Raw genomic sequence first — 136,151 nt, 5'->3', positions numbered from 1 at the left:
TCCCAAAGGGTCAAGATATCATGTGTTTGCCTTAACATAAGACAATACGATGTCAAATCTAAAAATAGCACCGGTAAATTGTGCAATATTGCACCTCCAAACTGTACTACACGCGATGTTTTTGTGATGTAACCTATAGATCAATAATTAATGAGCGATGGATTACATATGATCACCCGAGACTGTTAATATCCCTCTTATCATTGTCAGCACTACTACTAGGCAGGGAGATAGTGGACACTCTTTTGCATAAACAAAACTAGTTAGACTCAAGTTTTGTGGGTTCTCTCTGTATTAATAAATATAAAAAAAAAGTAAAAATAAGACATTAAAGCATTTAGTTAGAAGGAATCTCATTGCCAGATGAGGTGAAAAGATACCTAATAAGGAAGTTATAGGTTGGATTTTGGCTGCTGTTTTGAATAGACAGAACAGGTGCGTAAGTCATTCAGCAAAAAGGAAATAGAGACACATGTTTGTATGTGGAAATGCTTGCTGAAGGGACTGAAAAAACAGCGTCCACCCAAAACTCTTGTCAGCTTGGACGGCCACTGACTGTGCGGCTCAAGTATCCGATCTGAGTAGAAGAAGTCAGCTGTCAGGACCTCCTCTGTGTCTCTTAAGCTGGATAATTCCTATTGATATTTTTACAAATTCCCATCAACTTCCCTTCTTGTGTGACCAGTGGTCTGCAAATGGGGCCCACGCATACATCTCAGAAGATGAAGAAGTCCTTTCTTAGGCATCGTCACACAGAGTTTTAAGGAAATACGTCCTGATGTCCCTGCCTTCTAAATAGAGTCATTGTTAAAATTAATATATGGTATTCTGTGATCTGGATCTTCTTGGTCTGTTTCTCTGTTTTCTGAAAGGAAATCACCTCTCTCAGCCATGTTGCATCTTACTGTGTTACTGTTCTAGTGAGTAGGATCTTCTGTGTGCTCTGAGTGAAGGGACAACCTGAAGCGTCAGTAAGAGAGATTGTCTAAATCAAGGCATCGTAGTGTTTTTCTTTTTCACTTCCTTGACTTTACTCATTTTCCGTTAAGAACAAAGCACGCCGCAGACGTGAGGTACTTCCGAGTGGACACACACGCATTTTCATTGAGCACCCTTGTCTCTGTCTTCTCTGTAACTGACATCGCTGAACCTAGCAGCATTGGAGGAAAGTGATGTGAGAAGGGCAGACTGCTAGAAAGAATCTGAAAGGGAGGGTTGTTCGACTGCATGCAGCGCCAAACTTATGACAAATTTCAGTACCTTCCCGCCACCCTTTCTCTTTCTCAGAATTAAAATTCGCGAGTGAGTGTTGTTACGGGGATGAGTGTTCAACACGCTTTTTAAAAATGCTAACTAATGTTAGGGAGAACAACTGATTTGAATGATTAGGCTGGCGATGAAGATGTGGTTTTCTTCCTTAGGTTATACAGCAGGCATTTTGCAGAAATAAATATTTAACCTGTAGTTTCAAGATTTGGTAGAAACTGTATCGAAATGTGAAGTTAAATACTTACATAGAATCAAGTGCTCATAGCATAATATAAAACTCAAAAGAACTGTATAGTGTTGTTGTAGTATGCCACCTAAATCCCACCTCCAGACCCAAGATTTCCGCAGTTGCCTGGACTTACGCTCTCTGAGAATTGCTGCTCGTTGCAGGAGCTTCACGTGCCAAGAGGGCAGTGCTTGCCCGGGTCTGCCCACAGTGTCTTGTTCCACGTGGAGGTAGAGCAGCTCCTCTCTTCGCTTCGTTGAAACGACTCTGAAACATCCCAGCTGCGAGTCACACCCTGTGATGTGGATCTCGACTAGCATGTTATAGCTGCGGCAAAGAATCATTTGTTAAGTGTTCGCGTAGTCTTTTTGTTTTACTTTCCGGAAATTGAGAAAAAGAGTATGTGTAACTGTTGAGTAATAGATTATTTAGCAAGTTAGGTGGTTTCCAAAATGATAGGAGGATCCACTTAAGTGTCAAATGAAAGATAACAAAATTACTTTCCATTGGTAGCTTGTTTTTAAAAATTATTTTGGCATTTCTAAAGACAGAGTTACACAGAGAGACAGAAAGAGAGATCTTCCACCCACTGATTCACTGCCCAAATGGCTGGGACCAGAAGTCTGGAGTTTCATCCCGGTCTCCCCCTTGTAGCAGGGATCCTACCCGTTACAAATTTTCTCCACAAGCCCATACGCCAGTCTGCATATATCCCCTTCTATCTGCAATGGGATGAATGTAAGGAAGAATTGTATTTTTATTTTAAAGTGTCAATAAGATCTTAACTTGTGTCAGGCATGCAAACCAGAACCTCTGCTCCATCGGCCGCTTTTGACTGATGGGCAGGGGATGCAGCCTGGCCTGACCGCTTTAAAAGCAGCCGGCTCCATCTTAGCTCAGGCAGCCAGTTTGCCAATCCGGCCTGGGAGTGGACCAAGTGGGGGAACGTGGGAAACTCCCTTATGGGGTCATAGCTCCCATTGGTGAGCATATGGCCCAGACCTGGGGGTTGGGCAAGCTAGGCAAGGTAGCTCCTTCCATTGGCAAGTGTATGGGTTGGTTTTGGAAGGGGCACACCAGGCAGGGCCGAGCAAACTTTAGCCTACTGATGAATGCAGAAACCAGGCTGGAATGTAGGTCTTGCTGGGGTAGGCTGTCATACCTGCAGGTTTGCATAAGCCAAGTTTGGGAATAGACTGAGTAGGGCCAGGTTCTAGCATCTGCTAGTGAGAGTTGGGATTGGGGACGGGCTGAATTAAGCCAGGCTACATCACCCAAAGACAAAGGTCATAACAAGTGAGGGAATATGCCAAACCGGGTCAGAGCAACCACTGGCATGTGCAATATCTGTGGCTGGGGACAGATCTGGTTGGGGTGCTAAGGGGATTCCCTGGCTGGGTTGTGGTGAGTGCTAAGGCCAGAGTAGGGGCTGCAGTCTGGTCTGGACATGGCTGCAGTGTCCCTTGGCACAAGCGTGCACTGGATCTGGGGTGCGCCAGATGGGGTCGAACTACAGCCCCAAGTGGTGCTTGTGAGAACCAGGATGGGTGTAGGACGGGCTGGACTAGGTCTCCGCCCCTGCTGAACCATGTGTGAGCTGTGTCTGGGTGTGGGCCAGGTTTGGCTGGGCTATAACACCCAAGAGTAAAACATCGGAATGGGTAAGGGCTGGTGAGGGAAGGCCACTGTTCCTCATAGGACAGGAGGTAGACTAAGTAGGGTTGAACCCACTGGTGTGTGCGAGATCTGGCATTGGGAGAGGTTGTGATGGAGGAGCATGGGGAACTCCTCTGTTGGGACACGGTTGCTGTGAGTACAGGAATCACAATAGGGAGCAGTCCAGACCTGGCCAGGTGATGGTACCCATGGGCTTACATTTGGTTCAGGTCGGAGGCGAACCAGGCTGGGCCAATTCATATCACCTGCTGTTGAATCCAAGCACCAGAATGGAATGTGGGTCTGGCTGGGTTGGGCCACAACAGAAGCCAGCTCACATGAGGGCCAGGACTTGGAGCTAGCTGGGCTGGGCTAGGCTGTAGCCTACACCAGTGTAAGCTGGAGTTGAGGGCGAGCTGGGCCCAGCTAGGCTACAGCACCCACTGGCAAGTGCCGATGTGAAGCAGGCCATGTCAGACTGGGCTACAGCACCCAAACAACACACGTGAAATCCAGCCGGTAGGAGGGTTGCATGGGGCTCCCCTGCTGGACCACCACTCCCACTGGAGAGCATGATCCAGGTTGGATGGGGCAGACCAGGCTGGGCAGGGCCACAATACCTGTTAGCCTCATGTGAGTCACATAAGGGAATAGGCAAGCTGGGTTAAGTGCTCCTACTGGTGCATGTATAAGCCAGAATGGGTGTGGGTTGGTTGGGCTCTACCAGAGCATCAGCTTGCAGATGCTGTGAAGTTAAACCGCAGAACCACCTGGAGAGTGCAAGGTCCAGGAGTGGGACTGGGCACTCCCCCTATGGTGCGTGACGGCTGAGTGTGCCTTAGGCAGGGCAGGGCTGGGCTGCAGCAGCCATTGGTTTGCTGAGGATGGAGGGCAGAACAAGCTCATCAACTACTCCAGTGAAGTCTGACAGCAAATATCTGGGCCAATGGAGACTCAGAAGGGACTGTGTCAGCTAGTCGACCTCGGGAGGATTTCCTCATCCTTGGAGCGGTGATAGCAGCAGCATCTCAGAACCCCCAGAACATGCTCTACAATGGGGTCTCTGGGTGACATCGGGGGCAGTTGGCCATCCCCTGGGTGACATTGGGGGCAGTTGGCCATCCCCCGGGTGACATTGGGGGGCAGTTGGCCATCCCCTGGGTGATGTGGCAGTGGGGCGACCAGGCGGGGTTTCTCCTCTTGTAGTCCCCACCCTCACATATGGGAACAAGAAAAAGAAAATGTGTAAACAATGGCCTCACCCACTTTCCCTGATCCTCGACCCTCCCCACCCCAATCAACTATGTGAACATCATTAAAAATAAAGTTAAAAAATAAAACAAAAAAAATTTAAAAGATGGCTGCTCTCAGCAAGTTCTTGGGTCTGGCACTCTGGCACTGCAGCGACAGCCACACCTCTGAGTGCTAGCTTGAGTCCTGGCTGCTTCATTACCGATGCAGCTTCCCACTGATGGGCCTGGAAGGGCTGCATGTAGCCCAGATCTCGGCACCTTGCTGCTCACACAGGAGATCTGAACAGAGTTCTTGCCTCCTGGATATTTGGGGAGTGACTCAGAGATGGGCTCTCTTTCTTCCCCTCTTTCAGTTGTTCTGCCTAACGAGTAGTTAAATATATCTTTAAAAAAGGAAGAGAACCCTGGAACTAGACTGTCTTGTACTTTGATCTTGGACTTCCACATTTTCAGAGCAATGAGAATAAATCTCTGTTGTTCGAGCCATTTCGTCTGTGGTGTTTCGTCTCAGAAGACCAAGCAGATCAGGACAATGGTGAGTAGTAATTTTGCTTAGAATCTTATAAATCTATTATTCATGTTAGTTGTCATTTTTCTCCTGTTCATAGTGCTGCTTGTCTACAGTTGGGGCACAAGGAGGCATTCTTTTTTAAAAACCATAGGCTTACGGATTTCCCTTCCTCCCTCCCCGTCTCCCTCCCTCCCACTGATTCCCCCATATTATTACAGTGGTATAGTCCTTCATAAACAGTCTTAAGTCAGTCATTTTGCTATTTAAGTGTGTCCTAACTTTGCGAACATGGACAATGGCAAAGAGTCAAGCATCCTATTGTCAAGGTTCCGTTAGCAGTTTCTCTGGGAGTCCATCTTTGATGTGGAAGTAAAGATGCATACTGCATTGTATCCTCATATTTTGATATGATAGTCCCTATTACACAGTCACTATACGTTCTGTTAAATGAAAAGCTATAAAACAAAATCAACAACAAGAAGAAAAATAGGAAATCTACAATAACATGAAGTTAAATAACATGCTACCGAATGACCAAGGTCTCACTGAAGAAACGAAAAAGAAAATAAAAAACGTTCTTGAAGCAAATGATGCTATTATATGACCTATGAATCAGTGAAGAAATTTTAAAAATGAAAACGTTTTGAAGAAATGAAAATAAAAACAGAAATATTGAAACCTTTTCCATTATTTGAACTTGTAAGTTCAACCTTGGTATTTTTGATGTAACTTCCTGTATCATTTTGGGGTTGGCATGCCAAAACCACCCTGTTGCTTCCACTTTGTTCTTTCTTGTATCGTTTAAATAATACTCAAACAAAAATGGTTTTATTATTATAGTGCTATTGTGTAAGGTGCTGCCTCCGTCCTGACCCGTAACCAACCTTCCCTAATTGCGAAGTTCTTTGGTGACTTAGAAGTGAGTGTAAATTTGGGTGGTGGAGTATTTAAAACTGACAAATGATGAAGAGAAAAAAAGATGAACCAAAGCAAATAAATGTTTATTCCTTGGCTCTAACTACAGTTCCTAAGCCTGATTTGGAGCTCCAAGAAGTTTCAACGTACCCTGTGAAGAATTCCTTTCTGTTGTGCTAACACATGCCCAATTAGTCATCAGGATAGCCTGACTTTGTCTCCCAAACAAAACCCAAATCTTTTTTTTTTTTTTTTAAAGATTTATTTTTATTATTTTTTTATTGGAAAGGCAGATATACAGAGAGGAGAGACAGAGAGGAAGATCTTCCGTCCGATGATTCACTCCCCAAGTGAGCGCAACGGGCCGATACTATGCCGATCCGAAGCCAGGAGCCTCTTCTGGGTCTCCCACGTGGGCGCAGGTTCCCAAAGCTTTGGGCCGTCCTTGACTGCTTTCCCAGGCCACAGGCAGGGAGCTGGAAGGGAAGCGGGGCTGCCGGGATTAGAACCGGCGCCCATATGGGATCCCGGGCGTGCAAGGCGAGGACCTTTAACCACTTGCGCCACCGCGCCGGGCCCACAAAACCCAAATCTTACTCTCCTCTCTGCTGTTTTTGAGGAGGGAGTAGCAAACAGGCCGCGGCCCTACTGTACATTTGTAAATTTGGTTCTGTGATGGTACCTAGCATCAGTAGCCGAATCTCCCCTTCCCAATTTACTACTAAATGATGCTTCTCCATGGAAACTGCAGAGAGAGGCGACTGGGGTTCCCACTGTAGGTCAGCAGGAACATTCCTGGGGGCTTCTGCTGTGTCATAGCCAACTAAGCTTCTGACTGCAGCTCCAGCATCCCACATGGGTGCGGGTTCTAGTACTGGCTGCTCCACTTCCTATCTAGCTCATTGCTGATAGCCTGGGAAGGCAGAGGAGGCTGACCCACATTCTTGGGCCCCTGTATCCTTGTGGGAGACATGGAAGAAGTTCTTGGCTTCACTCAGGCCCACCTCTGGCCATTTTATCTGTTTGGGGAGTGACCCAAAGGTCTGAAGATCTCTCTGTGTCTCTCCTTCTCTCTCTGTAACTCTGTCTTTCCAACCAAAATAAATAATTAAAAAAAAATTCCTATAACTTAGCTTTTTTTCGTTTTGGTTTTACTTTCTTACATAATTTCTTGAGCCAATTATGTAATAGTTTTTTCATTCATCGGACAGGGCTAAAGTAGTTAACAAATCAAAACAAGAGCATAGAGTCCCCCCAAAGGCACACATGGTGTAATTGTGCGCCCTTTCTTTCTGACCTTTATGGTAAGCATCCCGGTGTGAATGTGAGTAGCAAAATAGCTGATTGTGTTTGGGAACTCGGTTCAGACATGACTGCACAGTTTCTTGAAGGAGGATTAGCCATCCTCCCATCCCTCAGGTGCTCTTCAGACTAAACAAATCCATCTCTGGCGATGAGGACCAGGCACCCAGATCTTTAAAAACTTCTCAGATGCCTTCAGAGTGCAGTGAAGCTTGGGAAACCTGTGCTCTTCAGGTCTGTCTTCACACATTTCCGAACCATATGGTTTTCTTTTATATTTTATGAATCCATTTCTCATGCCATTTCACTTTCCAAATGACCACAACAGCTGGAGCTGAGCAGATCCAAAGCAAGGAGCCAGGACGTTTTTCTGGGCCTCCCACGAGTGCAGATGCACAGGGACTTGAGCCATGCTCCGCTGCCGGGAAAGCTTTTAAGGCAGGAGCTGCACTGACCCCTCAAAAGTTATTTCTTAGTTGTAGCTAATAAAGTGTATTTAGGTATGAATGCTCTTCCTGAACTGATAATTCCTATTCTGCCCAGCGGCTGGATCCTATTAGACAGTTGTGGGAGGCCACCATTTTAACCTGAGTTCTTTCACAAGTTTCCAAAAGGCCAGATCAATCAAGGGAGAATCACTCCTGATAAATGCCACGTAATCAAACACAAACTTAGAAGAACCAGCAAGCTGGCCAACAGCAGATCCCAGACTGTCTGAGTCAGTACAATGAAGCCCCTGTGCTTTAGCTCTTACAAACTAAGTAACCCAAGTTTAACCAAGAGTCAGTTTAGTTTCTATTTTGTTACTCTCTTTTCCTGCTTTACAAAACCCATTGTTCCTGGTTTGGTTAGTGGGCACTCCTGTTTTGTAGAAGGGAGGTTGAGGCAATTCATGAACCACAAATGGAAGCCAGGTGATTTTGCAAATAAGTCTTTACCGATTCCATCTCCTAACAAGGGTAAGAAAATCAACATTTTAAAAATTTATTTTTTTGAAGCAAATTTTACTAGAGAGAATGATAGAGAAAGTCTTCCATCTGCTGGTTCACTCCCTAAATGGCTGCAATGACCAGAACTGAGTTGCTTAAAAGCCAGGAGCCTCTCCCAGGTTTCTCATGCGGGTGTAGGGTCCCAAGGACTTGGGCCATCCTCTACTGCTTTCCCAAGCCATAAGCAGAGAGCTAGATGAGAGGTAAAACAGCTGGGACATGAGCTGGTGTGTATATGGGATGCCAGTGCTACAGGATGGAGGATTAGCCCACTGTGCCGCTGTACTGGCCCCGACAAGAGTAAAAACCTCAATTCAGGCACAGAACCTTACGTAGAATTTGAGTCTTAATGATTTTCACACACTCAACACACTTTTTCTAGGACTGCTTTTACCGTACATTAACTTATTAAAATTGCTCTGTTAGAACTTTGTCCTTTAATAGAACATCAGCGAGTTTAAGAGACTATTCAGAAAGTCATTTATCTATCACCCAAGCTCAGGCCCAGAGGCTCAAGCTCTGTAGGGGTCACTCTGGGATGTCTTTCAGCTGAGCAGAGAATGGGAGCCATTGATTATACAATTTGATTTCTTGTCTCCTACAGCAAATGTCTAGCCATAACTGAAGAGGCAGAGTGACTTGAATCTTGATGGGGAAAAGCTCAGCTCTCCTTAGTTTATTCTTGGTTCAGTTTCAGTAGGAAAATTCTGTAATGCTAAAAGAGCCGTTTTTCTAGGGTTACATTGCATTCCATGGCCACAAAATTCTCACATCGAAGTATGTCAGAAACTAGAACCTTTTCGCTTAACTTCTTTCCGCTAGATCTCTCTGCTAGGATAGAGAAACAAATGCAATGTCCTGATTTTTGGTCTAATTTTAAAAACAGCATCAAGATCATATGGCAGGACCTGTGTCTTCTTCCTCACTTATTTCCCCACTTTGCTTTTTTGAATATTCACATTCCTCACTTAGCATGTAAGGAGAATGTTTGACTAGCATGGCAGGGAGCAGTCACCTGCAGCCACCTGCTGGTCCAGTATCCTGATGGCCGTAATGACCAGAGCTGAGCTGAGCTGAAGCCAGCGAGCAGGAGCCTCGTCCAGGCCTTCCACGTGGGTGCAGGGTCCCAAGGCACTTAGGAAGCTGGATGGAACATGAGCCAGTGCCCATACGAGATCCTGGCACTTGCAAGGTGAGGACTTAACCATTGAGCCATCATGCTGGACCATCTTCAAGAGTGCTCCCTTATGTTTCAGGATCTTCCCTCCTAGATAACTGGGTAATCCCAGCACTGAGCTATTTTGATTGGGATGGATGTGACTGGTCTGATGTAAGTATAGGACTCGAAGGAGCACGAAGCTGGCTAGCTCAATACTCTGAGGGAGTGTCTGAAACGCCAAGTTCAGATTAACAGGGGAAGGGGAGAGACATTGGTTAAAACCAGATGGCCAACCAAAGGCCATATGGAATAGAACAAGATAATTAGCAATAGACAAAGTGGGCCTGGGCACCTCCCCAAATGTCATATACAGCGTGCAGGAGGGGAGTGCTTTGTGTAGTTATCAGGGGTGGAGACCATGAAAAGCAGACTGAAGGATTTCAAAGAAGTTCTAAACTTTTCTTTCTGGAAGCAGACATAGGCTCATTTCATCTTCAAAATCTTCTTTCCAAGATATCCATTTAATTTATTTAAAAGGGAGAGGGCAGAGAGCGAGCAAGAAAAGGAGAGAGAGATTTTCCTTTTGTTGGTTCACTCTGAAATTACTGCAATGATTCCAAACTAAATACGGCTCTCCCGGTGGGCAGTAGTGGCTAAGCAGTTGGTTCAGCTTCAAATACTTACCCAGGAACACTAGCAGGAAACCGGCTTGGAAGCAGAGCAGCTGGGGTTTGAACTGATGCTTGAAAAGGGTGCTGGTATTGCAAACCGGGGTTTAACACAAAACATGCCCTTCCTCCCCATTTAAATTATAGGTTGCAAATCCTGTCATAAATGAGTAGAATTTTTGTCAAAAGTCTCTGTGGAGGTTTGCTATGTCCAGAATATTCTGTGAAATATCTGCTGAGGTTCCTTGTAAACCTGGGGACACAACTTCGACAAATCGATAGGTATGGGGAGCCTCCTGTTTGTCGGGCAGCTTCACAAAAGACCAAGGCTCAGTCCGAGTCAGACCAGTTTACCGCCCAAGGAGGTCATCCGTTAATTCAATACGCCACCCACTTAGTTTTATGACAAAATTCTTCTTTGTCTTTTTTTTGGCAATTCGATAAAGAAATAGGAGCTTGGGTGTCTGTACAGATCCTGTAGTTCCAATGTGATGCAGCTTGGGCGAATATAAAATTTTAGGTGCAAAGTTATTTTTTTAAAAAAATTATTTATTTTTATTACAAATTCAGATATACAGAGAGGAGGAGAGACAGAGAGGAAGATCTTCCGTCCGGTGAGTCACTCCCCAAGTGGTGTCAGTGGCTGGAGCTGAGCCAACCTGAAGTCAGGAGCCTGGAGTGTCTTTCGGGTCTTCCACGTGAGGGCAGGGTCCCAAGGCTTTGGGCCGTCCTCGACTGTTTTCCCAGGCCATAAGCAGGGAGCTGGAGGGGAAGTGGGGCTGCTGGGATTAGAACCGGTGCCCATGTCGGATCCCAGAGGATGTAAAGCTAGGACTTTAGCCACTAGGCTGCTGCACTGGGCCTGCAAAGCTATTTTTATTTTGATCCATTTCATATACCTACCTATTGTCACTATTTATACATCCAAGACTTTCTAAAGTCTGTGTGCTCACTTTGTGCTTTCTTATGCGCGTCCTGGTCACTTGTGGGGCTTCCAGGGCCTACTCCCAGGGATGCAGTCAATGGGTCTGAGGCAGAGCATCCTGATTTCTTGTTTTTTATTTTTGATGATGTTTTCATAGTTGATTAGGGTGGGAAGGGTTGAGGGGAAAGTAGGTGAAACCATTGTTTCCAAATTTTTTTTCCTTCTTCCTTATCTAGGGAAGGAAGGAGAGAAGGAGAAAAGCCAAATCCAGCTTCCCAACTGCCTCAGTATCCACCTGATGTCATCCCAGGTCCCCAGTGTGGAGCGTGCTCTTTGGGTTCTGCTAGAGTGGTTTCAATAGTTGGCTAGTTCTGAAATGCCCAGAACTATGCCAGATATTTGCTGCCAACACTTGACTGGAATTGTTGACCAATTTGTTCTGCCCTCCCTCCTTTGTTATGGCACCAGATGTCCTTTGCAGGTTCCAGTGGCCTGCTGTGTTTTCCACTTCTGGGTATTCCATGTACTGCTCCAACCAAGCCACTCAGGAGGCCCAGCTCTGACACACGCACTCCACAGTCAGACCACAGAACCTGTGCTGCTCCCCATGGTTGGAGTTATGAGTCCAGCAGTTCAGTTGGGAAGACCCCCAAAGAAACCTTGTCTGAAGTGATCCTAGACCTGACTCTTGTGTGTACTTACAAGTACTGGGTCAGGTTCTGTCCTCTGCCCACATCAGCTTATGCACACACTAGTAGTTGCAATTGTTGGGTCATTTCTGTCTCCAGCCCCATCTCACGTAAACCAATGGATGCTGTGGCCCAGCCCAGCGCAGACCACACTTGGTCCTTACGTACACCAGTGGGAGCTATGGCCTAGTTTGAGTGACCCCTAATAACCCCTGGTTCCTGTGCCTGCCAGTTTGTGCAGCAGACTGCTCCAGACTGTCCCACGTATCATTCAGCTCCCATAAATGTCAAGGGGCACTGAAGACTAGCTCAACCCAACTGACCCCACTATTCAGCCCATACTCATGCAGGTGCCACCACCTTGTCTAGCCAGGCCTTCTCCAGCCCTGGTTCTCATGCTCACTAGTGAGGGTTGCAACCCATCAGAGAGATGCTTACAATTTTCCTACTGGGCTCACCCCCAGTCCTGGATCTTGCACTTTCCAGGTGGTTCTGCAGTTAGCTGGACAGGACTTGCCCTTAGTCCCGGCACTTGCCAGCTGATGTTGTGGCAAAGCCCTACCAGTCTGCACTTACTCTGGCTCATGCATGCAGTGATGGGTACAATTGGTTAGCCCAGCCTGGTCATCCCCCTAACCCAGGTTACCTTCAGGCCAACAGGTGTTGTAGCCCTGCCCAGCCTGGTCTGTCCCCATCCTAGCTCTTGCAGTGAGAGCAGTGGCCCAGCAGGGGACCCTCCTTCCCCGCCCCAGCCTCTCTATTGGACTTGTACTGCTTCCCTCTCACTCAGTCTCACGCATGCTGGTGGATGCTGTAGCCCAGTCTTGCATGTTCTACCTCACTTGGCACTTGCCGGCAGGTGTTGTAGCCTGGCATGGTCAAGTCTGCCCCTATTCCAGCTCATGCTGGGTGGATGCTGTAGCCTAGCCCAGCCCAGCCAGCCCCCAGTCCAGGCCCTGATGTGAACTGGACCATGTTGCAGCCCAGCCAAGCCTGTCCTGCACCATGTCTTGGTTTTTGGATTTGCCACTGGGTATTATGAACTGGTCCAGCCTGGCCTGCCACCAGAGCTGAAGCACGTGTATACCAGCAGGTACTGTAGCCTGGCCTAGTCTGGGCTGTCCCCAGAGTTGGTTCTTGTGCTCATCTGTGGGGATTGTGTCCTAACAGAGGAGTTTTCCAAACTCTTGTATCAGATCTCTTCCCAGTGGCAGATCTTGGGCATACTGGCGGATCCTTGTTCCAGCCTGACTTAGTCTACTTCCTATCCTGGCAGGAGCAGCGGCCTTGCCCAACCAGCCCACACTGGTCCATTCTTACTGTTGATTGCTATAGCTTAGCCACACCTGATCAATGCCCAGACACAGCTCTTGCATGGTTCAGTGGGGGGCATAAACCTAGTCTAGCCTGTCCTGTACCCATCTTGGCTCTTACGGGCACCATTAGGTATTGAAGTCTAGCCCATTTTGGTGCACCCCAGACCCAGTCCACATCCATGCCTGGGGACAATGCAGTCATGCCAAGTGTAGATCACCATACCTATTCCAGCTCTCATGCTCACCAGTGGAAACCACCACCCAGCCAGGGCATCCCCTTAGCTCTCCAACCAGGCCTGTTCCCAGTGGTGCTCTGACCCAGCTTGGCATAGGCAATCCTCCGTGTTGGCCTTTGTCATTGGATGCTGCAGCCTAACCTGTCCTGTCCTGCCACCAGTCCCAACTCTTGCTGTTAGGTGCTGCAGCTTAGCCCTGCCCAATCTGCTACCATCCCTGGCTTTCATACAAACTGGTAGTGTGATAGCCTAGCCTGGCATGACCCACATGCTAGCCTGTCTTCTGCAAATGCCAGTGAACTAAGGTTGGTCAGACCCTACTCAGTTCACACCCCTCCAAAATCAACCTACATACTTGCCGATGGTTGGAACTACCTTGCCCAGCCTGACCAACAATCGGGCCTGAGCCACATACTCACTGGTGGGATCTTAAACCCACCAGGGGAGTTTCCCAAGTTTCCCCACAAAGCCCATTCCCAGACCTAGGTTGCACATGTGCTGGTGAGCGCTAGACCCTCACCCTGCATAGCCTGCCCCCTTCTTTCCGGCCTTTGTATGAGCTGGCAGATGTTGTAGCCCAGCCCACTCCACACCCTATTTTTGGGTGTGCCTGTGGGTGCTGCAGCTTGGACCAGCCCAGCCTGTTTCCATCCTCAGCACCAATGAGTGTCAGAGTGTTCCATAGTTATGCCCAGCTCAGCCCGTTACTACTCCTAGTTCTTAAGCTAATCAGCATAAGTTGCATTTCCACTGGGGTGAGCCCACCCCCTCGCCCCCAGAATCTGCCCCTGGAGCTGATTCTCTCCCATGCTGGTAGTGTCATGGCCCAGCCTTACGTGAGCCATCCCTGTTTTGACACTCACTGGTGGGTACTGTGAGTTAGCCCTGCCAGGCAGGCCCTTAGCCCTAGCTTTAAGCATACTGGTGAGTGTTGGTAGGCGTGGTCCATGCTAACTAGTCCAACTCAGGTCTTCTACAAAATGGTACATCAGTCTGACCCATAAAGGTCCTCTGACCTCTACCGTTCAAACTGCCCAGTCTCAGCCCCCGTACTTACCTGCGATTACAGTGGCTTTGTCATTCGGAGTTCCTTAGAAGTCATTCCTCATCTGCAACACATTCCATAGTGGTGTCCCTCCCCTAGACCCCCTGCCCCATTCCCTGATCAATCCACAGTCCCTGCATCCAGGATCACATGGGTTCCCCAGCCCAGTCTTCCAGCTCATGGCACATGTCCTGGCCTGGGATCATATCCCTCCACGCACCCCAAATCCAGGCCCATTCAAAGTTTCCCAAGCCAAGTTCACCAGCCCACCTGGTCAGCATGTTAACCTGAGACTCTCCTTTGCCCTCGCCTCACCCCTCCCAGGAATAGGCACCTGGAGAACCCCCCATGGCTCGCTCTGTCTACCTAGGCATGAGCCCTCAGGTCCCTGCAGGGCCTTGCTGGCCCCATCGCCCTGGTGCCCTGCAAGGCCACACCCTCAGGCCACCATGAGATGGCCACCCCTGGCCTCCACTGGCACAGGAATAATCAGAGCTTCAGAATTTCAAACAAGTTTTCAGGTGAGTTGTATAATGTTACTAAATGGATTTGCACTTTGAGAAATCTTTGTCAGACTGCATACATAATTTTAAGCCTGCTAAATAAATGAAGCAAAATCTAATAAAGTTGCAAGGAGAAATAGGCAAGCCACCATTTTAGTAGAGGAGTTTGGTATAGCTCTCTTAATAACAGATAGCAAAAATATGTTATTTAATAGTTACTTTATGAAATATTCTATTTGGTTATGTGTAATCTATAGATGTATTTGAATAAGAATTAATATTTTTATAATAATATTAAATCTTCTGATCCACAAACATGGTATATTTATCTGTATGTATCTATACAATTATTTATGTAATTTTTAAAAAATTGTTACTGTAAACTCTAAGAGAGATAAAGACAGAGAGAGAAAAAGAGTCAGCTCCCATCTTCTGGTTTACTTCCCAGATGCCCAATGGCTGGAACTGGGTTGAACCTGAAACAGGGAATCAGGAACTCAATCTAGACCCTAAATACCCAGTCACTGAGCTACCACCGTCACCCAATCACTGAGCTACCACCGTCGCCCAGTCACTGAGCTACCACCATCACCCAGTCACTGAGTTACCACCGTCGCTCAGTCACTGAGCTACCACCGTCACCCATTCACTGAGCTACCACCGTCACCCATTCACTGACCATCATCACCCAGTCACTGAGCTACCACCGTCGCCCAGTCACTGAGCTACCACCATCACCCAGTCACTGAGTTACCACCGTCGCCCAGTCACTGAGCTACCACCATCACCCAGTCACTGAGTTACCACCGTCGCCCAGTCACTGAGCTACCACCGTCGCCCAGTCACTGAGTTACCACCGTCACCCAATCACTGAGTTACCACCGTCGCCCAGTCACTGAGCTACCACCGTCGCCCAGTCACTGAGTTACCACCATCACCCAATCACTGAGTTACCACCGTCGCCCAGTCACTGAGCTACCACCGTCGCCCAGTCACTGAGTTACCACCGTCACCCAATCACTGAGTTACCACCGTCGCCCAGTCACTGAGTTACCACCATCACCCAATCACTGAGTTACCACCGTCGCCCAGTCACTGAGCTACCACCGTCGCCCAGTCACTGAGTTACCACCATCACCCAATCACTGAGTTACCACCGTCGCCCAGTCACTGAGCTACCACCATCACCCAGTCACTGAGTTACCACCATCACCCAATCACTGAGTTACCACCGTCGCCCAGTCACTGAGTTACCACCGTCGCCCAGTCACTGAGTTACCACCATCACCCAGTCACTGAGCTACCACTGTTGCCTCCTGGGGTGTGTGTTAACGGGAAGCAGGAGTCGGGAGCCAGGGCAAGTGTGGGGTTTTGGCACTCTAAGACGGGCCACGGGCATCTTAACTTCCTGGCCAAATGATTCCTTGCAATCTTTTAAGTTTTGATTGACACATACTCATACATTGCATGGTATTGAGTGATATTTCAACACATTTTTATAGCCTTAAATTGATCAAGTCAGGTGATTAGTGTTTGCATTCATCTTCTCTATGCTTGGAGTATCTGCTGTCTTAGTCCTTCCTAAGTCTCCACAGTAAGTGGTCAACTAGTGCTGTGAACTTTGTGCTTCTATCTGCGTTTTATTTCTGTTATCCAACTTTCCTCTACCCATTGCCTGTACCTCCTCATGAATTTTGCTCTTTTAACAGAATTTCAACTTGAAAACCTCAGATCTCTCTCTAGTTCCCTCCTTCCAATCTGTCAAAAGTTAGTTGCTGAGACCTGTCAGCAAGCGGAAGATGATGAGGTTGCTAAGACCCTGTGCCTGAGAGCTTTTTGTGTGAAAGGCGGGAATCTCTGTATGTGAACCTCCATTTCAGATTTTATCAGTATAATATATTACATTTTAAGAGTGGACATATTCTTTGTCATGCTAAAAATTCATTTCAACATGAAAATATGAATTATAAATCAAGTCAAAATTTATGTGTTTTATTAGTGTTTGTAAATGGTCCAACATAGTTCAATTTTTAAGAAGACTTTGTAGACCAAATAGAAAATAACAATGAAACAGATTGAAATAAGTCTCAACTTATTTATTGATGTCATATATGTAAAACCGTTAGCTATTGAGTGTTTACTAGCTATGATGGAGAACAACATTATCATAGATGGGTAATCAATTTTTTTTAAAAAAATTATTTATTTCAAAGATCTACAGAGAGAAGAAGAGAAAGACAAAGAGAGATCTCCCATTGGCTGGTTCACTCCCCAAATGGCCACAACAGCCGGAGCTGAGCCAGTCCAAAGTCAGGGTCCAAGAGCTTCTTCCAAGTCTCCCAAGTGGGTGCAGGGTCCCAAGGACTTGCGCCATCCTCTGCTGATTTCCCAGGCCACCAGTAGAGAGGTAGATGAGAATCAGAGCAGCAGGGTGCCCCTTGTGAGGCTGGCATTGCAGACAAGCCTGTTGAACCACCACACCAGTCCTCGCTGATGAATTTTAAATGTTCAGTGCTAAATTTTCTTGGAAAATACGTATTTGATGAATTTATGATTTAGGAATTCCAGACATATTTTGGTTATGAACGATAAGAATGATCATCGTAGCTGCCTCCAATTCAGTATTTTGGAGGTCTGTGTGCCAAGTGCTGGGCTGAGTGCCAGCCACACGCTGTTCCTGCTCTCGTAGTGTTATGACAGCCACTTTAGGAAGACTTTGGAAATGTTTGCTGCTGAGAGTTGGCCCTGAGTGGGGTTACTGCTGAGGGCAGGAAGCTTGGTGGCCAGGTGACTGAACGTTGACTCTGGGAGGGTGTGGATTTTTATGATATGAGTGGGTGGACCCAAGCTGCTTCCCAGCAGTCATAAGTGCTCTGCCTAAATCCTCCCACTGACCTGAAGCCTAGCCTTCTGGAGTCCTCCCACCTGTGGTGAGCTAGAGGAGCTGTTACCACAAGTACGGGGTCACAAGGATAGGACCTGCAGCTCTTCCAAAGACACCAAGAGGATAATGCCCCTTTTCAAGATGAGTCGGAGAAATTGTATGAACAGCTGCATCTTTCAAGATTTCTCTCAACTCTGCATTGTTTTAATGTGCGAGATGTCCTTAGAGACTAACAGAAGTTTATTTCCTTGGGATCTGGATCAACTTTCCAGCAGTCACAAGTTGTGACTCTGCTGTGTCTTAGTTTTGTGAAGTCCCAAACTGAACTTAACCATCTTCCCATCCCTGCTAACAAACTTAATCTCTATCTAGAGAAACGGCTCCACCGTGCTTACAAGATGCTCTAAGCCATGAGCATCCCCGTGAGCCTGGTTTCCCCTGGTCTTCCACCGTCCTTGTTCATTCAGTCCTGTCAACGGTCTACTCTCCTCAACCTGCTGTGGACACCTTTCTGGCCTTCTTTCCCACTCATTTGCTCTTCTGTCATCTTCTGTTCATGTTGCTGTGTTTGTTTCAACACACATTTCTATGTCATTCTCGTGCCTAATCACCTCCAACTATTAGCGTCAACTCTGCATTGAAACCTGGCTTGTAAGGCACAGCATGATTAGTTTCACCTACCTCTCTTGTCTGGTCTCCCATCACTTGGAGTCTACAAAGTCGACTTTGATTTTGTTTTTTGAAATGAACACACACTTCCTTCCATCTGGGTCTTCCTACCTGTTCCATATTTGACACACCTTTTCTTCAATGCCTGCTCATCAGCTTAAACCCTTTCTCTCTGAAACATTCCATTCCTCTGAAATAAGATGTGATCTTGTGACTTGAACTTCGCTAACATAACACTTATTCACTTTACTATAAATTGTTATTTAGTATTAATCTTTTTCTTTTTGCCTGTAAGTTGAGATGGTGGAGGGTATATCCAGGTATTTACGCATGGATCTTCAAGCTTAACATAAAATAGAAGAATAGTAAATATAGATTTGTTTAATAAATTTAGTTAATGACTCTCATAAGGTAAAATTGTTTATAATATATGACTTCTCAGATCACTTAAAACAGATATGTAGAATGTTTGTGTCTTTTTTCCCTTACTTGTTTTGATGATTTTAAAAATCAAATATTAAGCATTTCAAACAGTTTCAGAAGTGTCTGAAATCTTGTTTTATCTTCAGGTAAAATTGTAAAGTGAAAAAAATCGATGAATTCAGCTCTTATTATTGTCAAATGTCTAAGATTTAAGGCTTATCTCTCTCATCCGTCAGACACTCTCCATTGAAATTTGCAGTGGGCCCAATTCCCCTAAGAATTTGCAATTTTCAGATTCTGAAAGAAACAAGAGTGCAGCAAAAGCCTGAGTAGGCAAAAGAAAGCAAGAAGTATGTTTCCATGCAGCAAGTGCTTAGCCAAAGAGAAGAGAGGTTTAAAGAAAAGGATAAAGTCACACCCGAGATGAAGGAAAAGGAAGGCCCACGTCCACGGAGGGAAAGAGAAGCCTTCCAACACCCCGTCTGTTTAGGGTTCTGACACAATGCGTGACTGGGTCAGGCTTATCACGTCCTGCCTGATACCAACTTCACCAACGGACTTAGTACAATCACTGATGGTGTGTCTGCATGCCAGTTATGTCACTTGTATAACTTTCCAACTCCAGGGACAGACATTTGCATGACAGGATGGGTAAGAAGCCCCAAGGACACCGTGCTGAAGAGGGGACATAGTGGGCTTCACTGTTAATGGAAGCTCTGAGAGATTTTGCTCATCTTTCTGAGATCAAGTTTGGTAGAGGATTAAACTGCATTTAATGTGCATGTGTTCCCTAAGAAATGAAGACTGGAAAGAAGCACAGCAGAAACAGGGGAAAGAGGGGCAGAAATAAAAATGTGACACCTAGAGGGAAAGTGGAGCTACTCCCACATGATCAAATTCTTGTCCTCGACTTGGGAGTGTGTGAGGAGAGAGAGAGAACTCTTGGAGACAGAAGACATAGCGTGACTGATATGGCTAGGTTGTGTGGTGGTTGTGGCATGCGTCACAGGGAACAACAGGAAACAGAGGCTACAGCGTGATGTATAATGTTTTCACAAACTTCATCAGCCAGTGGCGACTAAGATCTGAGGGGGAAAAAGCTTTATTGCATCCCATATTTCAATATGGACGACAGGTAGATTAGATTATTGATTAGAGTAGCAAAATCTCAACAAGATTTCCAAATATATTAAAGTTTATGTTAAATGTTTCTTACACAGTTGAGAAGTTCTCTGTAACAAATTTAAAGGTATAAACAACAAATAGAGCAAAATAACTCAGAATAATTTTCCCCAAAGTGAAGTTTGGCTCAAGAGTGAGTGTTCCAAAAGCGAGCCAAATGCGCTGCTATCCGCAAATATGTTTCAGATCCACGAGCCCATGGAGAGGAGCCTCTGCTGAATGCTTTTAGCCCAATGGCTTCAACTTGTTTCTAGAGGAAGGTGATATCTGGGATTTTTGTTCTAAAAAAATGAGTATCTTCTCAAAATAAAGTTGGAAATATGAAGAAAAGAAAGCTGCTTTGGCTGACGCTTTGGTGGGGGCTCCTCCACGTTCTGCCCCTCGTTCACTCTTGTGTGGGAAGTGAGGGTTGGAACTTAGTTTGAGTGTTACTGGTCAGATGTAACTCACACTGGTCATCTGTACGTATGCTTACGATCACGCTAGGGCTGTCTTAGTGTGTTAAGGAGCTTCTAAAATGGCAGAGATGAGAACCAATGACAAAGGGAAAGAGTGGAGAAGTACCACATTCTGTAAGTATGGGTTTCTTCTAGAAGTTTTATACACACATCCACAAACACACATGCATGGCACACATACACACACATACACAGACAAATACACATGCACAGATCCACGCTGGTATGCACAGCCTGAGACAAGATATTCAGCGCATGCTTTGTTACACAATACAAGCAACTTACTCTTCACCCATTTCATTAATATTTAATTGTCAGAGCAGCTGAGGTCACATTGATCCTTAGAAAAAAATTCCAGGATATTTATTAACTCTCCAAGATACTGATTAACTGCAGGGATTAGGTTTTTCACAATCTTTGGTCCCAAATTCCAATGTCAACAGAGCTAGTCGCAGTTATGAACTGCTGTAGCTTCTGACACTTTCCTTCCTTGAGAGCATGTCCTGCCAGACCTCAGACAAAAACGAATTATCCATTTCATTTAAAATATCTTTATTTGATTGTAACAGGGTAAATTTTGAGATGACAGCCCTAATTCTGTTCTGCCAAAAGCATTCGTTTCGTAATTTACCTGGGCTTTGCATTTCAAGGATTTAATCTATGCTCTTTAAAAATGTAAATACTTACTTCTAGGTAAGAGGAAGAAATGGCTCCTTGGGGCAGTAACACAATTGAAATAATGATAAACGTACTGCTTAAAATTTGCGTGGAGTAAAAGGGAACAAAACCCAAATCAGAGACAAGGAAGAGGGGATTGCAAAGCACCCTCTCCACAGACCAGCAGAACAGTGAAGCCAGGAGAGCAAGAAGAATGGGCAGGTCCTGATTGTCCTGTGCATTGGGAACCAAGAGCAGAGGGGCAGGAAGGTGAGCTGCTGATTGAGGTGGGATAAGACAGATGGGAGTTGAGTGTTGATAGAACATGGGAGGGCCTATGGCAACAGAAAGACTTTGTCAGGGAGAAATTGTGATTGCATTTTCCATGTTTTGCTTTGGGGACTACTAGTCTTAGCTTTTTTTCAGACATGCCGAAATGAGGAATGTGTCTTGGGTGTCTGTTGCTGCTCTGCTGGGTTACCACACACTCTGGGCCGTTTGGTGTGAGTCCCACTGGACTGGGATCTCAGTGTCAGCCGGACGGTGTTCCTTTTGCAGGCCAGGGGTCAACATGCCCTTGTTTTTCCAGGTTTCTGGATGCTGCTCACAGGGTTTGGCTCTTGACTCCTTCCTCCATCTGAAAGCCAGCGAGGTTGCATCATTCTGACCACTGGCCTCATGTGATAGCACTGTGTCCTCTGGGGTAATGCATCATAATTACTTAAGTTCTTTCATCACAGCTGAAGAATCTACTGCTGGATAGCGGACAGATGAGTCATCGTTCAGCTTCCCAAAAGATAATTTCTTTTCTGACCTTTACTCTGCTCCAGTTTTTTTTTTTTTAAACTATAACTAAAGGAAGACACTAAAACTAACCAAAAGAATCTATTTCCTGTGAAATCTGTTGTCAAGCTATAGCCTGTTGTTGTCTGTGTTTCTTTTGCCTTGCCTGTTGAAATTAGTGTCTAAAACACCCGAATGGTCCAAGGTCCTAGGACATGTTCTTGGTGTTGAGCAGGTAGGTGACAAAGTAGGAGGACTTTTGACTGCCAAAAAAGAAAAAAACAAAGAAATCTGTCAGCCCAACAGGAGAATTATCACCCCCAGTGGATCCCCAGAAAGCGCATCCTGTGGAGACTATGACAGAATATAATCACAGCCCTCTGATCTCACTCCCGAATTGGGAGCGGTGCCACGGTCTTCCTATACAGGGAGGTGCTGCATGTGAACATTTTTGTCAATAATGGGTTGCCTGCCTCCCCCCCAAAAAAATTAGATCAGATAGACAGAGACCAATAAGAAAAGCTTAAAACAGACAGGAAACAGCCAGCTTGGCTTACTAGGTAGGACACAAAGATTAGTTACTCCTCACTAGGGTATTGAAGATTTCTCTGCACACCCCTCCTAAAACTGTTCACCTAAACTGTTGACATATGTCTTGTTAGAGTTATAGAGTTAGACTACCCGAAAAACAGTCAGGTTCAGCAAAATTATGCTTCAATGCTATAAACTGCTAAATACTAAAATTAAAATAGACATGAGACAGTTGAATAGTAATCAGTAGCCATTTTAAAGTGTATAGAACCCGGTTGTATATAAACTAATAATTGAAATGTCAACGTAGAAGTCATAGGATGTGGTTCAGAACTTGCATTCTTTTTTTTTTTTTAAGATTTATTTATTTATTTTTATTGGAAAGTCAGATATACAGAGAGGAAGAGAGACAGAGAGGAAGATCTTCTGTCCGATGATTCACTCCCCAAGTGAGCGCAATGGCCAGTGCTATGCCAATCTGAAGCCAGGAGCCAGGAACTTCTTCCAGGTCTCCCACACAGGTGCAGGTCCCAAAGCTTTGGGCCATCCTTGACTGCTTTCCCAGGCCACAAGCAGGGAGCTGGATGGGAAGTGGAGCTGCCAGGATTAGAACCGGTGCCCATATGGGATCCTGGCATGTTCAAGGCTAGGATTTTAGCCTCTAGGCCATGCCGCCAGGCCCTTTTTTTCCCCTCTTTTAACACATTGGTTACTCAATACCATGCCAACTAATTCCATAATGTTACAAATTGTTACTGATGTAATGTCGGGCTTTTAATTGATCAGGATAATACTGCGCCGGCTCTACCTTCAGACCAGAGATGGTCTCCCTCAAGAAACGTTGAACTTATCTGGACAATAAGATGTTGGACTTTATGCTTGGAATATGCTTGCAATGAAAGAATCTCAACTGAATATGAACTGTGGTAATGCAACTAGGTGGAGGAATCCACCATGGGGGGGGTTGGGGGGGAATTCCAGTGCCTATAAAACTGTGTCACATAATGCAATATATTCAATAAAAAAAACCCAACAATATGGGGGAGGGTTTGGGGAGGGCTTGGGGGAATCCCAGAGCCTATGAAACTGTTTCAGAAAATTAAATTAAAAAAAATAATAATAATAGGTTGCATCCAGTGGTGGTCCCTTAGGCTTATACTGTCTAATGATGTCATAGTTTGTTTAATGACACTACACTGTTTATGTAATGGTGACATCACCTAATGAGCTCTTTCTTGAAAAGTGTTGTTTCTTGAATGAGTGGCACTAGCTCAGTCCAAAGCTGGAATCCAGGAACTCGAGCCAGTCTCCCGCTTGAGTTGAATCATCAGCAACTACTCCTAGAGTGTGTGTCAACAGGAAGTTGAGACAGAATGGGAGCTGGAGCTCACATGCAGGCTTTGATGGGAGATGCAAAAATATCACATGGCATTTTACCTACCTTCCCCCTTGTGAGATGATCAACCAGCAAATCGCATTGTCAGGCAGGATCCTCTTCTTAGTACTGCTGCTTCCTGTAACTCCCGCAGGTTCGCTCTGCTCCTGAGGGCTGTCCCTGTGTGGCCCTGCCTGGCATGTTGCAAATATGCTCTTCCAGGCTGGGAGCAGATGTTTTTAGGGAATCATAGCCAATTTCATCTTTCCAATGCAGTATCCCTTCTTCACTAGTGAGCTGAATATAAAGTCTTCAGAATATACAGACTTAAGCTAAAAGGGGGAAAAAAAAAAGGTCAACCAATGATTAGGTCAGAGGCTCTCAGGGTTTTCCTAGGGATTCCAGTAATACTGAAGAAATGAAGTAGAAATTAAAATACAGGCTCCCGCATCCGGCCACAGCACCTGTCTAGGGCTGACAGAATACAGGCCTCAAGCGACCTGAGCAGGTTGCATCCATGGCACCCCACCTTTGTAGACCAGGTGCCTAACAGCAAGGTGATGATGTGGGGTGGGCACTGATGGCCTTTGGCACCAGAATCTTGGGACGGCAGCAACTTCAGCACCCCATAGCACCTCTAGGAGCAGGCCGGGGTGAGGTGTTCTAGCAGGCAGCATGCTGGCCAGCTACTGGGCTAGGCCAGGGTCCTGATGGAGGGGGGCACGATGGGTTTTGGTGTCGGCAGGAAGCCTCAGCCTTCATGACCAACTGGTCTCAGACACGGCAGGATCTCCGGTGTCAGAAGCCAGAGGCCGGGGATGTGTGTCCTGGCGTTGGAGTATGCGGTGCGTCCTGTGCTGCCTCCTCTGCCGAGTCCCACGCAGAGGTGAGGAGCACACCCAGACGCATTTCAGTGATGAGTCAGCCTACTCCTCTGAGCCAGTGCAGGCCCTCAGATGCCACTTCAAAAGACAAAGACTGAAAAAAAAGGGCCAACAACTTTTCGGAGAGGCGAAGATAATGTGGAAGCAGCAGTAATTTCCTCACCTTTTAAAGAAACTACATCTAAAAAGAAAGAAGAACCAATTTCATAGAAGATGAATAACTTTTTGGGTATAATATAACCTGACACCAGTAGCTACTGGAATGTTCTGGGGAGGGAGACTTCTTGGCAAGGCAAAGTCAACACTTTCCCAACACGATCTGTGTCTCAGCTGTTTTTACTTTTATTTTTTTAAAAAAGAGTTTATTGCTATTAGCAAGGCAGATTTACAGAGAGAAGGAGAGACAGAGAGAAATATATTCCATCTGCTGGTTCACTCCCCAAGTAGCCTTGATGATTGTAGCTGAGCCAATCTGAAGCCAGGAGCCAAGAGCCTTCTTTGGGTCTCCTGCACAGGTGCAAGGTCTCAAGGCTTTGGGCTGTCCTCTACTGCTTTCCCAGGCAACAAGCAGGGAGCTGGATGGGAAGTGGAGCTGCCAGGACACAAACTGATGCCTGTTGGGATCCTGGCTTGTTCAATGTGATGATTTTGCCGCTAGGCTACTGTGCTGTACCCATACGTTTCAGCTCTTATAGGAATAGAAAGTATGTGTATAACGAGTTACTTCTAACCCTAGGGGAGATCAATGTCTAGAATATAAAAGGAACTGCTAAAATTCAACAAGAAAAATGAAGTTCAGCAAATAAAAAAAATTGTGGGTAGGCAATTAATTGAAAGGAAAATCCTGATAACAAATATTTGAAGAGATGCAGTTTCACCAGTAATCAAGCAAATGCAAATTAAAATAACAATACTACTTTATACTCATAATCCTCCAAACTTTAGAAAGTTGTGGGTGGGATGAAGATGGAAAAAAAAAGTTAGGTGCAAGAAATGGGAGGTCCTACTTTGAGTGTTAACGGAGCATCCCGCAAAACTCATCAGTCTGTGTACTGGATTTTGATGCAATGGTCAAGCAAGAAACAGAGCGTGTGAGCGCTGGGGGAGATGGGGAGTGCAGCCATTGAGCTAATCCTCCTGCAGTGACTTGAACTCCTCCAGGGAGGACGAAGAAGCACTGAAGGCATTCTTTCTGCCAGCAGCAACTTGGGGTGTAAGACCACAGACCTGTACTTTCTTTTCACCTCTATCACCAGCTGGTTGGTAATCTTTGATAAGTCACAGCACATCTCTCTTAAATGTGACAACACATCTTCTCTCAGAAAATAGCTGCTCAAACAAGCTCCCATGTCCTTGCAGGGATGGAATTGGGAGAGTGGACCGGAAAGGTTTACAGCTCTTTGTAAGTATCGGATGGTTTACGTGTTGTGACATTGCACATGGACAATGTGAAAGGAGGAGGGTAAGACTGCCTCCTACGTCGGTCAATTCTTTGGCTCCTGGTGGCTCTTGGGGACCGAAAGGACAAAACCAATTAATAGAGTTGTGTCTAACTTCTATTTCACTAGAGAAAATTTTGTTTCCTTCTGAAAGTTCCAGATTCATATTGTTAATTTTGAATGTCAACAGATCCTTGAGTGAGCAGGTTTCCACTCTGGAGTAATGAAGACAGGAGTGAATTGGATACGTTAGGTACTTGGAGCACATAACTGAAAGAAGACAAAGTTATGCTTCCAAAGCTCCAAGAACTGATGCTGGAGACATCATTTCATCCTGTAGTCATCCAGTGAGGTGGACATCGTTCCCAGATTAGAGATGAGGAATGATGAGTAAGCGATTTCAGTGAGTTCTTTCTAAGCTTGAATAACACCGCTCCCTGCTTGTAGAGTAAGGATTACAAATCAGCGAGGAGAATTAAGGCCCCATAAACACCCCTATTTAGGTTAAAAGGATGATAGCATCTGCTCCCCACCTTTGGATTCTGAAAGTCAAGTTTCTGGAAAAGATGGGTTTTGTCACTGCTTGCTGAGTCTCAAAGCTGCAGTTGAATCACATCTTTACTCACACCTTCTAAGAATCTATATTTCATCATTCTTTTCCAGAGAGGGTGATCCGCAAGCTGCTTCACATTACAGCTCATTCTGGAAATGTTTCCCTCACGTATAACCAGAAGCTGTGAAAGTCTCATTCCTAGACGACTGTTTTCAGGGATACTGAAGGACGCATTTGACTTCTGCTAGCGGCATTTTGGGACTTGATCTTCACAGCTTGTTTTAAAGGAATTGAACAAACACATCCTTGTTTTTGGACATGATACACAGGAGTTTCCGCATCACGCATCCCCGTTCCCTGTCCGTCCCCACCTCGGCATTCTTGTGTTAGCCTCCCTTTTTCTCTGGGCTTTTCCTGATCCATCCTTTCCTTTATTTTATGACAATCTCTTCTTCCTTCCCTGTTTCTCTTAGTTTTTATAAATACCGGACACTGTTTACTTTTCATTTGATTCCTCTTTGGTTATTTGTCCCTCCATTAAACTAATATCCAGGATAGAGAGACTACTCCATTGCATTTAATAAATGGAGAAGTGACTGAATTATCGACTTTAGGGAATTTCTCTTAGTTTCTTTTTTCTTTACTTCTTTCCAATGACTACAGCAAAGATGAAACAAAATACTATCTATAATGTATAAGACATTTAGCATAGAGTCTACACATCACATGTATCCAGAAGTTTTGTTTTTCTTTCCCTCCGTGAAGGGATTCTTTCGCAATGTCCATCTGATGGCTGCTGTGGGTTCTGCACCACTGGTACTACTGACTGATGAGTAATTAATGCATGATGACTATAAAGGATTTTTAACATCTCAATTTTTAATGTTTTTTGTGGAAACAGGAAGATAAAGCCAAATGAAATTAGCAAACAGCATTTTCTAGGACATGGCTGATGAGAGAAAACTTAGAGATATTTGATTTTTTGGTGTCATGTTAAGGACATGACAAAGATGTGTAATGAGGTTAGGTTGCTCAGTTCCCAGGTTGGAGTTGAAATCTGTGTGTGAGCCTTGGTTTGTGCTGTAACTGCTTCTGCTTGCCTCTGAACACACATTGGCGCACTCCAGCTTGAGCGGGTAGAGGCTCAACAGATGGAAAATTTCAATCATTCTGGTTTCACATTCTTGGCTGTTTCCCGGAGGTTAAGCAGCTTTCTAATTCTTTAGTTATAAACATCTCTCAACTTTTGTCATAATAGTACTTTAATAGAAATAAAGGCACTTGATTTCTGCTAAATTAGATGACCTTTTCAAAATCATCTGTTTCTAGCCTTTAAATAGTAGAAAAACAGTTAATAGAGACAACACATCAAGGAAATACTTAAAAGACGGCAAAAACAGCTACAGTTCTGGAAAGTCTTCAAGGTACTTATCAAAAGCAGTTTTAAATCAGAGTCTAGCAGTCTGTGTTAACACCAATGAGCAAGCCTGTGGAGCCGGGGGCTGGAGCTCTGAATAGGACCCGAAACTGGCACAAAATGAGTTCCATAATAAAAAGGAGTGATTTTAAAATCTCATTTTCAGTTGTCATGGACAATCTTCTAGGAAATCTGAAATGTTCTGTAATAATAAGTGTGAAAGATTAAAAATGATCAGACATATATATCTTAACTTGGTTTCAGAGGGAGATGAACAGTATGCATTGCACTGTAGTTTTATCCTACTTTTTTTTTTAAGATTTATTTTTATTGGAAAGTCAGATATACAGAGAGGAAGAGAGACAGAGAGGAAGATCTTCTGTCTGATGATTCACTCCCCAAGTGGCTGAGGCGGAGCTGATCTGAAGCCAGGAGCCTCTTCTGGGTTTCCCACACAGGTGCAGGGTCCCAAGGCTTAGGGCTGTCCTCGACTGCTTTCCCAGGGCACAAGCAGGGAGTTGGATGGGAAGTGGAGCTGCCAGGATTAGAACCGGTGCCCATATGGGATCCCGGTGCGTGGAAGGTGAGTATTTTTAGCCTCAAGGCTATGGAACTGGGCCTTCTCCTAGCTTATTCTGAGTGATACCAGACTAGATCTCCTTTTTCAAACATGCTTCCTAAGAATGAGTCATTTTTTTAATCTAAAGGATTTCAGATTACATTTAGTGGAGGCTCTTCAGGAGCAGCTTTAATCTGTCTTTTCTTTCTTCCCTCATTTTTCCCCTTCAACATCTCTTCCTCATCTGTTTCTTTTTCTTGTTCCTCCTTGCCTGCTTTCTTTTGTCTCTTTTTCTTCACATTCTTCACCCCCACTCCATGACAATTTTCCTTCTAAGTCCCAGAATTTTCTCTGCCATTTCATTTCCTTCTTTCTTTGTTCTTATTGGTTCTATGAATTTGAAAAACAAAAACAAAAACAAAACAAAAAAAAAACCCCAGGCCATTAAGCAAACACGTGTCTAGTGTCTTAGAAAATCTTACAGTCGCTTTAAATGTAAAACATGCTACAGTTTTTGTTAACAATAGAAGTAATACTTTGGATATGATTTGTAGGATATTTTCCCTGCAGCCACACTCTTGCTGTGTAGCATCCTACTCCTGGCAATGGATTCACCTGTTGTGACCCTACTGTGGCCAGGTGCTCTGCCTGGGTCAGTTGAATGAGGCTGAGGATTGCAATGCCCATTCTAAGCCTGCAGAGCCAAAGGTTGCTGAAGTCTCAATTCAGAGCCCAAAACATTACACTGAAACCTAATCATTAGAGCCTGGGCACAATGGTGAATCAGACAAGTACTCTGTCAGGGGACTGACATCCAACGTGAGATGAAATTCTATTGCTCTACTTCTGTCCCAGTTCTTCGCTTACGAATTGGGAAAACAGCAGGTAATGCCTCAAGTCCTTGGACCACTACACCTACACGGATGGCATGCAGGAGGCTGCTGGTTCCCAGCTTTGGACTGGCTCAACTCTGGATATTGTGGCCATTTGGGGAGTTAGCCAACAGACGCAAGATCTTTGTCTCTCCTCTCTATCATTTGACGTTCAAGTAAAAAACAAATCAATCTTTTAAAAATGAAATTTAACCACCAAGACAGTAGCAAAATGGGGACTGGAGAGAATCAAGATGGTGGAATAGGGTTAGGACACGTTTAAACAGACAGAGAAACATTAGCCAGTGAGAAGCACAGAGGGCACATTCCAGGAAACGGGAGAGGACAGAACAACAGCAGAGGGCCACCTGGAGACTGACAGACACAGGAAAGCAGCAGATACAACAGTGTGGTGTGGCAGTGACTTGATAACCTAGCAGCATTCAGTGAATGGTGATCTGAACTCCACCAGCAGCCAGAACTCCACCAGCAACAAGGTGGGAAGGGACATTCCCCAGGAGCTCAGGTGGTGAACCCAGACAAAGTACTGCCTGTACCACTGGTCTGTTTAATTTAACCAGGAGCAGAGACAGAGTGGCATGTCCCAGATAGGCAGTGCAGGAACAGGGTGGATTTCAAGGCCTAGTCTGCCCCTCGAGAGCCAAATTAAGCACCATTTTGTCTAAGGAGGTAAAACAACAGACAGTACTGCACGTGTGCTGAGCTGGGAGTGAATTCATTTCTGGCTCAGGGAACTGCAACATTGTGACATCCTATCTGGGTAATCCCCAAACCTGACAGCCAGCAGATAAAGAACTCTAGGAGTGGCACAGGAGGTGCCAGTTTGTACGATGTAACAAAGCTTTAAGACTGTAGAACAACAATGAGTTAAGTATGAGCTGAGCTAACAGCAAACTCACTGAGCTAAGCGCATTGCACTGGTCCCATATGGAAAATAATACTGACTTTGGCATTATACGAGTCAAAATAGGTTCGTGTGGCCCTCAGACCTAATGTCCAGCAGGTTCTGGCAGCAACAACCTAGCTATGTAAGAACACTGGTGTCTCCCTAATCTTGGGAACTGCTGCACCCAAAAGTGTGAGAAGGGTTCTGCTCCAACCAGAGGTGGGAGAAAGGTTGTACAGACAACAGTGCAGCATCAGCATGGTATCACAGGAGGTGGAGACTGGTGAGCCAGGAGCTGGGCCTAAGGAGACCATGGTGGAAATCTAACATAAGAACTCAGACCTGGAACTTGCTGAAGGGAGTGGCACAAGTGACTACAAAGAGCTGTGTACCAACTGCAATAAGTAAAATCTAACTGTAGACCTGTGGGTGACACAGGAAACCTGCCCTAAGGAGAAGAATCTGATTACCAGAAGTACAATGACCAAGAGCAAAAGAAGACACAGCAACTCAATGAATATTACTGAAGACTTCACTGCAAAGGAGCAAAAGCCTTTGCCAAACTCAGAATTCACTGGGGGATACAGAATTCAAGACACTTATAAAGCTTTTTAGCAACAATGAGATGCATGTAAAGCAGGCATTTAAGGAATGTAAGAAATATGTGACACTGGAAATGAATCAAATGAAAGCTGATATATCAGAAATGAAGAATACAGTGGAGCAAATTAAAAGCAGAGTGGAGAGTCTCCAAAATAGAATGAAGGAGGCAGAAGACAGAATCTCAAAATTAGAAGATTTTTTTTGTCACCAGGGAGAAGAACAAAAAGCTGGAAGCAGAGTTGGATCAAGCTAAAAAAAAAAAATTCAAGTATTGAAAGACACTACTAAAAGGCCAAATATGAGTTATGAGACTCCCAGCAGATACAGAAAAATAAACTGGGATTAAAGGTGCATTCAATTAAATAATAAGGGAAAATTTTCCTAATCCAGAGAACGAATTGGGAAACAATATCCAGGAGGGGCACAGGACTCCCAACAGAGTTGACCAAAAGTGATCATCACCAAGACACGTGATAATCAAGCTCTCTTCAATCGAACATAAGGAAAAGATTCTCAAATGTGTCCATGGAAAAAAAAATCAATTGACGTATAGAAGAATGCCAATTAAATTCACAGCTGATCTCTTACAGAAAACTCTACAAGCGAGAAGAGAATGGAGTGACATATTCCAGATTCTGAAAGCAAAAAATTGTCGGCCAGGATAATGTATCCAGCAAAGCTTTCCTTTGTATTTATAAATGAAATAAATTCTTCCACAGTAGAGAAAATTTAAAAGAATATGCCTCTTTCAAACCTGCCCTACAAATGATACTTAAAGATTTTCTCTTGACAGAGAAGAGGAACAGCACCCACCAAAACCTAGGCAAATTGAAGAACATCCCAGTAAAATAACAACAGAAGACTAAATCCATTGCTGAAAGGACAGGACCAAATTACCACCCATTCATATTAACCCTGAATGTAAATGGCTTAAACACATCAATGAAACATCATAGGTTAGTAGACAGGATTAAAATAACAAAACCCATTTATTTGTTGCCTACAGGACACTTAACTCACCAACAAAGATCAGTGGAAACTATATGTAATAGATTTTAATTTTTTGTTAGTTTCATCTCTTCAAAACTCTTTCTCATTAAATTCTTCACTGACTCATAGATCATACAGTAACATCATTTTCTTCAAGAAGGTTCTTGATTTTCTTTTTCATTTCTTCAGAGATACATTAGTCATTCAGTAGCATGTTATTTAACTTCATGGCATTATTAATTTCTTTTTTCTTCCTGTTGCTGATTTTGTATTGTGGCTTTTCACTTAAGGGATGTATAGTAACTGTGTAATGGAGACCGTCATATCCAGATGTGAAGATACAATGCAGTATGCATCTCTACTTTCAGATCAAAGATGAACTCCCAATGAAACTGTTTACTATATCTTGACAACAGGATGCTGGACTCTCTGCTATTGTCCATGCCTGCCATGATGGACATATGACTGTGAATGAACAACTACACTGTAGTAATGATATAGGGGAACTCAGTGAGATGTGAGGGAATTGGAAGGGATAGGGAAGTCCCAGGGCCTATGGAAGTGTAACATATAATAATGATGATAAGAATAAATGAATAAATAAATAAATAAATAAATAAAATTTAAGAAAAAAGAAAAATGGGGATTTTCTGAGGCGATTAGGTCACGAGGGTGGGTCCTCACCAATGGTATTCATGGGCCTGTAAGCGTGCTTCATGCACCTGGGTGATTCCTCCCAGCCCTTTTGCCAGGTGAGGATGCAGTCCCAGGTTCCCCCAGGAGAAGCACAGGTCAAGGTGTTATGTTGGAAGCAGGAACTGGCCCCTTCTCAGACACCAAATATGCCAGTGTGCTGCTCTGCTCAGTGCTGTGGAGCTTTGGGATCCAGCGGGATTTGTCACATGGTTTTGTAGCAAATTGGAAATTGGTAGATTGACTTGGCGTGGGTAGGAGCTGAGGGTCAGAGGAGTCCAAAGGATACAAGTGAGTTCATAATAGATTTGAAAGGAAGAATCAGAACCCCAACTAGATGCAACTCTGCTTGTTCAATAGATCATGCCTCTCTGTGAAGTTTACATACTACTAAAGCTCTTTACACTGTCTTGTTTAGCTTATAATAATAATTTGAGTTTATCATTTCAACAAATAATTGGGTTGTTTGTTCACTTTATAACAAAAGAAAAAAAAGTAGTAGTGTATAATTGATATTTACCAGTGTTGCTGTCCAGTGTACGCGTTTATGTGTATGTGTGTGTGTGTGTGTACACCTGTGGTAGAAATCTAAAGAAAGGTTTTTGTTGTTACTATTGAGCATCTGTTACTACTGAACAATTACTATAATTTTCATATGCCAGGTCATGTGGCAAGTACTTTTCATTCATTAATTCAATTTATATCAGGCACAGAAATTGTCATATTCATCTTGAGATTTAAAGACAAGCACAACAATCTTACAAAATACAGCAATTGGGAGGTGATCAGGTTAAGAAGATGTTTCCCTCAGTAATGAATTAGTGTCTTTATAAAGGGGGGAACTAGGTGGGCCCCTTTGTGGTGCTCTCCCTTCAACTATGCGATGACACAATGTTGCTTTACCCTCTGGATATGCAACAGGGTACCATCTTCGATGCAGAAATTGTTTTCATTAGACATCATGCCTACAGGTGCCTTAATCCTGGACCTGCCTGTTTCCACAGCCATGAGAAATAAAACTTCTATTGTCTGTAATTTATTTTGTCTCAGATACACTGATAGAGTGGCACAAAAGGCTAAGGCACTGGAGACTAGGTAGCAGTAGTTTGTAACACCTGCTGCCTGATTTGGTCAACAGTTTTACGGGAACAGTGTCCTCTGTGTGTGCTGCCTATGGCTGCTTTTGAGCTCCATGACAGAACTGCAGGCTGCCGCAGGGTTGATCACCCTGCAAAGCTGATCGCATTTTGTATTTGACACGTTACAGAAATGGCTTGCTGAGAACTGCACTTATCACAAGTAGTTTCAAACATGATCTGTAGTCTCTGATGGTTAAAAAAAAAAATCTTACGGTTAAAATCACTTTGACATTGCTATTTTTTTCTTTACTATGCAGACAGTATTTACAACAGGTGTAATTTCTGCCATGTTAGCCTGAATCAAGGTGAGGTGGCTTCCTGTAACTGTCTTCACAGCCTCAATCATCACGCCCTTATAGTGGACATAAAGCTGGTGTTGTCTGCGAATATTTTGATGAAGCAGCAAAAACATTTCTAAATTTTGGCCTTTAGGAAATATATATATATGTGTGTGTATATATGCTATTATATATAGTCTAATAGTATATATTACTATATACTATATATTACATAATAGTATGTCTTCTTTCACCCACTTTTGAGCAGGTTGTCTTCCTTGTGTCAGTGAGCAATTCGCATTACAAAAAAGCTGTGCATAGCTTTCAAAATCAGCTCCTCAGAACTTGCTATAACCTGTCTAAACTGGATCTTCTTTGAGCCACTGTCCAGGGTAAGATAAGTGTTTGAAAATAAAAAAACAACTTCAGAGCAACATGGATGCTGCGAACATTGATTGAAGAACAAGCATTATATTTACAGTAAAGGTTGTGTGGAAGAACATGAGATCATTACTCCTCTCTGAGAAGTGTTTGGGGATGGTGCCTTAAAGAGATTAATAGTTTAGAAACTGCTAACTCATGTTGTGAAGAAATGAGATGATATTGAGGACCAAGTCCATTGTGGCAACACATCGGTTGCAAAGAAAAAGTTAATCTCTTTTCTGCTCTGACCAAAGCAGCCTGGTGATGAACAGCATAATTCTGACCAGAAAGTTAACATTGGGACCCTTTCTGTTTGGTGGACGTCCAAACAACTGCATCCAAACCAGATATAGACAAGGGAAGAACTTTCAAAAGAAGTTTAAAACAAATGGAATCAAGATTTTGAGGTGTTTCTGGGAAGAAACACCTCATATGAAGCATGACTTTCCCAGCTTGACAATCAAGCCAGTGGTTACAGAGAGAGAGAGAGAGAGAGAGAGAGAGAGACAGAGAGACTGACTTTCCATCTTCTGGTTTTCTCCCCAAATGGCTGCAACAGCCAGAGCTGTTAAAGGGTACACAGAGCTGAGTCAGAGCTTCTTCCAAGTCTCCCATATGGATGCAAAGGTCCAGAGCTTTCAAATGTCTTTCATTGCCTCTCTAGGTCTTTAGCAGGGAGCTGGATCAGAATTGGAGTAGCTGGGACTTAAACTGGTGCCCGCATGGGATGCTGACACTCTAGCTAGAGGCTTAACTTACTGACTATGCATAGCACCAGCCCCGCAAAGATATCACTTTAATCTACCCTATACTCATTGGCTTAACTTGCCACTAACCATAATATTCAACAAATAAGAAAGTAGGGTTACCACAGTTCCGCAAGAGCTTAAATAAGGGCTAACAGCAACTATCGTATCATAAGATGTCAATGTCATTCCTAGATATTTTTGCAATAAAATGGATGTACTTGGAAACCATTATGCTTAGTAAAATAAGCCAACCTCAAAAACACAAATATCATATGTCTTCTCTGATATGTGGCAGTTAATATAGAGCCATGCCATCTTGTTAGGAGCATTTTTGAGAAAGTTAGCCAAGGATTTAGCAAAAAAAAAAAAAATATGTGGAAAGTTTTCACCGGAAAGTCCGTCTCCCCACTACACTCAGCATGTTCATTCCTCGCATTAAGCAAAGGTAATTTAGTGAACACATAGCTGGGAATCATTAGACATGATTTTCTTGTTCCAATTTTGTTGCAACTCTAACAAAGTCTTTAGATGGTACATAATTCCCCCCCCCCATTTAATAATGTAAAGAAGACTGTGCTGATGTGTTTAAAATCCCTGGACCCTCAATTCTCTAGGGATGGGCTAAATGACTGGTGTAGTAACACACTTGTCCTGAACTTGGTGAACTTGTACTGAGAAATGATAAAAAATAATTATCTTCTCTCTGATTTTTATTCCATGAATGTTTTGGTCACACACACACACACACACACACACACACACAGATATATATATATTTTTTTTACCCAGACTCCTTTTTTCCTTTTTCTTTTCTTGAAATTAATATTAAGGGAATTGATTTCATGTGCATCATAGGTAAAATTCTAGGAAGATAACTATATTTAATATCTATCTCAGGCCTGGCGGCGTGGCCTAGAGGCTAAAGTCCTCGCCTTGCATGCGCCAGGATTCCATATGGGTGTCAGTTCTAACCCTGGCAGCCCTGCTTCCCATCCAGCTCCCTGCTTGTGGCCTGGGAAAGCAGTCAAGGATGCCACTTGGGAGTGAATCATCAGACAAAGATCTTCCTCTCTGTCTCTCCTCCTCTCTGTATATCTGACTTTCTAATAGAAAGGAATTAAATCTTTAAAAAAGTGCCTCTCTTTCTCCCTCATGTTCCTTCCCTGAGTTTTTCTCATTCGCAGGCTTAGTGCACCCCTGACTGTGCTAGTTAAGTAAAAGGCAGAAGCACTCTGGGTCCAGCGGCATATAAACAAGAGTTAAGAGCAACAATTCACAAGGCTTCCATTTCACTCCTATACTTTTTAAATATTCTATAGCTGTAAAATCCCATATTTTGGTCTTGTAGTTCGGACATTATAACCTTATCAAATATATACTTTGCAAATATTTTCTCCCATTTTATAGATTGTCTCTTCATTCTGTTGATGGTTTCCATGCTGTACAGTTTTTCTTGGAAAGTTGGAGATTATTACATACTTTCTATTTTCAGTGATGCTTTCATTACAACACAGCCAGTGAAAATTGAGAGTTGGTTTAGAAGTCACAAAAAACTTAGAACAACTTTTACTTTCTATTTCTTTTGGTGAATAGACTAGTCAGAGAAAATGGGAATTTACATCTGAATAGAAGTGATCAGAATGACAAGAATTTGACAGACATTTTCCACACTGTATTTAAGGAAAAACAAAAATCCCATAGCTAGATGCTTATGATATTGGCTGGTGTTTCATGTGGTGTGTTCATAAAATTCCCTTTTTTGTTTGTAAGAATTTTCAATGAACAGAAAAAAAAGTCCTGAATATTTGTGACAATAGTCTTTGAAGGAAGAGCAAAAAAAAAAAAAAAAAAAAATTGAGAACAAGGGAACATATAAAATGGTCCTATATAAAGTACCAAATGTCTAGTTTGCTTCTACAAATATTCCTTCCTTCCTTCCTTCCTTCCTTCCTTCCTTCCTTCCTTCTGTCCGTCCCTCCCTCTCTTCCTTCCTCCCTCCCTCCCTTCCTCCCTCCTTCCCTCCCTCCTTTTCTTCCTTCCTTCCTCTCTTCCTCCCTCCCTCCCTCCTTTCCTTCCTTCCTCCTTCCCTTCCTAAGGCAGAGATAGAGAGCTCTTCTACGCCGATTAGTCCTTAAAGCATGATAAGAGCCAGCACTGGGCTGGGCCCAAACCAGGAGCACTCCATCAGGGTCTCATGTGGAGAGCACAGATTTACACCAAACTCTTCCCAGAAGCGTTAGCGGGGATCTAGATTGAAAGTAGAGTAGTTGGATCTTTTGTTTTGTTTTGTTTTGTTTTGTCTTTTAACTGGAAAGTTAGTTAAATAGAGCAGAGGAGAGACAGAGAAGAAAATCTTCTGTCCATTGATTCATTCCTCAAGTGGCTGCAATGGCTTGGAGTTGAACCAATCCAAAACCAGGAGCTGGGAGCCTCTGCTGGGTCTCCCATGCGGGTGCAGGGTCCCAAGGTCTTGGGCTGTTCTTGACTGCTTTCCCAGGCCACAAGCAGGGAACTGGATGGGAAGCGGGGCTGCCGGGATTAGAGCCGGTGCCCCTATGGGATCCCGGCTGGTTCAAGGCAAGAACTTTAGGTGCTAGGTTACTGTGCAGGGTCTGAGTCACTGGGTCTTAAATAAGCATTCTGAAATGACATACTGGCATTCCGAGAGATTGCTTCACCCAGTGTGCCACAACACCCACTCGACCTTGTCGATTTTGATAAGCACTAATAATAGGTTTTATTTATAATACTTCTAACATTTGTGGCATTGGCAGGAAAGAATTCTGTGGTTGCTGCTATAAATGATTTTATAAATAAAACGGGACAATAAAATATTTTAAAACATTTTGAAATGCATAGTTGAAGCTTCTGTTCTTAAATTACAATGTATTCTGTTTCCCCTCAGTCTATACATTTGCTATTGTTTGGTATCTCCAATCTTTTGCTAACAAGAATAACAGTGTAACATGTCTTTTAATGTCATGGCATCTGTGTGCTTAAAGAAGTTGAGTGTGTGAGAGTAGTTGTTCGTTCTGGTGAATTCCTCTTTTGATGCAAGGGTGGGAGGAAAAAGACCTTTATAAACATTCACCCTAATCCAGTTGCGTAGTCAACCTCTCACCATGACATCTTCACTTCCTACTTTCAATGCGTAACAAACAGTAAGAGCCATATTCCTAAAGGTTACTTGGGGTCTCCGTGTTAAGAGAAGTTACAGCAGGGAAGGTGGTAAACAGGAGTGTGTTTATAAACTACTGAGATAAAACCGAGCTGTGAGGAAGAGGCTCTGAGAGATGCTTGCAAGAAGGGAGAACCATCAAGTTGCTCGACGCAAAGGCGGCAGGGAGGACCAGTGTGGCTGCAGACACGGGCTGAGTGATGAGTTTGCCTCGGGCTTTCGCTCCACCTGTGCTGTGCCTGCACTACAGCCCAGGCCTGAGAGCTCAGTTATACGACTTCAGATGCAGCCAGATGTGTCTGAATTTGAATTTTGTCCCTACTGCTTATGCATATCTGACATTGGGGAAGTTGTCTGACCTCTCTGAGCCTCAGTTTCCTCATTTTCTTGCAGGTTTTTGGCTTATTTAATGAGCCATTGTATGCATGGTGTTCAGTGGAGCTTTCAAAGTATTCCATAAGAGCAGCCATCAGCTTGGCTTACCAACGAGAGAAGGAATACTAGGACCAGGGCAGCAGCCTATAGCAAAAAAGAATACAGCTCCCAAACCACATTCCAGGGCCGGTTACACGATTTCCCTTCTCTTTCCTGTGGTGTGCAGGTCTGGTTTTGCATATATAAAAGGCTTGTTTCCCTCCTGATCACTTTTTTCGCCCTTTGTTTTTTTAACTTTGTTTCTTACCATATGAGGGTAGTTCACTATTTGTGGAAAAAAGAAATTAGAGAATAAGTGTATTTTTGTGACAGCAATTTTGAAAACCATGTGTAAGTTTTTTCCCCCACAATATTCATTTTCCATGAACTCTCAGGAGACTCCCCTTCCCATGGAATTGTATTTTAGGTCTGGAAGTGGACGCTGATAAGGATGCCTGACTGACTCTAGGCACCGTTACCAACTTCACTTGCCCTCTGCAGTGTTCTGATTGGGCAATGAGTTATTCTCTGACTTTCTAGGGTTTTCTGTGTCTGGCCTAGTGGGATCCTGAGCTGTCTTTGAGGAGGAAATCACCTGGGCTTAGGCAACCCCCTCACGCAGGTCTTCTTCTTGGTCCGGGGGTCCCCAGCATTAACTGCTCTGTTCCCTGGTGTTGGCCACCACCTAGTCTTTCCCCTGGGGTTTCTCTCCTGCCATCTGCAGCTCATGGTGAAACAAGATAGAAGCACAATAGAAGTTCTCCCTTCCTTTGCTGTTGGCCGGCAGCCGACACACTGCTTCCCTGCTCATTCATGTTTCTGGGGTATGTCAGGGAAAAGGCAATGGAGGAGCAAAATCAGGCCCAAAAGGAAGACATGACACTGTGATCTATTTGCTTAGCACTCTCTACTGATTCATCTGTTCCAGGGAATTTTTGAAATCTGTATTTTCCCAATCTTCTTTTCTATTCAGTGTATGTAATGGTTTCCCACACTGTTATCTTCAGCTAATTGTTTCCAAACCTGAATGCCTGCTACTCAACGCTCCTTTCTAGAGTGCTAGTAAACAAAAGTATATTGAAATAGAACAAAGTTCCACCAAGAAAGAAACCCTGGTCTAGCGAGAGTGAAACCCCAATGTAAGTGTGAATGCTTACTAAAAGCTGCTGTCAGGGCTCCACATGCCTCACCCCACCGTCATACTGCAGCCACTGTGAGGTCAGCCACTGCATGCATTCCTTGCAGTCTTTCTGCTTCTCTCTCTCTCCCCATCTCTCCCCCTCTGTTTCTCAGTCTTAAATAAAAACTCAGTTTCTCTAACACCCGATTCCCAGCTTGGTCAATTCTCGGGAAAACCTTTGTACCTTGCAGACTTTTTAAAATTGTGATTTCACATAATTCAACAGGTGACTGGGTCAGGCCAAATTCAGGAGCCCGGAATTCGATATGGGCTTGCCATGTGATTAGCAGGGACCCAAACACCCAAGCCATCACCTGCTCCTTCTTCAGGTACACATGAACAGGAAGCTGAATTGGAAAGGCTCAAACTAGGAGTCCAAGGCAGGTGCTCTAACGTGGGGTGAAGGCATACCACGCTGGCACCTTAACCGCTGGGCCCGCTCTCCACAATTACTAACAAGAAAACCAAGGCTTAAATAAGTAATTTTCTTCTGATTTTTCTTGTAACTCTTCCATTATGACTGAAAAGCTTGATATCAACTAGGATTCGAACAGGGCAGTCTGTATATGAGCTTTTGCTCCTAACTGTTTTGGCAGATTGTTTCTGTAAGCTGGAGGAACCAGAGATTTCATCCGGAGATGTAGCCAGCCGGAATGGAACATGGAGAACACCTCCTGGGGAAGTGAAGTGGGGCCTATGTTTCTGAAAGAAGGTGTGACACTTTGCCTAGCCATTTCTTGGACTGTCATCACAGTTTTAACTTTACCCACCTTCCTTTGTTCACTTTTGATAGCAGTTTTTTAATGGTTGTATTCTCATTTTTGCCTTTAAAGTTGCTGGCACCGTTTTTATGGCTGTTTCGTAGGCTCACCCCCACCCCTTCCTCTTCTAATAGCATTGTGTTTTCACTGCTGTCACTTCTTGCCAAAGCATACAGCATGACAAAGAAGGGACAATATTGCTGTAAGCATTTACCGTATTTTGTGCATCTTGGCATGATGAAGAGGTTGCTATGCCTATGGAGCCTCAGGCAGCAAAATTGTCCAGCAGTTAAGCTAAACCTCTTGTTTTTGCCTGTTTGAAACCAGTTCTTCCTCTGAGGTCAGTGTGGGGGAAATGTGCCTGAATACCGCTAACCTTTGGCTCTCCAGCGTCAAGATCTCTACTGCCTGATTGTGTTGGATGGGTTTGGTTTGTTCTTTTCTTCTTTTCTTTTTCTGATGCAACTAACTTTCCCTGATAAGGTTGGGACTTTTTTCTTTGGTCATTTCAGACCCTTTCAGTGCGGTTTCTCTATCTCGTCTCTTGCCTCTAATGTTTCCTTTACTTAAGAAACTTTACTCAGGCTTTATTTCAGGTTTTGCTTAGTACTCCCCACCCACTCACCCACCCACGGGCGAGTGCCCATCAGAGACAATTGGGTCTCACTCTGTTCTTCAGTGCCCCAAACGGGAAATAATATGAGGACCACAGGTTGGAGCCCAGTTGGAGGGGAAAAAATAGCACCGAAATGGACTCATTCCATTGGGAGAAATCTAAGCTCAAATGCTACTGCATTTGCAGCTGTGCAGATGACTAACTCTAACTGTAGTTCAGCTTTGTTGAGCATTGCCACAGCTGCCAGTGCACGCTGTCTCAGAGAGAGCAGTTGTCTTGTTCAAGGGTCATGCAATTAGTGAATGATGGCCCTGGGATAGACTTGGGCAATCTCAGCCTTTATGCTGCTGCTCAAGGAAGGTGCCACCTGAGCCTGGCCAAGTCCTGTAACCTGTCTGGGATTGACTTCCCTTGTCTAAAGGTAGAAGAACAAAATGACTCTTGGACAATTACTGCTGTGTTTCAACGAGGAGCTGTGCAAAACAGAACTCCGGGTGTCCAAACTACCTCCCTGCACGTGCTGCCTAGCCACTTCGCTCTCCGTTCCCGTTTATGGCACCACTGCAGGCTTACTCAGCCCAGTGGCCTCCAAGTTAGCTTGGATTCCTTGATTCATCCCATTGCACCTTCAAAGTCGATCCCAGGTCTGAGCACTTGTTACCATCTCCATGTTACACCCAGCAAGTCAAAGAGCTTCACGTCCTGCTGGACTACCGTGACAACTCCTAACTCCGTCCCGATGTGTTCTGTTTGCCATATATAGGCCAGTCAGAGAACCTTTGAGGACCCAACCCTGATATTCTGCCTCTTTTGGGAATCACTTCCTTCTGAAAACTTTCTAATGACCTTTTGTAAAATCCACACATCCAAAATGTAGGGATCAATGTAGGTCCTGACCATTTGTTAGCCCTAACACTCTCTCCCCATCTCATCCTGCTGTAAGCAGGTCAAGCTTGTTTTCAATTTATAGCTTGTAGACTTACTGGTACTGTTGTCTAGAATCTTCTGTGACTAGTCCATTTGAGGCCTTTGCTTAGCTCTCCCCTTTTCAGTAAGGCCTTTGATGATACAGTCACCTGTCAGTATCAGTACATTGTGATGTTTATGCACACGTGACAATGATCAAACACTATTCTGATGTCTTAGTTCAGGTTGCTGTGACAGAGTACTGTAGATGGGATACCCTAAATCGGAAATATTGAGTTCTCAAAGCTCTGAAGACTGGGAAGCCCAAGATCCAGACAGCTACCTCTGCAGAGTGGGTATCATCTCTCTTCTCTCTCAGGTCTCTTTATTTGAAATCTAGAGTTACAGAAAGAAACAGAGAGGGAAGGATTGTCTGTCTGCTGGTTTATCCCCCAGTGGCCACAGCCATCAGCGCTGGGCCAGGAGCTTCATGTGATTTCCCGTGAAGGTGGCAGAGGTACAAACCCTTGAGCCATCTTCTGCTCCCTTCCCAGGCCATTAGCAGGGAGCTGGATTGGAAGTGGAGCAGCCAGAACACCAATAGTAGCAGTGGGTGCTATGAAATACCCAGGTGTTGCACAGCAGTCTACAAGCAAATATTTATGCCTGAACTCTTGAGAAATCTACATAAGTCAATAAAAACCCTAGAAAAAATGCACTGATAGAACATTCAAATATGGACAAATGGCTCTAATCCTCTGCTTAACACTCATTTCCAAAGGATTTAAAAAAAATATATATATTTATTTTAAGTTATTTGAAAGGCAGAGTTGCCGAAGTGGAGTTGTTGGGGAGATCTTTCATTTGCTAGTTCACTCCCCAAATGGCCACAGAGGCCAGGGCTGGGCCAGGTCAAGGTCAGGAGCCACAAGCTTCTTCCAGGTCTCTCACATCGGTGCAGGGGCCCGAGCACTTGGGCCGTCTTATCCTGTTGCCCGGGGACATTAGCAGGAGCTGTGTGGAAGAGCTGCGTCTCCAACCAGCCTCCTGTGGGATGCAAGCATTGCAGGCTGTGACACTCCCCATTCCATCACAACGCCAGCCTAAGTGCTGCACTTCAGTTCAAGCGGGAAGTAGGGCTAATAACAGACTTTCTCAATGTGACATATGGTCTATCACCTGTGTGACATATGTGTTACCTGTTCTATCCTATACAAGCAACAAAATAAACCAATCTCGGTTTTAGTTTTCTACATAGTGAGTAAAAAACATTTTGTTAACTTTGCAATAACGGAAGTGCACATTTTATACACGGTGGAAGAGATTTAAGGTTAGACACAGAATTACACAACATGAAAAATATTTTTTTCAATGAAATTTGTTATTCTCATTTTATTTGAAAGGGAGACAGAGAGAGTGAGAGAGAGAGAGAGAGCACGCGCTTGTGTCTGCCAGTTCACTATCTAAATACTTGTAATGGCAGGGCTTGGGCAGGTGAAGTCAGGATCCTAGAGCTCCATCCAGGTGTCCTACATGGGCATCTGGAACTCAGCTTCTGGGACTGTCACGTGACGCCTCCCAGGATGTGTTTCTCTAGGAATCTGGGGTTAGAAGTGGAGTAGGGCTTTGAATCCAGATGTGAGTGTGGCCAAGCAACATCTCAGCTGCTGTACCAGACACTGGCCCAATATTATTTTGGGTGTTAGAGAAATTTTGTCGTTCACACCTGGAAAGCTTTGGAATATTCTTTTAGATGTAGAGAGCAACTTTGGAGTTTAGAGGAAGACGGTACTTGTACTTCTGAGTACAAGGAGCCTGGGCAATATTTTCTTTGGTGGTCTTCGCGTCAGCCCTTCCACTATGCTTAACACTGGGTATTGGGGTCTTGGGACAACTTGGGAATAGTTGTGGAGAAGACTAACTCACAGCAACAGGGAAACAGACCAGCCTGGAATGTCAACGCCATCAGACCTCAATCAAAGCTTGAAGTCGTAGGAGAATCAACAGCTCATAGGGAAAAGTGCTGAATCATCCTGAAGCCATCTGCTGAGCAGTTGGACACTCCCTAGAGGGCCCAGGAACATCTGGGATCCCCTTGAGAAGCATAATATCATCATGTCACGTGGGTTAGGGCCTGCCAAGTTCAGCACCACTCAATACAAATACCACAAGTAAATTTTTAAAAATTAGTCATATAGACATTAAAAAAGTCAAATTATTTTTAATAACATTTTACTTACCCTACTAGACCAAAATGCTGTTATTTTAATATGTGGACTGCCCTAGTCATGTGTCAGTAAAACAGCTCTCTGAGAAACAATTCCCAACTTGTAGTCCTTAAAAATTTGCATTGTCAATTTCAAGTTGAGAATAATAATTATTGAATGATAATATCAGATTTCTCTCTCTGTGTATGTATTTGCACTATTTTTCTGTTTTATCTCTTCAACAGGAGATGACTAAATGAGAGCTGAGAAGTTAAATAACATGTCCAGTAATAACTAGTCATTGATCTGCATTCAGTTCTGACTTTTGCTCATCGTGTCAAGAATAAAAGCAAGGGGAGGTCAAAGAATGGTGGGGAGCCCTGGAACTGGGGGAGTAAAAGAAAATGATGGAAATTCGGAGGAAATTCAGAATAACACCAAAACACATGGTTCATCTAATTCTGTTCGCGAAGTGAGCCCGGCATGCCTTGCCCTGGAGCGCGAGTAGGGCTGCATGAAGACGGCTGAGGCCTGTGGCCGTTCTGCCAGGGGACAGGCACACATTGCATAACCATGACACACAACAGGCCCATCTGTGCTAAAAAAAGAACCGAACCTTGCTAGGTCCCCACTCTGAGTTCAGAGTACAGGGAAGTGATATAACAAACACAGGCTGAGCCAGGGGGAGAGGGGTTTGGGGTACCTGGAGCCTGGGCAACTCCTAACAGAGCATCCTTTGATACTTTAGGGTCAGGAAGCTGAGATCTCTCTCTTCTAAGCTGAAAAAAGAGTTGAGTCTGAGCTGAGAACTTGAGCCCGTATGGGGAAGGCCAGAGTAGAAGCAGCAGAAAGCACCAAGGGACATGCAGCGGGCAGAGACTGGAAGGAGTTCCCTGGGCCAATTTGCATACAACAGCAAGGTATTTCGGTGTGTGTGTGATTTTTTTTTTTTCAGAAAGGGCATACCCTTCAGGCTTCTAAGGACTCCTCAGGTGGAAATGAGTGAAATAGTAGTACTAGGTGGTGAGAACATCAGAGAAAACATACACTGCCTTGTTTGTGCCCAGCCTAGCTCGGTCTCTCATCTCAAGGGCTCATTCCATGGAGCTTTTGTTTATTTGTTTATGGGACTAGCAGTAGTTTGAAACCAATAATGTATTTTTTCCTGCCTATTTCTTTTTATTCCCTATCCACATTTCACAAGCTTGTCTGTGTTTGCTATCTTGAGGGGAGAAAAATGCTAGCACAAAGGAGGATTTTCCTGCCTTTTGAGTTTCAAAAACTCAGCAACAGAGGGGAGCAGAAGCTGTTGGATGAGTCAGTGGGATGCTTTCTCAGTAGCCAGTTGAAGTGAAGATCCCCTGGGCTGCAGAAAGGGGACCAAAGAGACAAACAGGGTGGGTGAGTCATGGGAGCTCTGCCCTTGCTGAAGCCTGGGCAGGGAATGGGGCTTGCCCCAAGTACACGGGAAGATGTGACATGCTGTTCTGGAAGGAAATTTGCAGTGGATCGTCAGAGATCTGCCTTCTGACTTCGCAGTCTGTCTCGGCTCTGTGCTTTAGCTCAGTGTTTCCCAAACTTCGCACAGATGCAAGCCTTCTGAAAGTGCAGATGCCGATCTGGAGGTCTGCAGTGGAGCCAAGGATCTTGCATTTTTTTCACATTTTAGTTGAAAGGCAGATTTTATAGAGAAAGGAGGAGACACAGAGAGAGAGAGAGAGAGTGAGTCTTCCATTTGCTGGTTTGCTCTCCAAATGACCCACAAGCAGAGCTGAGCTGACCCAACCCCAGACGTCTAGAGCTTGTTCTGGGTCTCCCACATGGGTGCAGGGGCTCGAGGGTTTCAGCCATCCTTTGCTGCTCTCCCAGGCCATAAGCAGGGATCTGGATAGGAAATGGAACAGCAGGGGCATGAACCCATGGCCATATGCGATGCTGGAGTTACAGGGTAGAGAATCAGCCTGTTGTGCTGCTGTGCCTGCCCCAGAATCCTGCACTTCCAACAAGCTTTCAAGTGAGGCTGAGGCTGCCTGTCAGCAGGTCACTCTTATTGTAGTCAGCATGTACCTCCTATGTGTAAGATGCAATGTGAACAGTGTGGACATTGTCTTGTGTCAACCCCACCACATCCCGAAAGGTAAGCCTTATTGCCCCAATTTGAATTTCAGGATGATAAAGCTTACTGAGGTTTGATTTGGGTCGGGATATCAGTATCTGGTGACTGGACCTAAAAAACTGCATGTTGGACATTGTACCATCTGTTTAGCTGTACTGACTTTGAAGAATCTTAAAGAAATGTTTTATTTATTTATCTACAAGCAAAGTGACAAAGAAAGAATGAGAGAGAGAGGGCTCTTCCATTCACTGATTCACTCTCAAATGCTTACCACATGTAGCCTGGGCTGGGCCATGTCAGAGCTCGGAGGCAGGAACTCTGCCCAGGGACCTTCTGCCTGCATCTGCTGCCCCTGAGGTCCACGCTTGAAACCGGACTGGGGCTGAAGCAGAACAGGTCTGAGATACTCCAGTATGGCATGTGGGTGTCCCAGGAAGTGGTTCACGCTGCTGAACCACAGCCTGTGCCTCTTTTTCTTTCTTTAAAAATGGCATTTGTTTGAGATACATGGAGAGAGAAAGAGAGAGCACTCGCCTCGTCTGGTTTACTCTCAGACATCCATAGTGTCCAGAGCTAAGCTGGGTCTAGACTCAGGGGCCAGGAACTCCATGTGGGTGCTCTGTGGGTGACAGGAGCTAAGGGCTCAGTCGTCACCGCTCTCTCCCATGTTCTGCATTGGCAAGAGGCTGAAGTAATGAACCAGAACCAGGAAATGTTACACCAGTTGTGTGCTGGGTGCCCACGCCAGCAACAGAGCTGAAGTTTTTCTTTAAAAGAGCGATAACATCACATGCAGGTTAAGAACAAAGACTAGAGTAAAATGTCCTGGATTTTGAATTCAGCACTAGAGTTTATTAATTGTGTTATGTTGGCTTGGTTAGTTTATCTTTCTAAACCTTAATTGTAAATATTGTAAATAATAATAGTACCCTCTGGATAGAGTGGTTGCAGGTGCATGAAGAGGTGTTCACACAGGAGAACAAGCAGATTCTAAGATTCAGAGAGTATCATAGTACTTTGTTGCTGGTCAGTTATGACCGTGGATACAGCCATACTGAAGTTTCTCAACCTCAGGCATCTCCACATTTTAACACGATCATTCTTGTTTGTGTGTGTCTGTGGCGAGGTGGTAGTGGTGTTCCCAAGAGGCAGGTGCAAAGTCAGCCAAGGGGTCCATAATCAGATGACAGGAAAGCAAAAATGTGGCTGATACATGCAAGAAAATAACATTCAGCCATAAAATAATGAAATCTTGTTATTTGCCACAGAATGGATGAAACAGAAGATGCTATGTTGATAGAAATAAGAGTGACATAGAAAGACAAACCAAATATACCCCCTCATATACAGAAGTTAAAAAGGAAACAAACCCAAACCAGAACCCTGATCTGAACAAAGAATGGTGACTTCTAGAGGCCGAGAAAGTGCAAGGTGGGCTGCAGGGAGATTTGAATTTTGGATACCAAATCCCAGTTAGACTGAATGAATGACCCTCCGGTTTGCACAGTGTAGTGGGGAGGTTTCTATGGCTGTTTTGTGCCACTAAGATTTAGTATCTATTATCATGCTCTAAAACAACTGTCAGTGGTCAACTAAACCATTACAATAGCAGGCAAGGTGAAGATTGAAGACAAGTGGTTGACAAGTGAGGGGCTGAACCTGAAACCCAAGTGAACGTCATTTTACAAGTTCACAATTATGTGTTTACTAACGGAGTACATCTGGTTTCGCTGACAAGTACGCATTTCAGATTTACTAACCTTCCAAGTCTAAGGTCAAATTCCAGATACCATTAGATTTCTGTAATAAACACCACTGTTTTCCTTATCTTCTGTTTTCCTTATCTTCCTTATCTTCTGGTAATGTATTGCATGCAAATTGAATCTGGCAATTCTTTATGGATTACCCTTTGAATGTTCAATGTAGGCCCACTCCCTTTGGTAACACGCAGCATCTCTGGGGAGCCTAGAATGGATTTCTGTGGCTGTAGACAAATCAGAGCATGACAGAAGCTCTTATCACCCAGGTGATGGGGGCTGTGCTCTTTCCAGAGGCCCAAGGAAGGTTTCCTATCACAGCGGTGTCATGACAAGCGGAAGCTCAAGTAGTTATTTGTGGAGACTGACAAATTTAGCTTTCACAGTATCTTTTCAAAATAAACCTTTGCAATAGTCCACTTTAAACCCACCAACCCAGAATGCATCACGTTAAGGAACTGGAATCTGTAGAAAGCTCACTGAGTGATGTTGATGATGAAGTTGCCTTTGAGAATCACTGATCCTACCAACCCCAGGTTTTCTGAACAGTTATTTCTTTGAAATTTTTGGTTAGTTTCTTCTTGAATCTTGCAAGATTACTATGTCATAAGCCAGCCTCTCACAGGCAAACATGTATTAGTGTTGTGATGGTCCGAGAGTTTTAGGTAGTGTGTGTGTCAGAAGCGATGAGCACATGCAGGTTGATAAGCCTGAAGACGAAACTTGGGACCGCAGCCCGGAGTAACTTGACAAGATGAAGCCTTGGAGGAGATCCTCATTGCGCTGTTTTAGGAGCTGAGCGGATCCCAGCAGGGAGAAGAGTTGGAAGCCAAGTGCGGACAGAAGCTGTGAGGATGCTGGCAGGAGGAAAGTGTACTTCACTGCCCAGAGTCCTACAGAGCTCGGCTGGAGACAGAGCCAGTCCAAAGTGCTGCAAAGTTTGAAGTCCCGACAAGTAAAAACACTAGGTGGGCCATGCCACTGGATTTCATGTGTTTTCAGCATAAAGGCACCAAGCTGTGGCATGGACAATTGCCAACTTGACCTCAAGACACATGAAAATTGCAGATTTTACTAAGAAGCAAACAAATAAACAAACAAAAAACCCCCCAAAATCAAAGCACCAAAACACCAAAAAAAAAAATCCCCAAAACAAAAAACAGTGAAACCCCCAAATCAAAAAATAGCCCAGAAGTTTTTGCTGCTTTCTGAACATGAGCTCTTCTGCCAGCTTTTGGGGTTGTTTTGCTTTTCATGCTCTTCTGTGTGGTATTGAAGCAGCTGCCAAATTTAGGAGACCAGTGGGAAGAGGTGGCTGTTGGGGGACTGTGTTTTCTGAGACTTCATTCCAAGGCTTTTGTATTCCAGGGTTTCTGGGAACTTGGTTGTTGTGGGAGGTGTTAAAAAACAATTGTCCATAGATTCAGTAAAAATATTCTTCTTAAAAACACCTCAATTATTTGGGGATTCATTTTCAAGATGGGAGCCTCTGTTTACCTGCCCGAGACTAAAATGCCATGAATGAGTTTATTCTCTTTCTTTCTCTGTGTTTCTAAGATGAGCTCATTTGCATATGTCACACAGAGTGGCACACAGAAGGGGAAGAAGAGAGTGAGAGATTTCATTTACTCTTTCACTCTCTAAATGACCACAGAGCCTGGGACTGGTCCATCTGAAGGCAGGCATCTGGATGACACTGGCCTCCCCCAGCGGTGGCAGGGCCCCATCTGCTTGGGCTGCTTCTGCCGGCCCTCCTGCTTTAGCAGGGGGCTGGAATGGAAGTGAATCAGCCTGGCTTGGACAAGCACTCAGACATGGAACACAGGTATTGCAAGTGCCAGCTACCCCACTGTGCCACAATTCTGGGCCCCAGCAGTGATGGCTCTTACCCTGGCTTCATTTGTCTAAATACTAGATCAGCCCCATGATAAACTTGGAAGTGCTTACATAATTTATCCAATGATCTCACCCTGAAATTTCAATCCAGTTTCTGTGTGTGCGAAGTTCTCTGTTCCCATAAAAAATGTGAAGAAATTGTATGTGTTCAATTAAAAAAAACCCCAAAATGTAAGAAATCACTTAAACTACAACAAGAACAATTGCTAAGTAGTATGTGGCAGTGGAGGCCGGGACCCCGAGACCAGGGGGAGGAAAGGCATGTCCAGACAGACCTCGGTGTCGGTGCAGTTAGGCGGATGCTTTCTTGGGACAACGCAACAGTGGAACTTCATTGTGCTGTATACATCTTGTTATCCATAAGGAAAAACAGCAACTCTCAGTGTTTTTTCATAAAAGCTATGTTTTTAACATCCAGAAAAAATTCCTACTTGAAGTGGTACAATTATGTGTGTGGTGAATGCTTGTTTTTAGGCCTTTTAACAGTTGCTTTAAAATATTCTCTATGCTTTTCAGCATGAATGGTTTTCCCTGTTTCTTTTCTTGCTTTTCTCCAGTTTCCAGTCGTATCTGAGGGTTTTGCTGCCACCGTTTTACTCATCTACTGAGAAGAGATGAGTAAATAGTTACTGACGTTAGGGTCTCATTTGTCTATTAACTGTTACACAAGAATTGGGCCTTGCTGATTTTTCTTTTAGTATTTTTCTCCACATCCTGTAGGTTATACATGTTTTGCTCATGGGAGTAATTATTTCAGATATGCTTGGGAAGAACTGACTCGATTTCTAGTTTTGTCTGCTAGTTTAAATGTGATGCTTTGCTGTCTTACTTTTCAGATGAAAATTCAAACTTCTGAAGACCAATATATTCTTCAAATGCAAGGCGTGATGCCCATAAAGATGGTATTAATTCATATTTTAATCAACACTGCAATAAACGTCCTTTCCATTTCCTATAAACTGTTCCTCTTTTGAATATGCCTCATATTAATTTTCTGTGAAGTAAAGTTGGATATACCATCTCATATTTATGATAGCCAAAATATTTCTAACTTTCTTTTTTCTATAAGTATCTATTGACTGCCTTATGGGAAGTTCTGAGACATAATTCTGTCTAAAACCAGCTTGTCTAGCATGTCTGTATCTAGTGTTATCTGGGCTTATATTATGTACTCAGTAAATATGTGCCAAGTTGAACCTGATGTGATCAATAATTTCTTGTTTTCAGTTCACTTGTTTGTTCAGTTCACTCGCTAAATGACTGTGATGGCCAGGGTGCCAACGCCAGGGCTGAGACCTCAAGTGAGGTCTCATTGCAGCAGCGGGGACACAAGCCTGGACCCATCCTTGCTGTCTCCCAGCGCAGGTGGCGTAGGAAGCCGGATTCAGGAGTTGTGTGGGATGTGAGACTTGGCTATCTTAGTGACTTAACTCCTAGGCCAAATGCCCCTTCTTGGTAGACTATCCTGAGTCCAGTAAGGAATAACTTTCAAGAATTAGTTAAATATATTTAATTATTTTTTATGCAAAATTAAGTATAGGAAAATATATAGAAGGGAGAAAAAATCTTTTTAAAATTGTTCTTGTCTGCTATGCAGAAAATCGATCATGAAATTGCTGAATTTATCTTAAAGGCTTACATAGATAAAGTGTTATAAGGGTTTCCAATATGCTTTCTGACACACAATAGATGCGTAAGAGATTGCTATATATTATCTCATTTGTGAACAACTATTACTAGTTAATGCTATCTTATTTTTTTATGTGAGGGATTATATAACTAGAGGACCTTGCTCTCTTACTTCCATGTGATCCTGTTTTCTTGTTTTGCCTTTCATTTCAAGAATGGTCTTTGTGTGTTTTATATCTGAAGCTGTAGAATGGATTCAATGTTTAGTTACATAATGAAGGGCAGTGTTCAAGGGCAGCACTTCCCTTGTCTGCTTTGTGATGGAGACAGTGTGAGGAAGGGATCTGTGAGCTCCTGCATCAGCGGATGAAATCAGCGATGAGCTGCAGCTTTGGCAAGTGACCCACAATTTGGTTACTGATGCAATGAGAAATTAAGAAAATAGCACACTTTTATGACTGTCATTTCACAGTCACTCAAATCAGAACTGGAATGCCACAAAAACAACTCCCTGTTAGCCCAGAGGAAAAAAAAAAAAAAGAAAGAAAGTAAAGGGGAAATTCAGATTAGTCACAGAGAAGTTCCCCCGCCTGCCTGCAGAACTGCAGAGTTAAAACGGAGAGGCTCTGCTGGGCTCTTTCAGTCGCCCTTTATCTCTGGTCCTGGGCCCTCTGCCTATTGTCTAAGTGATAAGCTGTGTCTTGTCTCCATCTCCTCCCTGTCTCCCTTTGCAACATCTGTGTCGGCCCTGAATCCAGATTGTGAAGATGGAAGGGGTCCAACCCCTAGAAGAGAATGTGGGGAACACACCAAGGCCAAGGTTTGAAAGGAGCAAGCTATTGCTGGTGGCCTCCATAATTCAGGGACTGGGGCTGCTCCTGTGCCTCACCTACGTCTGCCAGCACTTCCGTGCTTCTCAGGTAAGATGCTCCACTGGGCTCTTGCCCTCTAGCTCGTGCTCAGAGCAGCTGCAACAGCTGCAGTCACTCGGAAATAAGCTGATGCCAAAATAGCCGAATGTTTTCATAGAGCTTGGTCAAACATCCTTCTGTCTCTCCTTTGCTTCCTTCTTTTTGTGATGTGGTGGCAGTGGTGTGGCAGAGCAGATGTAGGGCAAGGGAACTGATTCTAGATTTCTTTTTCTTTTGTCTCTGCAATACAAGAACCCTTGTCTTCCCTTAGGGGCCACCACTTTGAAGACTGGGGTCACTGATGCTTCATCTATCAATGCTTCTAGTGATATGTGTGAGCAGACAATTGATCTAAAAAAGGAGGAAAGAGATTGATTCGTCAATTTCAGGAACACTCAGGCAGATTTGCTTTGTAAATAAGGTTGAAAGTATCGATATGAAGTTGTTTGAAATAGCTGACCTTCTATTAAAAAATCATTTACCTTTTGTTTCAAATGAAGAGAGAGATTTCTCACCTACTAGTTCATTTCACACACACACACACACACACACACACACACACACACACACACACACACACAAATCAACAAAAAACCTCAATATGTGGTACTGGGTTATGCCAAAGGCGAGCAGTCAGCAGTCATCCAACGTAGCCCACACGGACAGCAGGGACCCAACTGCTTGAGCCGTCCTTCACCTGTTCTTCCCGGGATGCACTTTAGCAGGATGTTGGAATCAGGTACAGAATCCCAACTGGAACCCCAGGCTCTCAGACGTAGGTTTTGGTGTTCCCACCATGTCTTAATCGCTATGCCAAATGTCTACAGCCACCTTTGCACTTCAAAGGCATTGGTGTGTGTGCATGCCCACACATGCACCCCAATAATTTAATCAGCTGCAAACCTGTCTTGACCGCTCACAAAGACATCACCTTATATTTAGTCAGAAATCACTTTTTCTGGTATTTTCTCACTTTATTGTGATATTCTTTTCTTGCATTTTCCCCTGTCTTCTCTCTCTGCGTTTTTGTTAGTTTTTCAGGTACACCAACATGGTAGGTCTTTAGGGATGCTCTTTAGGACACCTCCTCAGTAGGAGATGTCACTAAAAATAAACCCAAATTTAGTCTAGAACTTCTCATTTCCCTAGCTCGTTCCTCTGGGTCTGAAAATGATCTCCCTGGCAAAGGTCAGAGAGTATAATAGGAAGTATCATTTTTGATGACTAGGTCAGAAACTGGACACTTGTGATTAAGCCAGGAAGAGATGAGCAGTCCTGGCAAATGCCTGGGCATGTTTCTGCCTCCAGGAAGTAGGGGTTTTCGGTACAGGGAGCTTTATGCGAGTGTGGGTGGCTGCGACCATTGTACACACAGAGTACTCACCAACCCTGATTCCTGAAGTCTAGCTGCTGTCCCGCTCAAGTGTCAGACCACAGCAACACACCTGTCAGCTGCTCACCACATCACATGTTCTCTGTGTACAACCTTTGGGGTGACATTCAAAGTTGACGACTTGGGGAGAGAGCTTGTGGGGTGGAGCAATGTGTCCGTGGCAGAGTGCCCAAGACATAGACCGGAATCGGGCTCTTCCGAGAAGAAAACAAAGTAACCAAAAATAGAACAGCTGAGTGCACTCGCCAGGTCTGGGAGCTCTGAGAAGTAACCACAGTATTAGAGATTTCCTTATACTGTGGGGTGATAAAAAGATGGGGCACATGGCCCTAGCTGAGGCCAGCCAAGTGCGCAGGGGCGCTGAGAAAAGAAGGCAAAAAGGTGAGATAGAGGCACAGCCCGCTGCTGTCTGCGTTGGCTTTGGGCATTGAGAAAGAGAGGAGTGCTTTGTGGCAAGGCATCCACCGGCTCCGTGGAAGAGTCAGGAAGGGTTTGAGGACACGGTGCCAATGGTGTGCTGACGTCCAGCAGAGAACCGCTTTCTTGTGCTTTTGACACAGAGACGGAGGCTAACCCATAGGAGGTGTGTTTATGTTCTGGAGACAGAAAGGAATGTCTTTGAAAGTCTTCACTCAATATTAATATTTTTCTAATTTCTAGCTGTTTAACAAGCACAATTTCGTGTTCAAGGGGTGCTTTCAAGAGTTTGTGGAAAAGTGGCATTAAAAGATAAATTTATTTTGGTGCAAAATTTTTTGAAATCCATTCATAGTGGTATTTTTTTTCCCATAATGTGTATTTTCCAAGAATTTTGTTGAAATCCACCCTTGTGTTTATTTAAGAGCCAGGGCAGCATGCTGGGTTCTTCGATGCATTGTCATGGATTTTATTACGGGGAAGGGTAGCAAGGACAGGTCAAGTATATTTTCCCTTAATCTGATCCAGTACTACTGAATGACAATGTGATAGAAGAAATAGAACAGAGTGGTTTTGCAAAGGAGTAATAGACCAGTAGCTTTTAAAACTTATTCACAAGTGTATTTGGAAGAGTGGGGAAGCTGGCCAATCAAATCTCTTCTTTGGTGTGACATGGTGTTTTAGTATTCTGTCCTGACCTGCTTGTCCTCTGCCTGGTTACACTGGATCTCTTGCATGATAGGAGAATGATATTTGGAGCATCACCGTTATTGTCCACAGATTTATTAACCTTGCAATTGCAAGCAAAAAAAATGGCGCTTAAAAAATACAAGTGTTAAGCTCCATTTGGCAGTCAGCACTCCTTTCATTTTTGTTACTAATCTGTCTTCTCTCCACTGGATGAAGTTTCATTCACACACTTGCAAACCAGATTTTATGTTTGTGGTGCCAGAAAACAGAATTTACTCATGCCTCATATAATCCAATTACCACTTCCGGTCATGATTCTATGAGATGTCTTCCAGCTCCTCTCCATATGCGGTTTACACAGTCATGGTACGGGTGTGAGGATGTGAAAAATGCAATACATGAGTTAACTGTGTGTGTGTCTAAGCTTCTGAATTTCCTGGATCTTTTTTGGGGAAGGGTATTTTATTCTACTTTCCTCTTTTTCGAGGAGAGAGGCCTTGTACCTGCTGGTTCAGTATTGTCAGTGTTGTCCACGTGGGTGGCAGGGCCTGAACACTTGTACCGTCTTGTGCTGCTTTTCCCATTCATTCGCAGGGAGCAGGATCAGAAGTGGAGCAACATGGACACACTGGCATCCATAGAGGATGTCAATATCACCGACGGTGGCCTGACCCCTGTGCCACACGCTGGCCTGGATTACCTAGATTTTAACAAGGATCCAATAGTAGTGAATTTCTATACAGGAACTTTGAAATACTTAACTTCTATCTGTACCTATCTAGTGAGTCTGCTTTGGTTTAACATAATATTTTGTTTAGAAAGGGATGTAAGGAGTGAGCATCCTAAGAAAATATCAGATATAAAATGGAATACCTGCGAAAGCAATATACACTGTTTAGATGTTATACTTGGTACTGTGAGGCTTTCAGTGTTATCTGGAGCGGTACCTGGGGAGCAATGGCTGACCAATGCGGGGACTAAGTGGAGAAGCCTTTGTCAGTTGTGTCCATGTGCCTTACAGCTAAGCCCGGTGCGTCCAAGATTTGCAGCATCTTCATCAAAGACCTTCACTGTGTCAGGGCTTCCACAGGTGATGTTTTCAGCAAACCCCACTTCCTGTAAGCTGGGAAATCAGAAGTGGGGCAGCTTGGAAGTGAGTTGAGCAGTTAGAGCAATACATAGAACTTCAGGTGTGATTTGAACCTTTGGACATTTTGGAAGAGTGAGGTGGGCTTGTCTGAAAGCTCATGTCTCAAGCTAGCTTCATTTAAATTTCTGTATCGTCTGATAAGGTTTTTTTGTTGCTGTTGTTGTTGTGTATCAGGCAAATAAAATAGCTTTCAATGCAATTGAATTTTTCCTTTAAAGGGAGATCTTTGAGAATTAAAAGAAAGCATCTGGAATATTGACTTGCTGTATTAGAAAGCATTTTGAGGCTTTCAGAGGAGATACAGATGAAAACGTTGGGTTTTTGAACAAGATATTAGACATAGTCTACTAGATAAGAAGGGCAGATCTAGAGAGAGCAGGCCAATTCCTCGTGTTCACCCAGCAAGTTGATGAGCCAGAAGTGTCCTAGGGCTCTTCCCAGTGCCAAGGCAGCCCTACCAGAATCCTGCCATGGGGTATTTAACTGTGTCCGAGGTCAAAGGCACCAACATGCTTTACAAAAGGATTTTGCTTTGACCTCAACTTCAAGAGGCAGGGTGGGGGTAGAAAAGTGACAGACATGTGGGGACATGTTTAAAGGACAAGAAGAGGAGGGAGGAGACCACTCAAATCTTCTGAGAAGTCAGGAAGCCCAGAGGAGAGGGAAGACTTCAGCTGGCATTAGGAGGAACAAGAGACATTCTTCAAACATACACTGGGAATGGGGGCGGAAGATGGGCAGGACAGCAAGTCATGCAACACGAAGTCAGATGTTCATGGGAAAAAACGGCAAAAGAGACAGCAGACAATCCAGGAGGGGCAGATCCCAAAGGGTCTTCTGAGTCACCCTGTGGGAGCACACTTCGTTCCACTTCCTGCCAAGGAAGTTAGGGAATTTAGCAAAGCTTTGCTCCTCCACATTGTAATTCTCTTGTGTGGTCCTTACGGGCAAATGCGGAAAGGGAATCTGACCTCATCCAGCACTAGAGGGCACCAGAGTGAAATTCATTGTTCTCAGTGTCTTTCAAAGAAAACACACACCTTGACAAAAATAAACACAACACAGCAACATGCAAGAAAGCCGCTTTCCCGGGAAACTTTCCTGCGGAAGTCAAATGCTCGTCTACATATAAAAAGATGGTCAGCATCAGGAAGGGAATATTCACTCCTACACAGTCATGGTATCTTCTAAATGAAAAGTTTAGAACACTTGCTATCCAAGTGTTGGAAATGGAACAGGATAAGCTGGATGAGGATACCCTGGAATCAGTCACACGTATAGAAACACACACGCATGCACGCACACACACACACCACTGGGAAGTGAGCAAACATTTTGTAGTCAGCCATTCTTTTGCTAGCCATATATTTCCATCACACGGAAATCCAAAACCTCCTCTCAGATCTTGTGGGAGGCGCTGGAATGTGAGAGAGTACCCGGACCAGAGTCTAGAGGACTGTAGTTCATCAGTTAGTCCTTTCTGAAATTGGATTGCGGCTGTTGTGAGGAGCATATATTGTATTGCAGAGCCTAGTAAAGGTTCAGATTAGTATTACTCTTATTCTTGAACATGAATCCATAAATTGATATGGATACTTTATAATACATACCTCCCTCACCCCCTTGCCAACACACATACCCCTATAATATACACATGATAACTCAAAATTCTGAAAACAAATCATAATGATGTTTAGCCTTAGTTTCACAGAACTTAATCCTCCTAGGATAATTTTTAAAATAAAAAGTCCACCTTTGAATGTTTCTGCTATTTATATCTCTATTTTATCACATGCAAGTAGGTGGATGGATGGATGGAGAAACAGATCCCAGGTGGTTCATTAACCAAATGCTGAAGGAAGCTTCAGACTCAAGCCAAGTCTCCCAGGTGGGTGTCAGGGTCGAGAGCCCTCACCTGCTGCTCCCGTAAGCCATGGGGGGAGCCAACTTTAAGGAGGACACCCACTTCTTTTGCTTATCAAACAGGCTTTTTTTTAAAAAATCATGTTGGAAATAGTATCTGTCCAGAAGATTCTCTCATCCCTGAATGCCTTGGGACTTTGCCATATCTCTGAAGTGCAAGTGGCCTTAGATCTTTTACCCTAGCCATTCTAATTGAGAAGGAGAGAAAGTGAAAGGATTCATTTAGCCCTAGGAATCCTTGCTCACAGCCCATGTCTTTGTCTACTCTAACCTGTGTCTTACCAAGGCAACATTCTCCCCTTTTTAATGCAGTAAGTGAAATGAAAGGAAGAATAAGTGATTGAGAAATGTTGCTACTCTCTTTGAACTCAAGGGCTAATGGGATCATTTAAAAGTCTCGAGTAGTGTATGGTGTGTTGCTTAGAGATAGTGTCAGACATTGGGTGATCTTTCCGTGAATACTAAAGATCTGGGCAATGGATTAATTTTAATTTAGTTTAGCTAATGTCTGTTCTTTGAGTGCCAAATATGAGATGTTAAGAAGTACGGACATGCAGCGGGAACCAAAATTAGTCTGTCGGTTTCATGGAGACTAGGCTGGAGTGAGAAAGGATATTATGGTGGAAGCTTAACTGCACGGAGCTCGCAGAAATGTTTTGGCAGATTCTCCTGCGAGTGGATTTTGAAGACTTCCTCAATTAATGTGGAACAGGAAATCCACACGTAAGAAAATTTTCCTTTTGAGGACATACAGTTGGTGGATTAGCTCAATCACATATTTTGAAGGTATGCTCATATTACTTGCACATTTGCCTGTATAGCTGACGATTCGTCTTTGGAATTTGTCAATTGCTGAATATTGGAGAAAATGAAGCCACGGGTCCTGTTTTTTGAGTAGAGCTGAGGGAGACCTCCCTAAGGGAAAGCTCATATAGCCATTGCCAGAGAGAAATAGACAGGAGACAAGCTAGACAAGCTAGAGGAAGCGATTAGGATATTATTCAGGCTGTGTACTGGAGAATAAGGTATTTTGTAATGAGCTTGCAGTGAAAATGTGCCAAGTGTGAATAAATAGATTTCAATTGACAAATGCTTTCTCTTGGCCTCATGTGTTAGTTTTCAGCCAGCAATTCAAAATTTCGTTAAATTTTTTGGTGAATGTTTGTTAAGAGTACAGATTTTGTGTATCTCAATGATACAATTCTAAGAATACAGTGAACCTTTCTTCTCTGTCTACAGCTCTTAGTTCCTCTCCTTTTCTTCCTTTAATTCTTGCAATAGAATGCTCTTTCGCTTTACTTTAGTATCACAGTATCCATAATGTTAAACAAATAGATAGTAAGACCACTGTTCCACAGAAATAACGGACACTAAAGCTATATATTTTTCTTATACTTTTTTTTTGTATTTTGTATTAATTATCACATACTAGGGAAAGTATATGATCTTTGTCTTTTGGGAGCTGGCTCATATTACTAAGCATAATGATTTCCAGTTGAATTCATTTTGTTGCAAAAGACAAAATGAAAACTTAACAAAGTTTTCAAACCAAAGATATTTATCACTAAGAAATGTAACTTCAGGAATACCTTTTGGACTATGGGAGATCCTTTGACTAAATAACTTTTTTTTCTATTCCTTTCTCTGAATAGCATCCTGAAATTCTCTGATCAGAAGTAGAGGCTCGTCCCTTTGTTCTAGTGAGAGTATGCCAAACCCATCAGGATCAGTCTATGTTCTCAGTCCACTATAGTGGATAAACATGAAAAACGCCAGCTTCCTGGTTCTGAGGCTCCTGGAGTCACACCCTGAGGGTTCCTGACGTCATACTTTCACCATCCCTCAGCTGTGCTATGCCATGAAGTCCGAGGAGCGAGTAGGTGTGGTTTTGTGCCCAGTGGAGGTGGGCAGAGAGAACCCTGTCACAAATCTGTTTCCCCACCATTCTCCACTGACTCACTTCCCAACCTACACTCTCCTCCAGGATCTTGACATCGTGACCTGGTGTCGAGCAAGGAACGAAAGAGCCCGCAGAGTCAGTGTAGAGCCCACTTCCTGGTTCGGGACTTGATGCAAATGTCAAATGAGTGTTAAGGCCAATAGGCCCATACCACATCCTCCTGACTCAGAATTAGAGGCTCAGCCTCTGCAATGCTGGGCTCCTGAAACAAGTGTCACTTCTTGGGACTTGAGGCTGATGGATCAACAGCTGACATCAGAATCCATCTGTTCCTGGACAGCTCAGTGTGAAAATTGCCGAGGGCCACTTTGCACTCCATCTGTGGACCTACTGTGCGTGTCAGGACAGTTGAGCTTTCTTTTTTTCTTTCTATATTCAGAAGAATGTTTTATTTTGACAACCATTTATTCATAATTGGAAGGATTACAGAGACAACCAACCTTATAGGGTTGATTGGGAAGTTGTTTCTGGAGAACTCAGTATTCTGAGATTTAACTGAGTACTTTCAAAACTATCCCAATAAAAATTTATTTTGAGAAACTTGAAAAATTTTAATTCACATAGGATAATTATACATATTATGGGATACAGCATGATAATTCCATTCATGAATATAATATATGATGATCATTAGCATTTTCATTGCTAAGAATTTTTATTTTTTGAGTTGGGTCTTTCACCTGGATGCAGGGGCCCAAGTGCTTGGGTCCTCTTCCTGGTGTTCCCAGGTGTATTAGCAGGGAACTGCATTACAAATGGAACAGCACGCAGTTAGGATGACAGCATCGAAAGTGACAGCTTATCATCTAAGCCACAATGCCCACTTCTATTATTTTTCTTAATATGAAAGGAATGATCTCATTTCTAAATCTTTCCCAGTGATGCCAACAGCTGCAATTTTTTTTTTTATTATTATTCTGTGGAACCCTAAAAGATGTGTTATCTGTTGGTGTTTACTAAAGGCTCTGTGTAGAGACTATTTGCCCAAATGTCATTCAAGCTTGTCAACAACAAAGATTTTATGCTTTTTAAGAAACTATTTATTTTATTTAATTGAAAGGTAGAGGGATAAAGATCGAAGGAGACAGACAGACAGACAGATAGATGGATGGATAGATAGAAATATTTTATATGTTGGTTCACTCCCCAGATGGCTGTAACAGCTAAGACTGGATCAAGCCAGTCAGGAGCCAAGAACATCATCCTGTGTACCAGGGCCCCAAGTACTTGGGCCATCTCTGCTTGCTCAGGTATATTATCAGAGAGCTGAGTGGGAAGCAGAGCAAATTGTGTTCAAACTGGTTGTGCTACACTGCCAAAACTAAATGTGTGCTCCAGATCTTTTTGTCCTGAGAGCTGAGTGCAGTTCCTGCAATGCAGAATGTAGTTAGCTTTTGGTGCTTTTTCTAATCAAGCCACCAAGTAATACAACGACTGCGTTACTCATTCAATTACTGAGTAATGTTTGACAGTACAGCCAACAGTTCTTGAGTACTAGCTATGGATGAGCGTGTTTTTAACGCATTGTTGAATATGCAGTGTTTGGATTTAGTCCTTCAGAAGTTTCAAATCTGAGCCTTGGATCCTTGCACAATACATATGCCTGTGACTGTACACGAAAAGCAACAAATGACGGCCCAAATGTTTAGGTTCCCTCAACCATGTAAGAGACTGTCGAGGGGGCTCCTGACTCCTGGCTCCAGTCTGGCTCACTCCTGCTGTTGTGTAAATCAGTGCCTCGAAGGTCTCACATTCTTGCTTTCAAATCAGTCAAATAGTCATTCGATGTTTATAAATAAAGCTAAAGCCAAGAAAAGGTGCATAACTTTTCTGGATTCCAAAACTGGAAACTCTATGGTCTGAGCTGATTCTGATCTCTAAGGCTAAGTAAGCTCTTTGCCCTGTTCTACCAAGCTTTAGATTGAAACTCGAACCAATAGTTGGCTAGAGCACAGGACACACACAAGATTTGTGTGGCAATGAAGCTCAGGCAGGATGTTTGAGGCTGATGGAAGTGGGCCTGCACGTGTGCACCGTGTGAGTAGGATACAGAATGAAGGTGGAAATGGTGGGAGGGCAGGATGCGATTTCTACTTCACTTTCCATATTGATACCAATTCTTATTGGTAGGGGAGACACAGGTTGGGGATACACACGTGTGTATGCCTGGTGACATGCAGAAGAGCAGGGCCTTTATTCCTCAGGGTCTTTGGAGAGGCTGTCTTTCAGGGTACTGCTGTGTGCACAAAGGGCACTTATTTAAGTGCTGCAGACAGCACAGTTGGAACTCCCATTTCTAGACTGCTCACCATCTCTCTCTACATGCTCAGCATGTTGATTCATGTTGCTACAGAGGCCCAGTCACTGATAGGGCTTAGGAAGGGTGTCTTCCTGCACGGCCTGCTGTTCCACTTGCTAAGTCTTGCAATTGTCCTTGTGTCAGGAGTAGGGGATTTCTCATCTGCGTGGGGAGTCCCCAGTGGAATCTACTTGACTGGGATTCTTAATTTGCCTGAAAAGTGGGAAGCAGGGCTTGCACTCCCCAGGGCAGAAAAGCATACTTTTGTCCACACCTTTTGCTTAGAACATACTGGCAAAAGTAATTTTGGGGGAAAAGCTGCAGACACAATAGCTTTTTGTTTTCTGTTTCCTTTTCAGTAGCTAATACAAACGTAAGGTGCAAAAGTCAAGAAAACAAAAGTAGATCATGAAAAGTAAATGCCCTGCTTAATTGACCTCAGGTTTCCGATTCCCTTCTCCAGACACAATATCTGCAACCAATCTCTTGTGTTTTCCTCTTGGGTGTATTCAACACCCTTGGAGATATTATTGGTTATTAAAAAACAAACAGATGGCAAGGCAATATGCTTTATGGAGGATTCTTCCTTTGTTTTCTCTTGATACATCTTGTACTTACTTCATATTCAATTTATTTACTTTTAAGCACCAGATCATTATAGATATTTTACCCACTAGATTTATTTATCTTTATTATCTTTCTTGTTTTTATTGCTGCTGAATTTCATTCAAGTTTGGTTTTTGAAGTTGCTGAAGGGAAAAGAATGATCCAATTTTTTTTTTAAGACCTCAGCTGAATCTACTGGCCTTGGTGGATTAGACAGTGTTCAGTGGGAGTAGGATGATTACCAGTGGGATACAGTGAAAGATCAAAAACATACAGCAAGCTTCCAGAATGCATTTCCAGTATATTCTGGGATTCTCCTGTTATGGTGCATTGACTAGTTGCAGTCTTTTTCATGATGGAATCTAACAGTGCTTCCTAACCAAATGACTTGTTGAGGGTCCTGTTATCTACTATTGGAAATCGGGGCTCAGCAAGATGAATCAGTATATCAAAGAAGAGCTTAGTAGAAATGAGCACAGTCCTCAGATACTTGTACAGAGCAGAAAAGCAAGGGAAGTGGGTGAGAACACTGGGTCTAATCTTAAGGAAAGCAAATCTTTTCCTCTACAGGCCATTGTATTTCTGCTTCACTAGATACGGTTCATCAATTCTATCCATTTTTCATTTTCTAAAATTGTATCCTTAGGGTGGGCACTTGGCACAGTGCATGAGAAGCTCCTGTGCAAATTTTATCAAAGTGATGGGGTTGAGTCTCAGCTCTGCTTCTGAGTCCACCTTCCTGGGAAGAAAGAGGTGACATTCAAGCCTCCTGGACTCCTGAAATCAACCTGACCAGAACTCTGGGAGTGAGCCAGACAATGGGAAATCTTTGCCTGTTTGCCTTTCAAATGCCTCGTCATAAACACATCATGAAAATGTCCTGTTTCTTTCTCCTAGGTGTCCCTCCAGTTCGCTCCCGTTGAAAGCATCCAAGCACAACTACAAAGTAAGTGTTACTGAAAGTTTAAGTGATTCATATGTTTGAAACAATCTTCTCTTCAGTCTTTTTACTTAGTTTACAATGTAAGATCTGTCCTTTTCATTATACAGCCCTTAAGTCTTAGAATTTTTGAAGCTTTTATAAGGTTGTCAGTATGGAAACAAGACGCATAAGGAAGAAAAGGGCAGTAATTCATTATCAAATATATTTTTATCTCTGTGTTAGTTACATGAGCTGCTTCAGTTAAATTTCATGCTTTTCAGTAAGACTTATTCTCATTTTTCAACTAAGGAAATTATGTCTGCCCTGACTTTAACACATCACCTTTTCTCTCTTGGGACAAGATTATAGCTCAACGAGAGTTGGGAAAATCCTCCAGATATGAAAATAGGATGATTGTTGGACCGTGATACAATCATTGTTTGGGCTTATGATTGATATTACAACAATGACCAGTGGCTTCTAAGTGACTATTCAATTGCATATCGAGTTCTACTAAGCTTGAAGGAAGTTTCTTTTGCTCTCCAGAAGTGTTCTTCATTTCCAATCCAAACTATGCTGTCTGGACCAGATATAAAGCAAGCCTTACTAAATCGTGGTCAGCAGTAGGGGCCTATTCTTACCCAAAGCCAAGGAAAAATGGCAAGAATATGGTGTGTCCAGGATGTTGTTGCTTGGCCATTCAGGATGATATTGGGGCTGGAATGCTGGATTAAAAAATTTTAAAATGTAGATTTTGGCTTGTATGTGATACAACCCTGTACAGACTTACCAAGCCTGTTACTCTGCTGGCTTCTCTTCCTCCCCTCCTTTGCATTCTCCTGGGGCAGCAACTCCTCTTGGGGCACTTTCTCAGAAGAACTAGCAATGGAAAGGAAAAGGGAGAAGACAGTCTGTGTCTTTGGGTTCTTTCCCTGGGGTGCTTTGGAGCTTTCCCTGAGCTCGAGGGTATTCCGTGTTTAGCTCTCTTACTAAGATTCAATAAATGCTGTTGATAAGTTCAGTGCTTTGTGGACATGGTCAGGTGAAGGGAGAATAGGGAACAGTTAAAATGATTGCTTTGCTTGAGCTTCAAAGTGAGGGTAGTATACAGGACCAGGGTGAGGGGAACCAATGCCGTCCTTTGCTGTAGTCCAGCCACTGAATGAGAGGAAGCGCTGAAGTTGTCAATCTTGGAATGTCCTCAAAAATGAAAGAAATCCTAGATTACAACTCTGGAATCCCAGCCCCGTTAGTAATTGTTTTGCCCATGAACACTAGCTTTTCTTGCTTTTCCATTCCACTGATGAACAAGATTTCCACCTAAAGTGCTCTCTTTCTACAATCTCTCTGTGTAACGTTGTTTGTTTGTTTTTTACCTTTAGCCTTATCATCGGATGGGTGTGAAAACAACTTCATCATCACACTCCTAAAAACTTATGGAAACATGGAAGTGCAGAACAAATCAGTCGTCATCCGGTGTGATGGGTTTTATCTCATCTCACTGAAGGGTTACTTCTCTCAGGAAGTCAACATCAACCTTCACTATCGGAAGGGTGCGGAACCCTTCCCAATCCTGAAAAAGGACAGGTTTGCCAACTCCAACGTGGTGTTAAGATTGGGTTACAAAGACAAAGTCTACTTGAATGTGACCACTGATAGTAACTCCTGTAAGCAGCTCAACGTGAATGCCGGGGAACTATTTGTCATCCATCAAAATCCGGGTGGTTACTGTGCTCCGTAAGGATCTCATGGGCGCACCGAAAACCAGACACCAGACACACCAAGCTAGGGGTGCACAGGACAGAGCTCTCCCTGTGTTTGGAAGAACTGCTCCAGGTCAGTCACCTGTGACATCACTGGAAGCAACTGCCTCTCGTGACCCCCACCTCAGGGATGTTTAAAACTTATTTGCATGTCAGCTAACCTTATCCTTCTGTCCTCCCAATCCCTAACCTTCATTTTCCTGCATGGCCTCAGGCTGATCAGCACCTCTCCGAAAAAGAGAAAGCAGATGCTGAATCTTCAAGCTGTAGCGTTATTATTCAAACAGTTGTCACGATAAACTTAGGGTATTGAGAAAGACTCTCGACTACCATTTGCTGGAATTGGGCATGTGTGTGGCCTTGTCAAAACGAAGGAACAGGATTATGGATCTGCAGAAGGTGGTGTGGACTAACCCTTGGGAACGGTTAGATTGGTCTCACTTTGCATCTTGTCTCAATGTGTCTCTCGTTTGAAGAGAATTTCAAAGAAATATCAGCCTTTGAAAATCAGAACGTGCTCTGGGCTTTCATTCTTTGCTGCTTTGTTTCCCATCCTCCAAGCACACTTAATAGGAATGTCCCTGAAATTGTGATGTTGTGAATAACGTAGTTAGTGGTTCAGAGCAAACCTATTCAGGGAGCATGAGCTCGTTTATTGTGAAGGCTCTCTTACTACACAGCAATGGGGACTGTTTAGGGTAAAAGACAGCAAGATTTTGAGCAGCTAAGGGGGAAAATTGCATCTTCTGCCACAAAATCGTTTACACTTATCTTCATGCTGGTCCTGAGATGGCCACTCAACTGTAAGTACCACACTGCTGGCTCCAGCTGAAGTGATGCTGTTCTCCAATGTGATTTTACATCAAATAATATGGACTAGCTATTCCGTCCTACGAGAACACGGGCAATGAGTTCTGTGTAGAAGTAATGTAATACCACATAAATCTCCCATGAATAATTGAAACTTGAACTTACCAAGACTTGGTACCAGTCAACATCAAGGCCCCAAGGCCGTTGAAGCCTCTTAGGTTTAATTTCAGTGTCTTCCCTTACTTTAATATGGGCACCAAGCTTATGACATTGTGGAGATATGTGATCTTTCTAAATGTAAAATTGCCATGTGATTTATAACTTTTCTGTGCTGAGAGTGACAAATTTATTCTTTTAATAACTTCTTATTTTTCATATCGCATAAATAGAGGATGTGAAACATGGGATCTTTCTGCATATTTCTTGTCATCAAAGAAATTCTATGTGCTGTAATTCATTGATTATCTCTAGGATCTCCAGAAAGATACACTAAATAGTCTTACTTACATTTAGTAAGTATTCTTTTCTGTCTGGCGTAGTTTTCTGTGTCCTGTTAAGTCCTTATAGGAAATTCTGAACAAACTCATGGGCAATGTATAGCTTGAGGAAGGTATACATGGATTTCAAGGATTCTTTGCATTGTAACAAACATTTTAAATTCAATTTTTGATGAACTTTTGGAAGTACTCTTGTATCTCTAATTCCCCATATATTTTACTTTGTGATGGGAAAAAAAAGCCAAATTAAGATACAAAATAAAAGAAATCACATTGCAAGTTCAGAGTAATCAAGCTCTGAGTGGCTACTAGGGACATTCGAGTCACATCATAGTCAGAACCGTAACGAAACAAGTACAGACCATCTCCTGGGGACCAGTTGGGGGTTAAATACCTTCCATGAATGACTCTGAGAAATATATTACATGATATCTACCTTGACTACTTAGAAGATTTATGTGTATGAGTGTAGCTTACTTATTGTTGTCGATTGCATTGCAGTTACTTAAGTATGATATTTTGAAAAGTAAATGTGACTTCAGGTAATATTTAAGGAAATGTATTATTTTTTTAAAGTTTGGAATTCCTGTGTTTCTTATGGAAGTGCAGTGAGCATGCCAGACCTGAGCGTAACTGTGGCATACTCATCTTCCGCCCATCTCAGCAGCAGCCTGCGTGGGGTGCTCATCTTTAGTGCAGAGCCTGGCCCAGCAGCAGCCCCTGACCGTGGTTGCACCTGGCCTACACCTAGGCTTGCTCTCCTCAGCCACAGGGTCAGCTCGTCCATGTTGTAATCTTACTCTGCCTCTTTTTACCCACTGTGTTTTAATGCCTTGACGTCATGGCCTTCAAAAGAATCATTAACCATTTTGTATGCACCGCAGAGTTTTGTGGAAAGAGAACTAAGTAAAAGGAGTTAGGAACCCTGTTGACCCAGTCACTAGGTCAGTGGCCTTGGGCAGATAATTTCCGATTTCTGGATCTTGCTTTGCTTTCTTGTTAAAGGAAATAGATGGTAAATGTGTAACAGCTTAGACTACGCTCATGGTCTTAGCTAGGAAAGCTATATTAAATTATTTTGTACTTATTGCTCTGAATTAAGGGATATACTCTTCTGTTTTACTACTTTTTTTTTTTTTTTTTGGCTGTGGACAAGTTCATGTCCTCCATCAATCTTCTTGGTGACTCTTGGAAGAGCCATCAATAGCTCTTTCCTAGTCTAGTGGCTTTCTGTTCTCAGAACGCTTCAGGGACCCCAATCTTGATCCATATTGTCATTTGTTTCTAAGAGTACTGGGCAGGTCCCCTATTTTAAGCCATAATTTTGTATTTGTGCTTTCCTAGGCCTAAGAATGTTAATATTGGTTTAAATAATATAGTTAATAATAATATTAATATTTACATTGAAACAAATAAAAAAGCCTCAGAATCCACTGCTGGTGAAGTGTTGCAGTTTTCATTTATTGTCCTCGTCCGGCTAGCCAATCCCCTGACGAAGGGCAGATGAGGTAAGCTCTCTGCCTTCCTGTCTGTCTGCGGTTGAAGCCAATCAAGAGTGACCAGGGGATGACTGGGTTGCAAAGTCCACTTCGGCTTTTGAGATGTCCTTGGGAGTTTCCCAGAATGCTCTTTCACACTTCGGGAGCTTGTCCCCAGCCGAGTTCCACCATGCAGTGCGTTTCTGCCCTTGTGTCTAACTGTGGGCTGCTCCCCTTGCTTAACAGTAACCATCTCTGCTGCGCCATGACCTTTACTGGGTCTGACCTCGGTGACCCCTCTGCTTCCCCTGGTGCTGTTGCTGAATCTGCTCTTGGAAATTCGTGTCCCAGCTTTCTTAGCGTCTCCCTTATCTGGTCTTTTCTTGCCATCCCTCATCTCTGCCTTTCACCGTCTTCATCTTCATCCTCTTGCTCTGCCCGCCCACTTTGGTGCTTGTGCTCCTCAATGCCTTCCTACTTTTCCACACATAAGGCGGTCGGTAAATTGCAGCCTAGCCCGTGTGTGTGTTTTATTTGCTTGGTAAGCTGGATTGAATTGCCAACATTTAAACAATGGGAAGTTTCTGACTTCTTTGGAAGACAATATTGGTAAGTTTGGTGAAGCTGCTGGACCCACTTTCAGGGCAGCAGCAATTTTAAGAAGGTTTCCTTTGCAGGAGGTTCTCTATACTCAGCTTCTTCAGAGTTCTCACTACCCACACAATGTGTAAACGCATTTGCGCTAACTTATGTCCTGATTTGCCGCCAGGCCTGGAGACATTTGAGTTGTGGTTTCTGTTCTTTCCACTTGCCAACCTCACTGACTGTTGCGTCTTCAACCACTGTTCACACTCTAGCAATATCTAAAACCATCTGCTGGTCTGGATGTCCTCTGCTCCAGTGCCACATGTATTGCCAGCATTGGTAATTAGGAATGAATTATTCTGGGTGTTAGAGTTTATACTAATCATTTTTAAAGTAGGTATTATTATTATTACTGGTTTATATAAGAGCTTGGGACTCCAAGCAGTAAAGGCGAGCAAGGCTGTTCAGTGGTGGGACTCAGGTTCAGTTTCCTAACTCCACTGTCCTTGCCCTGGGCAGTCCTGGCTGAGGATGCCCACAGCAGGCTGCTCCCCTCCTTGTCAGCTGCTCCTCCTGGTCTGTGAGGTTGGCCAAGGCACACAGTCACTGTTGAAGCTGAAAGCCTCGATGCCTTCCTACTTTCCTCCTCATCCTGTCCCTACCCAGAATCCTGTGGCCTCCCTGACTCTCCTCATTAAATCTCTTTCTATTACTGCAGCAAGAAAGCCTCAAGTTCACCTGCTTCAGTCTGCATTCTGTTCTCTGATCTAATCAGAACAGAGTAGGTTGATTCAGTTAATGAGCAAAACGAGCAAATAAAATAAAGCAAAATGCCATGGTTTGAAAACAATTGTACTGGAGCCTAGTCTTCAACTGGGGCTCTGTCATTCACTAATTTTGTGATGTTGATAAATTCATCACATTTTTATTTTGTCTGAAAACAAATTTTAAAACTACCCTGAATTGTAATGTCCTATCAGTTAAACGAGTTATGATTAAGATAAGAGATAGTTTCTGTGGAATATTTGTTTCATTGCCTGTAATAGTCTCAAGAAATTATAATTTACAGAATCATCATCAATTCTTTATGGCAGAAAGTATCTGATGCATATCACAGCTGTGCGGGCTACAGGATGGGAGATCAAAGAGAATAATGGAAGAGTTTTGCCAATTTGTATTGGAGAAAGAGAAGGAAGGAAAACATGAGGGAGCCAGGCAGCACCCAGCAGAGGAGGGAGCCAGGCAGCACCCAGGAGAGGAGGGAGCCAGGCAGCACCCAGCACAGGAGAGGAGAGAGCCAGGCAGCACTCAGCACAGGAGGGAGCTGAGGTTGCCACACAGCCCTTCTCTGCAGCTATGGACACCATCAAGTCCCTCCACTTTCCACAGGATAAATAGCCAGCTTCCACAGAGTTGCAGTTTAGAACTGATGTTGTGCAAATGCAAGGAGTGTGACTGCAACTGCATTCCTGCTATGACCTTTAGCTCATTATATGTTCATGAAAATAAAGTTGTATCTCACACATATCTTCCCACTAGGAACTTGATGCAGTGACAGGAGCTTTCGGAAAAAAAAAAAGACAGGAAATGAGCAGTACTCCATTATGTTTCACTATGCATGAATAGTAAATTAATCTCACCACCTGCAGATGCTGCCTATGTAGCCAGTTCAGCTAGCAGCTGGCCATGGCCTTGGTGCGTGGAGCCATGCCTTCTCTAGTGGACATGCTTGCTTCTTACAAATGAACCTTGTTCTCTGTTCTTTATTTCATCTCACCCATGAATTTCTTCTGGCATCAAAGATGGGAACTTGGGTTCAGATACCCCAGAAGTGTATGTTGCATAAGCCCCAAAGTAGGAATTATTCCAGCAGAGAGCTGGATGGGAAGTGGAGCAGCTGGGACTAGAAGCTGCATCTATATGGCATTCTGGTGCTGTAAGGTGGAGGATTAGTCCATTGAGCCACCATGCTGGCCCCATGTACATTATAATTTTTAAGACAGAAATTTATGTATGATTATGGTAGAGGTTAAGGATTAACAGATAGTCTGAGGATGACATATTGGAGGTATTGAAATTCCAACTAGCAATTTTGGATCAGAACTTGAAATGACAAACATATACAGTTTATGAGTGAGAATTTACCACAATTTTGGAAAACAGCCCAAGTTCTCATCAATGCCATTTTTCACTTTATTTTGTCAGCTGAACAAAGCTTTTTTATTTTTATTGGAAAAGACTAAGGAAAATAAGTATAGAGGAAGCAAATTTAAAATACTTTTGTCTAAAGATGTAAACAAGGATTCTTATGTTCAAAGCTATTATTTAATAAAGACCATATTAGCTGTTTTCAGTAGCACCTTAAAATATTGGGAGGGATGTTATGGGCAATCAAAATAATTGTTTAGGATTTCAATAGCTTGTTCTATATTATTTGCTACTTAGATATGTCCTGTTTCTAGATTTTTAAAAGGTTTATTCATTTTACTTCAAAGTAAGGGTTATATAGAGGATGAGAGAGAGAGAGAGGGAAAGAGAGAGAGGTCTTCAATCCATTGGTTTATTGCCCAGGTGGCTTCTAAGGCCAGAGTTGGGCTGCTCAAAAGCTGGGAGCATTCCAATGCATAATATTTCTTAGAAGACAAACATTTAAAATCCAATATAATTTTGTGGTTGTATTTGAATTCTGAGGATTTTGAATTTATAAGCTCAGAGGCAAAAATCAGGAAGTTGGTTAATATTTTGCTTATATTAAAATGCTACTTTGTTGACTAAACTGCAGCTACCGAGTTTTCATTGTGTGTTTTGGTGTATTTACTGTGCCGGATATTGGAAATACAAAGCACCCAATAGTTTCTTCCTCTTGAGTTTTGAGGAAAGGGTATGTGTGAGTTGAAGCGTCAAGAAACTGGAAAGCTGGAAACCAAGTAAGAATCTGGGTGCTAGTGACTGTGGGGAAGAAAAGCATTATTCAACACAGCAGTGATTACAAAACCTAGCATATGTGTCTGAGAAAGAAATTTGCTCATTCTTTCAAAAATGTTGTTTTGAGAGATATGAAAAAGAATTTTAAAAAAGCTTTGAAGATGAAAAGAGAGTGAGATAAGAAAAAAACAAACAAACTACGTGGTCTACTTTAAATTTGGAAGAATCAAAACCTCTCTGGGGAGATGACATTTAATGTAAGATCTGAAAACTGGAAGAAATGAGCTCTGTAACAGGTAATAATTTTATGTATTTAATATCCTAAACGTTTTGTCATTACACGTATTATTTCTACTTATTGAAAGAGGCAGTTTACTGCAGAGCAGCTTGCCGTGTTGAACGCTCACAGCGGCCTCCTTCATCTTGTATGTCATTGAGCCTTGTTATGAGATTATGAGATTATTTTTTCTTCTCATTTATTCTTTTTAAAAATATATTTTTATTTTGAATTTTTGAGTTATGTGGTACAATTTTGTATAGGCTGGGAATTTCGCCCAAACTCCCAGCCCTCAACAGATTTTCTCCATTTTACTACAATAGTGTAGAACTTCATAAGGAATCATAATTCAATTAGTCTCTTATTTAAGTGTACCTCAACATTGCTGGTACAGACAATGTCAGGCAGTCCAGCATCCCATTGTCTACACATGGCCAACAGTTTCATTGGGAATCCATCTTCTGTCTGGAAGCAGGGATGCATGTTCCATTATTCCCCTACATCTGTGTGTGATAGACCCCAGTACTCCATCATACACACTTCCGTAATTGAGAAGCCATGAAACCAGATCAGCAACTGTATGAGTTAGAACAGCCAAAACTACAACAACAAGAACAACAACATCAACAACAACAAATTACAGCACCATGAAAAAACACGCCGCTGAATGACTAACACATGAGTGACAAAAAAGGAAACACAGAAGTCTCTTGGGGAACTGACACATGAGTGACAAAAGTCTCTTGGGGAAAATGATGTCGCCATGTAATCCATGAACCAGTAATGAATTTGAAAAGAGAAAATGAATTATTTGGAATAAACAAAACTGAAATGAAAAACATCAAAACACACAGGATACAGCCAAAAAACCAAGCAAACAAACAAAAACAGTATGAATCGGATTATTGAAATCACACATATGGTATTTGTTCTTTTGTGATTGACTTATTTCACTGAGCAGAATGGTTTCTGGTTGGAACCACCTGATTATAAATGGTATAATTTCATTCTTCTTAACAGCTGAATAATATTCCATGGAGTAGATGTACCACAGTTTCTTTAACCACTCTTCCTTGGAAGCACATCTGGATTGTTTCCATGTCTTTGCTATTGTAGATTGTGCCGCTGCAAATATAGAACTACAGATCCCCTTCTCATATGCAGATTTCACATCTATTGGGTATATTCCTAGGAGCGGGATAGCTGGGTCATATGGCAGGTTTATTAGCAATTGTCCAAGCACTCTCCATACTGATTTTCACAGTGGTTGTACTAGCCTACACTCCCACCAGCAGTGAAGGAGGGTGCCTTTCTCCCCACTCTTGTTTCATTCATCATGGCCCTGGAAGCATTATATTAGAACATTTCTAACTCTGACTTAGTACTCATTTTGTAAACTTTCTCTATCCCCATCCCTCCTAGCCTTTAGTAATTACAATAGGGTGATTAATTCAATTTCAAAATATTTTATTCACATAAAGTGAATACATCACACATATTTTACAATATAGTTTTAGAGATACAGTGACATTTCCCCTGCCATTCCTCTGTCTCCATTCCCCACCCATTACCTAGCCTTTCTCTCTTTTTAAAAATTTTACAAGAGAATACTTTGTGTTCACTTCTGAATCCATTATGCAAATTCAATGACCAGAAAGTAAAAAAGGCTGATTCTCAGGAGTGTGGACAGACTCAGGAGTGTGAACAGAGTCAACTATAAGAATGTCGACCTGGGTCCTACAGACCACATTCTGTACTCTACGCATTAGTTGCCAGCAACCAGGGAACACACGTGGTGTTTGTCCATTTGGGACGGTCTTAATTCACTGAGCGTACTGGTTCCCAGCTGCATCCATTTTACTGCAGAAGACTCTGTTTTAGGGCTGAGTAGTATTCCATGGATTTTCCCCCACATACTCCACATAGGAAACTTTCTGTGTGGCTTATTTCATTTGCTGTGCTATCCTTAAAATTCACCCATTTTGCTGCATATTCCAGAATTTCACCATTTAAAGGCAAATAATACTCAGGCGTGTATATAAATCACAGTTTATTTATGCATTCGCCTTTTGATGGAAACCTGGGCTGATTGCATGTGTTGGCTGTTGTGAACAGTGTTGTAGTCATGTGGATGCACGCTCCAGTCATGTCTTCTGGATGTACACTCCATCACGTCTGTGGATGTACACTCCATCACGTCCGGTGGGTGTATACTCCATCACGTCCTGTGGATGTACACTCCATCACGTCCTGTGGGTGTACACTCCATCACGTCCTGTGGGTGTACACTCCATCACGTCCTGTAGGTGTACACTCCATCACGTCCTGTAGGTGTACACTCCATCACGTCCTGTGGGTGTACACTCCATCACGTCCTGTGGATGTACACTCCATCACGTCCTGTGGGTGTACACTCCATCACGTCCTGTGGGTGTACACTCCATCACGTCCTGTGGGTGTGCACTCCATCACGTCCTGTGGGTGTGCACTCCATCACGTCCTGTGGGTGTACACTCCATCACGTCCTGTGGGTGTGCACTCCATCACGTCCTGTGGGTGTGCACTCCATCACGTCCTGTGGATGTGCACTCCATCACGTCCTGTGGGTGTGCACTCCATCACGTCCTGTGGGTGTACAGTCCATCACGTCCTGTGGGTGTACACTCCATCACGTCCTGTAGGTGTGCACTCCATCACGTCCTGTGGGTGTACACCCCATCACGTCCTGTGGGTGTAGAGTCCATCACGTCCTGTGGGTGTGCACTCCATCACGTCCTGTGGGTGTGCACTCCATCACGTCCTGTGGGTGTGCACTCCATCACGTCCTGTGGGTGTGCACTCCATCACGTCCTGTGGATGTACACTCCATCACGTCCTGTGGGTGTACACTGCATCACGTCCTGTGGGTGTAGAGTCCATCACGTCCTGTGGGTGTACACCCCATCACGTCCTGTAGGTGTGCACTCCATCACGTCCTGTGGGTGTACACCCCATCACGTCCTGTGGGTGTACACCCCATCACGCCCTGTGGGTGTACACTCCATCACGTCCTGTGGGTGTACACTCCATCACGTCCTGTAGGTGTGCACTCCATCACGTCCTGTGGGTGTACACTCCATCACGTCCTGTAGGTGTGCACTCACTCCATCACGTCCTGTGGGTGTACACCCCATCACGTCCTGTGGATGTACACTCCCATCATGTCTTCTGGGTATTTATTACCAATATAGATTTTATTGGAATGTATGATTGTTGTAGCACCTAGGTTTTTTTCAAATGATCTCTTTTTCAGCATGGATATACACATTTTTATCCCCAACAACAGTGCACAGAAGTTGCCCTTTCTTCATATTTCTGTATCCATGTGTTATTTTCAGTGTTTGTGATAATAGCCGGTCTAACGTGGATGACATACTATCTCATGGTGGTTTCCTGTTAAGTTTATCAGAGCTCTTTTGGAAATCTGTGTTCCTGATGGACAATTATGTTATTTCTTCTCTATTTATTTTCTTTTACTATCTGTCTTACTTTGGTTTTCACCCACCTGTATTCCACCTATGCTTCCTGATGTTGTCAAGGACCAGCTCATGCCTCACAACTCATAAGACTAATATTCAGGATTTACTAAGAGCTTCAAAAACTCAACAAATGCAAAATAAACAACCCTTTGAAGAAATGGGCAAAATAAATTAGCAAGCATTAAAAAAAAAACAAATTGAAAAGTCCAATTTACATATGAGAAATGCTCAGGCTCCTTAGTTATTAGGGAAATGCAAATAAAAACCAGACAGAAGTTCCAGCTAACTTCAAGGAGAGTGACCTGCATTGAGAAATCTACCAACAACACCTGCTGCCACGGACATGGGGAAAGGCACTTCACTTTTTGTGTAATGAAAGTCCATACACTGAGTGCTCAGACAACTGAAAATTGATCTACCACATGAGCAGGTTATACCAGTCCTGGGAATATATCCAAAGGAAGAAAAATCTGCAGCCCATAATAGCAAAGACATGGAAACAAGCCAGATGCCCATAGGAAGAGGAATGGAGGTAGAAACTGGGGTTACATCAATTCTGTGGAATACCTCTCAGGCATTAAAAAGAATGAAATTTGACCATTTGGACAAAATGGCTCCAACTGGAGACCATTATGTTTAGTAAAATAAGTCAATCCCAAAAGGATAAATATCGCATGTTCTTTCTGATAAAAGGCAAACTGCATGCAAAATATAAAACAAATAGATATATAGGTGAGCAAGTGTATACCTCCATTTTTGTAGATGAATTGTCAAATGAAGACAGAAAAATGGGAAGTGAAGATACATTGCAGTGTATATTTCTATTTGTGAATAATAGGAAGACTCCCAATAAACCAGATAAATACATCTTGACAATTTGATATAAGATTTTCTATCATTCTGTATACCTACAATGTCATGAAGCACTTCAGTAGCAGAATGTTAACCCTGTAACAGTTACCAAAGGACTGTAGTACTGCGAAATATGGGGAGAAATGGTGGGAGGGGAAAAGAGGCAGGTACAGGGGGAATCTGTACACCTATACAAGTGTCTCATGGAAAATAGTAAAACTAACGCTTAAACGAATCAGTTAAAAAGTCTTTACTATAACATTTTACACTAAGAAGAAAAGAAAATGTTTTGTATTCTGTGAATTCTCATTGTACATTACATGATTCTTTCCTGGCACACTACATTCTTTTATTTTATTTTTGTCATGTGGTGACTTGATGTAAATGTTTTCTCAATCACCGTGAGTTTCTCTGCTTAGTACAGAACTAAACAAGTAAGGTTGGCCAATGCATATTTTTGTGAAAAATAAATAATCTCCCTTGAAGTGACTTAGCAGGTGGACAGAGATAACAAAATTCCCAAAGAAAGCTTCACACAGTGTCTGCATTTCTTTTTCCAAAGGGATGCAGCATTTGAAAGATAGTATGTTCATATTAACAATATGTCTCATTAATTTGTGAAACATTTCTTTTGTGAATTTAAGTCCTGCCCCCAGGGATTTTTTTTTTTTTGGTTCACACGAATAATTTGGAAACAATTATCCAAGAAATCTTATTTTCACTGTTTTCTGGAAACAGTTAATATGTACAGAGTTGGTAAGGCAATCCTAAAAAATCATAATGATTTGCACACACAACCCAAACAATTACTGTATTATTATCTACCACAATTTCCTTGTACACAGATTACCCTGTACAGAGCACAATGAAGCTACAGCATAGATTCTCAGTCTGCCTCTCAGCTGGGATTATAAACAGAAGACACCTGTGACCGGGCGGGTACTTCAGTCTTCTGAACTTGGACCCGAGACAAAAGCTCACGAAACTTCTCTGTGAGGCTACTATCAATTGAAAACATAACTCTTGTGTCCTGTCCTAGTCTTCCTGGAGAGAAATTAAAGCTATTTGAGGCGGGTGGAGTGTGACAGTAGGAAATGCCTCTAAGTCTAGACACACAGACATTTGGATGTTCCTAAAGTTCTTTTTTGAACTGATTGTTTTCCTGTCAAATATTCAGAGCAGAAACCACTCTAAAATTACAATAAGTCGTACTCTTTATGAGATTTTCCTCATCTTCTCTGTCTCTACCATTGTGACTTTCAAAGAAATTAAATACAACTTAAAAGAAACTTTTCCAAAGTCTCAAGCACTTTAGTGGCAGCACAATGTGCACCATTATTTTCTTAACTGAAGTGTTTTTTTAAAAATTGTTTTACACAAAGCAATTCCATAGCTCATGTATTTCCATTTCCACTGTCCCCATCCTCCTCAATGTTCCCCCCTTTAGAAACTATCACAAGTCCATAATTCTTCCTTTTGAGTGTCATGACGTTGTAGGAATAGGCAATGGTAGAAAGGCTAGCATCCTGTTGTCAAGGTACATTAAAGCTCCACTGGGAGTCTTTGATTCAGGAGTCGAGATGCATGCTGCTTCTCAGTATGTTGGTCTTCCTCACACTGTTCAAGATGAATGTATTTTTCTTGTGGAGGTGGATGGTGTGACTTGGCACTGGAAAGCACCATGCAAGGCATGGGGAATATAAGTGAGAGAAGTAAAACTGAAGCAGGGAAGAAAAAGAATTAAATCAGGGATAACATGAGTGTCATTTCACAGCACGGATTTACACTAGAGCATATACCCAAACTTTAGGAGACACCACTTTACTCCTTGTTACAACAGGAGCTACCAAGACGACAGAAAATAGCAAATGATGGTGAAAATGTGGAACACAACATCCTTGAAAAGAAGCAGTAAAAGATGATAGTTATGGGTTTGTAAGACACGTAACTGATGAATTGTAGGTGTTATTGCCAAATAGTACAGGATTTTGTTTTGATCTGTGTGAAATGGTAGACCTAACAGCTTATTGTTTTATTGTTGAAAATTACACGGGGATTAAATGGGGATACAGCCAACTAGATGTCAGTTTTGAAATCCCTCCCTAAAAATAAACTCCAACAATTGGGTAACTATCTACAATGGAATATAGCTTTGGGAGGGCTCAAGAGTCCAGCTAAGAACCTATAGAAACATACTGGGGAAAAAAGTAGCCACACAGAATGAAGGGTTGAGCTTGGGGTTAGGGCACACCAACCTCAACCACATAGTGGTGCCACTGTTGTTCTGAGGTGGCATCGTCTGCATGGGATTACCACAGTTTCCACCACCGAGGAAACAAATAGTTGTTTTGACTATTTACAGTGGTTATCCTGTGAGCTCCCTGGATTGGGAGGTGATGTGTCATCCCATACACCCTGGCTCCTTCAGACCAGAAACCACTGGGGTGGTGCCCTGACTGCCACCACTTCCCACAATCCTGAAAAAGCTGCAGACCCTGACTCGATAGCAGCATGTAGTCTGCCCATTGAGAGAATTTGTATCCCGGATTATGCAGCCACGGTTGTTCCAGGAATGTTCACATTTGAGGTGCTTACTTCAAGGCCACTCTGTCATTGGACCCATGACTGCAGTGAACGGGCTGGTGCCCTGGTCCCTGGAGCAGTGGTAGACCTCCACACATCTGTGTGCTGGGCTTCCACTTTGTGGTGAATTCTTGAGCCTTACACGTTCTTTCTAATGTAGTGCAGGAAGTATCTGCATGAGGGCACCAAAGCCATTGCTGGACCCAAGATCCACCCATGTCACTGTGCTGAAGGCCTCACACATGGCTACTTCAGGGATGCCCGTGGCACCCTAACAATCTCCAGTGTGCCTGTAAGGAACTCAGAACAATGAAGACTTTACTCAAGCATGAGCTTTCCTTTCCGCTGTCTTGGGTGTCGCTGAAGAAATCTACAGCCTTGGCTACTAAGGAGGCCAACTTTGCACATTTGCCTAAGGACTATGTCAAGTGCCTTTACTGGATCGTGAAGGTCCTTGCTCATGCAAAACAGTCCGGGAAGCCTGGAAGCGATGATTGCTCTGTTAGACGTGCAGATATCATTGAGAAAAAATCACAAATACAACTTACAGTAACCGGCAACACATAAGCGGGATCTACAAAGTGCCTCACAAAGACTTCAAACAATCACACTAAGGAAACTTGGGAGCCAAAAGAGAAAACATCAGAAATCAAGAAAACTGGATGATCAAAACCAGGTGCTCAATGGAGGGGAAGAAATAGCAAAAAGGAACCAAATAATTTGCAGAGAAGAAAGATATACTGAATGAAATGAAAATTGTGTAGGAAGCACAATAGTAGGTCTGATCATGCAGAAGAAGGAAAAACTGTGTGTGATGTTCACACACACACACACACACACACACACACACACACACACACACACACTCACACACCTAGAAGAGAAAAAAGGAAAGAGAATGACAGGAATGACCTACTGGATTTTTGGAAATGTCAACAAGGTAGCTAACACATGATAGAAGTTTCAGAAAATGAATCTAAAGAGAAAAGAGAAGACAGCTTATTGAGGAAATGACAATGGTACTAGTTAAATCTAGGGAGGTCAAAGCATTTGAGTGCATGAGTCTCAAAGATCACCCAACAGTGTCCAGCCCAAGGAAGACTTCGTCAAGACATAGTCATGCACTACATAAGGAAATTCTGACCAATGATACAGTTTTGATCCAATGGTATTTTCACTGATGCTGAGAGTGAATTCTGCATCGCCTTGTGAAGTCAGAGCCCTCATGCTATCAGAGCCCATCATGTTGCTCACATGTCTGTGGTGACACCAATTGAAAATCCTTACTGTTGGTGGTGTAAAAGTTAAAATTCCTCTGCTGTGGGTTGCTTTTGTTGTTTATTTTAAAGAGAGTTAGAAGGCACAGGGTGTTGGCTCAGTGGCTAAGTCCTCACCTCGCAAGTGCCAGGATCCCATGTGAGCACTGGGTTGTGTTCCAGCTGCTCTGCTTCCCTTCCGGCTCCTTGCTTATGGCCTGGGAAAGCAGTCGAGGACGGCCCAAAGCCTTGGGACCCTGCACCCATGTGGGAGACCCAGAAGCTGCTCCCGGCTCTTGATTTCAGACTGGCTCAGCTCCGCCTGGTGTTGTGGCCACCTGGGGAGTGAAACAGTGGATAGATCTTTTTCTCTGTTTCTCCTCCTTTGCTCTGTAAATCTGCCTTTCCATTAAAAAACAAACAACACACAAAAACAAACCTAGAGTTAGAGATGGGGATTTGCTGCCAAATGGCAGCAACAGCTGGATCTGCGTCAGGCTAAATCCAAGAGATTGGAATCCCATGCTGGTCAGCTGCAGAGGTGTCGGGGGCTCTAAGACTTGGGCCTTCCTGCAATGTCTTCCCTGGTGCATTAATGGAGATCTGGGAGCTAGATTAGAGGTGGGGCAGCTGGAACTTGAACTGGTACTCATATGAGGTGCCAGTGCCACAAGTGACAGCTTAACTTGCTATACCACAAAACTGGTCCCTGCTGTAGGTTTTGTAGAAGTACAATTAAGTACAATAAATAATACTTAATAATGATAGTATGTATCTACGGCATAAGTTTATTTATTAAAAAATTATTTATTTGTTTTTATTGGAAAGTCAGATTTACAGAGAGAAGGCGAGACAGAGAGAGACAGAAAGAAAGATCTTTCTTTAGAGGGCTCATTCCCTAAATGGCTGCAATGTCCAGAGCTAAGCAAAGCCAGGAGCCAGGAGTTTCTTCCATGTCTTCCACATGGGTGCAGGGTGCCAAGGCTTTGAGCTGTCCTGACATGGGCTTGTGTGACATGTTTGCAATAGGGGCACTAGGCCGTAGCACGTAGCTTAGGTGTGTAGTGTCTGCCATCTAGGTTTGTGTACTCTATGATGTTCGCACAATGAGAAAATCACCTGGTGACACATTTCTCAGAACATATCCCTACCATTGAGCATCACATGACTCTATAATCAAATACTTAAAAATCAAAGCAAAGAGTCTTGAAAGTGTCAAGAGAACAGAGGTTCCTCACATACAAGGAAACCCCCACGGAGATCAAAGTAGATTTCTCAGCAGCCACATAGCAGCCCAGGAAAGAGTGGGATGATATTTTCAAAATACTAGAGAAAAAAAAAAAAGCTGCCAACCAAGATGCTTCATCCAGAAATGAAAGTAAGAGAATGACTTCTCTAAGCAAATAAAGTCTGAAGGAGTTTATCATCACAAGGTACATTTTTAAAGTAGGTTACGAGGAGTTCTTGGTGCTGAAACACAAGCACACTAAAACAGTAGCATGAAAATGTAAGTCAAATTCAGAATACCTGAGTACTGTGGTGGTATACTCAGGTACTGTGGTGTGTAAACTTAGAAGACAACTATTAAAAGCAGTAACTAGCTATAATAATTGCTTAATGGCTACACAAATGATTATAAAGGATGTAAACTGTGATGACAAAACCAAAATGTGTGTGGCTAGAAGCAAGCAATTTTTATGGAATTAAAGTTATTAGTGTAAAATCAAGATATAACTGTGTTATACGTAAGCCTTATTGTAATCACAAAACAATGATCTAGTAGATGTAACAAAAGCCAAGCCAGAAGTCAAAGCAGAGCATTCCAGAAAATGACTACCTCAGAGGGGTGGCATGGAGAAACAAATATCCACAAAATACCCAGAAAAGAATAAATAAAGCAGCAATAGTCAGTTCTCATCTGCTAATAAGTATGTTAAAAATAAACTCTTTGATAAATGAATAGCATAGCTAAATGTATTAAAAATCAAGAATCAACTACCTGCCACTTAGAAAAGAGTCACTTTAGCTTAAAGGAGACATATATACTGCAAGTAAGTCTATGGCCAAAAGATAATTTATGCAAATTTAAAAAGACAGAAGCTGTTTATAAGTCCAACACTGAATAAAGAATACATATGATAAAGGGGCGAATGCAGCAAGAGGATATAACAATTACGAGTATTTGTATGTATAAACATAGTCCAATGTTAACCCAAATAAAAGGGGGGATACACAACAATGCAAAAACAGTAGGTGGCTTCAGTACCCAAACTTCAGCAATGAACAGATCACTTGGACAGGTAACTCATAAGGACATGTTAGACTTGAAGTATAGTTTACATCAAGTGGATCCAAATACGGATAGAAATATTCCTCCCAGCAGAAGATTCCATGTTTTTCTCAAGTGCACACAAAATATTCTCTGGAAAAGGACATACATTAGACTGCAAAAGAATCCTGAATAAAGCTTGGAAGCTGGAGGGGCCAGTATTGTGGTGCAACAGGCTAAATCACTGCTTGGTGAAGTGCTAGTTCAAGTCCCAGCTTCCTCACTTCTCATCTGGCTTTCTGCTCATGGACCTGGGGAATGGCAGATGGGAAGTCAAGCACTTGAGTTCCTGGCACCCCACAGGAGACACCCTGGCTTCAGCTGGTTCCAGCCTGGAGATTACATCAGTGAATGGAGGATCTCTTTTTCCTCTCTGTTTCTGCTTCTCTATTTTCGCTATTCTACCATTCAAATAAATGAAAAAAAAATCTTGTAAAAATTTTAAGAGAACATGGAAGCCATAGAAAACATATTTTCCAAACACAATGGTATGAAACTAGAAACCAGTAACAGAAAGACTACTGGAAAATTCACTAATATGTGAAAATAAACATCGAACTCATCAAACTTATGAGTCATAGAAGAAGTCTAAAGGGAAATTAAAAAATATCCCATGTGCATTTCCCTTTTCTAAAATTATAGCATGATGGTCAAATTGGTGGTAACTAATTTTTAAAGGAGCTCGCAGGGCTCGTAGGGCTCTGCATTAGGTGATTGCGTTATAATCTTCTTCACCTCTACTCCAAAGGGATCTGGGACTCTGCATCTGTACTCAGGCGTTTAAAGTAGTTTATTAGAATTTATACAAACATAATATTCTCTAACTCTACATGTGTTAATAATTAAGGAGAGGACTGGAAAATATGTCACTGGCTCATCTTGTGTGATTTACTGTGCAAATCAGCAGTTAAAATTGTCTTTGAGACCTAGCCTGCAAGATGTACTAGAATGGCCTCCATTCCACAACAAAGCCCACCATGTCTCAAAATCCTTGGGTGGCCCTTTGGCTCAGAGCTTAAGATGCTGCTGCAGATGTTCACATCCTGTCTCAGGGCGCCTGTTCTGATGTCCTGGCTCTCTTCCTGATCCAGCGTCTTGTTCATGAGCACTCGGGGAGGCGGCAGAAGACAGCTCAGCAGAGTCTGCCTCCTGGATGTGTTCTAGGCTCCCGGCTTTGGAATGGCCCAATTCCAGCCGATGCAGGTATCTGGGGGAGTGAACCAGCAGATGGGAAATACCAGTCTCTGTCTTACTCCTTCTTTCTGTTTCACTGTCTTCCAGATAATTAAAATTAAAAAAAGAAGCTATTTTGGGGGCCAGTGCTATGGCATAGTAGGCTGTTTCTACCTATGGTGCCAACACCCTATATGGGTGTTAGTTTGTGTTCTAGCCATTCCACTTCTGATCTGTATCCTTGCTCATTGTCTGAGAAAGCAGTGGAGGATGGCTGAAGTTCTCAGGACCCTGAACCCATGTGGAAAACCCAGAGGAAACTCCTGGCTTTGAATCAGCTCAGTTCTAGCTATTGCAGGTATTTGGGGAATGAACCAGTGAATGGATGAAAACCCCCCCGTCTCCTCTCTGTAGCTCTGATTTTCAAGTAATGATAAGGAAGAATGTTTAAAAACCCCACTATTGACCTTCAGTTGATTATTTTCCACTATAACTGTTGTTTTCATGAAGTTGTCATCTATAAGATGGGTAAATTTTTCAGAATAATCTCTAATGTTCTCCTAAATCTAACATTCTCCTACAGAAATAGTCATATTTCAGTAAACATTTTGTCACTATCAGCTCTGTTACCAGCATCATTGTGATTCCATGGGCAGAAGTATCACATGGCTAACAGCAACTGTCGAAGGTAAGACGTCTGGAGGGGAATGTTGGCGTGTCATTCGTTAGCTGTGGGGCTGGGGCGGGGCTCTAAGCATTGAGGCCTCAAAGCAGAGATGGGAATAACAATATCCAGTCCACAAAATCACTGAGTGGAGAGTTCATATTTGCAACTGAATTAGAAAGTGTCTAGAGACTTACAAGAATTAATTACGTGTTGACTATTACTCTTTATGGCTTTAGGGTAATTCATGATTCTGTTATCTTTCTTTGTATGAAAAGTATAATATTTGAGAAATAGTATTCATACATTTGTGTAAGATTATATCAGTGTACATACAATAAGAGATTTTTAACATTTACAAAATGAGCCACTGTATTATTCTGCCGAGTGACATCCAAAGATCTTCGTCAAATAAAATATTGCTTTACTTTGTCTAGAGAAAATCAGTTACAACAGGATGAACTGTGTCAGATATAACAGACAAGCAAAAGGTTCATGAAAAATACATGTTATGGAAAGACAATTTTTTGGCATCAAAAAATTTGGTTTTAAATTGCATTGTTCACAAAGTGTTTGAAGCATCTTTGCACAGTTGCAAGTGGGTGAGATTTCTCTTCTGTCCAGGAACCTTCTGGTTTCCTCCTGGCCTTATCCAGCCACATCAGATCACAAGTTCTTGGCCAGGCCAGATTTACATAAGGTCCTCCTGCTAAGGTCTCCTTGTCACCAATCATGTTGCTCTCCAGTCTATCTCTACTCTACATCCATTGTGATGACACAACTTCATAGCTTGACACTCTTGGATGATTTTCCACTGACCTCCCAATAGAATGAACAAGGTGTGTTGCATATAGACTACTAGTTGCCCCTAATATCTTTTTCTTCTTTTTCATCAGTAATAGGAGGGAGAGTACTTGTACTCAGATAACAAGTCACATTTCCTAGCATCCTTTGCAGCAGAAATAATTGTATGACTAAAATCTTGCCAAGAAGAAAGACATATAGTACATATTCTTCTGTATAGCTAAAATGGTTCTAGTACCTTAGCTCTAATGGGTTGCGATCGTTTCTAATGGTCATCTTTCCATTTGTTTCTTGTTTGTAGTCCTTGCAAACATTCTGTCTGAATTAAGGTCTTTCATGTGTTACTTATTTCACTCTTTATCTAGTGGAGCTTGAAGCCCCAAACTGTAATGTAATGTTCATTAAAAGATGCTCTCTCAAACATAAAGAAAGGAAGGACAGAAAAAATGAAGGAATGAAAGAAAGAAAAGAGAAAGAATGGGTGGGCACAAGGAAAATAGGAGGGGGAAAAAGGAAGGAGGGATGCCAGGGAGTAACAGAATGCCATTATACTGTTAGAATTAGAGAATGCCATTATACTCCTAGGATTGTATCTGTGAGATACATTGACTTTGTTCCCATTACATCAATGCTACATTAACATAAAAATAAAACATACTAAGACAAAAGTTTAGAGTGTAGCATCTAGCAAAGTTTAAAAGGGAGCTACTCTTTTTCTGTCGCTCTATCTCCACACCTAACAGAAATAGTGACCAAATGTGAGGTGGCCGTCTCAAGGCCTTGCACCAGGCTACAGAAAAAAGGCCAAGCAACGTAGCTAGCTGAGCTGGAAGTCAGAATGAGCTGGGTCTTTGATGATTCCTCCACGATGGAGTTAGTCTGGACTGCTTCCTTCTGGACTCAAGATGAGAGAAAAATAGCTGCTGTGTGTAACTAATGGTTGAATGATTTCTACTTCCTGTGGTCATGCACAGTTTCTAACTGCAGCCTGTGGCTTATGATCTGTTGTTCTATATTTCTTTAGCCTCTCCCTCATCATGTGTAGCTACCCACTTCTGCCTCAGCCCTCAAATATTCACATCTCAAGCAGAGTCAATTACTCTCAATTCCCTAAATCTCTTTTATGTTTTCACTGTTTGAAATATGTCTCAACTTTTAGGTTTCTATTTTCTTGCTTTCATTATTGTTTATTCCAGAAATGTTTCCCTTTTTATTCCAAGTCCGAGCAGCTAGACCCTCAGCGTGTTTCCACGAATCATTTTGTACTTTATGCTTTGTCTGTTATCAACTGTAATTTCCGAGCCACTGAGGGATTTCTTATGCCACATAGTAGATTTATGCGTGGCGTGTGCAAGTCCATCAGTACATACGTGGGGAGCAGAGAGTGAATGAGTGGCAGAAAATGATGGACTTACCCTAGGTACCCACTTGTAACGGCTTTCACTGCACAGTTCCTGTGGAGGAGCTCCGTGGGCCTTTCCTTTCTTTGCTATCACAAGGAAAGCCTCCAGTTCCCCAGAAGCAACAGCAGATAGCAGATTTCCACTTTGCCCCTGTGCTTTGTACGATCAACTTTTGAAATACATACTCCTTATTCTTTCTCCTCCTTCTCACCAGTCCCGCGTGCCGTGGCTTAGTAGAGAATCCATGTACTGATGAGCGCTTCTTCAGAAAAAAACATCCTCTCGAAGCCAACCCAATTCCAAGGAGTCAGCTTAGCTTTCTGAGATCACGGAATGGTTCAGAGATGTGTCTGCAGTGTTAGATGCTGCCCTGAGGCCTCAACTCGATGTGCAAGCTTGTCTGTACTTCCCACCCCCAGTGTTTATACGAACATTCATGCTTTTTGTTCTCTTTCTGAAAATTTCATAAATTATCAAAAATTACCTTGCCTTGGAGTACTACATCTAAAGAGAAGTTGAAATCTAAAGAGAGGTTCAAATCTGAAGAGAGGTTCAAATCCCTTTGTAGACTTTTGTTGGCTAAGAGTGAATTATACTGCTTATGACTTGTATGATTTTGTGAATCTAAGACAAAATAATGTAAAAAATGCTATTTAGAAAACACACCTGGAATATCCACCAATTACTTTTATTTGTAATATTTTTGCTTGCAGAATAAGGAAATGGTGAAACTTATGATACTATTTTATACTCTATGAAATATGATGTAAAACTGAAAATTATAAAAACTAAGAATTGCAGATTACTCAAACTTCAACAAATTTCTTATGACTCTCTTCCATCAAGTCCTTTTTTAGAGGAACTCATACACAATAAACTACACACACACACACACACACACACAGCCTTAAGATAATGCTCATCTTATATGAAAAAGCTTATTTCAAAAAATACCTTCTGGTGAGTGTGTGTGTATAGAACAGTAGCAACGGTAGTATCATCTAACATTTTCTCTTTCTCGTGGCTTACTTTCCATGGTTTCACTTATCCATGGTCAACCATGGTCTGAAAACATTAAATGCAAAGTCTGGAAATAAACAATGCATGGATTTTAAATCCTGCACCACTCAGAGGATCGTGATCAAAGTGTCATTACTCTTTGCTCCCGTACATGTATGCTGAGTATGCCACTCACCAAGTCACCTAGCCATCCTGGCTTATTCCAGGTGGAGCATGGCAGTATAGGAATGCTGACATTCAAGCAGCATTTTCAGTAGTCTAACGACATTCACATTTCTGTTACTTGGAATGACTTGACCTTATATTTTGTCACTGAATAAAGAAATGCTTCCTTAAGTTTCTTCTTTTAAGGTAAATCTGAAATAACAAAAAAAGACATTTGGGATTGAGAGCCAGAGAAACTATATTCTAACATTTACCTATCAGCTTTTACTTGTATTTGCATAAAAATTATTAAAGAAAAACGTATCAAAAAAAACTGTTTATCAACAGTTGTATTATATTTCCCCCCTTCCCCTGGCCAATGTCAGGATAAATTGGCATGTAAATAAAATTAATGGTGCATCTTAATTCTTTTAGGAGCTGTAGAAAAGTTGGTCAAAGTCAGCTAAATTTTCTAAAAGTTATTGTGGAACAATTAGATGGTTACCGATTTGAAACACCGCCAAACTAAAAGAAGTTCTACTTTTAAAACTTCAGAAATACCTTGAGTCTCACACCCATGAGTGGAAATGTGGGTGATAGAAGCCTAAGCAGAGTGACTGAGAAACAACAGATATGCAGGGTCTCAGAAGTTGTCACCACCTCCTGTACTGGATTTAGAAACCTTCTCTGTGCTTGCCTCACCTTCAAAACCCAGTATTCTATGTGAAAGACAAAACTAACTGGTATCTTTAATATAAAGATTTGGTTCTAACTAAAATATTAAAGATGGAAGTGGTGGGTTATTTAAACATTAATGAAAACCCATTCATGAAAATGGGCTTTTATTTGGAATTTCAATGAACGTGGTTGCAAGGCTGGCTGGTTGTGAATCCTATAGGCAGAGAGTAGCCCAAGTAGAGAGAGGGAGTTTAGAGGGGATTTTTGAGCCCCTGCAGGAAAGCGGAGATCTGTGTAGCCTTCCTGTGTGGTCAGATTTTATCTCCTTCCTTATGGCTTCGTGACTTTGCACAAGTCACTGTGTTCTCTGAATTTCTCTGTTTTCCTTTGTAAACTTTCACAATAAAGCTGCAGCGAAAGTTAAATTAGATAATCAATATTATTTTTCACAGTATGAAATGCTATGAACACTCAGGGTCAAGGGACCGCTGTTTTATAACAGCCCCTTGTTGGATAAACTAAGATGGTTACTCACCGCCTCAGTGGATGTGAAATTTTGAGAAATATTGGAAGGATAAAGGCCTACTAGAGCCTATCTACAAAGTAATCGTTCCTGCAAAGTTACAAGGCAAACCACAAGGAGAAGAGATTTGCTGTGGGGATAGGACTGATTGGGAAGCCTTGAAATCTAAGTCCCCAACACGCAGTAAGAGAGAGGGGGCGCTAGAGCCTTCTTCAGGGCGATGTGATGGGTTGCTGTGCTCGCAGTGACTGGGCTTGTGCTAAGCGGTGGACAGTGGTGGTGATGTGAGCGTGTGGGTGTTGGAAGCAGATAACCACAGCTCAAGTCCTTGCTCCCTTCCGCAGTGATCTGAGGCATGAGTCGGCAACCCAAATAGACTGGGCTCAAGGCAAGTTCTTCAAAATGAAGATGAACAAGCACTTACAGAAAACTAGCACCATGAAAAGAGGCAGCAAAGCCTCTGCTAGGAAACCTGTGTTAAAAGGAACTCACATGAGAAAGACGGAATTAGTCTGCAGAGGAGGAAGCCAAGCGAGCTAATCCAGGCCTGCGAGAAGGTTTGTTTCAGCCCAGAGAGACACCAAGAGTGGCTGAGCCACCGTCTCCATCTATTAATATCTACAGAATCTTACGAAAATCTCTGGGCTCTGGAGCTTCACATTCAACTCTGAGCTGAAGCTGACCTTAAAAATTGCATATTGAGTAGCAGAAAAACTAAGTATGTTGGGCAGCCAGTCGTACCACTCACATCAACTCTGAACAGACGCAGCTCCTGATGCTAAGGCGGACTGTGAAGCTTGGACTTTCCTCATTGGATTTAAGAAGAAGTCAAGAAATGCCCCACGCATCACTGACAAAAGTGAGGACACAATAAAAGCTTGTAAGCTTGAAGCCAAGAATGTCCGCCATCTGTGTGTGTGACGCCACGTGCCGTTGGTGAGTCACAGACCCTTCTAGGATTCCCACTCTTTCTGAGTAAATGGTCTGGCATGTCGTTTGGATTCTACCAGCTATAAACACAGCTCTGAAGAGGGTTATGTGGCAAACAGGCTGGCACAGGTGGTGCCTTGTTTCTGAGGCCAGTAGTGGAAGTACATTTACTTTTTAAATATTATCATTTATGTATTTGGAACTTCCACCTACCAGGAGCACCTTTTTTTTTTTTTAAAAAAAAAGATTTATTTAGCTTTTATTGGAAAGTCAGATTTACAGAGAGACGGAGAGACAGAGAGAAAGGTCTTGCATCCATTGGTTCATGCCCCAAATGGTTGCAACGGCCGGAAGTGAGCCAATCCAAAGCCAAGAGCCAGGAGCATCCTTTGGGTCTCCCCCATGGGTACAGGGTCCCAAGGCCTTGGGCCATCCTCTACTGTTTTCCCAGGCCACAGACAGGGAGCTGGATGAAAAGCAGAGCAGCCAGGACAAACACCGGTATCCATATGGGATCCTGGCATGTGCAAGGTGAGGACTTTAACCACTAGGCTATTGCGCCAGCCTGGGAGATTCTTTTTAGGAATTTGGTCATAAGCTTATCTCTCCTACCCTCAAGGTACTAAACATACTGCAATACACTATTTTTCTCCCTCCATAAGCCAGAGCAGGCTCTCCTTCTATAATGAAGAGGCCCAGCTAACATTGTGCGGGCTCTGAAATCTCCTTGTAATCCTTGGCTCCACATTTGCCTTCCATCCTTCACTGGGTATCAGGTGGTTGTGGGAAGCCCTAGCGGCATAGTGATCACATTGAACTTGTGACATAGAAAGGGCACATGTTTGTTTTCTTTCCCTCTTCGTAGTGAACTGGAGATTATGGAGAATGCAATCTTTCCTATTGTAAAATGAAAATCCCGTCTTTTCTGCTCAGGAGGCATGATCACTTTGAGGAATGAGCAGAGTCAGATGTCAGAACCGAGAACTGTCATAGGTCTCATCGTGGGACCTCGCAGCAGAACTGCTCTCATCCTTGGAGTCAGCCTTCTCTGCCTTGGAAACCTCCAGCATGAAACACAACGGTGGTTTATGGCTCCCTGTCTGTCTCCCAGAGGCTGGTGGCCACAGAGTGTAAGTGGGATGCCAACCAGAGTCGGTGGACACGTGGTGAATGTTTAAAGCAAAGTCTGTGAAGCGTTTTTGGAAGCTGTGGTCAGTGTCCTCGTCCTCAGCAGGGACAGTTCTAATGTGAATGTCTGTGCCTTCCTGGGATTCAGCACTCAGGCTTTTGTTGCTCAAGTTCTTTCTTGGAGGCGTTGGCGACAGCCTCCCGGGTGACCCCACACTAGCTCCCCTCCTTGCCCTGACACATTCTAGCAGTTCAGGACTGTCTCAGTGTGAACAATTATCACATCCTTGCCACAAGAGCAGTTCTCTCTTATTTTGAAACACACCTCCAGCCACATTTTTCAATGCCGGTGATCACATACTAAGCTCGCAACGACACACAGACGCTCGCATTCCTGTTTAAGTGAGGAAACAGGTGCTGCTTCCTAGCATCTTGAGACAGAAATGAAGGGCAGGTACAAGCATACATTTTGTTAAGAATAAAATAATTTCAAAATTTATTAAACTGCATCCAGCAAGGCATATGCACTAGGGAGTTCTGCAGTCACCGGAAAAGCAAACAAAACAAAAAGCCCTATGATGTTTGATATTTGCATCCCGTGGAGCAGACGTGACGTTGTGAGCAGGTAAGCGCAGAACGGCGTGTCAGAGGGGAGTGCTGATGTAATCATTCCGCTGGAAGAATTTGGTCAGAGGACTAGATTCCTGCAGAGTGAGCAATCACGTGAAGAGAAAGCAAACACAGCAGCTCAACAGCAGAGCGTCCGTATGCATGAGATGGCAGGAAATATGGGCAAGAATAGACTAGAAATTTGTGTTACCAAGGAGGGAGTTTCCCTTTTATTTGTCTCATAGCAGTTTTACATCATGGTTCCCTGCCCATCTTACTACTCCACAATGACACCTGGAAGACTCCTCAAACAGCCACATACGTGGTCTGGGTTTCAAGAATGTCCATAAGATGTTTGAGTAATCAGTGAGCATTGATCAGACTTGTGCTTCGTTCAGTTCTTCCAGGGGACATTCGAGGCACTAGGGATTGCTCAGTGAGCAGCACTGCTCTCCTTGCCTCAGTGTCTCGGGGTTCTTGGGTGAGGAAGACGGAGGGCTGTTATATTAATGGAGGCTAGGCTGGAGATCTCACGGTAAGTGGGCTGGAGGGAGAGGCCAAAGGCCAGAACAGTGGGACAGCCTGTGAAGAAGGGATGTGGTGCTCAGCGTATCCAGGCCTCTGCAATAAGCAAAAGGCACACTCTCTAAACTTCAGTTTCTATATATGACATACCCACAAGTAGGCAGAAAGAAGGATTACATTACAAAAATTCACTTCATGAGTCACCAAGGAGAGATGTTCTAAGCCCTGCCCTAGTCACAAATGCCTGCAACAGAAGCCAGGAACTCCACCCAGGTCTCCTGTGTGGGAAGCAGATACCGAGCACTTGAGCCATCATCGCTGCCTCCTGGGATACCTACAGGGATAGTTCCCCTGCTCCACGTCGGGGGAAGTCAGCCTTGCCAGCCCCAGGACTATCAGCGAAGACAACACAGAGAACAAGCGAACCTGATAGAGGACAAGTGTCAGGGGCTGGCATCTAGGCGTAGGGCTCAGCACTATGGCCGAGAGGGAGATGAGTGAAAAGAAGGTTGGAGAAGAGGCTGCCAGGATCTGCCTCACACTCCACTGCAGCACCCTAAAACACTGTGCCTGTCAGCTGCTCGATCACTGAGGGCAGGAACGGACAGACACAGCTTACTGACAGCTAAGGACTGATAAAAGCGCCGTAGGCAGGTGCCATCACTTCCCTTTTGCCTTCCTGGTCTGGGAGAGAACAGAGATGGAGCTGGAATTGCCTCCAGAGCCTGGGCTGAAAACATGTCTGGGAAATGGAGCTGGTAGCGTTCCAGATCAATAGGCAAAGCAGGAGAGAACCAGAAGGGTGGAAGGAGTTGGATATAGATGTGTGGCTGCGAATCCCCATTTGTTCACGCTGGGGCTTCTGAGCCGAAGAGTAGATGCCGCTTAACAGTTACGGAAGAGCTCAGCCCTGATCGACATAGGTGTCATCTGCCCCTTCTCTTCCACTTTCTCTTGCAATTTTTCTTCTCTTCTTTCGCAAGATTTATCGTTGCCCTTCTTTCACTGACTCACTAAAAGTAGGATCTGACAGTGCAGATAATTCATCCCAAAGTGCAGATTGTCTTTGGCCTTTCCACTGGACTCTGTCGTGTAATACAAGTCACAGAAATGATCTGGGGCAAAGTATGTCACAGGTTTCATTGTGTGCTGTGTCTACCCCTCTCCAGAAATGAGCTTTTCCTGAAGAGGAAAAGCCAGAGGCCCTCGAGCCGCACAGTCCAAGGGATGTCTCGATGGTTCCCAGTACTTGCTGGAAAGTGGTGAATCATCGAGGCCTTTGGACAGTCTTCTGTTAAAGTAAATTTCTTACTCAACTTTATCCGCAACGTGTGTCAAGGTTTATTGTCATTAACCGAGGGAATGGTTAGTGTTTCAGTGGGGTCAATGGTCAATGGGAAGCAGGAAATCTGGTTCATGAACAGAAGCTTGTAACCCTACTGGCAGAAGAGCTCAATGAGTGGTAAGGAGGATTCAAATTCCTCTTCCCAGAGTTTCTAGGCCTGCACCGTTAATGACACACAATCCGTCTGAAGTGCAAACAACAGCAATGAAATCTGCGATCAGGAGATGATAAGAAACCGTAAGGATTTATTTCTCTAGGAGTTAAATTAGGAAAGAAATGGAAAAAATAATTCCAATAAAACTCACTCAAGTAGAGGCATTCCTGCGGTAGTTTTCAAATAAGCAAATGGATGATATTCTTTGCCCACTCAAAGGAAATGCGCTCCTACTGAGTCCATCCTGTGCATTCTTTCAGTGATGGCAGGAGGCAGATGTGGGGGCGTGGGCCCTGTTGGGAGCAAAACACAGGGCTGGTCTCTCCTTTCACTTTCGTTCAAAAATCAAAGTGTTGTACTAGATTTCGTCCACCCAAGACAGGTGGTGGTGGAAGGGGGGATGGAGCTAGGTACCCTGGCTGTCAGTTAAGCCAAAGCATAGAGCAGGTCATAAGTCATGCTGTTCCATGCCTAAAATCTAAGAATGCGACAGAAGGAAATGCTACTGTGCAAACCCACTCAGGCAAAACTTTGTAATGAACAGGTCTGAAATCTAAGAAACGTGACAGAAGGAAATGCTACTGCGCAAACTCAGGCAAAACAGGTGCTGATAAAATCCTCTCAGAGTCATTCTTTATGCACTACTGAGTATGCTCTAATTTTTTATTTTTTTGAAGAAACGAGAGACAGTCAGGAAGATCTTCTGTCCATTGATTCATTCCCCAAGCGGCTGCAACAGCCAGAGCTGACTAGATCCAGAGCCAGGAGCCCTGAGCCTCTTCCAGGTCTCCTATGCATGTGGAGGGTCCCAAGGCTTTGGGTCATCCACCACTGCTTTCCCATGCTATAAGCAGGGAGCTGGATGGAAAGAGAGGCCGCCGGGATTAGAACTGGCACCCATATGGGATCCCAGTGCATGCAAGGTGAGGACTTTTGCCTCTAGGTTATTGCGCTGGGCCCAATACACTCTACTTTTGCCATTATTCTACTCAAAATTCTTCATCAGCTTTTTTTTTTCCACCTTCAAAGACCACCAATCATCATAAACACCAGCTATTTTTTTTTAAAAGACTATTTTTTTATTTGAAAAGATGCTTCATTGAGACGTAGAGATAGAGTGCACAGGCAATCTTTAGTCCACTGGTTCATTCCCCACATGGTTCCAAGCTAGACCAGGTAGAAGTTAGGAGCTTGGAAATTCCCCGCCACCCCGCTCCTCCAGGTCTCCCAAATGGATGCAAGGGCCTAAGAATTTGGGCCATTCTCTACTGCTCTTCTAAGATCATTAGCAGAGAACTGGATTGGAATTCAAACCAGCACCCATATGGGATGTTGACTCTGCAGTCAGAGTCTTAGCCTTATGTTCCACCACTCTGGCCCCAAGCAATGGGTATTTTAACACTCCACCACCCATTATATTTTGGTTTTCCTGTAGCGTATCACATTGTTTCAAATCTGTGCTCATTGTACAGATCTTTGACATTGATTCTGTGAATTTTCTGCCTAAAGACTGGGTTTGAAGGTGAGAGGAATCAGATGGGATAACAGGCTCTAAGGGTCTCTTGCCCATGATCCCCGCCCCCCACCTCCTTGCAGCTCTTCCCCACCACCACGGCAGGCGCTGTCTCTCTTTTCTGTCCGTCCCTCTGCTTCTGCTCCCAGCCCTACTCTGCTGGAATAAAGGACCTCATGACTGTCCCACTGCACGTGGTACTTTGGCGTACTCAACATGCTTATCCTGAAAAGAGGACTTGGCTGTGTAAAATTAAGCATTGTGTAAGAGCTAACACTTCCTTGGAGTCCCCTCCGGTCATGATGATGGAAGATCTCTCTTTCTCTCTTAAATAAATTTTGCTTTGCATAGTAAAATTGTTCACATGAAATGATGCTGCTGTCATCTTTCTGCGTTGAATTCCTTGTAACAAAGGGCTTTGTCTCTGCTGGTAGAAGTTGTAAGAGGCCAAATTCAAGAGTTGTTTGGAACTGTGATCTACACAAATAAAAAGAATATGAGAGAATATCGGATTGCTATGCAAATAAATGAAAAAAATAAAAGACTGAAAGGGTCTTTGCAGCGTCTTGGCTCCAGTTCTAATGGGGTTCTCGCTAATGGGACTATTCATTTGTTACTGTAGGCAGACCACATTAAGGGGAGTGTTCTGTATACTGATTCCGTATCACTCATTCAAACTGTGTGTGCAGATGACATTAAAGGCACTCTGTACAGAGCACTCCCTCCAGCTGGTTTACCTGCAATGCAAATGAACATAGGGGTGGGAGTCACTGATTTCAAACTTTGTGCGTGAGTCATCAGGAGCCCACAGAAAGTCTTTCCAATGTGGCCTTAATTTTTCCACTTTTTGAGGATGATTCTTTTCAGCAGTAATACAGGATCTCAAGTTCTATGAAAATATGCGATAATTTGATTTTAAGAAGCAACGTGTTTGAAGCATTCAATGGAAAAAATTATAGGTTGTTAAATATGCATTTTTCCTTAGGTGCAAATCCAGGCCAACCATGTTTAGAATGCAAGAAAGAATTCATGGAGTTGAGTAAGAACTCACTGCTTACCTGGGAAACATTCCTTTCGGGCTTCAAGACCGAGCAAGTTGTGCAGTTTGAAACTGGGGATGTGGAAGCTTACACCTAAGAAATTTCCCTTTCATTGTCAGCACAAGTCAGTGCTTGGGGAATGTCTTGTGATTCCTGCCCTTTCATTCACAAGAAGTCGGCTCAGCTCTCATTAGTTCTAGCAGTGGCTTAGGATTTTAAAAAGCCAACAGAGAACCAGAAAGCCCATGGCCCAGATCCATCCTTTGTAGCTGTTTCTGCAAAAGCAAAGCACGAGAGAGAAAGGGATAAAGGCAGAAGAGAGGAGTGTCGGAGCATGTTAATAGCGGGACCTTCAGAAATGGACACTCCTAACTCCCCAGACACACCAAAGACTGAAGAATATCTGGTCCCAGGCAGTCTTTGGGAAATCAAGTTACAGGTCCTCGATTCCCATACAACCCTTCCAAAGAATGAATTTAATGGTCCTTTCTAAATTTTACTTTAAAAAATCCTTCCTTTTTTATGTCAGAAGAAAGTCCAAAATGAGGTAAGTTTTGGGAGGGAATTTGTTGTCAGGTAGGTGGTAGTTCGGGGGTCACAAGCTTGGAAGCCACACACCAGTGTGGAACCTGAAAGGGGGTGGTACTGCGTTGTTGTACAACCACTCCCCTTGCAAGTCCCCCATAAAGGCCCCTGATAGGGAGGGGCTCTCTTGGTCCCATGGCTCTGGCACTCCGACTCTTGGCCTCCCTAGCACCTGTTTGCTGTCTGGCTTCCCGTGGACAGACTCCAAGGACAAGGCAGCCCCTGAACACGGCCCTTGTATGTCTATATTCCTCACCCTCAGTTCACTGCTTGGACCAGTCAGAGATGTGAATGCTAAGATGCTTTGTATTTCTAATTTGTGTACTTTCGAGAGTTCCAGGAGACCTGAAACCTAACGGTAATGGAAAGTGGACAGAGAAGCCAGGGAAAGGTAAATGCTTGCAGTATTTTAAGCATGCCCAAGTGGCTTGCTGCATGTCTCTTAGGATAATTTCTATTGCTGGGGAAGCTGGGACATAGGTCTTCAGTGTGACAGATGGACTAAAGGGTAAAGACCATTTGCTTTTCTTGGGGTTTTGATTCAGACTGGACTGTCATATGAACTTGTCATTTGTTCATTTCTAGAAAATCCTGTTATCACCAAGCTTGGTTAGTGAAGACTCCTTAATACAGTCTAGGCTTGTCTGCCATGATCGAACTCACATTCCGCAGCAAATTCAAATACTGGCATAGGCAAGCTCTCCTTTAATTAGATACTACTGAAGCTTAGAAAATGAGAACCTAAAGAATGGTGCTTTGGCAAGCTGACAGCTTGAGCTCAAAGTTTTTGCTGACTTTTTCTTATCTTTTTGCCTCTTGCTCTTTCTTCTAGGAAGTTCAGAGAGGAGCTTACTCTGAAGTTCTTTTGATTGCCTAAAAACAGAGATAAGATGTTGGAAATGGACCCAGATTCTGAAAGGAACGTGGCAGGCCCCCCGCCCCTGCTCGCGTCTCCCCCCACCCCTCTGATGTAGAAAGATAGTGACTTCCTTTCCTAAGCTATTTACTTAGAAGGACAGCAGGTGCTGTCCAACTCCTCTCCACAACATTTCTACTTCTTTTTATGAAATAATTCTTGATTGAGGTTTCGACTTACTCTTTTTATTCCTCTAAAATATATGTAGTAGATTCTTACTATGCATGTATTTTTTTATGTTTAAATAGTTTATTTATTTAAAAGCCAGAGAGACAGAGATTACCCATCAGCTATCCAGACACGCGGGCCAAAATCGGGAGCTGGGGACTCAGCGCGCATCTCCTACTGCTTGGCAGCCACTCACACCATCCCTGGCTGCTCCCGTACGGTGAGTGGCAGCAGGAATTTGGAACCATCAGCAGATTCAGAACTGGAATTCAGGCACTCTGATATGAGAGCCAAGTGTCCCAAGTGGTGCCAAAGCCCACACCAGTAATAGAATTGTTCAATGTTTTTACCAAAAACATTCCTAAAGATCACGTAGCAGTCATAGCTCTTGCTTTGTTAAAACTTTGGTTTGTACCACTTGAGGATTCCATAGCACCAAACACAGTGAGGACTGTATGTACTGATCTGTACATGGAAAATTTGGTGCCTGAAATTTTCATCACAAATTTAAGTGGTTGTCAAAGATATAATTTCCAGCACATTCCTCCTTGAAATGGTATAAAACATGCAAATGAAACATTGACTGCTGCTTAGGTGAGGGAAAAGGTCCCTAATCTCTGAAAGCTTCAATATCTAGCCTATGAAACGCAATGGCAACAGATGGATAAACAGTGACAAAACTCTTCATTTATACACATATGAATGGGAGTCCCAAAATGTGAGACTGAAGAAGCACCAACTTATTGTCGCCTTTATAGCACCAGGGTCATTGAAAGTCTTAGGGTCTTTGGGGCCTTTGGAGCGAAGGGTGGCACCAAGTTATGGAATGGTGAGGGTTGAAGATGTATGGCCATTGTTACCATTTGGGAAGTGTACCAGCATATGGAAGAGTCTCTCTCTCTCTCTTCTACCTGTAAATCGGCCTCTCGGATTAAAAAAACACAGTCAAATAAATAAAAATTAATAAAAGTAAATCTTGTAATATTAGCTCCCAGTCAGCAAGGAGGGAAAATCACTGGCTTTTGCAATAAATAGAGATTATGTCATTTCATGTTAGACATAGTGGTAATATAATTCTTGGGAATAGAATACTTAGAGCTAACTCGGATGGAGAAAGGTGGAGAGGAGCCGAGGTCATTTGGGACCACAGAGACATGCTGCGTCCCTCTAGATGGGGGCACAGTGAGCATTCAGGCTAACTGCTGTGTCTGTTGGAGCCAATAATATTTAAACTTTTTATGGGCTTATTGCATCGAAGAAAAACTAAATGGAAAATGCAGGATAAATGAGAGGAATTCAGGAAAAGGCAGTAATAGCACCACGGAGGCTTTCATTCTGCACTAGTTTTCAGCAAGGGATGAAGAGCTGGTATCTTACACTTCTTACCATTCCTCCTGGCAGCAGACACTCAGCTCATACATTCAGCATGACCAGGACATGTTGGCTTCTAAGCCTTCAGGTGTTAGTGTTACTCAAACATTTAACCCTGGACTAATAAAGATCTAGGCAAATGGAAGGATAAATGGCACATTAAAAAAAAGTTTCGGGGTGAAACTGGATTCCCCAGATCCCCAAAGGAGGAAGTTGTCTGTCACTCCAGAGCCCAGGGCTGCCCGTGTTGCTGTGCCAGCCCAGCAAGTAGCGGCAGCGCCTCAGGAATGTGCTTAGTAAAGAAAGCAGATGGTTGGTTTCACTTTTAGGAGTAATAACAATCTGGAGAAACCAGCTAAGATTCCCCCAGGGCTTCCACTTTTCTGTGATGCAATCTGGGCTGGGAAGAGCAGTGTGGTGTGAACAGCTCGGGCCAGCCCAGGAGGAATCGCTGCTGGGTGAAACAGTCACAGGGCACTTTCTCTCATTTTGGCTAAGCATTGGACCCAGCGGGAGGAGCAAGTGACTCAAACTTTTGCTTTCTTGAGTCTGTTCATTGAATGGAGATACAACGGCATGGGATAAAATTCTGTTCATGTTTAGTTTGACTATCCAATTTTAAGAAGTATGGATTTCTACTCTCCGTAACAGGATCTTGCTCTTGATGATATTAAGCCAAGAATGAAATAACCTGTTCTTAAGAAAAAGAACAGTGCCTTTCCTATAAGCATTGACTCCGGATCTGTGCCAGTGCCCACTCATAAAATCAGGAGGCTTGGAATCACAGAAAACAGAAGGCAACCCAGACTGAGAAAACACCAGCCCTTAAATACACGCTCAAGAATCGAGGAATTAACTTCTCCAGGAAGAAGGTCGCTGTCGCGTGTCAAAGCAGAACTACCGAATTCACGTACAGGTCATTCCAAGAGGTGATGACTTACATAGCGTCCTGTCACACCCTGTTGGCTCCTGAAAGGAAAGGTGTGCATTGGTTCAGCAGAACAAACAGCAGGAGCAACTTGCTGACTGCAGCAGGAATCCCTCATGGAGGACAAGTGGAGCAAAACATTTGGCTACAAAAACCTGCCAAAAGGACCCTTGGCTTTAGTGACTCACACATCTGGGCAGCTTAAAGAAAGGATCCAACTCACAAAGGAAGAAAGAAGCAGGAAGGAGGGCAGGTACACCTACTGAATGTTTAACATTCCTTTGTCATTGTGCCAGGTACATTTCCTAACTGATTTCCTTTATTCCTCAGAACAGCCCCATGAGAAAGGGATCCTGGTTCCTGTTTTATGAGGGAAAACAAGAAAAATTAACTACACCAGGCCAAAGTTAGTGAGATGATAGCTAGGAGTAGAAGGCAGTTATCTTTGTGCTTAGTGAGAATCTAGGAAGAGAGAAAGGCTGAGCACAGGCTCTGAAGAATCAGAGACTCGGGTTCGAGTCCTGGCCCGGCCCAGTCCTACTGCATGCTTTCTAGAACATCCTTCAAGCTCTTTGTGTGCCCGTCCCTGAAACGGGAATAAAGAGAAGTCCTTGGGATTACCTATTTAAGGCAAGTAAAATAGTATCATGAACATAGTAGATGCTCAAAAGCTATTCACAGTTACAGTTACTTCAAACAGTCTATGGAAAATGTAATCAAAATAGGTTTATTTTGGTGCAAAAATTTTGAAGTTCGTTCATTCAAAGAGTCATCAAAAAGATCATGGAAGATACTTATTCTGAAGAAGCTGCATGAATTAAAATATCTGTGCATAACGATCATCTTTTAATTATTAATCTTCGCATTATTGAAGAAACTTGGGATGGGTGGGCTACAGCTGTGCTTTTGCTGGTTGTGTTTTCAAGAGTAGTGCTGAAGCATTGTCTTCCACTCCTGTACTAATGTTGTCTGAGTGCCTCTGTGGCTGTCTGCCCTTTGATGGACTGGTTTTGTGGTGATATAGGTAGTATTCTCCGTGCAGAGAACAGGAAGGGAATTCAATCTCTCCTTCTGCATGACTAACCACAACTTATTTTCTATTTTATTTATTAGTGACCAATGGGAGAATTCTCACCATCACTTCCTCCTGAACTTCACAGTTATAAATTCTCACTCAACAAGAAGCCTCGGTAGATTGCAGTCTTTTGATGTACCATTTACTGGGTGATGGCAGCTAACTCAGCAGTGGGTGGCAAGGCCAGACATCTCAGCTCAGAGTTTCATGTCCCTACTGGGTTAGCCTTGAGGGCATGAGGAGACCATGAAACTGAGTCATACACAGTGGGCCCAAAGCAATGTCTCATTAGATTGTTCTTCTTGGTGTAATAAATAGGGTCTAGAAACCTAATGAGGTTGGTGGATGCTACAGAACCTACAGACCTGGGTTATCTCACCTGGTGTGCATTCAGCCAACTGCTAATGTTGTGGAGTTGGAAGAACTGGGCAGCTATTGCTTAATTCCTGGGATACTCAATCCTTTATCTGTAGATTGAAGCTGGAGTTGACAGCGAACAGGGGTAATGCATTCCAAGCCCCTTCTCCCCCTTTTTAAGATTTATTTATTTTTATTTTAAAGTCAGATATACAGTGAGGAGGAGAGACAGAGAGGAAGGTCTTCTGTCTGTTGATTCACTCCTCAAGTGGCCGCAATGGCTGGAGCTGAGCCAATCCAAAGCCAGGAGCCCTGAACTTCTTCTGGGTATCCCACACGCGAGCAGGGTCCCAAGGCTTTGGTCTGTCTTCCACTGCTTTCCCAGGCCACAAGCAGGGAGCTGGATTCCAAGACCTGCTTGTTAAATAGTACTCACTGCTCTTTTGCACTGGTCAACAATATTATGTTCTTTTGGGAATTTTGATGATAGTAAAGTAGACTCTAATCAGATGGTAGTTAATTTTTGTTTGGGGCCAACTTCCTGGAAAACCCCCCGACAAGATTGAACAGTGGGAAGCAATCTATGGGAAAATCAATGACTTTGTGAATCTTTGATCAGGGACCCTGTGAGTGGGTCATCCCACTCCCTTAGTTCAGGGTGTTGATTTTAGTAAAAGATTGAATTGCTATCACAAAAGAAGAGGAAGGGAGAGAGTCCGGGAAGTCCCGGATGACGAGGACTGAACGTACAGCACTAGCAGAGAGGGGAAGGTTACTCATGCATTCCTCCTGTTCTTCTCTATAGCAGGTCATGAGGCTTTTTCCAGAGGTGTCCTACCCTATCCAGGATAAAAGAGCATCCATATCAGAAACACAGGGCTGCAGGGAAGGATCTGAGAACACACGACTTGCCAAGTTTCCTCAGTGTATTGCCATTAGATTATACTCCCTCTTTCCAATCACATCGCTTCACAGCATCCCACTTTTCTTCAGATTTAGCATACTGACACACAGATTTCTTGGTTGTTTCAGGTCTTTTTTGCTGATGGTGTTAGGTAACACTGTGTATATTTGAGTGTGTTTCCCGAAGGTTCAGGTCAGAAAGCTTGGCCTCCTGAGCTGTGATGTGGTGTAGCGGCAGACCCTTTGAGAGCTGGGGACTACTACAAAGCGATTAGGCTGCCGGGCCAGGAGGATTAATGCCATCACCGTGCAGCCCTGGTGAGTGCTAAGGAGACTGCTTGTTGCACAGTGCAGCCATCCGGAGCTGGAGGCTCCTTGGGAGTTTTGAGTCTGTTCCATTGAGATGCAACCAGGGGCCCTTGCCATGAACCTGTGTTCTTCAGCAACCCTAATTGAAGGGTCAGAAATCTTGGAGGTAGTGAAGGCGGACGGTTAGGTAGCGAAGGAGGACGGTGAGGTAGCAAGCTAAGGGACACTGCCCCTGCACTTTGTATGTCAAAGCCAGGTGTGGTGGTGGGGAGGAGGCTATGTGAGGTCTTGGAACTGCCACACCGAGTCACAGAAACAGAAGCAGTTTGAAAATTCTGAATTTTATCTTGTTTTTCCAAGTTCAGTCAATGTCATAGAACAGATCTAATAACCTCTTAGATTGATGTATAATTTAAAAATATTTAGAATGTGACTGGGTGTATTTCTGTATATATATATTTTTCCATCTGAGAATGTCAGGAGGAGACTTGCTTAGGGACTGCTTTTTCATAGGATATGTTTCATTCCTTTTTGGAAAAACTTGCAGTGTAGTTTCCATTATAAACTTGATTTTCCAAGGTGAATAAGGGGCTTGATCACTCTCCGTGATTTAAGGCAATGGGGGTTGAATAGCTTTACAAGAAGAAAGATCTCCCAATATTTCACTTTTTTTTTTTTTTTTACTTCTCTACTGCAGCTTTCCTCTCAAGCTACTGAGTTAAAAAACTCTTAAGATAAAAAGAGAAGGGTTCTGGTTATAAAACAGAAAATTCTAAAAGTAACTCATCCTCAGATTTCCCTTAGATGTGATGAAAGCATGTCAAATTCAGGAACTTCTGCCACCTGTGTCATGATGTTTGGTTCTTTGCTGTTCTCTCCTAACCATGTCTACTGGAACCCACATTTTGGGCAGTGATTCTTGAATACAGCTTTACAAGTAAGTCACGACAGATGCCTATAAGAAAATCCTGAAAAATTTCTTTTTAAAACATTCAATTTTATGATACTTGTCCCTTTGGGATTGGCTTAATTCATTGAGCATCATGGTCTCCAGTTGAGATCATTTTATATTCTCTCTGATATAAGGCAACATTTCTGCAAAATACAAAACAGGTGCATGACCACATGCATAGATTGTTGTAGAGGGGCTGAGTAATAGAAACTAGCACACTGGGAAGTGGAGATATTTTGCAGTAAGCATCTCTACTCCTGAATAAAAAGAGTCCTCCCAATGAAATGGTTAAATATACCTTGGCATATGGTACTAGATTTTCTACTTTTGTCTATATTTACTTGCCATTATGCACTTAAAACAGGAGAATGTTAAGTTAGTAACTGTATATACTATACTGTACTATACTATACTATACTAATACTATGCTAAACTATACTATACTAATACTAATACTATACTAATACTATACTATACTATACTATGCTAATACTAATACTATACTATACAATACTATACTATATTATACCATAATAATATGCTGGAAAATGGTTGGAGGAGAAAAAGGGAGGGAGAAGTGAGAGGGTAAGGGAGGAATCCCTAAAAGTGCAAAACTGTGCCATGGAAAAACAATAACAGGTTCCACCCAAAATAGGTCTGGATGAGCCTCAGACCTAATGGTCAGCAGATCAAGAACTCCATGAGTTGCACATCAGGTGCCATTTTGTACATTCTTGCCAAAGGCTTTGAGACTGTAGGGACAACAGTGAGCTGTGCATGTGTTGAGCCTGGAGTGAACTCACTGATCTCAGTGTATTACACTGGTCCCACAAGGAAACTATACTGATTTTGGCATATTAAGACTCAGATCTAATGACTAACAGGTTCCACCAAGATGAGTACTGCCAGCAATCTAGCTACTCAGGACACCTGCCTGGTGTCCCCTAATCCTGGGAACTGCATGAACTGGAACTGGCAGAAAAGTTGTACAGACAACGGTTCAAAAATAGTACAGGATCGCAGGATCGTAGAGGGTGGTGAGCCAGGAGCTGGGGCGACGGAGACCATGGTGGAAGCCTAACTTAAGAGCCAGATCTTAAACTCGCTGGAGGCAGTGGCACAATACGTAAAATCCAATTGCAGACCTGTGGATGACACAGTTTAGAAACCTGCCCCAAGAAGAAGAATCTGCTAAACAGAATTACAATGACCACGAACAAAAGAAGGTTCTTGATTTTCTTTTTCATTTATTCAATGAAATTCAGTAGCATGATATTTAACTTCATGGCATTCTAAGTTTCTATTTTTACTTTCTGTTGATGATTTTGTTTTGTAGCTTTTCATTGAAGGGGATGTATAGTAACTGTGTATTGGAGACTATCATATCCAGTGGCATGTTGCTTAATGTCATGGCATTGTAAATTTCTATTTTTCTTTCTGTTGTTGGTTTTGTTTTGTGGCTTTTCGCTTGGGGAGGCGATTTATAGACTGTGTAGTGGAGACTGACATGTCCAGACATGAGGACATGCTGCAATGGGCATCTCTACTTCTGGATCAAGGATGGACTCTCAGTGAAACTGTTGGATGCTGGACTCTGCCACTGTCCATGCCCACAATGACGGACTTAGGACTGCTTATGAGGAACTATGCTGTTGTAAATGAAATGGAAGAACTCAGGGGGAGGCAACAGGGGAAGTGGTGGGGGAAATTGCAGGGTGTATGGAACTGTATCATAAAATGATAATAATATGATAATTATAAAAAAGTAAAACAAGTAAAAAAGAAATTAAAAATAAATAAATCAAAACATCACACAGTGAAAATCGCTAGTTCTCTCTCTCCTCTTTTCAGTTCTTTACCAGAACAGATGTTAGTAAAACCAGTTAGGTTCCTGACATCATCTCAGAATGCTAAGGCCCCTGGTTACTTCTGAAGGGGGCATTTGGAACCAAGCGGTGGATAATATTCTTGTTGTATTTGGTTCATTCTTTGAGATCATGGAAAGATGCATCTTTCTCTTTAAAATCTACCATCAAGCCTCACGAATGGTAGGCTTGCTCTCTTTTGTTCCAACAATCGTCTTTATTCCAGCGCTCAGCAATATTGTTCTGATTAGACGAATTTATGAGCCCCACAGAATTATAAGCTGCTCAACTTTAAGAATTTGATTTTACTTAGTATCTATGGTAGAAGCTTAATATATTTGCAAATAAATAAAAGGCAAGGTAGTACAATTTGAGAAAAACCATCACAAGCTATAAACACCAGGTAACAGAATGTAACCTCCTGCTTTCTAGGTACTAGAATAAATTCTGAAAATAGATAATGGAACATACATTGGCTCCTGGGAGCTCACAGTCCAGGAAGATAAAGATGTGAACAAAATCATGCATTACTGTTGGAGGGAGGTGGGCAAATACAAGAGAATCCTTTACAGCCTGAGCTCTGACTCAGATGGTGCGAAACAGGGGATAGGGACCAGGAGAAGGTGATGCAGAGAGAAACATCTTTTATCCACTGGTTCATTCTCTAAGTGGCCACAACAGCTGCAGCTGAGCTGATCCAGAGCCAGGATCCAGGAGTCTCTTCTGGGTCTCCCATGCGGGTGCAGGGTCCCAAGGCTTTGGGTCATCCTCTATTGCCTTCCCAGGCCACAAGCAGGGAGCTGGATGGGAAGTGGAGCTTCTGGGATACAACCCAGTGCCCATATGGGATCCCAGTGGGTGCAAGGCAAGGATTTAGCCACTTGGGTTATCATGCCAAGCCCAGAAATTCGCTTTCAAAGATAATTGTTTATTTGAAAGGCAGAAATTCAGAGAGAGGAGAGAGAATAATCTTCAATTCACTGACTTACTCCTCTGACTGCTGGCCTGACTGAAGCCAGGGAGACCGGAGGTGATCTAGATTTCCCACATGGAACGGCAAGGGTCCACGTACTTGATCACCTGCGGCTGCTTTCCCAGCTGAGCGCTGGATGGGAAGCTGAGAGGCTAAACTCGTTAGCGCTCATACAGGATGCCGGTATTGCAGGCAGTGGCTTAACACACTGCACCACAATGTGATCCCCCATAATCTGCTTTTGCTGCAGTAACTCCATGTTAGTGTGTGCCAGAGATGATGACTCGTTTGTTCCAGCTCCCTGTGGATGCAGCCTTTTGGGGGCAGGAGTCAGCCACAGAAGGTTTTTTCTCTCTCTCTCTGTCCCCTTCACCGTCTATAATTCTGCTTCTCAAATATATATATATATACACACACACATGTTTTAAAAAGAAAATAAATTGAGATGAGCGAAAATGGACACATAGCAAAATAAAAACATATGATGCACAGCTAATGCAATTCTTAGAGGGAAATTTAGAGTTGGCAATACTGATGTTTGAGAAAAAATCTGAATAATTTAATTTTACACAATTGTTTAACATTCCTCAAAATCATGAAGCCTTCATTTCACAAACTAGTATTCCATCTCATATTGAATGGAGAAAAACCCAAACCATGGATGTCAGCTTTCACCACACTTATCCGATACGGCACTCAAAGTTTCAGCAAGAGTAATTAGGGAGGAAAAAGACATAAAGAGCACCAAAATTGTAAAATAGGAAGTCAAATTACCCATGTTGGCAGATGACCGGAAGAGCTGTTAGAATTGATGAACCAATTCAATCAAGTTGCAGGTTACAGAATAAACACACAGAAACGTAGACAGTAGCCTTCTGGATGCTAGTGATAAACTCACAAAACAATCCATAAAGAAGTCCCATTCCCAGTAACTACAAAAAAAATATTAAACAGTTTGGAAAATTTTAACTAAAGAAGTAAAAGACCTTTACAATGCAAATGATCGAACCTTGATGAAACAGCAAGGACACAAAGAAAGGGAAGATATTCCTTCCTCGCGAATGGGAAGAATCAATGTCATCACAATGTCTGTTACCTACAGCAATCCTAAAATCCACGTGGGATCAAACATATGATTAAGGAGGCCCTTCAGCAGGATTTGCCTCAGTATGCTGTGTTTTGGGTGGGAAAGAAAAAAAGAGTTACACAATCAAAACTGTTTAGAAAGCTACAGAATTCCTCTCTTGAGCACTTGTAATGGATCTGAGGCTCTTTAGGCTCAGAAACCATTCACCCATTCTCCTGTCAGTCACTGCGTCCCAGTGCCATGGACTATTACAGGCCCTGAAGACACAGCAGAGAACAAGGCATGTAATGGTCTGACCCGATGGGTCTTGCATGTTATTTTTGTAGAGAAAAAAATCCGTTTCAAGTAAAAGCATCCAAAAGGATTGTATCATAGAATAACTTTTTCAAGAAGTATTCACTGCTATTCTATGGACCCCACTGTGTGAAAGAGGGCTCTACATGTATCTGTAACAATGTTCAGATGGAAATAGTGAAAGAGGAACAGGGTAGACACAGCATAGGCAACGTCCTGAATTACACACAACCTGTTGATGTTGGCTGAAAAGCAACGGGAGCTGCACATTCGTTTTTAAGGCGTAAGATTGATGGCCTGATTTAAAGTGAGAATGGGAGAGAAAACACGAGAGAGATGAGCAGTAAAAACATAACAGGACATATCTTAGGTGACCTGGTTTTCTGGATCTATGAGCTTGTTGGCAAAAGCCAAGTGCCACTAGTTAGGGCACATAGACCAGCAGGGGTATAAGTAATAAACTAGCACAACACCCAAGAAATCCGAGTGTAAAGAATTATAAAATCCATCTTTTGACTAATGTGGAAATTAAAATTTATTGTAGCACTCTTTTCATTTGTGAAAATTAAAATTTACTGTGGATTGTTAAAATTTGCTGTAGTGCTAACTCCCTGGGAATTAAGGCACAGTGAATATTGGGCTAGGGGCAAATATGATCAGGAATAGTTTTAAAACAGTGAATGTCCTTCAAGTCTATGTCAAAGGTGATGAAGAATTTCCCACTAATCCCTGACAAAAAGTTAGCTTCACATCTACGCTCTGTTCCCAAGCATAAGCCCAGTTCTTCATCACAGTTGACTGCATCACGGCTCCTTTCCGGTCATGTCTGGTCCTCCACCCCCTTCATGGAAGAGCCTATTTGAACAGCCTCCTTGTATTCAACACCTTTCCTTCAAGGCTGTACCTTTTGTGTGTGGTTTCCCATTCTCATTTTAAATAAGGCTGTTCTGCAGGGATGAAGGAGATCTCTCCTTGTGTTTTTCTTTTGCTGTGAAAAAACACATGTAACCTACTTCTTGCCAATTCATCTATCTTTGAGTATACAATTCAGTGGCATTTAGTGTATTCCAGTGCTGTTCAACTATTACATCATCATTATCAGTTTCCAAAATTTGTTCATTTGAATATTGACATCTATAACAAAAACCTATTAATAACACCTACCTTTTAAGATTTTGTGTCCTAAATGAAATAATGCATCTGAATATACTTTGCAAGCTTTTAAATTGTCTTCCAAACATTTATTGTTGCTGTTAAGTTGCAAATTGCTATATCCAAGTAGTATTACTATTGACTATTCTACTTATTTCACAAAAAGAAATTTCGTTTTGTCGCATCAGAAGCAAGAGAGGGATTTCTCAGGAAGGTAAAACAACAAGGCCTTTCTCAGGAAGTACTCACAGCTCTGAGTCCGGATCTCCCCAACAAGAGCGTAGCACTGTTCAGCTCCGTGAGTGTGTCATCTTGGAGTGCAGCGACAGCTTTGTGGATCCACTGGTGAGCTTGTCAGGGAAAGAAGAGAACATAGCAGTCTTGAACTTGAAGTGAAACTGCCCCTGTGGTTGAGTTCACAGCTTCCTAGGGTACAAGAAAGGAAACAGGAAGGAAAGCGAACTCTTATTAGAAGATCAATTTCACATCAGCAAGCTTCTTAGGTAGTGCTTCAAATTCTGTTTGCTAAACCCCTGTGTGTGCATTTAAGTTTCAAACAGTGAGGAAATTCCACTCATGAAAAAATGCTCTCAATCATGGCAAAAATAAGACAACAAAAGGATAATGGCATATAAGATGAGACATTTCCAGAATAAGGAGTTTTAGAACTTGCATCTGGACCCTAGGTCTTGAGAACTATCAACTAACAATGTTGTACTGACCCTGCGCGCTGTCTAAAATGAAAATATACTTGACTAAAAAACCATTTGAATAGTCAACTAATTCCACCATGAACCTAATTAAAAAATCCAGCAGCAAGACCAGTTTCCTGGAAAAAGAATTTAGGGATCTTTACATTGTAAAGCACAATGAAGAAGACAATTTCCAGAGAGCTTTACTTTACAGCTTTCTCCAAGCAGAGAAACCACCAGATGGATGTGGTTTGGGGTGGGCGTCATTGCTTGGGGCATCCACATCAGAGTGCCTGGGGGCAAGGCTAGCTTGGCTTCCAAGCCAGCACACCTTGCTATGCAGCAGGGGTTGGGTATGAGAGAATTGATCTGAATTCTTGGATGCTGGCTGCGATCTGGCCCAGCCTTGGATGTGGTACCCAATGGAAGAGCTCTGCATATGTATTTCTTGATCACTGAGTGGCCCTGACTTTCTCTGCTGAACCCATAACACCCAGCACATTGAAAGGTGACAGTAAACATGTATGGTAGAGAACTGAGTGATTCAGTAGATGCTTGTGGAAAGAAAACATCAGACTGGCAGTGGAAGTCTGGATATGGGCAGAGCAATGTCTTTATTTATGGAGAAATCTCAACGTTGCCTCTTCCTCATGCCTGTCAGGGAAGAATGTGTGCCTTAAGAAGAAAAGGTGGGAACAGGTGGGGCTTTTTCCCTTTCTCTGCCTTCTTGTTCTGCATCGTTTTTGTCTCTTTGCCCACACTAGGGCACGATAGGGCCTTTGTGAACATACTCTTGGCCCTCGTGGGGCTAAACTTTTTTTTTTTTCTGATCTCAGGTGCTCACTGTTTTGTAACTATCACTTGAAGGTTAAACTAGAAAGTGAGAGTTTTCTTTAAACCATGATTATTTTCTATTCTTTTTCATCATTTTGTTCTAAAACTGATCTTTACATATTCTCAGTAGAGCGAGAGGATTCCAGTTGGTCCAACTTATACCCTAAGATGCCAGGAGTCAAGACACGCATGGTTGGCTCTGGCATTTGGCGTTTCATCTGCCCTACTTCCTGGACTCTTTGCTTGATCTCCTATAATCTCTTCCTCAGTCATTCCATTTTCCAGCAACTTTCATGACTCTTTGCATACTTGCTTTCAGAGTGGAAAATACAATTCTAAAATTACGGTCAGACACAGCCCTGTCCTGGAACCACATTTTGGCCTGTTGGACTGTTCGCCATATCTTTTCAACGATTCAGTTACAGTGTCGTATCTGAAAATATTTAGGACCTGGTGTAGCTGTGAGCTTTTGATGCAATGATGAAGCAGCTGCTTGGGAGACCTGCATCCCATATAAGAGGGCATGGGTTTGAGTCCTGGCTTCACTTGTACTTCTGGCTTCCTGGGAAAGCAGAAGACAGCTCAAGTCCTGGGAGCCCTGTGGTTCCTGTGCAAGGCCCGAATTAATTCTCTGAAGAGAGACAAGTTTTTTTTAGTGGTTCCAAATGTTGAGGCAATGACAGTCTGGCCCTGAACACTGACTGGGATGTCCAAATTGTCCCTTTGGGCCATGCTCTGCCACCATCTGCTAAAATGGAAGTGTGAGCCTGACTTGACCACTCAAATTTTACTTTATGAAAAGCCTTGCCAGGGGATTTGGTGTACTGGCAGAAAGCAAGGTAGGGAAGCAGTGGAGCAATGCCTTACTTCTGTTCTGTGCTCAGCATGAGGCCCATGTTCGGTGGAAAGGAACACCAACTCGTAGAGGAACACCCACCACAGCCTTCCTGGGCAGCCAGTGGGAGACGAATGGGCTTGGCAAAGCTCTACGTCAAGGAGACGTGGGCTTCTGGAACCGACTGGCCCTGTCCCAGAAACAGAAGCCTCTGGAGTCTGACCCTACTCCAGGCTGATTCTGGGTTGCTGAAGTCATCCCAGTTGTTGACTTCTCTTTCCCAAGTACAGAGTGTCAGGAAGCTTGAGAGGAACGTCTAACCATTAAATCCAACATTTTTATACTTAGTTATAAATTTCACTTCACTTGTGCGTGTTGACAGGAGATGGACTCATCACTGTCGTGGCAGTTGGGACGTCTGTGTCCCATGCTCAAGTCTTATCAAGTGCAGCCGCCTCCTAAGGCACTCTGGGATGAAGCCAGTGACAGCACAGGCATGCCAGTCGTTGACACCCGCGAGGTTTGAGCTCTGCACAGACTTAGCCCCGTGACTGGCATGGACATTTGAGTCATTCACCAGTGGGTGAAAGATCTGTGTTTCTATTTCTTGCTTTCTCTTTATGTCTCTTTATGTTTTCTAGAAGATTCAGATGGAAATTCATGTAAGTAAACTTAAACACATGACCTAAGGAAACAGACTATTTTTCAAATATGCATATATTTATTATATTTACATGTCGTGCATAAATGCACGTATATATATTTGAAATATACACATGCATACACAAATATGTACAGCAACATACATTGAGCAAACTACAATGAAATGGGAAACAGGTGAAGAAAGAGAAAGCTTTTCATGGAGCAATGGTGAGACACCTGTAGCCCAAATCAAGGTAAAAGATGGTCAGGGGAGGACAGGTAGAAGAATATATTAGACAGAGGAGTGATATACAATTATTTTCACTATTTAATGAACTCAACCTTTGTTTACAGAAGCCCTGAAGACAGCATTGTGGGAGACATGGAGAGTGTGAGAGTGGAAAAGACAATGTCAGTTACTAACTTGTCAGGCACTCTTCAAAGCATACAACCTGCATGACACGGTGCTCAGAATAACACGTCAAGATGCTAATTTATTCTCAGTATAGACACAGACAAGTTAAGGAACAGAAATAGCAAGTGCCAGAATGTGGGTTTGAAGTCACTTAAAATGCCTCTAGAACCACAAGCCGGCACACTTCGTCTCTCCTTTCGCCTGATTATAAACAGGTTGCGGTAGTGAATGAATTGACTGCAACTGTCATTCCGATGCTACAAACTCTTCAACTTTCAGCATTCAGCTTTGGCTTTATTATAGAAGGCGGTAGTTTGGTCGCTAGCCCAGGTATTCCATAAGTTTGACATTACCTGTCTCTGCGTGCTCAGCTTCAGCTTGTTGCACACACTCTGCTGTCTTGCTTTTTCCTGAAGATTCTTTTTTCCAGCGCTACGAGACTCTGCGAACTTCAGTTCCTCTTGGGTTCTCACAGAGTGATTCTGGCTCTGTGTTTGTGCTCTTTCCCAAGGTGACCTAGTCATTTGGGCTGATGGTGGAGAGGCATGCATCAAATATTTCAAAACATTTATTTGACAGACATCCATCTCACTTAAAATGCATTGTGATCATGCCCTGGTGCAGTCTATTGTTCTTCTCTTCCCTGGCCTGGAGAAGGCTATATAGTGTCTGCATGTTGGATGGCGTCTAATGTGGAAAGTATGTGTGCTGTGCTGGGAGGGTCGGCCAGCAGAGGAAATGATTTGACTTCAAAGTCTCCTGAGAAGGACAGACAGCCTAATCCAAAACCTAGAGTAAGAAGAATGCTTATTTCAGAACAGAGCATAGTTGTATAGTTGTTAGAGATTAAAGAAAATAAATATATACAGAAAAGTGCATAGAGTTTTAGCAGCAAGAACAAGCAATCAGAATTTATCAGAAGGCAGTAAAAGTCCACAATAAGGGATTTTAGAGAGACTAATTTATCCAAAGTTTCCCCCTCCCTTGCTAAAACTCCCCCTCTTCTTCACTCCTTCCTTTCTTTCTCTTTCTTTCTTTCTTTCTTTCTTTCTTTCTTTCTTTCTTTCTTTCTTTCTTTCTTTCTTTCTTTCTTTCTTTCTTTCTTTCTTTCTTTCTTTCCTTCCTTCCTTCCTTCCTTCCTTCCTTCACTCCTTGCTTCCTTCCCTCCTTGCTTCCTTCCCTCCTTGCTTCCTTCCCTTTCTCTCCTTCCTTTCATCTCTTTTTCCCTTTGTTTTACCTCTCTGCTCTTTCATGCCCTCTCCCTTTCTCCCATATCATGACAAAACCTCAATGTATGAGTAAATGAACAAGAGAAAGCAAAAGTTGAAGTTGTTGATGTAACAACTTTGGTACTGATGGTGGGGACAGAGAGAAGTTATTGGGTTGATGCAAGCTTTTGATGGAAAAGGGAAGACAGTTATGGAGGGACATGCACGAAGAACATACTGCTGGGTAGACTGGAGATGATGTGATGGCATTCTCAAGGAAGTGATTTGTCTAAGAGGTAACTAATGAATTACATCTGAATATATCGATTCATAGCATTTCCGGGGACTGGTGTTGTTGCACCTCAGGTTAAGTTGCTAATTGGAATGTCTGCCTCCCATCCAACACGATTGCCGATTTGGGTATCAGCCCGTCTGTTCCAATCCAGCTAGGTGCTAATGTACCTGAGTAGGCAGCACGGGATGGCCCAAATACTTGAGTTTCTGTCATCTATGTGGGAGTTACACACTGAGTTCCTGTCTCCGGATTTTGTTTTGGCCCAGCCCTGGCTCTTGTAGTTATTTGAGGAATGTACCAGAGGGTGGAAGTTCTCTCTCTCTTCCGCTCTGTATTTATGTCCTCTCTCTCTTCCTCTCTCTCTTTCTCTATCACTCAGTCACCCTGCCTTCCAAAAAATAATTCTTAAAAATCCAAGATTCCCAAATGGAGACGATATATGAATCTGGAACAGCCACAATAGAAGAGGGAGAAGATCTTGGATGGAAACAAAAGAAGAGCCCACAAATGCAATATGGAGGATGGGGGTGAGAGATGAGCAGTAGGATGCAGATTCCAAGGATAAAAGGAAAGAGCAGTGAGTCTTGTCAAATTCCAGAGAAGAACTGTGAAATCAGGTTCCTGAGGACTGTCTGCAGGTTGAGCTGTGGAATGTGCTGAGTTCACAGTGGTGCCCTGCGAGTGCTTTTCCACAGCATGCATCCTTCCAGTTATGGTATTTCAAGTCTCTGCTCTCCTAGTAGCATAGACATTGCTTTACTTTATAGAGAAAAATTTTGTTGCTCTTTTGCTAAGACTCCAGATCTAAAGCTGAGTCCTTTACACAGATGAAGATGGGCAGCAGTCAATCTACCATGCTACCTCTGCATGACAAACATCACATTCTTTACAAAAGGGGACTTTTTCTAACTTCGTTCTGCTGCCTGCTGCCAATAGAGGTTTCCTGAGCGAACCTCTTCTTTCCTAAGAAAGAACTATACAGGAGCAAATATAGGAAATGAGATTGTAGTGTGCGTGGTGAATGGCTACTAGCTTTCGTTATAAACAGCAAAGTGTGGCAGGTGTCATATAATTTGTTAGAACTAGCTCTCAAGAATCCATGGTTGCCTGACCTAGTCTTCCTGGAATGGACTTAGCTGCATGCCAAATCAGATGACTCTACCAAGTCTGGTGATCATTATGAAATTGGCTATCCCATCAGTCACATCACAGAAAAGAAAATAAGTTCAGGAAAACATTTCTTGACGTTAGAAACAGGAATAAAAAGCTTTCACTTCCTTTAAGTTTATCCACTTCGCCTTGTGAGTGTTTGGAAATTGCTTTAACTTCTTCTTCTTCTGTTTTTTTTTTTTTTTTCCCCAGTTGAGCTAATTTTGGTTACAGAAAAGCACTTAACGCCAATTAAAAAATCTGTGGGTTCACCAATATCTCCACTTAGAGGAAGTCGAATCCAAGTAAATCCATCCTCCAGAGAGTGCTGAATATTGAATTAAGTCAAAGTCTAGCTCTATGCTGTTCATTTTCAGTTCTTTTTATTTGTAAGAGGAAGGGACATAGATCTTTAATGGACTGATTCACTCCCCAGATGGCTGCTGTAACCAGGCCTAGGCCAGGCTGAAGCCAGCATCCGGAAGCCAGAAGCCTCCTGGGAGTCTCGCAGGTGGGTAAACAGTTGACCATCTTCTGCTGCTGTCCTAGATGCAATAACAAGAAACAGGATTGGAAGTGCAGCAGCCAGGACCCAATTTTGGCTTTTTCCAATTTCTGACTGTAGAGGTGGAACTTAGTTAATTGCCTTATCTGAAGAAAAAATTTAGTATGCATTTTACAGAATTACTGTGAGGATTGGTCCAACCCATGCATGTGACCAAGCCAAGGACATGGTTGCAGAACATACTATAAAAGTAATTCTTAGGCCCTCCCCCAACAGGAGGGATGTGAATTAGCCAGAAGGAAGGGGTTCTTGGCCATGGATCTTATAGAGGGATGTGATGGTGCCTACAAGGGCCAGAGCTTGTCAGGGATTCAGTCCAGATCCCTGAAGTGGGAGGCAAGAACCGTTACTTTAGCCTTCTTATCTCCCAGAAACCTTAGGGATCTAGTGTTGGGAGCCAGAGGCAATCACCCTGACATGGGGTGGGAGCATTTATCTGCCAGGATAAATGCCATCTGATATGGGTTCTCTTTATAAAAGCAAAGCTTAGTTCCATCACAGTTAAGCATCTGGATTACTTTACTGCCTGGGGTTTGGAAGAGAGACCCATTCACAAATTTCCTATCACCATTCTAATCCTTTTTTTATTATTTTCATATCTATTCAATATCATACATGATCTTAGGCAATATTGACATTTGGAACCTATTTCCTCTCTCTTCCTCTCTTTAAAAAATTACTACTTTTTAGTATATATATATATTTTTAATTACATTGTATTATGTGACACAGTTCTATATAGGCACTGGGATTCCCCCACCCCTCTCCTACCCTTCCCCCCATGGTGGGCTCCTCTCTCCTGCCCCTACCCCCCCATTGCACAACCGCAGTTCAGGTTTAGTTGAGAGTCCTTCATTGCAAGCATACACCAAGCATAGAGTCTAGCATCTCATTGTCCGGTCAAGTTCAGCGGCTTCTTGGGGAGACCCTCCCCGGTCCGAAGGCAGAGCCAACAGAGTAGAATCCCGGTCAATTAAAAGCCCCAACATAACATCAGCAACAATATATAATGTTAAGGGATAAATTGACAAAGTATTGAACAACCAATTTGTCAAAATTGGATGCATGGTCTTAACAACTTCCTGTGACTATTTCAATGACATTTCAACAATTGAGGTGCAAAACAGTTTTAGGAAGGGTGTGCAGAGAAATCTTCCATACCTTGGTGAGGAGTACTTAATCCCTGTGTCCTACCTAGTAAGCTGTGTGTGAGTCCATGCTGACCAAGCCTTCTTGTTGTTCTCTGCCTATCCATTCCAATTTGTGAGTGTGTGTGTGTGTGTGTGTGTGTGTGTGTGTGTGTGTGTTGGGGGGGCGGCTCTGGAGCATCCCTCATGGTCATTGCAGAGAGGGTGGGGACCCGAAGTTGGAGCTAAGTAAGAACCAGAGATAGCTCCTCTCCCTAGTCCTGAGGGAGTTTACTGTTCTTCTGTTTCTGAAGATCGCTCAGGTTTCCTGGTTGTTGTTCCGATGGCCTTGGATCCTATGATGAAGGATTCAGCTTCTTCCAAACCGTGGGGTAGGTCCAAGGGGGGGGGTGATGTCCTCTATGGGCCTGATGCAATAGCCTAGTGCCTAAAGTCCTCACCTTGAATGCACCGGGATCCCATAAGGCTGCCAGTTCTAATCCCAGTGGCCCCACTTCCCATCCAGGCTCTCTGCTGTGGCCTGGGAAAGCAGTTGAGGATGGTCCCAAGGCCTTGGGATCCTGGACCTGCATAGGAGACCTGGAAGAGGCACCTGGCTTTGGATCAGCTCAGCTCCGGCCACTGAGGTCGCTTGGGGAGTGAACCATAGTATGGAAGATCTTCCTTTGTATATCTAGCTTTCCAATAAAAATGAATAAATCTTTATAAACAGTAATGTTAAAAATGACTATAAATTACTATTCATAAAGATTTATTTATTTTTATTGGGAAGTCAGATTACTATTTATAAATTACTATTTATAGATTTTTTTTGTTGTTGAGAAGTCAGATTTACAGAAAGGAGATACAGAGAGAAAGCAAGTGGCCACAATGGCTGGAGCTGAGCCAGTCTTAATCTAGGAGCTTCTTCCAGGTCTCCCACATGGATGCAGGATCTCAAGGTTTTGGGACATTCTCGATTGCTTTCTCAGGCCACAAGCAGGGAGCTGGAAGGAAAGTAGAGTAGCCAGGACAGGAGCTGGCATCTGTATGGGAAGCCAACATTTGCCTGAGGAGGATTTAGCCACTAGGCAGCTGCACCGGCCCTAAGAAGTGGCCTCTTAGGTTCTGCGTTTGTAAAGGAGGAAGGCTTGTTAGACACAAAGCTCTCTAGATCTCTTCTGCTGACTTGGCTCTTCCTTGCTACAAAGCATCTCTGGCCGCCATAATGGGCCATCAGGGTGTGTGTTAACCCACTTTCCTGCTCCACAGGTGCTCATAGTGTCATGGCAACGATGGACATGTGCACAAACCTTCGCCAGGCAGCTCTACTGTGCTGATAAGAGACACAAGCAGAGAGGTGTATCGCTGTGTAAATTCTCAGAACATCGGGGAAGGCCAGTGGGAAGAGAGTTTGTCAGGGTGTTATGGAGGACATGGTTCATCTTAGTAAGAATAGGAAGAAGGTTTCCATAAACAGACAAGAACTTCAAGGCCTCAGTGAGCCAACAGCTGAGGGAAAGAAAGAGATGCACAGAGATGTGTTGGCCTAGAGAAACCTGTATGCTTGGGCGGGGCGGGGTGGGGGGAGAGAATATGAAAGCAACCGACTATCAGAAGGTCCTCACGAAGGAGTTGAGACTCAACCTTGGGTTCTGGGAAGATACTGAGATTTCAAGAAGTGATATGATAGGCTTCTCAAGAATGGGTTGCTGTTGGTGCTGGAGAAAATGGTGATAAATGGATTCAGGAAGAGACTGTTGGAAACAAGAATCTGTTGAACTTAACCAGTTTGGAATAAAATGAAAGCTTCAAGTAAGAAAATGTGACTGAGGATGAAGAAGGAGGGAGTGATTTATAGACAAAATGTTCAATATTTAAAAATTGACAGGATTTAAAGGGCGAGGAAGAGAAGAATGAAGGTAGAATTCAATATATCACTTTGTGTACGTCCGTTGATGAAGTTCCAGAATACAGAAGCATGTTGGTACATGAAAGAACACGTGGTTTTAGCATGTTACGTTTGGAGAGTGTTGAGACAAAGAGAAGATGTAGTTGGGCTACTTAGTGGGCACTCTGGAAACGAAGATTGTCTGACGAGAGAGCTGAAGGACTGATTCTAGAATGGAAGGCAGTGGTTCAAGCCACGGGAAGGGAGCAGTTGTCCAGACACGTAAGCATTTCTTAAGTTTTAAAAATGTGTGGTGAAATACGGATCCACTGTGTGGTGAGTGAAAGGGAGGAGAGATCAGGTTGCAGTCATATGCTGTTGGGGGGTTCCAGAGAGCTCGTTCCCTCTGAGACGGCTTATCACAGCCATGCCCCTTCCTAAGAACATATTCCTTGTGTTTGGCCCTTTGGTAAGGATGTGGTTTTGTTGCAGAGTTTATGTTGCATCGTGGTTTGATCTATATCAAAGGATGACCACTCAGGGTCTATGGGGTGTCTCGCCAAATCCTAGTGTTTCTTACCCACATGCAGGGTGCTGGCGAGCCTCCAGCGGGGACCAGACACGAGTGAGTCATGCTGTTTAGATGACAGGCTGAGAGCAACAGGATGAGAATAAACACGACTTTGCTTACTTTCCCCAGTTTTGCCTCCTGGCTGTCAGCAGTTGCATCTCACTGAGAGAGAGCATGGTACCTGAAAGGTGAGCCTGAAGCTACCAGGCCTCAGAGTTCACACCCTGTCCTGCTGCATTGTTGGGTGTGATTATTACTCTCACCCTCAGATCAGCTTGAAGGATAGTGAAAGTAAATGAAACAGGGTGAGAAATTGGCCCAGGGGCTGGGAGGCTGCTGAGACCAGGTGGGCCACAGAGCCGTGCCTGGTTCAGTCCCTGCTGTGCCTTAGCTGCTTGTGAAAGTGAAAGCTGGGGAGGGCCCAGGGAGAGCTCAAGTCTTCAGGCCTCCGTCCATCACCGAGGAGGCCCAGATAGAGTTTCTTCTTGCTGGCTTTGATTTGGGAAGCTTTAGGCAGTGAACCAGCACCTGGGAGCTCCCTGTCTGTCTCTGCATGTTAAATAACAAACAACCATCAAAAAATTTCAAGGTTAAAAAATAGGCCCATGATATATGTTATTGGAGTAAAAGGCGTTTTGGTTGATATTTTGGTTGGCACAAGTTTTTTTCTTAGTGCGTCCCGTGTGGTTAACAATACTTTTTAGAGAAAATTAAAAAAAAAATGGACTGAAATGTGATAGTTTCTCATCTTTGCAGGGATTAAAGCAGTATTTCAGCACGTGCATATGCATGAATTGGTCAGCTCACCCAGTTAATGCTCTCCCTCCCCACTCCTCCTTCAGGTGCGGAGTCTACCAACTGCTGTAATATGTTCATCTAATTTAAAATTGAATATAAAATCTGGTTCCACTTGAAAACTGTGTCACTTTGAAATTTGTGAGGAAAAAGGAAGTATATGAAATTGAAGTAGAGCAAAAAATTATGACTTTTTAAAAAAAGACATTATTTGGTAAATTGTTAATATATCAAGAAATATATGCTAGTAATATTTGAAGACATATATATCACTATATGTATTAGCAATCATTAGTATCATTAGTAATATATTAAGAATTATTTGATATGTGTTAGATTCAAAAGTAGGGCACATGAAAATCCCTGATGGAATCTCACTGGAATCTTTTCCTTGCTACAGCCTAGTTCAGGTGTCCCAGTGTTGTTATGCAAAGGAAAAACAGACTTTACTAGTTGTGTAACATTTTATAAATTATCAAACATTTTTCAACCTCAGTTTCTCTCATCTGTAAAATGGGATTTTTTAAGGCCTAGTGTTTAGTAGTTGGAAGACTAAATAACACATGAATTTATAATTTGAATGTTGTGCCTGGAAGAGACCAAGGCTTTAGTGTTACTTGTTTTCTTATTGTTCTTCTATCAATTTCTACCTTCCTTTTGTTTTTTAAAGATGCATTTATTTTTGAAAAGACAAAGTTACACACACACACACACACACACACACACACACACACACACACACACAGGGAAGAGAGGTCTTCCACCTACTAGTTTACTAGTTTACAAACGGCCACACCAGTTAGAGCTGGGCCTTTCTGGAGTCAGGATCCCAGGAGCTTCTCGCTCTGCTGCATGGCTGCGGGAGCCTACACACTAGGGCCATCTTCTACTGTGCACGAACAGGGAGCTTAGTCAGGAGCGGAGCAGGCAGGATTCAAACTGGCATCCTTTGGGATGTTGGTGTTGCAGGTGGTAGATCTTCCTGAAGGGCCCCGACACTGGCCCCTCTGCTTTCTTAAGGGTTCCAGTTTGTAGCCGTTACTCAGTGATGTGATCAGAGAGGTCGGCCCCGATAGAATGCTCGGAGGAAGGGATGGTGAGAAAGAGATGCGGATGCTGTGTGGGGGTAAGGAAAGGGGTACCTTTATTTTCAGCCAAGAAGATTTCTCTTAGGCTGTGGAGTGATGAAAGACTTGGTGTAATTCCGCCTTGGCCACGTTTTTATGTTGCTGCTCGGGGTGGGGCATCTGTTCTTTATTTAGTAAATGGAAACTGCCTTCAGTTGGCAGTGTTCATCAGGCAGCATTCCTGTGTTACCTGTGACTCAGTGTTCTTTCCTTTGGCTCATCAGTCTGAACTTTCCTTTCATAGAGGAACATGTTACTGTAGTCGCGACCAGACTCACCCAACTGGACAGACAATTCAGCACGAGCAACGCCAGATATCTGGCCAATTCTTATTCAGATGGGATACCAGGTAACTCTGGAGAAGTCACCCGAGATCATGCCAAGAAGATGCACGGTGCACGTACGTTTTGGTGTGGAAGGAACAGGAGTGATCAGACAGTGGGTTCTTTGCGATCAGATGCCACTTAGTCTTGTTGGCTCTTACACCGCCTAGTAAGATGCCTGAGACACTGAGACACTGTGTGTTGTACATGTACAACACACACAATACACAGAATACAGTCATGTATTAAACATGGCATAGTTAGTGTATATTTTAGTATATACATCTCATTCTTCAGCAACTCATCAATACAATTAGTTTATTGACTTAGGGGAATGGAGTCATGTGAGGTTGTTATCTGGATTCCTCTGTTTAATGCCCCATTACTCTAAGCAAGGACACATATTTAGTGTTTGCTTTATTACCATGCTTTTCCCTGTATTGAACTTGTGCATCTGTGTCTTCCCTCAGCAGCATATTTGAAGGTAGGAATTGAACCGTATCTACCCGTATTCAATCTCCTCACCATGTGCTGGGCACAAGGCATTCAATCTTGTTTCAGAAATGAACAAGGGAAATAACTTACGTACAGAAGTCCAACTCAGTTCTGTTCAAATCAGTAGGTTCCAGCTGCTCCAACCAACAGTCCTCACGCACGGTCACACAGTAGCACGAGACCAAAGCTGCGGTGGGCAGCAGTGTCAAGGAACACACACCCGAGGCATGCAGCATTCCTGGGAACGGATAACTGCCTCACCTCTCACAGGCTGCAATCCATTTCCCACTGTTCACATCACACAGTGTCTGTGTGACACACATTTCAGCACAGACACGTCGAAAAATATAAATGTTGAGGTCCCATAGATGGTGTCTCAATCACTGTTCTATGCACAAATGATTTGTTCTTCTGAGTCTCAGCTTAATTATTTTTATGGAGTGAAGACAACAGTACAGGTCTGCTGGAAATACAGCTGGAACTGTTTAGAGAAAGTGTATTTAGTCAATAACTGGGCCACAGCTAAGCTACTGTAACTTATTCTGGAATTTGAAACAAATGTGAGCCGTTAAAATTTCTTAAGGAAGGAAGGAACAGGATGACAGAATAGGGTAAGGACACATTGAACAGATGCAGAGTCATTAGCCAGGGTGAAGCAGAGGCTGTAATCCCAGGAAATAGGAGAAAACAGGCAGATGGCAGAGACACCTGGAGACCTGTGGCTGCGAGGAGGCAGCGGGGAAGTGGTGCCGTGTTGCGTGATCAGACACCCTGGTGGTGCTGGCAGTTGGTGGTGGAGCTGGATCCAGTGGCCGGGTGGGAAGAGGAGTCCACTGGAAGCTCAGGAGGTGAGCCCGGCATAGAACTGCCTGAGCTGACGATATGCTTGATTCAACCATGAGCAGAGACAGAGTGACAGAACCCAAGCAGGCGGGTGCAAGAACACGGTGCGTTTCTGTTTTCTGAAGTCCTGTCCTATCTATAGTATTTCTTTGAATGTCTGTCTTTCCATGTTTAAGCTTTTCATCTGAACAGTTGGCAAACTTATAGGCATTTGTGATATTTGGTGTCCCCGGACACCAGCTCAGTCAAGAGTCGAGAGTGGATGTTAAACGTGGATATGTAGTGGGACTTTAGACAGAAACCTCGTTCCCAATATTGGAGCACAGGCCTTGGCTCTTCCTTTCTAGCAGCCATCTCCCTCTTGTAAAATCCCCAGCATTCATGCGTAGTCCTGGCAGTTTGGACCAGAAAGCTTGAGATTGTGACTCATTACCCTAGAATTCAAAAAATGCATTCTGTCACCTGTGCTAGCTAGGAGTTTACTCACATTACTGGGATGTGTTTAGTAAGTGGCAGTGGAATGTAATGTTCTTGAGATAAGCATTTCATCTTCATTAAGATACTTGAAAAAGATTAGAATGGCTAATTAATAACCACAGGATTATTAACCTTGATTAAGGGCAGGAGAAGGAACTGCATCTTCCCTGGAATAATGTGAATAAACGTTTATTGAGACGAGTGAGGAGGGGTATTCCCATCTGTGACTTGGAGAAGGAACACATCAGAAAAGCAGAGGGGGGAGTTTCAGTTTTCAGCAGCTCACATGTCTGAATTCCAGACGAGCAAGGTCTGTGGAAGTGCGGTGTTCTTTCTTCATTTTAGTCAGTTTATTAATGCTTCTGGACACCTACATGAGATGCTGGGGTTGGCAGCAGCTTAATTTGCTGTAACATAATGCTGGCCTTGGATTATCTGGTAAATTTGCACGCATAAATTATTTTTTTCCCTAAGGAGAGTAGGGAAGAGATCAACTCAGATGTATGGAGCGCTCCTTGTCAGCTAAGCCTGTCCCATTAGCTTCATTCTCACAAAAGCATCAAGAAGCAGAAATCTCTGTTAAAACTCAGGAGCCCGAGGTGCAGGGATGCCATGCGAGCATAGTGGTTGCCACGAGACAGACAAAGTCAGTGCTCGGGTCTGTCTGACGTCAGAGCTCGTGTCCTTCTAGTGTGTGGGTCTGACATTCTGGTCTCTTTAACTGCAGCGTAATTGACAACTCCAAGTGTAATTGACAGCACATATATACATATACAATGTGATGCTTATCATATACATGTGCGAATATGTATGGCTTAGAGCGTGGTGATTTGATTAAACACCTTTTGGGCTTCTGCACTCTAGATATAGTTTAATGGCTTAATCTCAAAATTCATTTCTTCTTATAAAAATAATGTTCATACCTGAAAAAAAATGGAAATCCTTTTTCTTTGGTGGGCACACACCATCCTATTCTCTTTGAGACCCATTCTATTTGCCACTGTAATTTCTTTGGCTTCAGGGAAGAATTCTTTTTCCTTCTGAACTTCCCTTGTGCTTTTCCCTCTCTGTGTTTGTGTTGGCATTTGGCCCATTTTTTTTTCCCCTCGTGTGTTTGGTGAGGAGCCTGGTGAGAGTCAGCACTTAGCCCAGAAGTATCACTTTCCAACGCGATGCCAGAAGGAAACTCCACCTTCCACACCCACTACTAATTACCATAACATTACAAAACATGACGTTGCATCATTCACCCAGCACTGTGCATGCCTTCTTCTGGAGCTCTCATTCCTCCTGAGGATGAATCTCAACCGCATGGAGAGTGTGCCTGGAAGCCACTCAAGCCAAGGGCCACGGAGAGCATCCTGGAAGCTGTGGCTGCTCTGCTCAATACTGCTGCTGCTGCTGCTCGGCTGCCTCAGCACACTGATCCTCACACTCGTGCCACTCAAGGTAAGAAGGTGGCAGAAGCTCAGGTTACTCACTCCTTACACTGAGTATCGTTGCCAAATGGTAGTGTAAGAGAGAGTTGAAAGCAATGTATGTAAATATTTCACTTTTGTCGTGCCCTGACTTTTCAGGATTATCCAAGAGTTTTAAGATGAAAGTATTATAAAATGCCAATGTTAAATGAGTTAGACGGGAATGCTTGATTAAGTCATCCAATTGACAGACAGCTATGAAGTGCCTTTCCCTTCTGGGAACTCTTATGTACACACTTGCTGGAACTAAACAGGTGCACAATGTGATGCTTATCCTGAAAGATGGGGATACAAGCATTCGTCTTGCTGAGAGGAAAGACACCAAAACACTCTGTAAAGCTAAGACAGACAAAGGGCAGGTGGTGAGGGTATACGGGAGGGAAATGTCACCGAGCTATGAGTCAGTTTGGATTCTTGTCTAGGTCTCTCAACATGAATCTGAAAAGGGGATTCCATCTGTGTCAGTCTGCTTCACCTGAGAATAATAATGGAGGATTAGAGTTGCTCGTTAGGCTGTTTAACTGTAAGCTGCAATAACCCATAATTAATCTAAGGGCAAATGGAGCATCAATGACTGTGGAGCTCGCACACGTGGACAGTGATCCTGGAGTATCTCATGAAGGAAGAGACACATGGTGTCTTGGGAAGCCCCTGATGCTCCTTAGGAATTTCCCATTGAGCTCCAGTCCTAGCTGTGAGCCTGCAAATGGGCCTGAGCACTGGGAATGAAGATAATTAGCTTCTGTACTGCAAAGTTTTCTTATTAAGGCTACAGAGCACTTATCAAAGAAAACAAGAAAGCCAGTATGTGGTTAAAGTTTTAGCTCCTCTCAGGGTCCACTAAAAGATTCTGAGACTTGTAGAGAATAACAGGATGCATGGCTACCTAAGAGTGGATTGGGATGTGACTATAAAAGTATGTTAGTAAGAGGAATGACCAGTAATGATTGCAAACATGTGGCTAACTCACTTAAGCCATTTGAAAGCAAATTAAAAAGGATGTAAGAAGAATAAATACAACATGAGCACACCTTTTGTAAGGTTAAGAATACATCTGGACAAAGTTTACACATTGACACATTAGTTGCTATTTTACAACTGCTAACAAGGATGCAAAATACAAGTATTTATAATTATAGTCTTTTCTTCAAAAGAAATGGACCAAGCAGGAGCATGAATATGCTGGAGCAGCCAAGTTTGATCAGGAAGAAAATAAATGTCAGAAATTCATAGTGATTGGTCTTTTGGAGAAAAAATAAGGATGGGGATAGTAACTGCTAACATTTGCAAGTGTTTTTTCCTTGTACAAATTGTCTCAAGTTGCTGTTAGTTAAATGTTTGTGCAGAATATTGAATACAGGTGTCATTACTTCCTGCATACAATTGGGGCATGAATGCGTGGCAGAGGAAGCAGATGTCTCTTCCCGAGGTACACAGTACTTCTTGCAAACAGAAAGAGGAAGACCAAGGCGGTCCAATCGTTCCTTGCCAGACTCTACTTGATTAATTCCATATTTTTGATAATTGAGTCATTTAGTAGAAAGTATGACTTTAAAGACAGTGAAACATGAGATCCAAATTTTCTGAAGTATATAAAAGACTTTTAAGACAGCTGGTTCTCATGGGAAGAGCCAGTGGCTGGGTCAGCAGTGCAACACTCGCTCATATGTTCCATGTCCAATTGCCTGTAGTTCCCTTTCCCTTTTGGCTACAAATCAAGATTGTTAAAAAAGGGATCTGAGTGGCTGATCGATCAAGTCATTGTGAGATAACTGCTTCCACCTTCTCACAATGTCTACCCTGGTGACACTTCGTTTACTTATTTATTTTAAAGTCACAGTTACACAGAGGGACGGAGGGAGAGAGCGGTGTCTTCCATCTGCTGGTCCCCAGATGGCTGCCACAGGGCATGCCAGGAGCTTACTCCGGGGTTGCAGTGGCACAGTGCTTGAGATATCTTCCATTGCTTTCCGCAAGGTGATCACGAAGGAAGCTGAGTTGGAAGTGGAGTAGCTGGGACATGAAGCAGTGATCACAGACAGTGGCTTAAACTTTCCAGCCCTGGAAATTTTAAAAAATTTGATTTTCACCCTAATTATCATGTATAAAACACTGCTTTCAAAAATGCTATATGGGAGTCTTGGTTCCCACGAGATGAACAGAAATTCTTTTGGGAGACTCTTACTGCTAACCCACCACATCTTTCAGAGGACATTTAAATGAAAGGATAAGTTAGGGACTCAACAAAGTTTGATCAATCCCTCAGTGATCAAAGCCTCATAGAAGCTATGCTCAAGACCATGAGTGTCTATAGCCATTGCTGTGACGTAAGAGGTTACGTGTTTGCCTGCTGTGTCAGCATCCCATATGGATGAGTCCCAGTTACTCCTCTTCTGACCAGCTCCCTGCTAATGGCCTGGGAAAGCAGCAGAGGACAGGCCAAATGGTTGGGCCCTGAACCCATATGGAAGCCTCAGTAGAAGTTCCTTGATCCTGAGTTCAGACCAACCCAGCCCCAGCCATTATTGCCATTTGGGGAATGAACCAGTAAATAAAGAATATCTCTTGCTGTCCTTCTCTCTTTCTTTGCAACTCTGCCGTTCAAATAAGAATAAATGAATCTTTTAAAAGAACGCCCCACAACTCCCCCCCCAACCCACAAATGTTAGAAAGAGTGTACTGATTCAAGGAAATGAAGATACAACTTCCATATTGGAATATTGTACTTAAAGGCAGAGTAGATTTTATTTCCAAGTGATTCTTTCATTAGAGTTGTTTCAGATAGAAATACCGAAGTTTTGCCCATTTTGAGCCCAACTCGGGAAACCTGGGTTTTCATCAAACGAGATTAAAAAAGCAACTGATGCAGGTTAAAATAACTGAACTGCGATTCTGGTGGCTCCTGTGTGAGTGCGCATGTGCTCCTGTCTGAATCACAGCTGCCAACAACAACTCCCGCAGAGTGGTGGGGGGAGAGTTCTGAGTCAGAGAGGTTAGCTTTGAATCTCAACATTGCTTTTTATTAGCTGCATAACCTCAGGCTGGTTACTCAGTCCCTCTCATCCTCATTTCCTCATTGGCTAAATCAACATGCTAATTCTTAAAGAGTGTTGTTAAGGATTAATATGACTATTCAATGCTTCCTGTGCAACCGGTCCTCAATGGATGGTAATGATTAATATTTACATTTTGTGGCTGCAATGAGCATGAACTTAACAAGATCTTGTAAAAGCATGGATATTCTTGGATTACCTATGTTACTTTATCAAACCCCATAGCCAAATTTATTTGCTATCAAATTTTCCTTTGTAACAATAATCAGAGAGTATCACAGTGGTGGTTTCTGTTACTTTGCACAGATACTCAGGGGGTCTGTTATGGTTCCCAGGCTTAGCTTGCCTATGGCCTTAAATTTCTCTAAGCATTCGTTAAACAGAATAGTCATCAGCACGGGAATGATGTGTGGCATGCTTTTTGTTACTCATTTAAATTAAAATCACTACCTAATTGCTTCCTATGTGTCATCATGTCTCTCTAGAAAGATTATAAACATCTTGAGGGGCAAGAATTATAAGATACATTTTCTTGACTTGTTCAATGCTAGTGCAATGTTGTGACTACAGAATTTAAACTTTGTTTAATTCCTCATTTATAATTGATATGGCCACCAAAACAGTTATAATATTTGTAACAGGTTGAGACAGTATGTCTGGACAAAACACTTGACAATAATTTATTTAAACTTAAAAATAAATGAGATAAATATGATGCATCCTTTCCCCAAATGAAGAAATTGAAACGAAGCAAGTCATGCACATTTCTTTCTAAAATGGGCTTCAGAATCCTTCCTAAGAAACATCAAAGTGAGGAGGAAATAATCAAACCCAGAGTATAAAATCATTTATTTTCTAGAATACTGTCTTCTTGACCTTGGGGTTGTACCTCCCAATGAATAAAATGTTTTCAATTTAGTTCCCATCATATATACGCTAATTCTTATGTTGTATGCAAACAATATGTACACTAGAAACAAACAAATTACACATGTAAAGGATGTGCCAAATAGTATATTTAATATAGTTTTTCATACCTTAAAATCATTTTTAAAATTTTAATGGATATCATGTTTTCTATCATGCTAATGTGTAACAAAAGTCTTACCAAAGTGTTGAGATGCTATAAGTGAAAAATTTGATAAATGCATATCATGTTATTAATCTTGGTTTAATACTTTATGATATGAAGTTATAAATTTATAGTCTAACTTAATTTACCTTGAATCATGGTTTTGACTAGCATAACTTCACAAAGACACATAAAGCCAAAAGAAGTGGCACATCTTTGTAGGTATTTAACATGCCAATGGCATTCAATTTTGAATCCATCATTAAGTGAAGTGAATTTCTTAAAAATATATATTTACTTGGAAAATAAGGAAATGGGCTGTGGGGAAAGAGAGAGAGAGGGAGAGAGAGAGAGAAGCTCTTTACTCTCCCAGTGCTTGTCATGGCTGAAACTGGGAGGGGCTGATACTGGGAGCCAGGGTTGCAATCCCAGCTTCCTGTGTGGGTGCAGGAATCTTTGTACTTGGTCATCAGCATCACCACGGCCTCCTAGGGTACACAGTAGCAGGGAACTATCATGGTGAATTAGAACTAAGCATTCTGACTTGGGATGCAGGTGTCTTGTCTGAACACATTTCTTTACCACTGGGCCAAATGTCTCTGTGTTGTGACTTAAACAACATTGCCTTTCACTCCATAGTGTCTTCTGTTCCCCCTAATTGCACAATCAAATTTCATGGTCTACAAGTATAAGCTTCACCTCACTTAAAACCATTCACTTCCTTCTCTCTATTGTACTCCAAGGATAAAACTCTATCTAACCTTGGAAAATGTCCAACACAGAGTGAATGTTAATGCTGTCTGTCGTTTGTAGTTGGATGGATCTGAAGAAAAGCACAAAGCCTTGCTTAAATGCCTTGCTTTACACTCAGAGTATTCATTTCAAATGAGATTAGAAACGTTTTTCTGGGAACAAATCACATTTTTCCACTTCCATTCACTCTCCTCTACCAGCCAGTTTTTTTTTTTTTTTTAATTATCTTTGAACATCCAGTGACTTCCCATTCTTACTCTCAGCTAATAAGCTTGTTTCCAGGTCCCAACAGAAAATGGAAGCAAGAGAGAAAAAATATCCCAAGCCTCCATTTCCACCACTCCCATGCATCCATGTCCATATATGTTTGGTTTTCCTTTTGTCACCAAAGGTGACTCGGCCATGCATGTCTCAAGGCCTCCTATGAACTAGCTCCTATTCCCTTTTATTATCCAAGGACAGCACTACTCCCATTTCTACCTGTCATTATATTGGAACACTTGCATTAATAATAATGAACAAATTCCGCTCGTAGTAATATAGAAACAATACGAAAATAACAACAGAACAACCAGAACGACTTTTGAACTGTCATTCAATGACCATTTATTTTTTCTCCATTGTAGCACGATGTCTCCATTTTCTCATTCTCATTTAACCATTTTAAAATAAACTTCTTCTCATGTCCCAGAAACTACTTCTTTTCAAGAACTCCAATGTCTTTTACGTTGCTCAATCTATAAGTCAATTGGGTCCCCTTCCCATTCGATCCATCAGTGTCTCTGGCAGTGGCTGACGACTCCCTTCTGGTTTTCTCCGGCCTTCATTGGCCATTCCATCTTAGTGCCTTTGCTTGACTTCTCCCTATTTGTCTGAGGTCTAAAATACTCCAGCTTCCCAGTAGTCCTCTCCATTTACACGCCTTGATTTTATGACACGATTTAATTTCTGACTTTAAGGAAAAATGTAAGGCATCTACGTTTATGCCACCAGCCCTCCTTCAACGTTAGCTTCATGGATGCATCCTTAAATGCATCTAGTAGTAATAACAAGCTTAAGATGCTTGAAACCAAACTCACGGTTTTGTCACTCAGCTTTTTGCTCCTTAATCTTGTGCGTTGTAGTGAACACTAACTTGGTTTCTGCAGTTGCTCAGGCTCAACTCTGTCTTTTCTCATTCTCTCAACCTACATCCTGATCAGGCACTCCCAAAGCTCTACTTTCTAATAAATTGTCACCACCCTCACTTCCAGTTCCTTGGCTAAAGACATCTTTTCTAGATGTCTGCAATGGTCTCATAGCTGATTTTATTGCTTTTACACTTGAGCCCCTTAAACTACTCAAGATAAATGCTGTAAAAATGTATGTGCTAACCTTTTAAATCTGACAAACATTTAAAACATTTTCCCACATGGAAGCCAATAAACTTCTGGCAGTACGATTGCTTTTGCTTTATCTTGCTACAAAGTATTTTAAAATTGTTGGCATTTATATATCTGTTGTATCATAACAGAAGACACCGTGCAGTGTGTAAGCTGAAATAGATTGGAGCAGTTTGAAATGATTGGAACTGTCTCTCAGGAATCAGTTTGAGCTGGAAGAATTTTAGGAGCTTAAGTTCTTATTTTGTATGAAAATACACATAAGTAGAAGTTCCATTATTCTCTTGCTGGATTCCAAGGGATTGTTTTACGTGTTTACCAGTGCAGGGAGATTGACTTACATAGCTCAAGGGGGGAAGATGTGGGAAGAAACAGTTCTCCCTGGCTGGAATGACATTGGCCACATGTGGAAGCCCCCAGAGTGCAGCTGGGTGATGACAGGAAACCCAGAGCATCAGCACGTCATAGGAAGGAGGTTGATTTTTCATGGCGTTGGAAAAGTTTGCTTCAGGAATCTGAAACTCAGATAAGTCAAGCAAGAAACTAGTAGCATCATCATCCTGACAAATTCCTGTTTTTCCTCACCAACAGATGGCCAAGGATCCCTGTGTTGCCAAGTTTGGTGAGTAACCTACCTTTTACTTTCCTTAGCTTTTGATGTTTTTACAGGTGTCACTGCTCTCAAGATAGCCTCTGTCACTTATTTTAAGTTGTTGTTTATTTAGAATTTCCATGTGCTGGCAGTGGGATTACAGCAATAGCTTTTGGAGCTGAATCATGTAGACAAGTTCATGGGCCAGTGAATTCTGCACTTGAGGTCATGCCTTTGGAAAGGAATGCATGACACCCTTACAGTCTTGTAAATCTGAGACTGAAGAATAAGCTTTCGATTCTGTAATTAGGTGATAATAAGTTTCAAGTCCCTTCATGTTTTTCATATATTGCCCATGTCCATTTTTATTATGTGGGAGGCTTTACTGATATTTCCAAATATTCTCTCAAGGAATGCAAAGTTTTTGTAAATATGAAATGAGCTCATTGTCACTCACCCTTATTTGTAATTTGAGTTATTTCATTTTTTTCCCACTGCTCCCTTTTAAAGTTGCATTGTGATATTAGTCTACTTGTTAATGATTTCTAATAACATATTGAAGATTAACTATGTTAATGCTTTTCTTTGAATTGCAAATGTAATGCCATGGTTTCTTTATTTGACTCTCCTGCTAATTTTTTTGTAGGGAGGTTATGCATTGAAATATAGTCGTGTTCTGTTTATGGCATAAAAGGGACTGAGACTCAGGAGCGTCTCCTCCCTCTTCTTTTAGCTTCTGAGGTACTTTCCCTTACAATCATCTGATATTTGCATAGAAAACTTTGGACTGTTTCTTGAAATACTTATAAAATCTCGAATAAACACATTTTCATTGCTCTTAAACTTCACTTCCAATTCAAAGCCAAGTATTTGTAGGGTTAACTCTGTAATCCCTGTATTCCTATATGGTTAAAATGATCAGGCTTCCTGACTTGTAGGAATTATTACCTTTCTTCATTGGGCCATTATTTTTTGCTTAATTTTGTTTATTGTCATGGAATGGAGTGGAACTACCATCTAAGATGTTTGAAATTCCCCTTGATATGGTAAAAGTTGAGAGCTTCAAGAGATGCTTATGTGGTCTTAGGAAAATCAATGACACTTCTTCCTGGAAACCTGCCTTAACCTATTACATGAGAAATGTTAGAAAATTTACTAGGCTCTGAGCTCACTGGAGATTATGACAGACTTTCTCTCTTGCTCTAGTGGTCTTTCCTTCATTCTCCAGAATCTACCCTCTGAGCCTAAGAGTGGTCATTTATAGGTTAATAAATAACTTAAGTGCTTCATCATCCACGGTGTTTTGTTGTCAAGATTTCTTTCAAATTATAGAACAAAGTCTTTCTCCCTACAATCCAAGTTATAGAAAATTAGGATTACACCAAGTAATTATTTCAAGCAGTAGAGGCAGCACTTGCAGTCCTGGTTTCATACCTCTTTGTGAAACAGGTTGACATTATATAAATATTTGCACTTGTGTGTTCCTATGAAAGTGAATGAGTGGGTGTGGGATCTTTACCCGTCCATTTGTGATGGCACTAAGTAGGAATAGTTATATTTAAGCAGCTAATTTCCATTTATAAATCCACGAATTTACCAATGTTATTTTTGAAGCATTTGGATGATAATGTCCCTAATAGATCTTCAATGATATAGACATACAAACTAATGAGAAGACCATAATTTACACCCAGAACGCTCAATGTAGGAACATGGAAGTATCACGAAATCAAGATTTTTTTTTATTGAATACATGCCAGCTACCAGGAACCTTTTAGCTGCTGAAAATATAGCAATGAACAAAACAAATAAGTACTTCCTCAAGCATATTATATTCAAGTGGATGTAAGATAAACAATATGGATCCAGTGTTGTGGCATAGCAACCTAAGCATCTGCCTCTGACACCGGTATCTCATATGGGCACTGGTTTGAGCTCTGACTGCTCTGCTTCTAGTCTATCCTCATGCTGGTGGCCTGGGAAATCAGCAGAAGATGGGCTGGGTCTTTGACCCCTACACTTACAGGGAGATCTGGAGAAAGCTCCCGGCTCCTGGTTTTGAATTGACTCAGTTCTGGTATTGCAGCTGTTTTGGGATTGAATAAGTGTATGGGAGATCTCTCCTTTTTCTTCAATAAAAATTTTTAAAAAAGCCTTTATTTTAAAGATAGAAAATAAAAGTGAGCAATCCTTAGAAGGCTAGTTGCTGACATCTTCAAAGAAGAAAGCTAAACTAAAGCACAGTAAGGGGGTATAGGGAACAAGAGAATGCTGTTTGATATAGATTGATTAGGAAGGTTTCCTGAAAAAGTGACGCGTGATAAATAACTTTTACGCATAAAATCATGGAAGAGCATGGGCTGCCAACCCTAGTCAACACAACTGTGGAGGGGAATTCCTTTTACTCTTTCCTTCTTCCTTCCTGTAAAAAATATTGACAGAAGGTCCACAGCCATTTAACTCATTTAATCCATTTCCTTAGACTTATCCAAGGAAGAGGTACACTTAGAATTTGTAACGACTTTAAAACAAGAGGAAGACACACACTTAAAATAGTTTAAAGTTATGAGTAGAGAGAACTATAGATGGTTAATAATTAAGTTTAGCCAGGAACTAGATAAAATAATTAAATACTATGGTGTTCGTTTTTAAATTTCTTTTACATTTCTTGTAGGACCATTACCTTCAGAATGGCAAATGGCATCTTCTGAACCTGCTTGCTTGGACAGGATGTCGGACTGGAAGTTGAGGATTCTTCAGAACGGCTTATATGCCATTTATGGCCAAGTGACTCCTAACCCAACCTACAAGGGATTTGCTCCCTTTGAAGTGCAGCTTCGGAAAAACAAGGATGCCATACACACTCTGACAGATAACTCTAAGATCCAAACTTTAGGAAACATTTATGAATTTAATGCTGGAGATACAGTAGAATTGAGGTTCAACTCTGATGATCAGGTTCTAAAAGCCAACACATATTTTGGAATTATTTTACTAGCAAATCCCCAATTCACGTCCTAGAGATTCAGCTCTATTTCCTCGTCCTCTTTAACCTACGCAGAGATACCATGCGGTGGGTTAGTGGTGCCACGTTTTCACTTTATACAATTTGGGTATACAAATCAACAGAAACAGAACTCCTCTGCATGTCAATTTGAATCACTTAAGCTTACCTGAAAGAGAGAGAAGGGGTCAAAGATTTGGTCTCTCCTGATGTTGGGTCTACAAAGGGACTTCGGTAGTCCATGTTCAAGTGAATAGGGATGCACAGGACAGAGTTCTTGTCTACTTCTTCAATCTATGGGTGTAAACGTGACAGCTCATTCCCATGGGAGCTTATCTGATGTGCAGAAAGAATTTAGGAAAGCAGCCTTGTCTTGTCTTCATATCATATGCTACTTTGCTTCATTCTTCCTGTATTGCCATCTTCAGAGACACAGCGGGAAGAAGCTTCAGCATCAAAGGGTGACCACGTATGTGCCATTGCACCTCGGTAAGAGGACAGACAACACGCTGAGAACTACCAGCACAAAGGCACACAGGAAGAGGAGTAGACCTTCGCTGCTAATATTCCCTGGCCTCGTCATGGTTAGCATTCCGGTGCTTTCTAGAACAGATTGGCCAAAAGGATCACAGTGAACCTTCATCTAAGGCTTCGTGAGAACTCATTGTGTGCATCTAAATATTGCCAGCAGCAAAGGTGTGTCCACGTGTAACCATTAGATTTAACTCCAGAAATTGCTATCAATTACTATATTTGGTCATGTAATTGTTTTGCACTGTCAGTTCAAAAAGTGCCTTCATATATCACATGGAAACTCTAAGTGAGGAAGGGGTTTTGGACAAAATTCAACAGTAAGAACGTGGAATTCAATTAAATATAGGTCATTTTGCCTCAACTTTCAGTACTCGGCACAGGGGTATTGCACTACATCCCACCGTTCTGCTTTAGCAGTAGTAGTCTACTGCCACATCATACAACAACCAGAGTGAGCAAATTCAGCTTTTAGAGGGG

The 136,151-nt window shown here is 42.9% G+C and overlaps 2 protein-coding genes and 2 long non-coding RNA genes across 4 annotated transcripts; 2 read left to right on the top strand and 2 right to left on the bottom strand.

Annotated features, from left to right (window-relative positions):
* Nucleotides 1-23,742: 23,742 nt before the first annotated feature.
* On the bottom strand, nt 23,743-109,901 carry LOC121159288. The gene is made up of 2 exons (XR_005884332.1): nt 109,772-109,901; nt 23,743-23,956 (listed from the first exon to the last, which is right to left on the bottom strand). It is a non-coding gene; the product is annotated as an uncharacterized LOC121159288 (long non-coding RNA).
* TNFSF4 (TNF superfamily member 4) lies at nt 52,558-65,915 on the top strand. Its single transcript, XM_040984269.1, has 3 exons — nt 52,558-52,710; nt 64,037-64,085; nt 65,444-65,915. The coding sequence occupies exons 1-3, from the start codon at nt 52,558-52,560 to the stop codon at nt 65,800-65,802; spliced, it is 561 nt and encodes a 186-aa protein (XP_040840203.1). The 3' UTR covers nt 65,803-65,915.
* Nucleotides 74,600-76,042, bottom strand: LOC121159287. The gene is made up of 2 exons (XR_005884331.1): nt 75,573-76,042; nt 74,600-75,246 (listed from the first exon to the last, which is right to left on the bottom strand). It is a non-coding gene; the product is annotated as an uncharacterized LOC121159287 (long non-coding RNA).
* Nucleotides 109,902-125,086: 15,185 nt separating the features above from the next.
* On the top strand, nt 125,087-135,296 carry TNFSF18 (TNF superfamily member 18). The gene is made up of 3 exons (XM_040984213.1): nt 125,087-125,255; nt 132,136-132,166; nt 134,811-135,296. The coding sequence occupies exons 1-3, from the start codon at nt 125,103-125,105 to the stop codon at nt 135,155-135,157; spliced, it is 531 nt and encodes a 176-aa protein (XP_040840147.1). The 5' UTR covers nt 125,087-125,102; the 3' UTR covers nt 135,158-135,296.
* Nucleotides 135,297-136,151: the final 855 nt, after the last annotated feature.

This window comes from Ochotona curzoniae, unplaced genomic scaffold (genome assembly GCF_017591425.1).
Source record: "Ochotona curzoniae isolate NIBS_2020 unplaced genomic scaffold, NIBS_Ocur_1.0 contig_4105, whole genome shotgun sequence".
In the NCBI taxonomy this organism is placed as follows: Eukaryota; Metazoa; Chordata; class Mammalia; order Lagomorpha; family Ochotonidae; genus Ochotona; species Ochotona curzoniae.
The sequence above is the reverse complement of the archived record's forward strand: the minus strand, read 5'-3'. Positions and strand labels throughout refer to the sequence as shown.

Coding starts and splice junctions, on each gene's coding strand:
- TNFSF4 (XM_040984269.1), top strand. CDS start 52,558: ATGGAAGGGGTCCAACCCCTAGAAGAGAATGTGGGGAACACACCAAGG. Junction 52,711..64,036: donor AGCACTTCCGTGCTTCTCAG/GTAAGATGCTCC, acceptor TCTTTCTCCTAG/GTGTCCCTCCAGTTCGCTCC. Junction 64,086..65,443: donor CATCCAAGCACAACTACAAA/GTAAGTGTTACT, acceptor TTTTACCTTTAG/CCTTATCATCGGATGGGTGT.
- TNFSF18 (XM_040984213.1), top strand. CDS start 125,103: ATGAATCTCAACCGCATGGAGAGTGTGCCTGGAAGCCACTCAAGCCAA. Junction 125,256..132,135: donor TCACACTCGTGCCACTCAAG/GTAAGAAGGTGG, acceptor CCTCACCAACAG/ATGGCCAAGGATCCCTGTGT. Junction 132,167..134,810: donor TCCCTGTGTTGCCAAGTTTG/GTGAGTAACCTA, acceptor CATTTCTTGTAG/GACCATTACCTTCAGAATGG.